We start from the raw sequence: 135,558 nt of genomic DNA on the forward strand, positions 1-135,558 counted from the left end.
GACTGTATTGTTATGAAACAAGCAGGCTTCACAAAAGATATTTGACAATAAATCATATTTTTGTTGATTATAAAGATGGATTTAATTTAATAGAACAAAATGCTATCTCAAAATTTCTTTTCCACTGAATTTTCTATTCAATCCATTTCATCCATATATTAAAAATCACTCAAGATTCCTTGAAAGATAAAAGAAGAAAAATAATCCCCTTCAATGATCATAAACATCAGGAGAGGCAGAAAACAAGGAGATTAATCTTTGCTCAAAGTGTTAACTGTTGTGATGGAAGAGCCCCAGGGCAATCTAAATGGAATAAAGTATGAATAGTTTGAATATTGATGTTCAAGTGTTCCTGTTTGTGGATGATGTCATGCTCAGTACTTCAAGCCCCAGAACATTTCAGAGTCTTTGGGAAGGGATCTAGAATCAATCAGAGGAGTTTGGCCTGTCTGGCTACGCAAGAAAGACCACGCAGACAAAGATTATCTGTTGCCCAGATTTCAACATGCATTTAGATGGATTTGTAGGATTTTTAGGATTTTTGGCTTTGTAATACTCTGCATTTCATCTTATGAATTTAAAAACATTATCCTCCCCAACTGAGAAATGGTCAAAGGATATGAATGGGCAATTTTAGAAGGAAGAAATCTAAGTTATCAATGGTCATATAAAAAATGCTTTTAAAAGCTCATAATAAGAGAAATGCAAATTACAATCACTTTAAAATGCCATCTCATAGTCATTAGATTAAATAAGATGACAAAAAATAGAAAATGTCAAATGATGGATGACACATGGGAAAATAGGCATACTAATACACTGTTAATGGAGCTGTGAACTGTTCCAACAATTCTAGAAAGTCATTTGGACCTATACCCCAAAGTCTATTAAATTGTGCATATCCTATGACCCAGCACATGTACAACTAGAATTATATACCAAAGAGATCAAAAAGGAAAAGAGCTCACAAACAAAAATATTTATAGCTAATCTTATTGTGATAGTGAAGAACTGGAATGTACATCAGTTGGGGAATGGCTGAATAAATTGTGGTGTATGATTGGATAAAATACCATTGTCCTACAAGAAATGATGAAGGAGATAGTTTCAGAAAAACTTGGGATATTCAATTGTGAAAGACTTAGTAACTCTGATCAACACAATGATCCACTTATCCATTTTCAGATAAAGAACTGATGAACTCAAAGTGCAAATTGAAGTGTATTTCTTCTTTCTTTCATTTATTCTTTTCTTTCTTCCTTTTTGGAACATGTCTAATGCAGAAATTTTTTTGTATACCTATCATATTTGTAAAAATTGTTTTTTGTTGTTGTTTTGTTTTTCTTACTTTCTCGAGTGGGGGAGGACATAGGAGGAAAGAGGAAATTTGAATTTTTTTTTAAATGTCTCTGTCCTTTACATAAAAATTTTATTCTTGCAAGGGATCCCTAGCCTTCACCAGATTGCAAAAGGAGTCTGTGACATTAAAAATGTTAAGAATATTACAGTAGGATTCTTAAAATTTTTTGTGGCCTGGACATCTTTGACAATCTGATAGACTATGGACTCCTCATGTTTTAGATTAATCAAATTAAATGCAGAGGATTATAACAGAAATCAATTATATTAAAATGCATCTATCAATATGTGTTTTTTTTTTAATTTCACAGATCCCAGATTAGAATCCCTGACATCCAGTTTGTCCAAAAATATATCTATCTAGAAGTTATAATATAGATGAACAATGAATTAAACCTAGAATTTAATAGGAGGAAAAGAAGTATTGTAAAGAACCACCAGAAGGCACATAGTCCTGGATTGTTGTTTGTCCTTCATTTTCAAAGGGGACTTGATGTGTGTGTGAATTGTATTTAGGCAGATTTGCAGAGTCGTCAAAGTCCACTGGCAGGAGGAAAATCTGTACAACTGCAGACGACCTGATCGATCCAGCCCTGCACACCACAATCCGTTTCAGCTGCCTTCAGGGCCATGGGAGCAAACCGTCTTCATTGGCCATTCCTGCCGGGGAAGTCTCCACTGCTTGAGATGGACATCCTCCTAACTCACCAATGGGTGAGGGCCTTTCAGTTATCCTCTGCCTAGTTTAGACTGTTAGGACAATTTTATTAGGATGTGACTGCTTCCTATGCCACAATTTCCTGGAGCCATAATTGAGATTCAGGTGGCCAGCTAGACACCCAAAAAGTGGATGAGCAGCCCTGAAAATAGCTCATTAAGTACACCACCATAGGTGCTAGAAAGGCAAGAATATTGGAAAGAGAGAAAGGGGAAAATTTGTGAAAAGCTTTAAATGCCAAACAATTGATTTTATATTTGATCCTGGAAGTAAGAGGCAGTCACTGGAGTGTACTAAATAGAGGGTGGTGAAATGGTGCAAACTGTGTTGAGGAAATCCACTTTGGTACCTAAGTGGAGGATACATTAGAGTGGGAAAGATTTAAGGCAGATAGACCCATGAGAACTCTATGGAAAGGTGATGAGTCTACATCAAGCTGATGGTTGTGTATGTGAAGAGAAAGGGACATAAAATATTATAAAGGTAGAAATGATAATTCATAATCAAATGTGTCACAATTGAATGAAAGTAAAAAGTGGATAATACTGAGGTCGTGTGCCAGAGTAACTAGGAGGATGGTGGGGATCCTCAAGTTATAAGGAAGGTTAGAAGAGGTAAGGATTTGAGAGAAAGAAAGGTAATGAGCTCTGTTTTGGAAATGTTGAATTTGAGATGTCTTTCAGATACTCAATTTGAGATGTCCAAGAAGCAGTTGGTCATATGAGACTAGAAGCCAGGAGAGGTTTGGATTGGATCAATAAATTTGGGAATCATCTGCATAGAGATGATCATTGAACACATGACTGCTTAACGAGATTACAAAGTGAGATATTATATACAGTGATTCTCAATATGTAGTTTAGGGATCCCTGGGGGATCTTGAAACCCTTTAGGGGATTCCTTGAAGTTGAATCTATTTTATAATAATACTAGAGTAATTTACTTTCTAATTTCTAATTCTAAATATTAATAGATATAACCATTTAAACAAAAGCTTTTAGGATCATCAATATTTTTAAGAGTATAAAGGGGTCCTGAGTCCAAAAAGCTTAAGAATCCCTGCTGTAGAGGTATCAGACAAGTAAGAGGAAAGGCTGGAAAGAGCAATGTTATGAAAACCTAGAGAGAAGAATTTATCTTAGAGGAGAGGATGATCAATAGCATCAAAGACTGCAGGAAGATTTTTTTTTAAGTAATGGATTGAGAAAATGCCATTTGATTTGGCAGTTAAAAGATCATTGATAATTTTGGAGAGAGCAGTTTCAGTTAAATGATGAGGTTGGAAATCAGATTGCAGAGAAATTGGAATTTAACAGGAGGAAGCAACCAATGGACATGATCGTCTCCAGTTCAGCCACAAAAGGGAGAAGAGATATCAAATGACAACTGACAGGGATGTTTGAATCAAATGAGAGGTTTTTAAGGATGGGGGAGACATAGATGTGTTGGAAGATAGATAGCAGAGAAAACAGTAATTGAGAAACATTGAAAATACAGAGAGAGGGGTTGGAGAAAACAAGATAGGATGGGATCAAGGATGAAAAGAGAGGTTTTTATCCTGGCAAAGATAAGGGCTGCATCTTCTGGGAGACAGGTGTGGAGGAAGAGATAATGGAGGAAATGACTGAGTTTTATGAGATGAAGAGGGACATCTCAGCAAATAATCTCAATTTTATTAAAGAAATTTGAAACAGTCACATTTGCCACAATTGAAATTAAGGTAAACTGAGACACCAAGTCCAAACATTACAAGTTTATTATGGTAATCTATATTACTATATTAATTTAGTAACAAAGTGGATCAGCTGTTCTCAAATGAGAGGGTAAGAGAGGCAGTGCCTTGGGAGGTTCAAGGAGGAATAAAAATATTTGAAATAGCCACAGTGGTAGGTGGAAGACTGAATTCATTAGGGCGCTATAAATGGATTGCCTATTTATCAGATCAAAACCAGCAAAGGGTAAGATGTTGAAGAAATATCCCAAGTTTCTCATGGAAACAAGAACTCGGATTTTTAATATCAATATTTGACTGATATTGCTATTTGACAGCAACAAAATTCATTTGGAGGAATAAAGGATTTAGAAGCTCAAATAATGAAAAATGTAGGAATTAAGGAGGATAATATTTCCAGACCTATAATTGTAATATAAAGTAGCAATTATCTAAAACAATTTTTGAGCTTGTTGGAAGTGAACTCACCACCTAGTATATACATTTTTTAAATAGTTGATTGATTGATATGTCATGATTTTCCTCCATCCAGGTCACCCTCTTTCAGACATACCCCGGTTTTATCAATGTCCTTTTTAAAATACAATGCCAAAAAAATAATAAGCTGTGCTTCCAAAAGCTGAACCCCTCATTCTAGACCTGGTTTGACCAGGGCATGATATATAGCAAGGACTATTGCTTCCCTTGCTCTGAACACTTCACTTCTCTTAATGCAATCTCAGCTTAGATCCTAAGGTTTCAAGTGGAGATTGGGGATCACCTTAAAATTCTAAATTTGGTTACCATAAAAAATATTGTTGAAAAATCTGCAGATTGAAATGGGAGAGTGAAACATATGGTAGAACAAATGTGTGTAAATAGGCAGCCCTCTCTGCAGATACGTGCAGGATAAACACTGTCCACATTCAGTGGAACAGACACAGAACTCCCACAGCCAGATTCACACATGCAGAGTTGCCAAGACAAATAGCAGCTCAGTTGGACTAAATTGTGCAGCTATTTTAGAAGGTTCAAGTCACCTCTTTCTTGAACCCAGGACTCCTACCACTGAGATGCTTTCAGCCTTGGAAGAGGCAACTTAGGATACATGGCATAAATAAACATAGTAGCTTTTACCATGTGTAGTATTCTACTGGTGAGAAGGCAATAAGTAATACTTGCAGAATGAAAAGGTTTCCCCATTATGAGCTTCCTAAGCCTGGTGAAAAAGTCAGAGAGCTCCTCTCATAATGTAGCCAGAAGAGAAACAAGGAAAGCTGAGATCTCTCCTTAAATGAAGTCCAACACCTCCGATCAGAAGGGCAGAGAAGGTAGTAAGTGATGATGAGACAGAGGTGCCATGACTGAAGAAAAAAATGAAAGTCTTTAATAGAAGGATTGGAAGCTAGGCCATAAAATGCCCTAATTTCTAAAACTAATCCTGGCTTAATAAATTAAAAAAATATGAAGCTGAAGGTGAAGTAATATGATGTGCCCACAGACACATTCATGGTAAATAGGAGAAATAAGATTCAAATCCAGATCATCTGATTCAAAAATCACTCCTTTTCCCACTACTCTGCTTCCTTTGCCCCTTCTCTCCTATCAACTTTTGCCTCTCATACTTATTCTCTTGTGGCACCATTTTGTAGCCTCCCACCTCTAATCATCTCTCTCATAAATAACTAACCTGGTGTTGCAAGAAAGTATCAAAGTGAGTTTTTGCTGCTCGGCAAAATTCTCAATCCCACCCCAAAATAATGAGAAATACACCAAAGTAATTAAAAGAAACACGCCTATTCAAAAGGTAGAGAAATGTTTTGAAGCCCAGGTAGGACATGGCCAGCCTCAAGACCAATGGAAATCAGAGCAGAATTTAAGGTAGATATTAGAGCTGCTAAAGATGAAATTTATACAGCAGTGCTATTACTGGGTCTGTATCTCAAGGAAACCATAAAGAAGGGAAAAGGACTCACATGTGCAAAAATGTTTGTAGCAGCTCTTTTTGTGGTAGCAAAGAATTGGAAAATGAGCAAATGCCCATAAATTGGAGAATGGCTGAATAAATTGTGGTATATGCATGTAATGGAATATTATTGTTCTATAATAAATGATGGACATGTTGATATTAGAAAGACTTGGAATGATGCTGAGTGAAACAATCAAAACCAGGAGAACATTGTAAGCAAGACTGTGTATTGATCAACTATTTTAGACTTGGGTTCTTCTCAGCAGTTCAGTGATACAAGGCAAGCTTAATAAACTTTGATGGAAAACGCCAACAGTATCCAGAGAGAGATCTGTAGAGGCTGAATGTACACATGCTACGTTCACTTTTTTTTTCCTCGTGTTTTTTCCCTTTTTGTTCTGATTTTTCTCTCCCAATATGTTTCATATGGAAATATGTAAAAAATTAGTGTACATTATAAACTAAAAGAAAAATGTTGTTTTATATGTAACTGAAAAAAATTTAATGGAAAATGAAAAAATTCCCTTTGACAATACAAATTTGCCGCTTCCTGCCAAACAGTCTCAAGAGTTACAGGAAATACTGAGAGGTAGTGATTTGCGAGTTACACAGCCAATGTGTCTTGAAGCCAGTGTAAGTCTTGAACCTATGTCTTCATGTGTCCCAGACTTATGAGAGAAAAACAGAATATCTGAATAAGAGAATGACAGTTGAAATTTTTAAAAAAACAAAAAAACTCAGAAATGGAATAACTAAAGGTTTCCTGACTTTCACAGTTTCTGAATGATAGGTAACATGATTGTTTTTTATTGTGTTTTTACCCTCCCCTGAAGGTCTCAAATCAACAAGACCCAAGACTACCTCTTTTTCTTTCCAATGGGAGCATGATTCAGGGCTGAAATCTCTCTTACCCATAGTTCTAAAAAAGCTGAACTTGGATCAGTTGGTTTTCTCTACTGCCTCTGAGCTCAGTTTGAGCCTCAAAAGGGATCCCTAGATTTCTTTAGCTCTGGCACATGGGTGATCTCTGTTGTTGTTGTAGTACCAATTTTCAATTGCGTCCAACTCTTCACAACCCCATTTAGGGTTTTCTTGGCAAGGATATTCGAGTGATTTTCCATTTCGTTCTCCAGCTCACTTTATACATAAGGGAACTGAGGCAGGATCACACAGCTAGTAAGTGTCAGATGCCACATTTCTCACAGAAAGGAGTCTTTCTGACTCCAGGTCCAAGGCTCTCCCACCCAGCTGCCCCAGGCTTCTTTTTAAAACCCCAGGGAATGGGAATGGAAACATGACTTAATGATCAAGATTCTTAGAAGTTTCTCAGTTTCAGAAAAGTATAACCACAGCTATACAAGGATCAAAATTAAGATTTGGGAGTAGGGGGAGATGATAAATAAATGCAGAAATTAATGTACAAGGTACCTTTTGGCTTCACCATAATGAAGAGGAAATTCATTTTCAGTCTACTAATTCTCTCTTCTCTATTCTCTCCTCCATCTCCTACTCACTGCTCACCTCCTTACAATTTGGGTTCCAATGTCATCATTTCACTGAAAGAGATGTTTCCAAAATGATCAGAGTTCCAGTGCAATGACCTTTTTCTACCATCTACCTCTAATTTTTACAGCATCTGACACATTGTGGAGTTCTTCTTTCTAGCTACATTTTACTTAGCTACTGATGCTGCATTCTCATGGTTCTGCTACCTCTCTGATTATTTCTTCCAGATTTTTTCTGTGATTTCCCAATCTTCCTGATACCATTTCAACAAGATAAACCAAGGCGACTACCTGCCATCTAGGGGAAGGGGTGGAGGGAAAGAGGGGAAAAGTTGGAACAGAAGTTTTTGCAAGGGTCAGTGTTGAAAAATTACCCATGCATGTTTTGTCAATAAAAAGCTATAATTAAAAAAAAAAAAGATAAACCAAGAATCTAGCTGGGGTCCTCTTTTTTTTTTCTTTTCTCTAATCCTCTTCCTTGATGATCACATTCATTTCCATCACTTCAGTTATTGCTTCTAGACTTGTAAATCTACATCTTTACTTTTATCCTCTTTCCAAAAGTTCATTTCCAAATGTTGAATTGTCTACTAGTTAACTGCATGTAAATATCTCACATACTACACTCACCCACTTCAAAAATGAACTCTTTCCCCACTAAATCTGCCCTTCTTCCTAATATTTCTCTGTTTTTAGCATTACCAACCTATTAGTCATCCATCTTATAACCTCAGATACACTCTTAATTCTCCAAACACCAGGTCCAACTGCTCTAGTCAAAACATTAACTGACTCTATGCTAACTTCTCTTGCTCCCTCTCTCCCCTTATTTTGTTTGGACTTTTGTAATTAGAGGCAACTAACTAGTTCTTACAGACCTTATGCAACAATTTGTAATGGCTATTTAAAAAAAAAAAAACACATCACCATTATGTGATCAAGAGTCTTGAAGACTGACTGAAATTCTGGGGATATTTGTCTCCACCATATTTGGAAGCATGCTTATCACTTTCACTGTTCCATATTTTAAAAACTGAATTGTGCCAGAAAACAAACAAAAAACATGCCAATATCATTTCCTTCTTGGGTAATTATCATATCTCTCACAGTCCCTTCAACAAAATGCAAAACAATTCACTTATAAGCATTTTCAATGGACAATGGAAGGTCCAGAATCATCATACTCCAGGAGACCAGGAGAGAGCTTTTAATAGAGTACTTGAATTCTGATGGGACAATGATATAAATTTCCATTGTTCTCACTGAAAAGTGAGAACTTCTAACTCTTAGCAGCCATGCCAGAGTACATTATAACAACATGGCATTGCCATATAGATCTTTATTAGTTGGTCACATTTCATAATAGAGTTGAAGATAATTTTTTTGTTTACCAAAGGATTTTATACCTAAGATGATGGGAAGACACACTGAGCATCTCAAAAGAGCTTCATCCACCTTGGCTATCTCCTGCTCAAAATCTATGGCAACCTTACAGATTTCCGTCTTGCTTGTAGAAGTGAAGTGCCTCCATGATGGTGAGCTGGACAGATGGGGGAAAGGGTAGCATAGGGAATAGCTGTATATGTCCATAATATGGATTACGGAATCTATTACAATATCAGTATTACAACCAGAGACAAACAGGGATAGTACAGTTTGAATGGCAATATATGTAACTTAAACACACTCTCTTCAGAAAATTCCAAGAACTGAGATACAGAAAGCATAAAAAATGAAGACTAAGTTGACAAAATATGTTTTGCCAAACACAAATATCAGAGGGTGATAGTCAAAGATTTTTTTTTGTAAAAGAAAATGCATTGCTTGTGAAATAGTCACTAAAACACTTTTGAATTGTGAAGTTTGCCCCCTAGTGGGGAAACAATGGATGGTTATACTTAAAAGTAATAAGGCAATAATTATCACTCTAAATAATTTGTAGACACATTACCTAAAATTCTTAGCAAAGTGTTTCAGGTTGGCAAGTATTAGTTGTCTCCTGCCCTCAATGAAGTTACTTATTTGTGTGTATTGAAATTAGTTCCTGGAAAAATTGGTTTTTAGTACAAAATGATCTTCAACCAAATTATGAAATCTGACCAGCTGACAAATATCTATATGGCCATGCCATGTTGTTTCATAGTATTATAAAGTATCCCAGCCCAGCGGACAAGATGTAGAGGGAGCTTTTAGCAAGAAGAATGGAAATTCATATCATTACCCCACTTGAGTTTACAGTTTACAGAAAATCAGTTTATATATAATTTATAGCAAAATAATTGTAGATTTTTAACAACAAAGAGTTTGTGGGATATGTTGAAAGATTGGGGGAGAACTGATTAAGTCCTCTACTTAACCATAAATATTCCCTAGGTGCTCTTCTCCTTCAAAGTTATAAGAAAAAATGCAAAACTCCAAGTTACAGATTGCTATACCGATCAATTCAAAAAACATCTAAGTTCTATGTGCAAAGAAAGCACTGATAAACACTGGTGGAAAAGGGTAGTCTCTAATTTCTGGGTTCCTCTTTAAGTTCTCCAGAACCAAAAGCTGCACTCCTAAACAAAAAGCATTGCCTTTTCTGGTCTCAAACATAAAAGCTCCAAGTCGCTCCAGCCTTCCTCCTTCTAATGTCCCATTCCCTAAGATTTGTGATGTAAAAAGAATATCTGACCTATCAGAGATAACTTCATTTTGAACTCTGAATTCTTAGGATCCAGTACAGAGATGTGCAATTGATTTACAAAGTTCCACTATATCTAAGCAGTTAACAATGACTTGAGAGTCATTTTACCTAGTTATAGTACCCTCATCTACTGTGTTCAAGGAATTTTAACAGAATTCTGTTTTTACTCTCACTGAACCATTTGAGGTACTCAATTTCAGTTTCAAATTTACTAAGACTTTGAAAAAGAAAATTTTTTAGAATACATTAGCCATTTAAAAAATTTAGAACGTAAGGTTGCCATGCAAAAAAAAAAAAAGATTTACACAATTACACAATTAATTTCTTCTTGTCCTATCTTCAGTGTATTACATCTTGAAGAGTATGAGAGGTAATGTAATTTCACAGAGAGTCCTGACTTGAATTCAAAGCACTGTTTGAATCCAGTCTCAGATGTTTAATAAGTGCGTGACCCTTGGTAAAAGCCTCAGGTATTCATCTGTAAAAGGCAAGGGTTTGGATAAGATGGTGGATCACTTGGGAGATATAACATCAATTAGGAGGCATTTGAGGAGGCTCAAGGAGAAATATCTAATTTATAAGTCCTAATAAATGTGGAAGCAGAAAATTTTGTTTGTAAGTCCTAATAAATGTGGAAGCAGAAAATTTTGTTTGTAAGTCCTAATAAATGTGGAAGCAGAAAATTTATCATGTAAGTCAAAAAGTCAGAAATTTCATTCGTATGTATCATCAAAGATTTTAATCAATTAATTTCTGATAGGAAGTTAAGAATTGAAAATGACTGGAAGAAACTATACTTTAAAACATATATAATGTTTTATAATTAGCCAACCTAATGCTACATACCCCACTTCTACAACCAAGACCTAGTCTACTAAAAAAAGCTGATAAATTTTATCTCTTAACTCATTATCATTATCCTCTCCAACCTGGAATAAATAAAAGCCTCCAATGTACTTGGTCTACTTTATATTTAAAGCCATCACTGATCTGTATATCTCAACATCATCTTTGTAGTATCAGGCCTTGATTTTCTGTACCTTTATGAAGTGTTTATCTTTTTTATTAATACAGAATTAAGCTGCAGGGACAGTAAAATGGAAATTAATATCACATACATATTATGAAATTGTTTTACTTGTGGACCCAAAATATTTTCAGTTAAAAATGCATTTCACTGTTGTTCAGTCATTCAGTTGTCTGATTCTTTGTGATCCATGTGGCGTTTTCTTAGCAAAAATCCTGAAACTGTTTAACTCTTTCCCTTTCCAATTCATTTTATAGATGAGGAAACTAAGACAAACAGAATTAAATTACTTACCCAGGGTCACACAGTTAATGTCTGAGGAAGGATGTGAATTTAGATCTTCCTGATTCAAGGCCTGGAGATCTATCCATTGTATCATCTACCTGCCCATACATGATGATTCTATCTTTTTTATTACAAGGTTTTATCATTCCATATTTTAAAAAATTTACTTAACTTTTCCCAATAAAATATTTCATTTATTTCTTTTAAGATAAAATGATGAAGCTAGACTCATTAATTATCTCTAAAATCACTTATTGTTCTACATCTATGACCATCTCAAATACAACCAAATAAAAATTGCATCATTTTTTATGAAAACATCATTGCCAAATTCAAAATTCAATTAAATACTAGTCCATATAAGTTCAGCTTTCAAAAAGTTGAAATCAATCAACTACAACATGGTTAGGTATATAGGAGGAGGAGAAGGGTTGGGTAATTAGTTGACACATTTCTGCGAATGGAACTTTACCATAAACTAAAACTTTTTTTTTTTTTTTTTTTAAGTTTAGACAGAGGGACAACTAAATGGCACAACAGAGAGGGCACTGGTCCTGAAATCAAGAGGACCTCAGTTCAAAACTGACCTTAGACACTTAATACTTCCTAGCTGCGTGACACTAGGCAATTACTTAACCCTAATTGCCTCAACAACAAAAAAAAGGTTAGATAGAAACTAATGAACAATATTCATAAAATGATTCAACAGCTACATAAGGAGCAAAATACAAAGCAGTAAGTTAGAAACTCTAGAAATTTAAATATATTGGATCCCTAGGTGACAATGACCCTCCACAACTTAAAATGACTTAAGACTAAGTTTTTAACACTTCTGAAGATGAACATTGTACAAAACAAATAATATTCTATGATTGTGCAACTTACATAATAAAAAAGCCAAAAAAACAACTGTGTACAAAATAATTTATTACAGCATTACATTGGTTGGCATAATTTTACAGTTTTTTTAATCCAAAAATTTGGAACCTAAATACACAAGGAAAAAAATAAACCATTTCTATCAGAACAGTTTATTTGTCTTAATAAAATCTCCCCTTGCTTTTGCCTTAAAGGGTCTAGTTAATATTACTGAAATATTTACATAGCAGAAATAAAAACAAAGACACTAATTTTAATTTTTCTGTACAGGCCAAAGTATATTTTAAGGTTTGAGAGCCATTTCTATAGAATGAAAAAAGCTACACTGTTGAGCAGGATCATATTTTATTAGCAAAGCTAATCAAAGCTTAAACATTCATTTTGCTATATGGTATGTTTGGATGCATTCAGCAGTTAATGCACCACACACAGAGAGTAAGAAAGTATTTCATTATAATTTTGAAAGTCAGCCTACTGTCTTCCCTTGAAGAAAAAAATATAAAAAAACACTCTTTTAATAGAAATTGCTTAGTAGTACTGAAAGCAATTTAATGAAGAAAGCATATTTCTTGGCTATGCCTTGTATGACCGATGAATTTCTATGATTAAGGGGGGAACTAATCTCCAAATCCTTAATCACTAAATGACAAAATTGGAATATTTTGGTTAAACTGTTAAATTAACATTTCTGAAAACAAAAGAAGGGCATTGATATTTGCACAATACCTCTTACTAATAATAAGTTTAAATGATAAATCATGAAAAACATAAAGAAACAATTCCAACTTATAATTTTTAAAAGACATCTCTATACTTCCCACAATAGGGTCAGTATTTTTAAAAATCATGCAAATAGCCAATACATTCATAATAATGTGCTTTTAAAAAACCTATCAAGAAGGATTAATATTAAAAACTCGAAATAAAATGCAGTGGGAACATTGGTATTATATCCAACATAATTAGCTTTGTCCAATGTTTAAGTTTTAATCAGTAAGAAATGATCATATTTTTGTACCACTTAGGTGAAAGCTGTAATGCTCATAATTTATGAGCTCTGTTGATAGGACAAACTGTCCAAGTATAAACAAGACAAATGGTGATTACAGATAAGACTTACATAAACAGCGGCAGTTGGGGGTCAGGAAAAGAACAAAGCCTTAATGGCATACTCCATTTTTAAATTTTACTACTCAAACATTTCACTTAATGCCTATAGGATATTAAAATGCACCCTGGAAAAAGAACTCTGAATTGAATCCAGTCATGAGATTATAAGTCAATTTTTTTAGGATACTCAAATTTCATTCGCCATCACATCATGTTTAATAGTTGTATGGTTTACTGATGCAGTACTAGAATTGTCCTCATTTGTAGGAGGCAGAAAGGCAGGTGAAAAGGGAAACAGTTTATGACATGCCATCCGGTATTCTTCATACTGGGTATTACAGATCCCAAAACTGCCATCAATCAGTGCCTCAAAAACTTTTGTTAAAGTCTAGAAAAAGAAGATTTTAAAAATATAAATTAATAACATCATCTGCCAATAAGCTGTTTAATCAAACTTAGAATTTGTATACTGAGAAAACCAAGATGAATTCCATAAACTATACAAAATTAAGCACTATGCCCCTCTATAATTAGAAAAAAAATTTTTCTATAAAAAGATTGCTAGGAATCAAATTGTAAAGCACTGAGAAAAGCTATGCAATTCCAAAAATATCCTTAAATAGCAAAAATAAAATACAAATAATTAAAAACGTGAGTGCTTTTAAAAAAAGTTTTCTTAAACACATTTAAAACTCTTCTAGATTATTTTTTATCTATAAATATGAATACAAATTTGAAAGTTCATCTCAACAAATATGAATTGAGCACCTGTTAAGTGCAAGGCCCTCTATAAAAGTGATAGTTCTCTATCTGCATTTTTGTTTTCCTTCCCAGGTTATTTTTACCTTCTGAATCCAATTCTCCCTGTGCAACAAGAGAACTGTTCAGTTCTGCAAACATATATTGTATCTAGGATATACTGCAACATATCTAACATATATAGGACTGCTTGCCATCTAGGGGAGGGGATGGAGGGAGGGAGGGGAAAAATCGGAACAGAAACAAGTGCAAGGGATAATGTTGTAAAAAAATTACCCTGGCATGGATTCTGTCAATATAAAGTTATTATTAAATAAAATAAAATAAAACATTAATTAAAAAAATAAAAATAAAGTGTTTCACTTTAAAAAAAAAAAAGTGATAGTTCTTTTGTCCCCTGGGTACACAAAGCTTATAAAAGAGAATTACAATTTCCATCATGTTTTAACTAAGAGACAAATTGTGCCTATTGCCCCAGGACCAATCTAATTAGGGAGGAGTTCATTCATTTTGCTATTGGCTATGCCTTGTATGACCGATGAATTTCTATGATTAAGGGGGGAACTAATCTCCAAATCCTTAATCACTAAATGACAAAATTGGAATATTTTGGTTAAACTGTTAAATTAACATTTCTGAAAACAAAAGAAGGGCATTGATATTTGCACAATACCTCTTACTAATAATAAGTTTAAATGATAAATCATGAAAAACATAAAGAAACAATTCCAACTTATAATTTTTAAAAGACATCTCTATACTTCCCACAATAGGGTCAGTATTTTTAAAAATCATGCAAATAGCCAATACATTCATAATAATGTGCTTTTAAAAAACCTATCAAGAAGGACAAGAATTGACAAAATTCTCCAATCTAACATATACTTTGATAGTTGATGGACTCAATATGAAAGTGAGTATTTAAATATACTGTACATGCAAAACCAATATATTTCTTAATAGGTACATGATTTAAACATAAAAGGCAACTCCATTAAAAAAAATTGAGAAGTAAGGAAGATATATATATATAGCAGGGGGATTGTGAGGGAAATAGGGGTATTTGTATAGAGGAACATGTCATCATAGACAAGCATGGATAGAGAAGATCACAGAAGATAAAATGGTCAGTTGTGATTATACAATTTTAAAAGTTTTGCACAAACAAAACCAATGCAGCTTATTAAGGGGAGCAGGTTAGGTAATTGCAACAAATTTGTATGAAAAAGTCCCATTTACAAGATATGTGTAGAACAATATCAAATTTATAAGAAAAATAATCAATTTTCCAATTGATAAATGGTAAAGGGATATAAATAGACAGTTTTGAAAGGAAGAACTCCAACCTATCAATAGCCAAATGAAAAAATACTTTAAATGACTAATTAGAGAAATGCAAAATACAACAACACTAAGATGCTACCCTCACACCCATCAAACTGGAAAAGATGACAAAAGAAAAAATAACACATGTGGGAAGGGGCTGTGAAAAAACAAGCACATTAATTAATGCATTGTTAGTAATGCTGTAAATTGGTATAGCTCTTCTAGAAAGCAATTTGGAATTATTCACACACACACACAAAATCACTAAATAATACCCTACACCAACAATACATCACTAAAACTACACCTTAACATGGCTCTCTTCAACAATGAGATGGTCCAAATCAGTTCCAACTGTTCAGTAATGAAGAGAACCAGCTACACCCAGCGAAAGAATTATGGGAAATAACATAGTGGACCACAACATAGTATTTCCACTCCTTCTGTTATTGTCCACTTGCATTTTGGTTTTCCTTCTCAGGTTAAAGTGAAAATAACCTTATTTTCACCTGATTTCTAAATCCAATTTTTCTTGTGCAGCATATATTGTATTTATCATATACTTTAACATATTTAACATATATTGGACTACCTGCCATCTAGGGGAAGGAGTTGGGGGAAGGAAGGAAAAGCTGGAACAGAAGGTTTTGCAAGGGTCAATGCTAAAAAATTACACATGCCTATGTCTTGTAAATAAAAAGTTATAATAAAAAAAAAAATAAAATACAAAAAAGAAAGAAAAGAAAAGACTAAAACAAAATAAAACGTCATCTTAAAGAAACCAAAGAGGAAAGAGATTCATGTGTCCACAAGTAGCAGAAAAGCTCTTTTGTAGTGGTAAAGAACTGAAAATTAAGAAGTCACTCATCAATTGGGGAATTGCTAAAGAAATTATGATACATGAATGCAATGGAGTAAATTGTACTTGTAAGAAATGATTAATCAAGAGGTTATTTCAGAGAAATCTGAGGATACATGTATAAAGTGATGCAGAATAAAGCATGTAGAATCAGAAAAATAATTTATCCAATAATACTCTAAAGACAAACAACTTTGAAAAACTTTGAAAGAACTCTTGATAAATTCAGGGACCTACCACAAGTAGTGAATCAGAAATAAAGTAATCTATGCAAATCCTGACAGAAAGATGACATAGTTAGGATGCACCATGATATATTTTTGGACATGGCCAATGATAGAATTTATTTTACTTGATTGTGAAAAGGATTGTTTTTTCTGGAAACTGAATGGATGCCCATCAATTGGAGAATGGCTGGGTAAATTGTGGTATATGAATGTTATGGACTATTATTGTTCTGTAAGAAATGACTAGCAGGATGAATACAGAGAGGCTTGGAGAGACTTACATGAACTAATGCTGAGTGAAATGAGCAGAACTAGGAGATCATTATACACTTCGACAACGATATTGTATGAGGATGTATTCTGATGGAAGTGGATTTCTTTGACAAAGAGACCTAACTGAGTTTCAATTGATAAATGATGGACAGAAGCAGCTACACCCAAAGAAAGAACACTGGGAAACAAATGTGAACTATCTGCATCTTTGTTTTTCTTCCCGGGTTATTTTTACCTTCTGAATCCAATTCTCCCTGTGCAACAAGAGAACTGTTCAGTTCTGCAAACATATATTGTATCTAGGATATACTGCAACATATCTAACATATATAGGACTGCTTGCCATCTAGGGGATGGGGTGGAGGGAGGGAGGGGAAAAATCGGAACAGAAACAAGTGCAAGGGATAATGTTGTAAAAAAATTACCCTGGCATGGATTCTGTCAATATAAAATTATTATTAAATAAAATAAAATAAAATATTAAAAAAGAAAAAAAGAAAAAAAAAAGAAAAGGGTTGGTTTTTGTTTCTTTTTTTGTTTATTGATTCTGGTGTTTTTTTCATGCTCAACTACATTTTAATAACTTTTTGTATTCCCATAATGTTTTTTGGAGGTTGGTTTTTTGTTTTTGGGGTTGGTTTTTTTTTTTTTTTTTTTTTTTTTTTTTTTGCTTTTTTGCTGAGGCAATTGGGGTTAAGTGCTTGCCCAGGGTCACACAGATAGGAAATGTTAAATGTCTGAGGCCAGATTTAAACTCAAGTCCTCCTGGCTTCAGAGCTAGTGTTCTATTCACTCTACCACCTAGCTACCCCTTCCATAATGTTTGAAAATGAGTCTATACCTTTACCCAGTCCTCATTAATCTTAGAGCTTTCCCTCCAGGACTACTTCCACTTTTTCCTATATGAATCACATATCATCATATATAATATTTCCAAGGCAAAAAGAGATAAATTTACAACCAAAAATACTTGTCCTGCAAAACTAAGTATAATTCTACAAAAAGAAAAACAGACCTTTAATGGAATAGAGGACGTAGAAACATTTCTGATTAAAAGACCTGAGCTGAGTAGGAACTTCGAGAAAAAAAAAAAAAAAAGACAGTAGTTCAGAAAAGCTTAGAATGGTGAATCTATCTGAGCAACAGGATAGAAGATTATTAACATTCTCATGGGGAAGAAGAAACAAGTGTTCCTTCAGAGCCTTAACATCTTCAAAGAGTACTAAGAAAATTAAAGAGTAAAAACAGAGCTATGAATGAACTACTTCTGTTTTGAAGGTTGAGGGGGGGAGGAGGAAAAAGGTTTAAAAAAAATGTTGTAAAGAGGAAGGATTTTCTATTTCTATAATTGCGTTTTAGGAGGAGAGAAAACAGAGATGAAAACAATGGGTAGGGGTGAGAAGGCATCATATGAAATTCCTTCTTAGCTGACAAGTACAAAATTAAGAAAAACCATGCCCACACAATTGGTATGGAGATACATTAAACTCAACAGGAAACAAGCCAAAGTTAGGGACATAGGGTTAAGAAGGAGGATAATACCAGAGGGGAACACTTCCAAGCAAACTCTAAATCCAACTTCATGATCCTGAAGGATTTTTTTAAAAGGCAAAGAATTATTATCTAATGGAGTGGCTGCGATTGACTCTAAAAATTGAGAAATAGCTAAATAATATAATTCTAGATGTAATGGCATACTATTGAGATGTAAAACACGACATAAAAGAATGTTGGAAAGCATAAATTGACTCAGAGGGAAGTGAACAGAAGCAGAACAATTTTTACAAGGACACAAATACTGTAAAAGCAACAACTTCAAAAGATTTAATGCAATGACTAACCATATCTACAGAGGACCTAAGATAAAACATATTTCATTGGCCTCTTAACAATCAAGAGAGTCACAATGCATAGAGACAAACATTTTTGGATAGGATCACTGTGTGGATTTGTTTTGTTTGAGTGTTTATTTGTTACTCAGGCTTTAACACATTTAAAGCAAGCAGTATGAAATGGATTATTTCATTTATTTAATCCTCTCTTAGTGTTCTGCTATATATAGGGAAATGCTCTCTTTTTGGGCAGGGCACAGAGGACTAGGTAGGGGAGAACAGTCTTCAAATTTAAAATAAAAAATTGTTTTTAAAGGGAGAGAGAAAGGAAGGCCAATGTCCTGAGTACTAGACACTACCAGTATTTGGAATAGATGATAAATTTGGATAATGTGAATCTCAATGAATTCAAAGACTTTTGAATGATGGCTATAGAGGGAAAATCTGGAAATGGCAATGGGGAGCAAGTCATATGGTATAAGAGAGTCTAGCCAATACGAGAAAGATGACATCTGATGCAGGATTAGGCAAGGGGGGACAGGTCTCAGTGTCAGACAATAGACAAAGTAAAAGAAGAAATCAAGATATATGTGAGAAAAAAAGAAGACATTTAGTTGCATTAGTTATAAAAATGAAGGTGTACCTTCACATTTTTATCTTTTATCGTTTCATCCAATCTCGTAGCAATAGCAATTGCTTTCTCTTGTCTTGATTCATCTAGGAAATACATCATTTTAGCACCTAAGATCACAAAATATAAATATATTTAAAGAAAAGTATAAAGCACACATTATTTTTCTGATTTCTTTTATAAATATATTACCCAAATCACCAGTAGCCAAACAATTATGGCTATCTTGGTGTTCAAGTCCCATAGTTGTTTCAATTAAGTAGGCAGATACAAAACAAGATTTTTACTAATATAATTAAATATAGATGCTATTATAAACTTTTTGTGACCACCAAGCTACCAAATTAATAGATTAAAACAATAACTTGCTAAATAGCACCCCAAAGACTTTAGTTACTAAATCTATAAGAGATATTTAATTAACTAGACTCAAATAAAAAAAAAAAAAAATAGTAAGCCTGGGAGCAGCTAGGTGACACAGTGGATAGAGCACCAGCCCTGAATTCAGGAGGACCTGAGTTCAAATCTGGCCTCAGACACTTAACATTTCTTAGCTGTGTGACCCTGGACAAGTCATTTAACCCCAACTGCCTCAGCCAAAAAATAAATAAATAAATAGTAAGCCTACCTGAAAGTAGATGCTGAATAGAGGTAGCATTATGCTTGAGAAATTCTTCATTAAAACTTTCCAAATCTTTGTTAACAAAGATTTTCTGCATTTCTTGGGTTAGGACTTTGTTCACTATTTCTGGGAGATTACTATGATTAGAAACTGAAAAAAAAATTTTGTCATTAACTAAAATATCCCTAGAGGTATGTATCATACACACACACAGACATACAAATGCACATAGACACACACACACCTTCCCCTCTCTCATGCTCTCTTTCTCCTGTCCAATAAGACAACAAAAGTAGTACTGGACTTGTAAACATCATGGTTTCTGGATATATTGATATATGCATAATCTATATGTGTACATGCTTGTATGCATATATAAGTAAACACCTTATTATGAATTTATTGCTATTCTTTAAGAAACACAAAGAGTAACATAAGTAATAGAATTATTTTTCACTTTATAAACTTATGATCAAAACACTTTATCTTGAGCCACTAGCAGTGTATATGGTGTATCCTAGTAGACAGAGAGCCAGCCTCCAAGTCAAAAAGAACTCTCAAACATATTAGCTATTTTGATATTCAGATCCCAAACTGCTTAACTTCCTGGAGCACTTCCAATTTTCCAGGACTTTAAGATTCAGAGCTAGTGATGAAATGCACTAGTATAGGGAGTGACCTCTACCAATGAAATAACTGTCTATGCCCCACACCTGCCACTACTACTATTTTCTATATTTTAGAATTTGTCTGATGGATGTATTTTTATTTAGCCACAGCTACTTCACTCAAAGAAAAAATCTAGGAATAAGGGAAATATGGATAGTACTCATTATACTTACCAGAACTAGAGAATTTAATTAAACACTCATGTAGCCATGGGTTATTACGGTTAATAGCAAAAGCTCTTTTGACCGACTGCAACATTAACAAAAATTTTCCTGTATCAGAAAATTAAAGAAAATTATTCAGAATATTTTATTTTTGACATATTTTAAATAGTCTTTCCTCCCTGCCTCCCAGAACATTCAGTTTATTATTTTCTTAAGCATATAATAAAACTAGCTATGTAGGACAGACAATTATGAATCAAAAAGAGTCTTCTTGATCCTTCATTCTGAGCAACTATTTTACAATGATATCCAACAATGTTGGGCAAGTGTTAGAAAACTAAGAAAAATAATAAATTCTGCATTTTTAACTTCTTCATCCAACAAAGCAAATCCATGAATATATTTTCCTTACTTATATTATTAATTAAAATGGGGACAAAACACTATTAAATCCAAATACAATTTCAAAATAACCAACTTATTTTTAGCCCATCCCCTTAAGCTGTTCCCAAAGATATTACATTTATTGCATGTCTAATACTCTCTAAAGTCAACTGGAACATTCTTTTTAGTCAAATAATCTTCACTTGTCTTTAATAGGAGAGATGATTATTTAAGTATTTGGTATTGATATTTTAAAAAACTATTTGACTATAAGTATTTGATAAGAGACCAAAATGCTTCGTTAAAGGCTTTGCTCCAACAAGGTGTCTCTCACCAAGAGTCCTTGAAAAATATGAAAGAGACACAACCCTCCTCAATGACTACTCAAATATAAACATCAAGTGAGGCAAAATGGCAACATATGTGCATCAAAGGTTGTACCACTGCTTTAAAGGGTATCTAGAAAAAGTCTCCATGGAAAAGAGATTTCACATAGATTGGTAAGTCCTCCAGATATTCCTACTCACGAATAACACTCTTTTGACTACATCAAGCCCAGCCCTGGAATACCTGAAATTCGTATTTCAATATCTTTCAATGTAACTATGATCTCAACAATGATGTTACTGCTTTTAATAATGTAGATCACAATCCACCTAGGTCTTCCCATCCTATGCAACTCTTTCATATATCTATCATCTCACATCTGGAGTATATCCACCTAGGTTTCTTAACACTGAGTAGAGATATCAAGAGAATACTTGGGTTATCACTGGATTTTTCTCACTCTAGCAATCATGTTTTTCTGAGGATATCCTTTGTCATTTTTCCTACATAATTTTATAATGTTAAAATATATGTAATATACATGTTATCTGTTTTAAAATTCGCTCAAGCTGACCATTCTCTCTTCCATTAATTACTATGTAATTTTTCCAATTTCGATTCTTCAGCGAATGAGGTAATCAATCAATCATTCAGAATCATACATCTTCCCTGGAAGAATAGTGGAGTTAAATGGCCAAGGATGTGTTTCAAAAATAAAGCCTAGGTTCACTTTTTTAAATCTAGCCTGCTCTCCTCTAATATAATACAGGGACCATCTCACTGTCCACACAGAATTTCTGCCCAAGATGCATTTATTTATGCATAAACTCAATGGGTTGTCCATCTACTTATATATCAATATAGAAAAAGATATTCTTTACCCTCTTGAATTTTCTTGTGCCATTAGGAAAAACTTATTTGAGAATTATGAGTCTTAATTAGGCAGATCAGAAACCTTCCAAGGCCTGACAAGATTAGCAGTGTCATCCACAAAATGCCACTTCTGGAGGACACTGTGGGACAAAGAAAATCCCTTAACAAGGGTGTCACTGAAAACTTGCTATCACAGTGACAAACACTCCCTAGAAAGCAATTACCACTAATTCTGACGTATCCTATTAATAGTAAAATACTATTAATATTTTAATTAAGCAGTTGCTCTGTGGCAAACTGCCAATTAATTGATATACTGACAACCCTAAAATATAGTTTATAACAATGCAGCACAGAAATGTTTTCCTATGAAACCAAACTGGCAGATGAACTAGACTAATATAAAACAATCAAAATAGCTTTTTCTTTTTTTTTGCTGAAACAAAATGTGCTAGGAAGAGAGTTTAAGAATCACAGCTATAAAACAAAGGATAGTTACTATCTCAACACTGTTAATCCCATGTATATCTTTGAACAAAGAACTATGAGACCTAATAGTACTATGCATACAGTCTAAAACTTTAAGAAATAAAAGTTGTAAAAATATAATACATTTGTAAGCTGTTCATCCAATTTCCCTAAAGATTGGCAATGAGGAATAGCAATAATTTGACATGAAGATAAATGAGCCAGTGTTAGCTTGCATGACCCTTCAAATTTAAAGTCTGCGAAATCTAAATTAAGTTAGCTCAAATGACCTTGGGGAAAAAAATATTTTTTTTTACATAACATTTGGGGCACAAACCTCAAAAATGGTTGAGTTAAATTTCTGTGCTCTACATTCTTAATATTTGAATTTCACACACCAATAATATCTATGGCTACTAACAGATTTGAACATATCCATACCCTAAAATGATCTTAATCATAACAGAAAACATTTCTGTTGCAAAAGAGAATTTGGAAATAGTAATGTAGACAGGGAACAAGCCCCTTTTTCTGGACAATTAAGCCACATTAAATGAGTTCTGATGGTATGAAGTATTTCTGCCATACAATGAACAAAATATCTTAATCTGAAGGGAATACTGGGAGGTGTGTAAAAGTAAAATGACTTCATTTTCTGAGTTGGGTGGCAGCAGAATAATCCTGAGAATCAATAAAGGAGAAGACCTGCCTAATATCCACTAACAGAGGAGGGATGGGAGAATAATTCAGATTGGAGAGCAGGGAAATTTCCTCTAAGTTACTGGAGAAAAAAAGTCACTGAGAATAATTGGCCTTAACAAGTTGGAATGAGGGGGAAATTATAAAATGTTGGCTTAAAGAAAGGATTTGATCTGTAGAACCATAAAGATGACGATGGAAAACTGGACTGAAGTCTTGTTTCTGAATTCAATAATGATTATTACAATTAAATGACATACATTTTAATCAAAATCCTGCATAAGTTAAATATTTCAACATTACAAAAGAGTAAAAATACTCATCTGCTCTGCCGATTCAGATACAACAAACAATCCAAAGCAAACATCCTTATGCCAATTCCTAGGTCCATGTGACCACCATTTTCTGTCTGTTTACATATAGAATTTGTACAGAATTCCAATTTGCTGATTCATTTCAAAAGTAAATTATAGACATTTTTGCTTATTTTTTCATAATGTTTTTTGATTGGCTTTCACTATAACTCACTTCTTCCCATCTAAAATAATTCTTTCTAAGGCAATCCCATTAATTTACATTAATCTACATTAATCAACACTATCTACAACTAGCAAAAGAACTATGGAGACTGAATGTAAATCAACACATGCTATGTTTCACTTCTTTTTTCTGTTTTTTTTCTCTTCCATGGTTTTTCCCTTTTGTTCTGATTTTTCTCTCCCAACATGATTCATAAAGAAATATGTATTTAAAAAGTTAACATACATGTGTAACTTTTTTGAAAATAAAAATAAAAGATATTTTGCCCCCCCAAAAAAAAATCTAACTAAATTCCCAAGGAATGTATTAAATAGAACTAAAGAATACAACTTTATTACTACCTCTAAGTTCTACAGTTTAGGAGAGCCAAAGGAACTCATCCAGTAGAGAGTGCCTATTAAGTATCCTCATCAAATCACTAAAGAAGAATGGTTAGAGAACTGGAAACATTTAGCCTAGGAGAAACAAGACATGAAATGATAGAATAGCTATCATCAAATACATTTAAGACTGGCAAGTGAAAGAAACTTATACTATATGGCAGCAGTGGTAGAACTAGGACGAATGGGAGAGAAAGTAGATTTCTGCTCATTATCAGCTAGAAATGCCCAAAAGAAGAATGTTCCCTCTCACAAAACAGTGAATGCTCCACTGAAGCATTCAAATACAGGCTGGATAACCATTTTGGAGCACAGGTGTAAAAAAGAATCCTATGACAAGCATGGAGTTGGATAAAACGATTGCCATAGGCTAAGGTCTCTATGAATGTGAAAAATTCAATTGAATCAGGGACCTCAATGTGGATGTTTTCTCCAGCAGCAAAGACAACAAGCAATCCATCCATGCATGCCCATCCTATGGGACTTTTAATCCTATCTTCCCATAAATTTGCCACAGGAGGCAGGATTCAATGTGTAGGATGTCTCCCTTGTTTTTTTCGGGCATTTCTTCAATACCAGTGGGACATTCTGGATGTTCATAACACCATCTCTTCCTAACAAACATTTCCCTGGCAGCATTTTTCACTTGGGCTCTTCTCTGAAGTTTCTCATTGATTTATGTTGCAGCCTATTCACACCTACCATGAACCTCTCCACAGCTCTCTGCATGATATTCAGTTTGGATTCTTCATTCTTATTCCAATTTTTCACTGTAATGTGAAGATGACTCTGAGTTCTCAAAAATTACAATAGCAAAGCATAAGCTCTGGGAGGCTTCAACAGGCATTGAGTATGGCTTAGATTTATTAAGTATGGTTTTTGAAGAATGACCTTGCTATAAGTACAAAAAGTCTCATCACCAGGCTAGATATTTGGTAATTAATTCTTTGCCCATGGCAATCCATGAAACAATACACTATGAAAATGGATAAAAATGATAAATTTGTGTGGTTCCTAAAATACTAAAAAACAATACTTTAAGTCACCTTACCTTTTCTAAAATATATTTCAAATGCTAAAAGATGAGTGTCTATGTTATCAGCAGCAAGAGTCTTAAGTGGTATAAGGAACTTGATAGCTTCTTCTAAAGGATTTTCTACCTGTTTAGAAGGAAAGCAAATGTCATTTAAAACAACACTTAGAATTATTTTCTTTTTCTTTTTCATTTTTTTTAATATCAATCATTTTCTCTTATAGCTCTTTTTTGCCCCTTTGAACCTTTTTTTCCACCTAAGAAAAGCAATTCAGGAGAGCCAACCTAGAGTGGCCACATCTGACAACACATTACAACTTTCTCCACACAGAGTCCCCTGCTTTTTTAAAAAACAAGTGACGGTGCACCTCGGTGGCACAATGGATAGAGCACCAGCCCTGAAATCAGAAGGACCTGAATTCAAATTTGGTTTTAGACACTTAGCACTTCCTAGTTGTGTGACCCTGAGCAAGTCACTTAACCCCAATTGTCTCAGCAAAAGAAAGAAAAAAGAAAAATAGTAGGGGACCAGGATGAAGCTCTCTGAGAAAGGAGAGGAAATTCTGATGACATAAACACACACACACACACACACACACACACACACACACACACACACACACTCTCTCTCTCTCTCTCTCTCTCACACACACACACACACACACACACACACACACACTCACAGACATACTTTTGTATGGAAGGTTGGGGTTTCTAAATGCTTGATTAAATGATCGCTCTGTAGTGTTTGTTTAAACTCTAAGTACACAGCAAAAACAAGATTATATGAAGATCAATTCTGATGGACGTGGCTCTTTTTGATGAGATTATTGAGACCAATTCCAATGATCTTGTGATGAAGAGAACCATCTACTCCCAGAGAGAAGAGTGTCGATCACAATACAGCATTTTCGTTCTTTTTGTTGGTTGCTTGAATTTTGTTTTTTTTTTCTCATTTTTTTTCCTTTTTGATCTGATTTTTCTTGTGCAACATAATTGTATAAATATGTATACATATATTGTATTTAACATATTAAGATATATTGGATTACTTGCTATTTAGGGGAGAGGGTAAGGTGAAGGGAGGAAAAACCATAAGGTTTTGCTAGGGTCAATGTTGAAAAATATTCCATGCATGTGTTTTGAAAATAAAAGGCTACATCAAAATAAATAAATAAGAAAGTAAATAAATAAATGAATGAATGAATCAATAATCAAACAAACAAGCAGACAGACAGGCAGGCTGACAAGTAGATAAGTGTTTTGAAGGAGAAAAAAAATTATATATACACATATACATATATATGTATATATGTATACACACACACACACACACACACACACACACAGAGATAAAATAGCTATATGGGACATCCATACCATTGTATATTGCTCTGGAAAGTTTTGCCTGTGTGGATAATTAAAACAACTAGATAATAGCTCTCAATTTAGGAGGCTGGGTGCTATTTCAGATCTTAATGCACTAGTATCAATAATAATGATAACTAGCATTTATAAAACCTTAGGATTTGTAAAACTTTATAAATATTATCTTATTTGATCCTTAGAACAGCCCCAAGAAGGGGCTGCTAATATTATTATCTTCATTTTACAGATGAGGAGACTAAAGTAGATAAAGATTAAATGACTTTCTCAGATGTAATGGAGCTAGAGAGTATCTGAAACTGCATTTGAACTAAAATCTCCCTTACTCTAGGTCTAGAGTTCTAGCCATGAAGACAATTAGCTGCTTCTACAAAAATAAGATCTCTCTTCCATTTGGATTCTGCACAGGACATACTTCCCAATGGTAGCAAATACTTTTATTAAGATCATATTAGTATGTTTCCTTTGATATTAATAATTAGGGAATTATTTCCAATTGTTTCCAGTTTTACAAATTTCATGGCATCTTGTACAATTTTAACATTTGCATAAAAAAATCTTGCTAGAGAGTGATTTTAAGGCGATTTTTTTCCTCTAATGAATCAAATGCTTTTTTACAAACATACATAAAGAAAAAAGCCTTACATTCTCTAAACCTTTCAAACAAATGTGATAAAGATAAGATGCGACTTCTGTAAATCTGTTCCCTTCTACTACCTTCAAAGATACCCTTAATGCATATATTCCCACACTTATCTTAATGCTTATTGATTGACATGTAAATCACTCACAACCTGGTTGTAGACAGGATCAAGTAAACATATGCATTATGGATATTATTTTCACTGATTGCTTTTTTTAAACTAAAAAAATAAATTCCACGATTTTGCTCAGTGTTTGACATTCTTCCCTTTTAGATATATTGAAAGTCCATTCCCAATATCCTCAAAAGGGTATCACCTCTGGCATGAACCTATTCTTTTAATCCAGCTACCTTATCATTTTCTCCATTTTCAATACCATTTCTGCTTGCCCATGCAGCATCTGGGGAACTGTGAGATGGAGTTCTCATATATGAATCTTAATAATCCTTATTCTGAAAACTAATTTACATTAAGCTTCTTTAGGAACTGTTGGTTTGTCTTTCAATTTCCAATTTTAAAAAATCAACACTTCATTATATAAGTCAACTTAAAATTATCTAAATTGCAACTACATCAGCTCCTTTTAGTTTCTGCTTCCAATTTAATACTGATTTTTGTCTTTGCTCTAACAAAAGAGTAATCTGTCAAGATAGGGAGTTAACTCAGAAATTATTTCAACACTGAACAAATTATTATTTATCTGTTAAACTCACCTCAACAAATCAAAAAAAAATAAATAAATACCTATTAAATGCCTATTCTGTACCAAATACTATGCTAAAAGCCAGGGAAATGCGAAAACCAATCTCTCTTCTCCAAAAGCTCTCATTAATGGGAGAGACAACATTCAAATGATAACTATGCACAAACAAGAAAAAGACACAGCATCAACTGGGGATATAATCTTAAAAAGAAAGACATAAGTATTAAAGGGGATCTTGCAGAAAATGGGATTTTAGCTGAGATGGAAGTCATGAAAGCCAAAAAACACAAGAAATCCAGGCTTAAAAAAATACAGGGAATCACAAGATGGAGAGTTATATGTGAAGAACAACAAAGAGACTGTGAGAATAAAATCAATTCCATTCTTTGTGATATTACTTAGAATTAACCAGAGAAAGCATCTCTCAATTCTCTTCTTGAAGTACTCATAGAGTCAAAAACCTTGTATTTAATTTACAAGCTTTTGATCTCCCTGATTTCTTACCTCTGAAACTATGCTTTCTACCATCTCCTCCCTTCTGTCTACCTTTGCACTGAAATTACCAAAGATTAAACTATATGAAAATTTATTTTGGAGGGTCTTACTAAGTTCTTATTGTAGTATCATTATATAAATTTCTCTACCAGCAACTACCAACTACAACAGATATCAGAGCATAATATGCAAGTATCTTCATGAAGGTCTTTTTGCAAATACCTATCATGAGTTCTGAAATAAGAGATGGTAAAATGTTTTTCAAGAAATGTTTCTCATTGCCTTTGGATGTAAAATAAAGCCAACTCCTTAATATACTTCTTTAGGGAGAATTTAGCTACAATTTCCTTTGGCTTTTAGTTTCTGAATATTTACATCCTTAAAGTATTTAAAACTGTGCAGCTGTGAAAATAAGGTGATTGCTAAAGTCTAAAACATAAAGAAGGAAGCCATAATATATCTGAACAATCAGATATCAGAATACCAGAATATATATCTGAACAAAATACTTGTTCATGGAATTAATTTTTGTTATCAATTGACACTCAGTTTTATCAGTATTATTACTAATGTGAGAACTACAAAGTGACTTTTAAATCAAAAAATAAGTTATGTCACTTGCAGAGCAATTTATTCTCTAGAAATGTCAGAATAAGGAGATGTTATTGCTTTAACATATTTGTCTCACCCTTTCAAGTTTTTCAGGTACTAATTCTTCCTTGGGACCATTGGTTTCTTCTTCTTCCTCATCTCGTTTTTTCTTTTGATTTTTTTGTTGCCGTTCTCTCTCAGCATGCTTCCGTTCTTCTTCCAATTTAGCTTTTTTCTGGGCTCTTCTCTGTTTGCTGAGCATTTTCTTTAATTCTTTGGCTGAAAGGTTTTCTACAAATACCAAAATAAGCAAAAAATTGTTATTAAAAGTTTTATACAGTGAAACAATATCATTTCACAATATTGTTAACTAAGCTTATGTAAACTTTGGGCCTAATTTTTTGATTCAAGTTTTTATAAACTATAGATGCTGGTTCCTCAGATATGTAACATACAAAAAAGTTTCTATTTTTGACAGTAAGGAATTACATGATATGTATGCATGAATCCAATAAGGATAAGACTATATAACGTTTAATAATCCTTAGATATCAAGAAGTTAATGTTAGATTACACTGTATAAAATCTACAAATATCCAAACTATGGTTTTCTATTCCTTTGTCCTATTTTACAAATGACTTTTTAACTTCAAAAAATCTTTTTATGTTATTCACTTCCTTAAATTTCCTAAATCATGTTAATTCTTCTCTTAAGTGAAATAATGAACTGAGTATCTGTTAAATTATTCTCTACACTCACCACTAATGCAAAGGCAGAAAATTCATAAGATTTATAACACAACCTCAAGTCCATTTGGAATTAAATCTTCCTATATAACTTACAATTTGCACAAATGCTATTTTGAAGTCTCTATTCCCTTGTCTTATGTAGTTCTTATTAATTACCTGAATTCACTTCTTGTTCTCTCCTTTCATTGGTTATTGGATTATCGTGCAATTTCAAGTATATCTCTACTGCAGATCGAGCAGCTTTGAAATAGAAAACATGTTTCCTCAGTACATCTTCCAATCGCAAAAGTTCAACGTAGGCACGAAGAGTCATCTTTCTCATGCAGTATGTGTGGAAGTCAAACTGATCGTCTGTTATCTCAAAAAAGTGCTTAAAAAACAAAAGCAAAAAAATTATTACACATGGTCCCAACTCCCACTCTGACATAAATTGGGCTAAGTGAATCTCTGTGGTCCTTGCCAATTTTGAGGTTTTATAATTTGATTACTAAAACCTGGAAAATTATTTTTATTTCTATAGAGAAAAACAGCAAGGATTTCAATAAAGAATTTAAAACATTCACACAAATCCCATTCCTTTACTGAATCACCCTTACAGAGTAAATATTTCCTTAACCTATATTTCTTTTGTTGAAATCTAAGCCTATTTCCACAAGCTCTATCTTCCTTGAATAGAGAGAGCAATATTCTCTTCATATTTGATACACTTTAAGGAAATTATCAAGTTACTTATCAGTGGCCTAACATAAAATATTTGCTATTTTTGAAATTTCTGTTTACATTTTTCTCCATTTAAAATAATTTTCCACATAAATCAAGGACTCTCATCTATTTTTCCCATAAATGAACTAATGGAGATAGAATGTTTTTCTAGAATCTATTCCTTACTTAACTTTGCTTACTCAGTAGTTCCCCTAACTTTTCTACTATTTTGTTATAGCCAAATAAATTGAGAAAATTTAAGGATTCTGAGGTAGCAAGAAAATGATAGAAGAACTAGCTCTATAATGTTTTTTGACAATTTTAGTCAGTTGGAAAAAATGGGAACACATTCAACTAAATACAAGTCACACAATGATTAAAGATGGAAACTTGGAGGTCAAGTGATTCAATACAAATGGCCCAGGTAGGTTAAATGATGTACCCAAAATCACATAAGCATTAAGTATCAGGGATAAAATGTAAAATCAATGTCTTTGGATACCCAAAGCCAGTGCCAAGTCCATTATGTTCTATTAACTTCTTTTGGGGGAAAAAGGGAAAGGGATAATAAGGAGAAGACAATTGGGATTAAGTGACTTGCTCTGGGTCACAAAGCTAGTAAGTATCAAAGGTCTGAGGCCATATTAAACTTAACTCCTCCTAACTCTATCCACTACACAATCTAGTTGTGCTCTAATAACTTTAAGTTCTGTTCTAATATGGGAATTCAAAGTTAAGGACTTATATATGTACAATATAAGAATAAACAAAGTACATAGTTAATAAGTTCATGCTAATTTGCCAATTTTTCAAAAATCATGAAGTAGGCATGTGAACAAATACACATATGAATTCCTTTCCCTTCAATGAGATAGTCAATTGACAAAAATAAAAACATGCACATTTTGCAATGAAGAAATTTTTAATATGAACAAAATTACATCTAGCACACCTGAAAATGATTTTAAGTTCAATAACATTGTTGAAAAAAAGATCCAAAAAGGTGAAAAAAATCAGTATTCAAAGCAAAAGAATATGAAAACCATTAAGAAATTAATACATTTTTTCATTTTCTTTTTAAAGTTGACAGTCATTAGTTTAAATAAAAAAGGAAGTACACAAGCTTTTTAACCAGTTGAAATACATTCTAACAAACAGATTTTAAATCTTGTTTCTGTTCATTAAAATAGGAGGGAACCATTTAGATCTAGAAATTTTTGTACCATCTCCCTATCAGTAATAGCCCACAGGCTGCCTCTCTCCACCTGTCTTCCATTAGTTACATAGTTACACATTTTAGGATTGGCACAGTAGCAGTTTAGGATTAAAATCACTTTAAAACCAGACAAATAAAGTATACAGATGGTTTAAGCAATTTATACCATTTTGTTATTTCTGCTTCTTTGAGGAAAAAGGTATATAGATACCACACAGAAGTGAAGATCAACTTAACATAAAAGGATCTCAAATTTTATTAACACTACAAGAAGCTAGGCAAATTATGAGTAAAGCTAATAACACTAAAATAAAGCCCATAATAAGTCTAAAAAAATAGACTAGACTACAAAGTCTAGTATATTAGCTAGTCAACTGAGAAAAAAAAAAGGCCTGAAAATTAACTATAGAAAACTGTAGGGAAAAAAAAATCCACATTTACAATATAATACAAAGCAATGAAACAAAGAGCTATAATTCATTGGTATGTTATGAAAGACACCAGGAAGAACAGATTAAATGAGTCAAAACCAAGTTTCAGTTAAAATACAATTTTTTACAAGATACAATATACTCAAGAAATGCTACTGACATCTCTTTCCCAACATTTCTTAAGCTTTCTCACTGTTATGACTCAGACTTTCATCATAAGATTATGACAACAGAGTTATCTGCAGACAGGTAGCAAAAGACCTCAGGATTAAAGAAGTAATTCAGAAGTGACTAGACAATTTAGTCATGCCAGGTAGCTGCCCACTTTATTTCCTTAATAAAATATCTGTTATTGATAAAGAAGAGTAAGCAGCAATGAAAAGTAAAAAAAGTGATGAATTTCTTATAGTTCTCCAACTAAGCAAAGTTAAGAGCATGTTGTATAGACTACAGTACTTTGGGCACTACAAATACACAAGACAAATAAAAAATTAACTTTTTAAAAACTTCAATTCCTTAGAGATGTAAGATATACATAATCTATTATCCTGATGCACAAGTTTTTATTTGATTGTCTTCAATAAAAATGGCTATTTTCTCTACAAAAGAAAGAGAAAGATGCTAAACACGAAGTTCTGAATTACCCTAGAACTTTGGCATATTTATTAAATCTAAAGTACAAAAAAGATTGAAAGAACACTCAGAATAATGTTGCTCTTCTTGTAAGACTTCTTGAAGTTAGATGGAAGAAAACAAATGTGAATTTGAATAATTTTCTCTTTACCCTTTCTCAGTTTTATTTTAGAGAAATGAGGAAAAACAGGAAGAGAGTACCTAGCAGAGGAAGAGAGAGAATTTTGTATAAATGCAAGACACCTGAGAGTCCTTCCAAAAAGTTTATTTTAATAAGACTCACCAGTAACCATTGTAATGATGCTTTAAAGATGCTAATTTAGTTTCTCTAATTTTTAGTTAAAATAAGGTCTGAGTTTTTTCTCAAGTTTATTACTTTCAACAAATTCTATCTTTTGAGATGCTGAATTTATTTAGTATTTAAATACTGAATTAAAGAGATTAGATTTTGTTTATTTTAATACAAATTTTTTTTAACTACTGAGAAAAACTGGCTTAATAATGGCCTGATATTATGAAATCTTTTTTACACTACATGTCTCCAGTTCATTCTCTTTACCCAAACACAACTAATCTCTACTTTGAATTTAAGACTTAAAATAATAGTTTGCTGAATTAGCAATTAGTGCATATGCTCAAAGGGAGAGATCTTTGTCCCTAGTTGTTCTATATGAATAGGAATCAATTTATCAAGTAATATTTAGGGATTTTATGCTCTGCTGTTTGGCACAGTTTAAATCTAGTTTACATAAATCACTATTTTGATAAATATGACAGTATATTCTGTACTATAGCCAAATATGTTGGGGATACATTACATAAAGTAGAGAATATATAGCCTCTCTACATAGTGTCATGGCTATAATAATATTGGACATTCAGTATAAATTTTTTTTTCAATGATTACAGTTTAGAGCTGTGACTTATTTAAGGAGATAACCAATTTCCCATGGGTCTAAGGACTGGTCATCAAAAAACTGCATTATCTTTTTTAATAAAAAGGTTTTTTTCAGTCATTTCCATTCCCATTTTCCTCCATAAAAAAGACTAATTTAAATTAGGCTGCTGAGGAACTGAACACTTGTTTTAGAGGGGACCTTATAGGTTTTCAGATTAATAAGAAAAAGGATGAGGGGAAAAAAAGTCCCCATAGGTATTAGACACCTATACAGACCTATTAAGGTATCTACCAGCCCATGGATATGAAATCTGGATTGTTCCTAGAAATGCTTGGGATAGAATTAGTTCTAGTTGGTCATTCCCTTCAATGTCCCCCATTAAGATGTCTTCACTTTGGATAACACCTCAGTGTCTTCACATGGAGAAAAGGCCAAAGTTACTGCCATGGTGCAGACATCAGGCTCACCTGACTACGATGCCTGTGGTTTTATACTGCGTCAGCATGGGAACAGTGGTGCAGAATGACCCCACAAATGAGGGCTGCTGAGGACTGCCACAAGTGGTGCATTTGCGGCTCTTTTCCTCCTGTTGTCCATTTGGAAGGAGAGTGCTTCAGAGATGACAAAGAACAGGAAAACAAAATTCACACAAAGGAAAAGAAAAGTCTCCTCACTAAACCTTTTAATAGTATGGAACAGCAAGATGTCTGTCTGTCTGTCTGTCTCTCTCTCTCTCTCTTTTTCTTTCTCTCTCTCTCTCTCTCTCTCTCTCTCTCTCTCTCTCTCTCTCTCACACACACACACACACACACACACACACACACACACACACACTCATCCCTAAAAATTAAAGGAAAAAAAAAGGCCTTCAGACTAGACACAGGTTGCTGTAAGAAGCACTACACATGAGTACAAATGTCCTGGGAAGACAGGAAGACAAGTTGGAGAGAGACTGGCTGGGGTCTAGAGCCTGTTGTAATGAGGAAAAAATAAATTCAATGGGCCCTATAAATTGTCATATACTTAAATGGTCCCTCCAGGCTAGTGGAAAATTAGCTCACTGCCAAGTATAAGAAAGAAACTAGTAAGTTATGATCACTATTAAATAATGCCAGCTATTGTATAAAAATACAATAAACATAAAAATCATGAAAACCTGAAGTGCCAAAAAAAACCCAAACTAGTTACAACTTCAACAAGTTCCAATAATTGATATCAAAATCTCTTTTCATTATGTAGTTCCCAATGGAATTGGAATGGACAGTCACGTAAAAATAGACCTCTATCTATGACTAATGACCTTTGGAGAAAGAAGATGCCAAAAGATTCAAACACTTACCCTTTCTACTTCATGGCACTTTTTTAAGGCTTCACCATATTTCCCAAGTCTCTGATAAGCTAAAGCACATTCTGTCTGATACCACATACACTGCATTTCATTTAGATTTTCTATGGCAGATGTTCCTTCCTAAAATAAGAGTATTTAAAACTTTAGTGAACATACATATATATATATATGTGTATATATATACATATATACATATATATATATAAAGTCTTAAAAATCTCACTCATACAGAAAGTTCTGATTATCATCATATTAACAGCATTAAATTCTATTTCATTTAAATTTGCTTTCTTCTACTTCTCAGTATAAAAACCATAGCTGTAACTCATTCTATCTTGAGTTAATTGTTTTTAAAATTTCAATTAAGTAGAAATAATATAAAGAACCTACTACAAGTAATCATCTTGACATCTTTGCAAAAAGAAACAACCAATTCAAACTTTCTTATAGAATTTAAACTCTTACTTCACCCTCCAAATATTATCCAGCATTTGAAGGATTAAATGTTTCACAAATATCTATTTTCCAAATAACCAAAGTTTGTATTTTGAAGACCAATGGTTCCATTTTAACATTTTTTAAGATAAATCTAGAAAACTGTTATTGAAGTACATAATTTCTTGGCTCAAGCCCTTTTTCTGAGCATCCATTACTACAGTCATACAGTTATGGTGTCTGCCTTTTTCCCCTTATTTATTCCCTGGAGGTCATGTTTCCTTTTATTTTTCTGAGAGCCTATGCTACTCTCTAAGAGCATCACAATTAGCCAATACCATTTACTTTGCTGCTTCTAATCTATTAAAAGTAAAAAAAAAAAAAAAAAAAAAAAAGTAATTAAGAATTGTATAAGGCAAAGAATTTCAGTGTAGGGTCTTAGTAGCCCCTTTTTATTTATCCTATAGTTTGGGAATATGTACAAATGAATTCTGGGTCTGAAGTCTGGCATTTTCCATTCTATAAAGGAAGTGTGGCAAAAGCACATTTTGGAAAAAAATCTTGCTTCCTTTCCTTTTGAACTCTCACTTTAACGTTCATAATTCTTACTCATTAAAAGTTCACTGTAAAATATGTATAAAAAACTACTTCATACAAATGTACTTTGCTAAAAGAATGCTTTAAAAATGTATCATTTGCAATGAGGAAATTTTGGCTTTGTAATGTTGGGAAGAATTAGTTTCTTGAGGGTAAAGACTGTCTTACTTATTTTCTTCAGAATCTAGCCCATAATATGCATTTAATACATATCTGAATAAGTCATTAGGTTGATATAGGCTGTAAGAAACCAAATCAAAAAGCCCTTATGAGACCAGGATAAATTTTAAAATGTTGCATAACATTAGGTTGTAAAATAAGATGGCAGGGAATATAAGATCCTAGGACCTTAGATTAGAGCTAGAAGAAATCCAAGAGAATATCTAGAGTAGGTGTCAAACAGACAGTCCACACTCACAATACTCCCTACCTGATGTGGCCTGAAATAGATTAAAATTTACTTGGGAAATGTTTAACAAAATAAATAAAAAATATAATGAAATATAGATAATGTTAATATGTAATTTTCTAAGTAAATATATGGCCCACAGGGATCTTTATGCACAATTTAATGGCCTCATATGTATTTGGGTTTTGACACCAGTGATCTAGACCAATTTCCTCATTTTTCAGATGAATCACTGAGATCCAAAGAGGTTGTGATTTGCCCAAGGTCTGAAACTTGGGCTCTAAACTCCTAGCCTAGGACCCTCTAGGGCTTGTACCACACTTATATCCTAAAATCTTCCATTTTCAGGTTTTGTGAGCTTTCAAATATTTAGAACACTTTTCATACACTCTTTTTTCTTATTTTTTTTGGATTACTTTTCTTTGATGACTTTTTTCTTTCAAAATTTGTAAACCTAATATCGTGATTCATTCAAACATTTAGTAAAAGCCTAGTATGGATAATGAAATGTGCAAACTTCTGAGGAAGAGAAGAAAGATGTCATTCATCCCTGCCCCTAAGGAGCTCAAACTTACAGCTTCCCCAATGGTCCAAAGTAATACTAGTTGGCAAGCTCAAATCAGTGTCTTAAAGACATATGTATATCTCAGAGTCATTAGTCCTTACTGCCCCCAATTCTACATAAAAATAAAGATGCATACTCTTATTTAAAATCCTTTCAAAAATAATGACAAGTTAGCAATTGTCTATCAAATTATAATATATAAATAGCAATTTCTATAAATTTATATATAAATATATAAATAGCAATAGCTATAAATAGCATGAAATATATATTTCATGAAAGAGCAATTTTTTATTGAAAATAATCATTATCTCTAGATACTACTCTTGTTCTGAAAAAAAAATTAGAATATAACTTATTCTTAGTTCAACATTAAGAACAAATTTAATTTTCCCATGGAAAATTTTATGCCTATAATATAAATGTGTAAGCCTAATAAAATCTCATGAATTAACAATCTATTTATTAATGAGCACTTATCTAACAATTTACAAAAATGGACATTTTAGTCACAGTATTTGTTTTAATGCTCAAACATTATAAATATGCTTTTAGTCAGAATGTTGCTACTTTATTCAAATTGTTGCTACTTCATTCAAAGTAACTATCATCACTACATCTTTTTTTGTTTTAAGTTTATAAAAGAAATTAATAAAAGCCCCAGTCAATTTCATTATTTCATTGCTGCTACTATCCACTACTCAGAACCTTGTCTCAAGTTTTACAGAATTTAGGGAGAGGATTTAGAAGTTATTTAGTCCCAATGTTCAAATTTGTTTAAAAAAAAAAAAATCTTGTTAAACTTTGAAGAAACTCATCTACTAGTGTTTGTTCCTGATATTCCCTCCCTTATACCTCCTCTAACTTCTCCAGAAAGGCAGCTTTTTTCAATAACAGCTTTTCTTCCCATACATCTACCTTTCCAGGTCTAATCTTTTATGTAGTCTGAATAAAGTTTCCTTGTCATACTTCTTCCTCCATATAACTCAACACACTGAAATGTTCTTTAGCTTCACTGTTTAATATGTGCCTGAAAACAATAAAATTGCATAAAGTAAATTAATTTATTAAATGTTGGTATAAGTAACTTAGCCTAACACTCATTTTTAAAGATCAACCACATTCTATCACACTTATACTATATATAAAAATTATACAAGTACAGGAGTCCTCTCCATATAAACATGTAAGATACTATTCAATTTATGCCATATCTGAATATGTATAACAAGTTATATTTTAAAAGAATTCAATTGTATTCCATGATTCAGAATTTTTCTCAGAATTACTGTTCTTTCGATTTTCCTAATTAGTGAGGTTTTACTATACTTCACATGCCCCAAACACAAATGTTTCAATGGATATTAATATTTCTTACCCTTGTGAACTTAGAACATGTATCCTCTGCTTCTTTCACCATATTTGCTCGTAGCATATATTTTGCACATTTTGAGTTTATGAATCTATCAGCTGTGTCCAAAGATTGAGCTTCATCCATCCATTTAGCAGCTTCCTTTAAATTACCTATGTGCTAAAGATACCAAGAGTCATAAGTAAAGGAAAACATAAAATAAGAGAAGTTTAATTTTAAATCTGCAATCTGTACTTTCAGAATAAAAGCTTATTTATATAAAATGATGTTTTCTGATACCACATAAATGTTTAAATCAAAATCCACATTTATTGGCTCTAAAATATAACATTATTTAACACTGAGAAAACTCATTTCTAATATCCCTATCTACAATATATGTCTGCATGTATGTATATGTATATATATGTATGTGTATGTACACACACACACATACAGCTACCTTAGACTGAATATACATTTTTATAATTTGAAAAACTTAAAAGTAAACTTACCTTATAAATTTTTGCCTTTATATAGAACAGTTCTATTAAAGTTGGAGTGCTTGAAATTGCAGCATTAATGTAATCTAAAGCCAATGAGCTTTGGCCAAGTTTATCAAAGTGCTGTGCCAGGAAATATCGAACCCAGAGTAGTGTAGTTGGAGGTTCCTTCTCCCCATTTTCTGCAACAACAAAAAGACACACAAAAAAATCAAAAAACAATATAACTGAAAGCAACTGACACTACAGTATTCAAAAAAGAAGTATATTGAACTGACTACAAACTACTTCGAAATTAAATTCAAGCTAAGTTAGACTTACCATAAGGACTAAAGAAGTCACAAGCTTTTAGAGAAACTTCATAGCTGGTAACAAGTTCCTGTATTATAGAAACCTGTTAAAGAAGCAATAAAAAAAAAACAATTTCAGCACTTGAAAATGAGTCCTTATTAATATTTTAAATATGTATATTAATAATGGCTATACTTTTTAAAAGATCAACATAAAAAAAATCCCTTAAATTGTAAATACAACATATATGTACTTTCAGAGTCATGTAAAAATTAAAAGAACATTAGGCTTTTCACTAGAAAGATAGGAAAGAAAAGATCTGTGGATATTTAAAGAGAAAATCTCAAAAGGCTTTTATTTTACAAATATCAACATAAAAATTGTGCATCTTTTTTATAGACTTTATAAAAGGAACAATCACTAATTATTACTTCTGAAATACACATTATTCTGCATTAATTCAATCATCATATTAATAGAGATTTGTCATTTTCCTTCTAGTTTGTAAAACCCATTATATGTTAACGAATTAATGAGGCAGACAAGCATAGCTACCTATATTTAGATTAAAAAATCAACACCCACACAAACTGATTATGTGAAATTATGCAAATTACAATGAGTTAATAAGGAGTCAATTACAATATGGTAATCTCAGGGGACCACTAGTATCATCATAGCCATATAACACCAGCTCCAAGGATCAATCTAAAAACACTGCAAGTGATTCTTGCAGATAAAGGGGAAAAAAAAGAAAGAGTAGCATACCTCTCTGAACATCCTGTCTTTAACATAATTGTAACAAAATGTCTTTGGAAGTACAAGGTGAAAAGCAATAAAAATGACAATCACAAAGTGATTCTCTACTGCTTATTTTTATAGATTTAATTTTATGGGTTTAAGAGCTTCAAGTTCATTGATAAAAGCCACTTTAAACTAAGTCATTAATAATGAATTAGCCTATTTAATGTCTTATTGCTTGTTAAGAGATACACAAAACAAATACTTAAACAAATCAATCAAAATGCATTTATTAAGCAACTAGTATTTACCAGGTGTTATGCGAGGTACTATAAATACAAAGACAAAACTTAAAACATCTCCTTTTCTCAAGGAACTTAGTTACTTTCTATGAACAATACGAGAGCATAATTAAAACACAAAACCAAACCAAAAGTGATCATTTCAATGTGCTGATTTTTTTAATAGCTTTTTATTTACAAGATATATGCATGGGTAATTTTTCAGCATTGACAGTTGCAGAATCTTTTGTTCCAATTTTTCCCCTCCTTCTCCCCACCCCTTCCCCCAGATGGCAGGTAGACCAATAAATGTTAAACATGTTAAAGTATATGTTAAATACAATATGTGTATACATGTCCACATAATTATTTTGCTGCACTAGAAGAATCAGACTTTGAAATAAATATACAATTAACCTGTGAAGGAAATCAAAAATGCAGACATACAAAAATAGAGGAATTGGGAAGTCTATGTAGTAGTTCACACTCATTTCCCTGAGTTCTTTCACTGGGTGTAGCTAGTTCAATTCATTACTGTTCTATTGGAACTGATTTGTTTCATCTCATTGTTGAAGAGGGCCACGTCCATCAGAATTGATCATCACATAGTATTGTTGTTGACGTATACAATGATCTCCTGGTCCTGCTCATTTCAGTCAACATCAGTTCATATAAGTCTCTCTAGGACTTTCTGAAATCATCCTGCTAGTCATTTTTTACCGAACAATAATATTCCATAACATTCATACACCACTATTTATTCAGCTATTCTACAATTGATAGGCATTCACTCAGTTTCCAGTTTCTGGCCACTACAAAGAGGGCTGCCACAAACACTCTTGCAATGTGCTGATTTTTTTTAAGTCTTTTTAATTAATTTTTTTATTTTCAAAACATATGCATGGATAATTTTTCAATACTGACCCTTGCAAAACTTGGTGTTCATATTTCTCCCCCTTCACCCATATCCTCCCCTAGATGGCAAGTAATCCAATATATGTTCAACATGGTTAAAAAAAAATATATATATATATATATATATATGTGTAATATATATATATATATATGTTAAATCCAATATATGTATACCGATTTATACAATTATCTTGCTGTACAAAAAAAATTAGATCAAAAAGGAAGAAAATGAGAAAGAAAACAATGCAAACAAAACAGTTTAACAAAAAGAGTGAAAATGCTATGTTGTGATCCACACTCAGTTTCCATAGTTCTCTCTCTGGGTGCAGATGGCTTTCTTCAGAACAAGATCACTGGAACTGGTTTCAATCATCTCACTGCTGAAAAGAGCCACATCCATCACAATTGATCTATGTCCTATAATCTTGCTGTTGCTGTGTACAATGATCTCCTGGTTCTACTCACTTCACTTACCATCAGTTCATGCAAGTTTCTCCAGGCCTCTCTGAAATCATCAAATTTATCATTTCTGATAAAATAAGACTATTCCATAACATTCATATACCATAACTTATTCAGTCAATCTCTAACTGATGGGCATCCACTCAGTTTCCAGAGCTGTCACAAACATTTTTGCACATGTGGGTTCCTTTCCCTTTTTTTGTGATTGCTTAGGGATACAGGCCCAGTAGAAACACTGCTGAAGAAAAACCCCAGGGTGGGGTTTAACCAATGTGAAGTATAAACACATTCAGGATATTTTCACAAAAACAGCAGGTGGGGAAATATGGGTCTATCTGGGTTCAGCTGCAGGAATCACAGAACTTTTACCTTCCTGGACAGCATGGAGAATTGCAAGACTGAGTCCAGGAAGACTGAGGGAATCTCTGCTGATTAGGAACACCAGGTCCAGTTGTACTGCAGAGAAGTGGCTCTGGGCAAGAGGGAACCAGCAGCTGGTGAGTGCAGAGGCAGTGAGGCTGCTGGCTTCAGACACTTGCAAAAGGGTGGAGAGCTTCTGGTTTAGGATTCCAGGTTAGAAGAGAGTGCTGAAGTGAAGTTAGAGGTACCATTACCTCTACCCATGAGTAGAGGTGCTAACATTAATAGTTCTCCTTTAAAAAAAAAAAAAAAAGATCAAAGAAGAAAGAACCCAACCATAGAAATTCATTATGAACATGTATGGGAATAAGGAAGACTCTTCAAAGGAGAACAATGAAGTAAAAAAAGAAAGAAAGAAAGAAAGAAAGAAAGGAAGAAAGAAAGAAAGAAAGAAAGAAAGAAAGAAAGAAAGAAAGAAAGAAAGAAAGAAAGAAAGAAAGAAAGAAAGAAAGAAAGAAAGAAAGAAAGGAAAAAAGAAAGAAAGAAAGAAAGAAAGAAAGAAAGAAAGAAGAAAGAAAGAAAGAAAGAAAGAAGAAAGAAAGAAAGAAAGAAAGAAAGAAAGAAAGAAAAAAGAAAGGAAAGAAAAGAATAATAAAAAAGAATAAAAATCTCCAGACAATAATGTTAAATGGTTACCCAACCCAGAAAGAATTTATAAAAGAACTCAAAAAAAAAAAAAAAACTTTAAAAATCAAATGAGAAACCAAGAGAGTTGCTGATACACTTGAAGAATTTTCAGTAGGGTAGGATGGACAATAATTTTTAAAAGCTGCAGAAAAATCAGGATAAGGAAGGCTTACTACAAGACCCAGATTTTGCAATTAGGGTAAATAATTTGCCAATAATCACACATCTAGCTCCAAGCAGAGCCAGAAGTAGAGCCCAAATCTCCTAAGATCTGTTCCACATAACACAACACAACACAATACAACATAACACAACATAAACAATGCTGGAAAGAAGAACTATTTACCCAAAGCTACTTCCATAGCCTAAAAGACTGTCCATACATAGTGTCAGCATTTTAATGAGTTTATTTAAAATTCTCAATAAAGGATACTCCTAAATACTTAAAAAAAAAAAAAATCAAATGAGAGATATTGGGGGGGGAGGGGAGAAATAAAAACCATCCAAGAAAAATAAGGTTATGAAAAAAAAAAAGTTAACCAACTAGAAAAGGAGATAGACTCTTAAAGAAAATAATTCTTTGAAAATTAGAATTGAGCAAGGGGAAGCTAATGAAGCTATGAGACCAAGAAATAACAAAATAAAATATAAAAAATGAAAAAATAGAACAGAATGTACATCTTATAAGAAAAACAGATCTGGAAAACAAATCAAGAAGAGAAAATATAAGGATAACTGGACTCCCTGAAAGCTGTGACCAAAATAATTTCAAGGAAGTCAACTTGGACAAATTGTTTGCTTTTTACATGAAAATGTATACCATATGTTTAAGATTGATATCAGTAATTCGGTAACTCAAAAGAAAGATTAGAGCAGAATTGAGTACTATCTGATTCTAAAAGCAAAAATATCTAGGAAAAAATAAAAAAATTAGTAATTATGATTATGTAATAGAGGTGCAAAGGAAGAATTGACACAGAGGCTTTAGAGGAGAGAAGAGGGGCTCATAGGACTGAATATCTCCTCCTATTGGGAAGTTCAATAGGGAACACTAGATATATAGATATCTATAGATGGAGGGAACACCTTCCAAAATCTAAAAAGAAATAAGGGGGGAAGGAATAGAATAAGGTGGAGAAAAAGACAGATATATATTTATGTGTTTATAGCTGTGGGACTAGGTGTGTAGATTAGTGAGAAAGGGATAAATAGGGGGAAAGGCTAGCATAGAATAAGGAGGGGTACAAAAGGATTTAGATTAATAGGAATGGAATAAGGTGTGGAGATTAATAGGAATGGGATAAAGGAAGGAAGGAAAGGGTGAGGGAAGAAGACAAGAGAGGGAGGTTAAGTGATAACAAGGTTAAGATAAGGGTGAGGGGAGGTTAAGTAATAGCAAGGCAAGTTATGGAGCAGAATTAAAGTAGAAAAGTTAGCAAATATACACAAACACTAAAACAAGGATCAGGAGTAGAATTTATTAGGGAAAAAAAGTAGAGCTAATAATCATTTATCTTAGACAAGGTCAAAGATTCAATCAAGAGAGAAATCTTTAAGTCAGCCATGTTAATATTGTTTTAAATTCATGTTTACATAAGGATAAATGTATATGTGTGTGTGAGTGTGTGTGTGTGTGTGTGTATATATATATATATATATATTTTATGTGTGTCTTGAGTATCTGTGAGTAGATATGTAGGGCCATGTATGTGTGTACAGATATATGTATTTGGGTGTATATATATATATATATGTGTGTGTGTGTGTGTGTAAAGAGAGGTAAGTGGGTAGGACTAGGTGCATGCATATATATATATATATATATACATATACATACACACACATATATATGGTATATTGGAAATTTATTGTTATATATTTTGAACCTTGTATATATATGTGTGTGTGTGTGTGTGTGTGTGTGTGTGTGTGTGTGTGTGTGTATATATATATATATATATATATTGGAAATTTATTGTTATATATTTTGAACCTCCTTGATGTTCTGCTGGGCACATGACAATATTTTGTTTTGTTTATTTTTCCTTTCTGTCTCTTTTTCTGTTCTGTTTTTCTTAATTAAAAGTAATAAATTTTAAAATTAAATTTAAAATTACATCTTTTTCTTCCCAGAAGATTAAAAAAAAATACAAGATGAAGTGAGAAATCCATTCCAGGCATGTGAGATAGTCAATATAAAGACAAGAAAATGGGAAATAAAATGTAATGTGTGTACAACTAAGAGAAGGTTGCTTTGGCTAAAACAGAGTATAGAAGGGAAAGTAATGTTCAATGAAATAATTTAGAGTCAGATTGTGTTGCCTTTAAAAGTGAAATAAAGTAGCTTAGGTTTTAACCTACAGACAATAAGAAGCTACTACAATGGCCAGAGTAGGGGGATCACATGGTCTTAACTGCATCTAAGAATGCAGTAGCATGTGGAGAATTGAATGGAAAGTCTGGAGGCAGGAAGACTAATTAGGATGCTTCTGAGAAACAAGGAGGTAGTGTAAAGGGGGTAGATATGTGAGCAGAGAGAATAGGTCATACACAAAAGATATTATGAAAATAAAAGAAAGATTTGGCAATTGATTGGGTAAGTGGAACAAAGGAGAGTGAGAAACCCAGGATAATTCCAAAGTTACAAATCTGGGGGACTGGAAGAATGGTGGTGAGCTGGAAAAGACAGGAAAGTTCTAGGACAAAAGCCTGAATGGAAGGTGAGATTCAGATGTAAAGTTTTTTAAAGAATGAGGCTTCTTTAAATAAAGGAAGCAGGAAAGGTACTAGTTTATAGGGACAGACTGAAGATTCAAGAGACACAGGGAATTTCTAAGGAATAATCTTCTGGGAAAAAAAGATGTAAATAAAGGAGGTCTTGATGAGAGTAAAACCCAAGTTTAACATGACTATTGTGGAAATATGTTTAATATCATTGTACATCTATAACCTATATCAGATTGATCGCTGTCTTGAAGAGAGGTTAAGTAGAGAGAGGGAGGAAAAAAGGGAAATCAAAATCTTGTAAAAGTAAATGTCAAAAATTAATAATTTTTGCTAAAAACCAAGTTTAAAATGGGTAAAGCACAAAAAGAGATGGAATTATGAACTATGATCAGATAGGGAAATGTCAGTTTCTAATTAGGGAAATAACATTGACATGAACATATCTATGTGTTGGCTCAGAGTGAATGTAAAACAATAGCTTGCTTTGGCCAGAAACCCTGAAGGCCTTCTCTTCCCAGACTGATACTTTTTTCTGAACTAAGTATTCTCTGCTTCATTTCTCACCTAGCCTTAATCACTGATTGGGTACTTCCCTCACTCAAACTGAGACTTGTTAAAGGCATTAGTTTAAAATGACCAATGTCCCTCACTATTCAGGGTCATCTCCAGACATCCTGATCTATACCTGGACACTTGACCCATATGGTTCCAGAGGGTGACCTTGCCCAGCCTCCCTCATTTAACCAATTCGCTTGCATGTTATGCCACCACTTCCCTGATGTCATGGTCCTCTGAGAACAAAGGATAAACAACCACCACTACTTATGTGGTTGGGATAAAAGAGTAAGTCAATGAATTTGAGGAGGCAGAGAAAAAGGGAAACTATAAATCCTTTAGACACTGATATAATTCTCTATCATTTCACTTTCATGCATTCTCTTTCATCTCACTTTTTAAGGTTCAAGATGTGTGTTAATTCATCTTTCCTGTAACAACCTTGAAGTAATTCCAACCCACATTTATGTAGCTTCTTAAAGGTTTCTGATTCATGTTTATTTGTTTTCCTTGCAACAACCCTGAAAGAAAGGCACATTACTCATAGTTATATGACTTTTTATAGTGTTTTGGAGGAAGGCGCTCTCCAAAGTACCTAAAATACTGGTAACATTTATGTAATCTTATTACTCAATAGGTGCCAGACTGGAAACAAGGTCCAATGTTCTTGACATTCTACTACATGGTTTTTCAAGGAAAATAAAGTTCCTCTCTCTGTCCCACATGTTTTCACATGAAAAAATTTATCATTATTGTTCTAGTACATAATGAAGATCTTTCCTCAGCCAAAAAACAAAAAGTACATTTGTGTACCCCTCAACCGAAATGCAACTTAAAAATCCCTAAGTTGTCTATCATGAAACTTCCACCAACATACATTTTCATTTCATTTCAAGCAATTTTGAATATCCATTTACTGAGTTTGAACTTAACTAGAGTATTGAAGTTCTACCCAAAATTGGGCGAATCATTTGAAAGGATGGCAGTAGTATGAAGCACTTTCTTAAATCTTTAACCCTTCTTCTTTCCTCCTAATAAATGCACAAAATATGCTGCAAAAAAAGAAGGTAGGACCCCTCAGACTGATACCAAAAGAGAAGAGCAGTAACTCTCCAATCACCATCCATCTTATCAACTACACAGATATTTTTATAACCCTAACTGCCTGACATGGCTAAGAGATTGGATTTTATCCTGTGATCCATGCTCAAAATATTTGTGCCATTTGATGTGGTGTAAGACTTTCAATTTCAGCTCAAAGAAATGAAGCAAAAGAGATACATTCAAGTGACTTTTGTAAAAACATCACCTTTAAAGGCAAAAATGTGAAAAAATGTACAGGGATATAATATAGTTTTAACCAGCTAACTGAGTAAGATGGTTAGCTTAAAATAAATGAGTTGTTTTTTGGGTTTTTTTGGGGGGGAAGTTAAAAGGAAATGTGGGGAGTAAAGATAAAATAATGTTTTTTAAAATTTCCTTCCCTATGATTCTTAATATTATTTTAAATTAACAAAATCTTTATCAGCATAGAGATTTGAGGATATTATATTTCATTTGGCTTTAGTTTCTTCATTTATAAAACAAGAGGGAGGGACAATGTCCCCACTCACATTAAATTCTTTTCATTCTGTCTTTCTTCATGAAATAATATTGCCATCTACTGGCAATTCTAAAAACTTGAAGGCACAGTTGTTTTCTACTAGAATATGATTTTAATGTTTCCCCAATCACCATAAAAACATAGAATAGTAGTCTATATAATCATTTTTTTGTTTTTGTACTATATTATGGAAAATTTTGTTTTATTTGATAAATCTGTTTAAAAATTCACTTAAAAAATAATTTTGATAATCACAGAAGTCAGATGCATTACATATGTTAACTACAAGCTGAATTTCTGATACTAATTTTTCCATTCTTTTTTAAATTTAACTTTTGTTTTATTTAATAAAAAATGTGTTAAATTGAAATAAAAATGTTAACTTAATGAAAATAAATCCCTTATTTCAGGACAATATTTGATAAAGAATCATTTAATAAAATATTTATAACAAAACCAAAAGATATTGGTGAAAATTTATCTGAAATGAAAAAATTACATATTATGCTAAATATGCTAACCAATTAAGTATAAAAAATACAAGTGCAAAACAAAGCAAACCCCTAGCCTTACTAATATCACTCACTATTCAGGGAAAGATTTGAAGAATTATTTTAATTACATAATGGATCTTATCTAACTCAAACTATATTTTCTTCTACAAAAGAAAAACATTCCAATAGTTACATTAATTTAAAGCATGGATACTCAATAATTTGCTTAGCATTTCAAACAATAAGTAAACTATTGTATACTTTTTAAACACAATACAAATATTAATTTTTCACAGTCCCATCAAATAGATGTTAATGTATGCCATTCAGTGCATTCAGCAGCCATTTACTGAATGCCTACATAAAGCCCCTTCCCCCCAAAAAAGAGAGAAAGAACCACTTAAGTTAGTTATTTAACATTACGAAGACAAAAAGTAGAATCTGGATTAAAGTCTCTGAACTAATGGTTCACTCTTTAAATCAGAAAACTACATTTTCTTAGTATTTTAAAGTACTTGAAAGTCCATTAGACTTTCTTCAGTTAAAACTGTTGTGCTAACATAGTTGTACTGAGCTTTTTTAATTTTGCAACTGAAAAAAGTTTGTTTTTGCAAATAAAAACAAGTACTTATACATTATTTCTCAAAGTTATCTGGTCTCTCCAAAAAGCCTTTTCTTTATACAAAGGTTCTCTGCAATAGAAACAATAATAATAATTCTTCAGGAAAAGATGAATAATTCTACCAAAAACTAGAGATTATTTCTTCATGTGATTATACAAGAGGTTTTTTTAATAAACACAATGTAGACAAAAATACTACTAGAATTAGCAATGAGCACTACCAAAGTTCAACCAAATATTGATTCTTTCTTCCAATTTTAGATAAAAAGCTATTTTGTAAAGATGAGACTCATTCATATATATGAACACACACACACACACACACACACACACACACACACACACACGTTTTAGAAAATATACAACAGCCTTAAAAACTTTCTCTTAAGTGTTAAAGCAATAATGTACATGGTCACTTGGTTCATTCATCAAGTTTACCTAAAAACAGGGACTGTTTCATTTAGATCTTGATAACTCCAGAGCCTTTGTGCTCCACAATGAGTCATTGTATTTTACATTTTTAAATATTTTTCTGATAGAAGACTACTGAGCCATTCTTATACTAACTTAAGACTCAATGTCTATCTTCTTACATATAATTTAATACTAGCCTGAATAATATTTATAATATTGCATTTCTTTTTATCTCAGGTTATCTAGAAGAAAATGTTTCTTTCATTGTAATGAATTAAATAAAATTCTTATTTTGGGGGGAAAAATATTTCACCTCTATTACCTTCTAGAATTTCTCTGGCTTTTTTAAGAATATGAAATTTAAGAATTTTTCATGGGAAGTATAAATGTCCATTCTAGTTCTGCTTAATAACACTATAAATTTTTATTTAACCTTTGTAATTCTTCTCATTTCAGTCTCATAATTTCCCTCACGAAGTTCATAGGATCACAGACTTGGAGGAGAGAGAAACCTAAAAGACCATCTAGTCAAACCCACTCATTTTACAGATGAGGTGAAAATATGAACTGATCTGCCCAAGAATATCCAAGAAATCAGCATTGGTGACAGGATACGGGCCCAGATCTTCCTGATTCTAGGTCCAGCACTCTCTCGACTAAGATGGCAGACAAATAAAGCCTCAAATTATGGGAATTGTTCCCAAGATACACAAAATACAACACAATAATCTTGAAATATTTCAATCAAGGATAGAATGAAATCCATCCTTCCTAAAATATGATAAACAAAGGTCTTCAGTGGAAACAGCCTACCTTCCTGTGCAGACAGCCTTACACATCTCTTTTGAGACATCGGACGCTTCATCCAGTCACACAATGTATTCTCAGAGCTTCCATGTTGTTTTAAGTTACAAACAGAGCACATGTGCGCTGATGTCGAGCTTCAAGGGAATCAACGCACCTGCAACACAACCGACGCAAACCTTGATGTTGACTTCTCTCAAGAGTCTCACACTCATAAGTGAGAGAAAGCATAGGAAAACTAATTCAATGGCAAGTGAAAACTGAAGTTTAAGAAACTAATTGCATGTTTTCTTGGAATTAAAAAAAATTCAACACTAAAAAATAAATTATAATTTGTAGCTTTAAGAATCCAAAGTAATGAATAAGTGAATGTATTGTAAATACTAAAACTTAGGCCTTACCAAAAAAAAAAAAAAAATCAAAAGCCATTATCCTCGTCAATCATCCACTAAACTCTTTCTCAATCAAGTTAACAAACAATAAACATGGAGATATAAAGAATTTATTTATGTGCAAGAATGGCAAGGGAGAAATGTGCAGAGCAAGTACAATTTGTAGACTCTAATTTCACTCTTGTATAAAACTGATATCTCCAAAGAAGTAAATAGTATTAAGAAGGCACTATAAAGATGATCAAGATTAAAGTCTACCATAAAAATTTTATTTTCAATTTTACTTTTATGACTACATGGGAGATTAAGAATTATTTTTAATTTGGAGTTTTGATTTTTTTAAAGAATTAAAAGAAAATATCAAATTAAAATATTAAGAAATTCTTATTAGTATAAGTTATAAATTATGGAAATTATTTTGTTATTTGATATTCCTATTTAGAAGAGATCATCAAATTTTCCCCATTAAGAAGCTCAAAGGATAAAATCAAAGGTATTAAATAAATCTTAACCAAGACAGTTAAATTTAAAATTAAAGTAAATTACACATAAATATCTTTAAGAGAAATATATAAAAGCTAAATATTAAAAGAGAATACTTTCCAGCCAATGTAGAACTAAAGATTAAATTTTAAAAATCAATCATGTGTTTTGTTATAAATGAACACAATTTATATTACTATAACAGGTTTTAGTATTTTTGTTAAATAATTTGTTTTATTAGAAAATCACTCTTCCTTTAATGCATGATTAATTTTGAGCATGACAATGCTAAATCTTTGAGTCACATATCCAACTAAATCAATAATACAATAAAAATCAAGAATATTTATTATCGGGGCAGCTAGGTGGCACAGTGGATAGAGCATCAGCCCTGACAGTTAATACTTCCTAGCTGTGTGATCTTGGGCAACTCACTTCATCCCAACTGTGCCAGCCAAAATATATATATATATATATATGTGTGTGTGTGTGTGTGTGTGTGTATATGTGTATATATATATATATATGTGTGTGTGTGTGTATATGTGTATATATATATATGTATATATTATATATCATTTAAGGAAATGCATATTAAAGTCAATTTTAAGAAATCAATCTATTCTGTAATCTGTAGGATAGTTGCACTTGCCATGTGAAAATATTGTTTTAAATTATAGCAATTTAAAAACACAACAAAAAAGTAATTCTGAGGGTTCACTTCATACTCTTTATATTGGGAAATATGAAAAAAGAGGGAAAAGGACAAATGTTGAAGGGGATGCAAGGAAACAAGATACATTAATGAAATGCTGGTGGAGGTATGAATTGGTCCTTTAATTTGAGAAAGCAAAATGGATCCATGTACAAAAAGTCAACACAATGTACTTTAACTTAGTGAATACCATTCCTATATCTATACCCCACGGAGATCTAAGAAAATAGAAAAGTTCTCATATGTACAAAAATATTTATATAGCAGCTTTTTTTTTTTGGTGGTAAAAAACTAGAAACTAAGGGAATGCCCATCAACATAGGAATGGCTAAACAAATTATGGCATATGAATATAATGGAATATAACATACTATGTCAGAAGAAATGAAGACAAGGATAGCATTAGAAAAACCTGGAAAGTCTTGCCTGATGATGCAGAGTGAAATGAACAAAAAGAGAATACATTCAAATAATAACATTATAAGGACAAATAACTTTAAAAGATTTAAGAACGCTGATCAGTACAATGAACTAATCATTCCAGAGGACTAATGATGAAACACCTTATTATCTCCTGACAGAGAATACAAAGACACATATATATTTTTAGCACAGCCAATCCAAAACTGGTTTTATTTAACTATACACATTTGCTAAAGGCATTTTGGTTTTCTTTCTTTTCAAATTAAGACAACAGGAGAAAGTCTGGAGTTTGGAGCAAGGGAAAGTGCACTCACACAAAAAGAACAGAAGAAAACACAATCAATTAAGAATTTTGAAAGTTATACAATAAATGTATTATAAACTTAAAAAAGAAAAGCAAGCTCTATATGGGATTCAGTTTCATGAACAATTCTCTCCTGTTCTACAATGTACATGGAAATTATAATTTTATTGTGTTTATGTTCAGAATTTTTCAAATGGAAAAAAAAGGGGGGAGGGGGAAAATGAGGGCAATATTATTAATATAGATCCATACACAATTCTATAACTTAAGGTTTTAGAGAGTTGCTTGAGGCACCAAAAGATTAAATGTTTTGTTCAGGATCATTCACATAGCCAATATATATCAGGTGTAGCTAATTGAGCCTAATTCCAAAGCAAGTTCTTCCCTGTCTAGTACATCTTGCTGTCTCTCTCATAATGGCCACTATTGAATTTCAATGCAAATTTTCCTTGCCTATTGCCAAATTTATTTTTTAGACTTAAACTTGCAGCCCTTTAATTAACCCTTAACAGTATACAAAATCAGACACCAAAAAGAGTAAAAACTGTTTTTTGAATATGAATGAGCACAACTGATTGTAAACAATTTTAATGTTATATCTGAAGCAACTTCATGCTTAAAGTTAACTCTGATGTAATGAATAAAAATCATTTCAACAAATTAATATTTAATGGTCAAAGGATATGAACAGACAATTCTCAGATGAAGAAATTGAAACTATTTATAGACATATGAAAATATGCTCCAAATCATTATTAATCAGAGAAATGCAAATTAAGACAACTCTGAGATACCACTACACACCTGTCAGATTGGCTAGAGTGACAGGGAAAGATAATGCGGAATGTTGGAGGGGATGTGGGAAAACAGGGACATTGATACATTGTTGGTGGAATTGTGAACACATCCAGTCATTCTGGAGAGCGATTTGGAACTATGCTCAAAAACATAACCTTTGATCCCAGTTTCTACTGGGCTTATACCCCAAAGAAATACTAAAGAAGGGAAAGGGACCTGTATGTGCCAAAATGTTTGTGGCAGCCCTGTTTGTAGTGGCTAGAAATTGGAAATTGAATGGATGCCCATCAATTGGAGAATGGTTGAGTAAATTGTGGTATATGAATGTTATGGAATATTATTGTTCTGTAAGGAATGACCAGCAGGATGAATACAGAGAGGACTGGCGAGACTTACATGAACTGATGCTAAGTGAAATGAGCAGAAACCAGGAGATCATTATATATCTCAACAACAATACTGTTTGAGGATATAATTCTCATGGAAGTGGATCTCTTCGATAAAGAGAGCTAATTCAGTTTCAATTGATCAAGGATGGACAGAAGCAGCTACACCCAAAGAAAGAACACTGGGAAATGAATATAAACTGCTTGCATTTTTGTTTTTCTTCCCGGGTTATTTATACCTTCTGAATCCAATTTTCCTTGTGCAACAAGAAAATTGTTCAGTTCTGCACACATATATTTTATCTCGGATATACTGTAACCTATTCAACATGTAAAGGACTGCTTGCCATCTGGGGGAGGGGGTGGAGGGAGGGAGGGGAAAAATCGGAACAGAAGTGAGTGCAAGGGATAATGCTGTAAAAAATTACCCTGGCATGGGTTCTGTCAATAAAAAGTTATTTTAAAAAATAAATAAATAAAAATAAAAAATTAAATAAAATAAAAAACAAATTAATATTTAAGGATGATTCAGGATTCACCAGGTGAAACAATAGGCCTAATCTTCTGAAATGAAGTGAAGGAGAGATTAATATCAAGTGATACAAACAACAACTGGAAAGTACAGGACTTGAGGAAACGGGCTAAATGAGGATTGAAAATGAATTAAAAGTCAACAACACAGAAATGTAAAAACCTAATGTGGTCTGAAGCTCCAATAACAGAAATAGAGTGACTAATGTGGTTGGTGTACTTTTTAAGGCCAAATCTTTCATATAACTATAGTGATAACCAAAAAAGAAGGAAAAAAGGAATCAAAGAAAAAAGCATCAATGCAATATTTAAAAACACACAGAAAAGAACACATTCAGAATGAGACCACAAGTATTATGGGCAGATTTTTTTTATTGTTTCATATTCAATTCTCTTTTCTATTTTTTACTTGCACAGTGAAATATGTGTGTCTGTGAATATTTAACTTCATAATAAAAAATAAACATTTTTTAAAAAATTTCCATGTGAACACAAAATCTATCTCCTCTAATTTGAATTAGATTTCTTAAAAAGTTTTTTTAAATGATACATTAAGCTGTGTGCTTTAAAAAAATTTATAATGTATATAGCAATATCAATCAAAAAAAGTAACATTTCTTCAGAATGCCTGTATTGTAGGCAAACTCATATAAAGATATATTACACTGTCTTACTACTTATACTTTGTATTATTTGAGATGAAATGAATTGGTTTTGGTAACTTTAACTGTCTTCATGGAACATGATATAGAAAGTATATCCACTGGGGAAAAAAACAAAAAATAGAAAGACTACATCTGTGATACAACGTTCAGTTCTAGGACCCATATTTTAGTAAGGATACTAACATAGCACAACATATCATAGAAAGTGGTCAGAACTGTGAAATAACTCAAAAGAATTATCACCTAGAAGAAGCACTAATCTTATTATTCTTGAGCCCAAAATAAGAAGGTCAAACAGTGGAAGTTACTGAGAGGTGGGCTTAATTCAAACACAGAGAAAATACTTTCTTAAAAACTAGCACAGTTCAAAAATCAAATAGGCTACCTTTTGGGACCATGCCCAATCACCAGAAATATTTAACTGGATATTCACTAGCCAGTTTTTTAGAACGTCTATAAGAATTATTTCATGAAAAGTTTGGTCTAGATAACCTACTGAGAACCTACAGAATTTCTTCCAACTCTAAAAAACTTAGTTATTAACTGACAAAAGGGGGGAGGGGAAGCACATAAGATTAGAAATAAACTTTAATACATTTCAGATATAAATTGAAAACCTTTTTCTCTGTAGTATTAAGAAGAGTCAACTGCCTTAAGAAAACTTTTCTAATACTTTATAAAAAGCTTTTCACAACAATAATTTAATGCAAAAGTCACAAAGATATTAAGCCTCAAATTTGGTCTCATAGGCAAAACAGTCTAACAAGTCTATTTTACTATAACAAATAAGCAATTATTAAATTATTTCCAAAGGATTAAACCTGGCATAAACTTTATTAGGACTTCAAGAGAACCTTACGTCATACTAAGGAATAGTATTATGGAATCTATTTTTTGATGAAAATATGGTCCTTTCCAAAAAATTAGATTATTCAACTTCTACTAATTAAAAATTAGATGAGATAAAAATCTCAAAGATTAAGAGGATAAATATATTCTTTTCTTTGATCTCTTAACATGATCATGGATAATTATATAAAATTTCACAAAATTTTTAACAAGACCTATTAAATCAATTGATTTCACTACTGGTTATGTCATAAAATTAACCTGCCTATGTTGCCCAAAATTGTTTATCTTGGCCTTTATCTACCTATTTAAAATGCCCCCAAAAAAGAAATTGATCACTCCCCAAACCTAAATTAAAAATGACAAATGGAAAAAACAAATTAAAATCGAAAGAAAGGTTGCAAGCATCAAGACATCTAAGACAAATGATTATAATCAGGTATAAATCTCATAATTTTCAAATTCTAAGGATTATCCATCATATAATTCTCAAAAATTAAAAACAGCACAAAGAAAGAAAAGAATCAATGGGCAAAACAGATTATATATATTTTAATACTTTAAAATTTTACCATTTATGACATTCAGAAGTGTGCATCAAGGTATCCACAAATTTTTATCAATATTTACAAACAGTGATTTCCACTTATTATTATATCATAATATAATAATCATTATATTATTATAATTGGTGAGAAATACATTACTAACATGCTAGGTGAAAATAATTATATATTTGATCATCTAATTTATCTTCAAACATTAAAGAGTGAGTTTTAAGTTATTAGCCTGGTAGAACTGATACCAGCAGGTTTGAACTATATAAGATGGTCTATATATCAAGAAATTATTGGAAATATTAAATTGTGCATAGCAATTAATCCAGCAATACACGACTAAATTTGTATCCCAAAGAGAGCACAAAAAAGGGAAAAGGACCTAAATATGCAAAAATATTTATAGAAGTTCTTCATATGGTATCAAACAATTGGAAATGGAGGGGATACCCATCAATTGGGGAATGGTTAAACAAGTTGTGATATATGAATACTATTATATAATGGAATATTATTATGCAATAAAAAATGATGAGCAGGTATATTTCAGAAAAACCTGGAAAGACTTGTATGAACTGATGGAGGGTGAACAGAACCAAGAAAACACTGTACACAGTAACAAGAATATTGTATGATGACTAACTATGAATGACTTACCCCTTTTCAACAATACAATGATCTAAGTAAGACAATTACAAAAGACTCAAGATGGAAAATACAATTCATATCCAAAGAAAAAATTGAGGAACATGGAATGCAGATCAAAGCATACTATTTTCACTTACTTTATTTTTCTGTATGGTTTGTTTTTTTTTTTTCTTTTGGTCTGTTTTTTCTTTCACAACTGCAACTAAGACAGAAATGTTTCATAATATTGTACATATATAACGTCAAATGGCTTACTATTGTGGGAAGAGGGGAGGACAGGGAGAAAAGGTTATCAAAATCTAGAACTTGGAATCTTGTAAAAATAAGTGCTTTAAACTGTCTTTACATATAATTGAGAAAAATATAAGATGCTAAGAAAAAAACTAAGGAGTGAGGATGAATTTGACTATAAAAAGCACCTTTGGTAGCAGGGAAGACCAAAACATAAGCTAAAAAAACAACAATGTAAAAACAGCCCACAAACAAAACCTCAAAAAAATAATAATTGAACCCAAGTTGAAAAAAAAATTCTTGGAAGAAGTAAAGAGATAAGAGTGGTAGAGGAAAAACTGGGGGAAAAAATCAAGAGTGTTGCAAGAAAATCATAAAAGGAGAAGAGCTTGATAAACAGCAACCCTCCCACCCCACCCCCCCCCAAAAAAAAACCTGAAGAAAAACACAACTTAAAAAAAAGAATTGGCTTAATGGTAAACAAGGCACAAAAATTCTTGGGGGAAAAAAAGGACTCAATAAAAAGTAGAACAGGTCATATGGAAAAAGAAACACAAAAACTCACTGAAGACAATAAAAACTTTAAAATTATAATTGAATAAATGGAAGCTAATATCTCCAAGAGTCATCAAAAACCAATAAAATAAAGTCAACAAAACAATTGACCAGGAAAACACATTGGGGAGAGATAATTTAAGAACTACTAGATTGAGAGAAGACTATAAAAACCAAATGTGGATCACAGCATAGTCTTTTTGTTGTTGTTGGTTGGTTGTTGTTTTTCTCATTTTTTTCCTTTTTGATCTGATTTTTCTTGCACAGCATGATAAATGTGTTATGTTTAGAAGAATTTCACATGTTTAACCCATACTGGATTACTTGTTTAAGGAAAGGATGAGAATGGAAGGATAAAAATTTGGAATAAAAAGTTTTGCAAGAGTGAATGTTTAAAACTATCTGCATGTATGTAGAAAAATTGAAAAGCTATTATTAGTTTAAAAAAAAAGAATTACACATATTTAGTCTATATCAGATTACTTGCATTCTTAGAGAGAGAAGGAGAAAAATTTGGAATACAAAGTCTTACAAAAACAAATGTTGAAAACTATCTTTACATTTATTTTAAAACTGGTGAAAATATCAGAAGATAAAACTGAAAATGAATATGAAAGAATTCACTGATTACCTACTAAATGAGATCCCCAAATGAAAATTCCTAGGACTACTTACCCAACTTCCAGAACTTCAAGATCAAAGAGAAAATACTTCAAGTAGCCAGAAAGAATCAAAAACCACAAACAAGGATTCTCAATGAAGGATCCACAATGAAGGAGCAGAGGATTTGGAATATATTCTAGAAAGCAAAGGAACTAGAATTATAGACAAGAGTAACCTATCCTGCAAAACTGAATACAATTCTTCAGGAGAAAGAATTGTTATTTAATGAAATAGAGGATTTTTCAAGAATTCCTGATGAAAAGACTAGAGCTGAATAGAAAATCTGACATTCAGCATAGAAGACTCAAAGAAAGCATAAAAAAGTAAACATGAAAGAGTAATCATAAAGGACTAAATAAAGTCCTATATAGAAAGATGATACATGTAGCTCCTTAAAACTTTATCATTATTAGGATAGTTAAAAGAAGTTTAACATAGATAGAAGACCTGGGTGTGAGTCAATACTCTTAGAATGCCCTCCAAAAGAAAAAAATGAGTGAGAAAGATGTATTGGGAGAAGAGAAAGGAAAGGTAAAATGGGGAAACTTTTCTCAAATAAAAGAGATGAGAAAGGAAGAACATTTATAGTGGAAGGGAATATAGAGATGGGGGACGAAGGGGGTGAGGAAGGAGAAGAGAACAATGCTTGAAACTCATTTTCACTGGAATTGGTTCAAAGGAGAAAGTATATACACAATCAATTGCATACATAAATTGGGTAAATGTAAGTTACCCAATAAGGAAATAAGAGGGGAAGGGGAAAAAATTGGGGTGGGGAGATTATAAAAGGGAGGAAAGATTAAGGAAAGTAATGGTTAAAAGCAAAATAGAATTGAGCAAGAACAGGATAAAGAGAGGAAAAAAGGAACTAGAAAATGGGATACAAGCAAATAAACATTTAGTAACTCAATGTGAATAAGATGACTCATCCATAAAATGGAAGCATGTAGCAGAATGGATTAGAAATCAGAATCCAACAATATACTGTTTACAACAGATACACTTGAAACAGACACACACACAGTTCAAATAAAGGGCTGGAGCAGAATCTAATATGTTTCAGATTTAAAAAAAAAAAAAAAGCTAGGGGTAGCAATCATGATTTCAAAGCACAACTTAAAAACAGATTCAATTTAAAAGGATGAGAACAACTATATTTTGTTAAAAGTACACAGACAATGAAGTAATATCAAGAATTTTACAGCTTCTCAAATAAAAACCTCATTTGTTAAATATAGGTTGAGCATATTTAGGTATTGGGTAAAATTTATAAAAATAAGAATCATTCGGTAATTGACAAAATAATCAAAGGATTATATAAACAAGGCAGTTTTCAGAAGAAATCAAAGCTATCTATAGTCATACAAAAAAATGCTTTAAATCACTACTGATTAAAGGCAAATTAAAACAATGCTAGGTACTACCTCATACATATCAGAAATGACAAATACTAGAAAAGATGAAGGGAAAATAGGTGCACAAATGAACTGATGGTAGTTTAGTAAATTCATCCAATCATTCTGAAGAACAATTTAGAACTAGGCCTAAAGGGTTATAAAACTATGCATATACCCTAGCAATATCTAGAAGGTCTGTACCCCCCCAAAAAAAAAAATCAAAGAAAAAGAAAAAGGACCTGGAAGTACAAACACATTTTTAGCAGCTCTTTTGGGGTTGGCAAAAAATTGGAAATCAAAGATATTCTCATTAATTAAGGAATGGCTGAACAAATTTGGTATATGACTATGATGAAGTAATATTGTGCTATAAGATTTTTATAAGGAGGATGGTTTCAGAAAAGCATGGCAGGACCTATTTGAACAAAGAAAATAAATATGTTAAAGGTAAATCCAGCTCACTCTCTTTATATACAGTGGTACTGAACTTAGATAGGAAACAGATCCCTTGCCCCATAGTAGAAACTTGGAAAACCACAAATTAACATTATCTATGCTGTACTGTATTTTTACTTATTTTGTTAAATATTTCACAATAACATTTTAGCCTCCTTCAGCTCATATTCAGCTGAGTTTGACACTTCTATATTATACCATGCTTTCTACTATACTAGTGTTATATTTAATAAATGTCAAATAACTGCTGAAACCATGAAAATTGAGATATTTATAATTAGTTGCTTTTACTATTTAAAAAACTAAAAATTAAGAGCTCAATAAAAAGGGCTAAAAATATTTAAGGCAAAAGAAAACAAAGAAGTAGGGGGGAAAACCCTACAATAAGAAAGATTTAGGCCTAGAAAAATAACAGTTCTAAACTTGAATGACATTTTTTAAAAATACTTTTCCCCCCAACTACATGTAAAGAGAATTATTAACATTCATTTTTTAAAATAATTTATTTAATATTTTTCCCCAGTTACATTCAAAACAATTTTTAACATTTATTTTTTAAATTTTTGGGTTCTAGATCTCTTCCTTATCCCCATATCCCTACTTAAGAAACTACTTATGAAGTTATGAAGATTATTTCCATAAGTCATAACATTCATTTTTTTAAAAATTTGGGATCCCCAATTTTTTTCCTCCTTCCACCCTCTCTTTCTTACAATGATAAGCAATTAAGACACAGGTTATAAATGTGCAATCCATAAAAGTCATGTTATGAAAGAAAGCACTGACACAAAGGAGAAAAAAAAGTGAAAAATAGTATGCTTTCATCAGTAGACTTCATCGATTGTTTCAATGAAGATGGCATTTTTCATGAGTCCTTTGGAATTGTCTTGGATCACTGTATTGCTGAGAATAGCTAAGTCCTGAATGAAATTATGGGTGACAGGTATACCTGCATTTTTCTAAATGGACTATGTGTAGTTTATCATTTTTTTATAGCAATAGGACTATCTAAATATATTTCAATCAGCTAAGTGTGATCAATTATGCAATTACTCATTTTAAAATTAAATAACTATAAAAATGTCATAAATGGTCTTTTTATTTACTATGGCATTTTTATTCACATTTATATAATTATTAAACTAAATATTAGAGGGAAGCAGTTTCTAAACTTATGTAGCATCAACAGATGGAATCAAATTTTTCCCTTTTATTCTTTCTTTTTCTTTTATTCTTTGAGATCACACTTAGTTTGCTTTAGTATATACCATTAATGAGTTCAAAATTTCAAAAATCATTTAAAAAGCTCAATAAATGAAACAAATACTTTTTCAAAGAAGGTGGCAGGTATATATATATATAGCATCCTAAAATACTCTCAAGCTGCTTTACCATAAGAAGCCAGGTTGCATTGTCAGAGAATGCAAACATTAAACAGAATAACAAAATGGAAGCAGAACTTTTACTGAAGACAAAATTTTGGTAGAAGTACCACAATACTGGGAAATGAATATAAACTGCTTGCATTTTTGTTTTTCTTCCCGGATTATTTATACCTTCCGAATCCAATTCTCCCTTTGTAACAAGAAAACTGTTTGGTTCTGCACACATATATTGTATCTAGGATATACTGTAACCTATTCAACATGTAAAGGACTGCTTGCCATTTGGGGGAGGGAGTGGAAAATCGGAACAGAAGTGAATGCAAGGGATAATGCTGTAAAAAATTACCCTGGCATGCGTTCTATCAATAAAAAGTTATTTTTAAAAAAAGTACCACAATAACACAAACTTCCCTATTAATTGTTCCTTAAATTTGATGTGCCATCTCCCATTATATGCCTTTGCACAAGTTCTTGTACATGCCTACAATGCATTCTTTCCTCTCTGCTTTTTAGAATCCAATTTCCTTCACTGTCTAGTAAAGGTCTCATTTCTAAGCTATAAGCTATAAGCTATAAGCAATGAGTCAAATTTATAAGACTAAGATTCATTCCCCAATTGATAGACAAAGAATATGAAGACAAAATTTCAAGTTATCAGTAGCATGTGAAAAAATGTTTTAATTCATTATTACAAAAATGCAAATGTAAATAACTCTTGAGTTACTACCTTTCATTCATCATACTATCAAAGCTAACAAAAAAAGGAATAGCAAATAATGACAAGGCTGTAGGAAAAAAAGCATATAAATACACTAATGGTTCTAGTCATTCTGGAAAGCAATTTGGAACTAATGCCCAAAAAACTATTAAATTGTGAATATCCAGCAATACCACTTCAAAGTTATACCCAATGAGATGACAGAAAGAGAAAAAGGACCTATCTGTAAATAGCATTTTTCAGGGAGGCAAAGAATTGGAAACTGAGGGGATACTCATCAATTGGGGAACAGATAAACAAATTAGGACATATGAAAATGATGGAAAACTATAGTGAGAAATGATGAGGAGGGTGGTTTCAGAAAAATCTGGGAAGACTTGTATGAAAGTGATGTGAGCAGAATCAATACATATAACAACTAATACACATAACAACATTGTAAAAACAAACACCTTTAAAAAAATTAAGAAAATCTGGTCAATACAATGAAAAAGCATGATTCCTGAAAGCTCATGATCAAACATGTTATTCATTTCCTGATTACCAAAAAAAAAAAAAAAAAAAAAAAAAGACAGACTCAGAGAAATGAGTGTGGCACTTTTTTTGGACATGGATAATGCAAGAATTTGTACATATTTTTAACAGATTAAGGTTTTGTTTTGCTTTCCCAATGGGAGGAGGCAAAGTGAAAGGGAGAGAATTCAAAACTGAAAATAAAATAAAATCAGTTTTAAAAAATGATTAATTCAGGTGCCACCTCCTTGATGAAGCCTTCATGATAACTCCAGGTGAATGTTCTCTCTTGTTCCAAAAATTACTTTCTGTTTACTTAACTTTACATTTATCCCACCAGCATGTAAGTTCCTTGAGGCTATTGTTCTTGTCTTTATAACATCTTGGCACATAGTGGGCATTTAATAAATATTTATTGTGAGAGCTGATTTATTTGTACTCGTGATCTATTCCAATCAGTATTAATCAAATTTGATAGCATCTTATCAGAGTTCAATATAAGGTTCCAAAACAGTTGAGCTGCAGATGCTAAGGTCATTTGTTTAACTTTAAGAAGGTAACTAAAGGTTCTCACCCTTGTTTTTTTTTTGTCATGTAATCAAGTCCAACGTGGCAAAGATAAGAACTATATGGAACGTCTCTGAAAACATTTTTGTACCTCTGGATCAGTCACTTGTCCAATAGTAACAGGTGACCATCTTATGATCACTTATGTCCCGTGTCCCTTACTATGATACCTTGTACCGTTTCCTCATGCCTAATCAAAGAAGCTTGTCTACCCTCTGTGGAAATATTCCTTGCTTCACCCAACTTGTGATCCTGCTGACATATTATTTTCCTTTTTTTTTTTTTTTTTTTTTTTTTTTTTTTTTGCTTTTGCATCACATGTCAATCAGTGGAATTACTTAGTATTAGGTATAGCTGTTCTTGAATGACTGGATATCTAGCTCTATTTAAAAAAAAAAAAAAAAAATAGGGCCCTGGAAGGGGGAAACGTGCCATTGGTTCACAGCTCTGCCTCAGTCTCTTTTACTGTAAGTGGGATAATTTATTTATTTATTTACTGCTGAAGCAATTGGAGTTAAATGACTTGCCCAGGGTCACACAGCTAGGATGTGTTAAGTATTTGAGACCAAATTTGAACTTAGGTCCTCCTGATTTCAGGGTTGGTGCTTTACCACTGAGACACCTAGCTGCCCCAATGGGGAATAATTTTAATCCCCACAATAATGAAATGATTGTCTTTTAAAAGAAACCAATCCTTTTTTATATTTTCTTCACCATTACTTAGTCCTATTGCTACTTTACTCTGAAATCAGATCAAAAGATATCTAAATCTCGAGAGTTAATTCTTTTAAAGTTTAGATGTCCTAAAAACTCACTGACAAATATCTATTTTAAGATTCTCATAATGATGACAGGAAAAAATTAATTTTTAATCACATCACAATAGTATCTAGCTACATATACATAATTTTACTAACATTTTACACTGAAATAAAACAAACTTATCTAAATCTTTGTTATTACTCAAAAATATTAGTGTATTCATTCTAAAGAGAAGATTGTGACCTTAAAAATCAATTTACTTTTCTATTCATATCTTTTAGACCAAAATGATTTAAATTCTGAACATTTTTCAAACATATTTAAAAGTAATTTCAAACCTAACATCATTAATGACCTTTTTTAAAAAAGGCAAAAAAAAAAGTGAAATCTTTATTTTATTCTAGATTTGTCAACAATTTTAATCCCTTTTCATAGTGATAAATATATGGAGTTTCTACAAGTTTTTCTGCAATTCAAATTAATTTCTCACAAATGACACAGAGTCTTACTTTAAAAAAAATTCTCTTTAGTAGCATGCTTACCCACCACTGATCTATGTATCTTAAGTCAAATATAAAAATGCTGTGTTTGTAGAGGAGTTATTAACAACTCACATTTAAAAAATATCGTTACTGTTTGCAAAGTTCTTTTCTCACAGCAACCTGAAGTGGATCATGCCAAGAATTATTGTCCCCAATTTTACAGCTGAAGAAAATTGTGACTTGTCTCTAACCATATAGCTAAGAAGATTCTAAAGTAAATTTTAGAACCAGTACTCCTGACTTCAAGCCCAGGACTCTTTAAGTACTACACCAAAAAGTTATATAAGCTATACCCATATAAAAGTCTAAAATAACATATACTCTACTGATTAATATGTTATTGTATTAATGTACTACATATACATATATATAAATATGTGATATGCATAGATGTTACACACACATACACACACATACACAAACACACGTATAAATTCTCCTCCATATATATTTTATTCTCCATTATTTTAGTCAAATATATAATAGCCTGGAGAAAGAACCAGTAGAAATTCACAATCCATGTATTCACTAAACTCAATAAAATGGTAACTGAAACATTGGGGTCAAACTAAATATACTATGAAGGTTTTTAAAGAAGGGATATAAAATATATATGCATACATCACTTTTACTAGTCAATTTAATGGCAAATTCTATTTTATCATCTTATATGAAGAATTCAAACAAAAACTGCCACAATTAAAAGGTTTCATTTTTAAAGACTTTTTTTTTCATTTATTTTGCCTGTGATGAATCAAGGGGAAACCTATAAATTATATTTGTCAATCACATCTAAAAGATGCCTAATTTCAAAATATTAATAAGTCCAAACATATTTAAGCTAGAAAGACACCAGATTAAAAGATGAAAAAGCTAATTAACTTTTTTTTGCCAGTTCTATTAAAACACTTGCCACATAAATTAACATATTTTTTTTAAATTGTTATTTGAGGTGGCTAGGTGGCACAGTGGATAGAGCACCAACCCTGAAATCAGGAGGACCTGAGTTCTAATTTCATCTCAGACACTTAACACTTCCTAACTGTGTGACCCTGGACAAGTCACTTAACCCCAATTGACTCAGCAAAAAATAAAATAAAATAAAAATAAAACGTTATTTTAGAAAGAATTCACATTTGAGGAAGGTAATAAATGGCAGAATAATGGATCTGAATCCAAGTTTTCTACTGATTTAATATAATATTTAGAAGCAATTTACCTTTTCACATACACACACTAAAAAAAACCAAATCATCTTGTGCTATATCTTTGACATTAAGATCAAGCTAAAAATCTAATTTAATTTTTAATAGATCTAACCTATTTCTAGGATTTTTTTACCTGAATCTGCAATTTAATTGATGTAGGAAAAGTCCCTCTATCAATGTAAGTTACTACTGATAAAGTTTATCACTTTTGGAATGTAATACTTTACAAATTCAAGTGGACACACAAACACAACGCCCCTACACATACACACTCTCTCTCTCTTATACCTGAAGCTACTATATAATTCCACCAGCATGCATAACAAATACAAATGTAGTATAAGTTCAAACTAAAAATACTATAAAATAATGGGTAAATTAATGGTGATATCTTTTAATCAATATCATAACCAAAATATCTCAAACTATAAACTCACTAAAATTAGTATGTATTTCAGGAGAGGATTTAGCTCTTTAAATCTTACAATACTCCAATGTATATGAGACTAACACTTACTTTACTATTTAAATATATTCAGTCCATGTTTAATATGATAAAAATTAGACAAACATATTATAGGAGGAAACTGTTAAACTACAAATTTGTATAAGTTAAAGAAATCGTTTCTGTAAGAATTTTAAATAAGCATAAAGCCTATATGAAAACTGAATAAATACCAAATTTTACCTTATCTGTATTGTAATATAAAGATTTCAAAGTGGTAAACAAGGGTGGGCAGCCTTTACTGAAGTAAATCCTCAGGAACTTATCCATTAGTTCTCTAAATTTTCCACCTAAAAACAAAATTGTATTTTGTTAAACTTATTCAATAAGACATTTACTGTGAAAATGACCAAGAATAAATCTTACTTAGGAAATCAAGAATTTCATTTGATAGCTATTTACAGGAATTTACTTGTTAGTGATTGATACTAAGTATGCCACAAAGAATAATGTTTTAGAAAAAAATTATCTTCTTATGTCTTTTTTCATCTAATACTTGTGTTTCTTTAAATTGTTTCATTTAGGTAATAAACTCTATTGAATTCATATCTTTCAGTAGTAATTTTAGAGACACGGTATCTTGTACCAATAGATCATTTGAATATTGCATATTCTAAATGTCAGACCTTACTTGCATTTATTCTGCTCAAGAGATTGGGAAATTTCACGAGAAATTAATGTCTCTAAAATTATTACTGAATGATGTCAAATAATTTTTTTAAAAAACCAGACTATTTGTATTCACATAAAATTCTGTCCATAAAGTAATAGTTACTCAGGATTTCATTTTCAAATCCTTCCCCCTCAAGGGTATTCATATCATATAAGGAGTCCTAGGATTTTTGCTATACACATCCTACCTTCAATCTCTTTATACCTAGAGAAAGACTTTTTTCAAAACTTACTTCATACCTCCAACAATGACCCCCTACAGAAACCTTTTGCTGATTTCTCCCCAACTTCCTAATAATTAGTTATAATTATTCCTAATAGTTAAAATACAATAACGCACTGTATTATTCTAAAAAATATTTTGTACTTTTTTGTATATAGTTTAATACAACAGCAGAATATAAGATTGAGTATAAGATTTTGTCTTTGAAATATCCAATGCTTAATAATGCCTTCCCTAAACATGGTAGATGTATAATAAATGTTTTAAAATGAACTGTGGTTGGCAAAAGCATACAGAAATTTCATTGCTTTATAGACAGGCATGATATAAAATAAATCTAAGAGATAAAATAATAATGATGATAATAATAATAGCTACCCTTTATATATTACCTAGTATATGCCAGGCACTATATGCTAAGCAGTTTAAAATTATCATCTCCTGTGATCCTTACAACTATCCTTTAAGATAAATACTATTATTATCCCCATTGTAAATAGGAGGCAACTAAGGCAAAGAGAAGCGAAGTGACTTGCTAAGCATCATAGAACTGGTATGTATCTTGATACCATATTTGAACTTCAGGCTTTCTTATTCCAGATCTGGCACTCTATTTACTATACCACTTTACCAAAAAGATTACAGTATGTTCTCAAAAATATTTGAAATATACCAGAGCTTAATCACCAAGCTGTCTTTAAGGTGCAAACCACTGGACTTTTTCACCTCTCACAACATATATTTTTTCCTTTTTTTTTTTTTTTTTTTTTGAGTTACTTTTAAAAAAATGTAGCTTCCTTATGCATAAGGTCCAAAACTGACCCACTTCACACCTCAGCAAACAATGTTATAGCAAAAGGTATCATGGTATGTAGATAAACGGCTAAATCAGGAGTCCAGAAAACCAGGGGCAAGTCACAATCATTCTGAACCTCAGTTTCTTCATCTTAACATGGAGTTGGTAACTGTAGCACCTATCTCACAAAGCTGTTTTACATTTAAGACTTACATGAAAAGTCCCTACAAATTGTAAAGTGATATGTAAATGTCAGTTGTAATTACATGGAAGTTTTGTTGTTACTCTTACTGCTGTTTTTACTTGTTTTCTAATAAGACCAAGACACCAGAAGGGTGAAATTAGATGTAAGAGAATGAGAACTGGGCAAGGTCACGGGGCCTCATTCTCTGCTGTGAAGTTATGCTGATCCAATAGCCAGATGCAGATCAGGAGAATGGAGGTGACCAGGATGCAATGGGAGACCTGGGCCTTTTTAAGCGCTGTTCTTTATTAGGTCTCAGTTTGACTGAGGCAATAGCCAATCAGTACCTAGTCCTAAAGGGAAAGACCCTGAGGATTTCCAGCCAAAACAGAAACAACTGCTATTTAAATTTAATCTGAACTAATCTGGGCCCAAACAATGACTAAGTCCAGCTCGGCCTGGGACCTATTACTGTCCAATTAAGGAGAACCTGAGTGATTTGGGTTTCAGTCACTCTGTACTACAAGTCACAGGAAGGTTACTGCAAATGTTCCTCTTTAAAACAGGTTTGTTAGATAATTATGCCAAATAGAAAAATGATCCTATCTTAGACTATACCAATTTGAAACTTCAAATTTTACCAAGAAATCAGAGGATTTTAAAATGGTCTTAAAAGTAATTAGAATTAAAAGAAAGGTATTTTAATGTATTTTAGCACTCTAACCTAAATATTCTCCATAAAGTAATACTGATATTAGTACAGAACAAATCTGCCTTTCCTAGAAATAATTGAAGGATAAAAAGCTGGGAGTTGGGGGACAGGGTAAGGGCGTCCTTGTTTAAAAAAAAAAAAAATGGCCCAATGATTGCCAACCATCGACTACAAAAACAATATTTAACAATAAAACTCTGATGTTTCAAAAAAAAAAATTTATAACCAGTACATCAAAAAAAAATCTTAGTTACATTGTATTAAAAATTGGCTCAATTGGGTAATGTTTTTATTTTTCTTACCTAAAAGAAAAGCTATAAGCTCACATTTTAAAATGATAAAGGAAAGAACAGCCAACATAGAAACTTATTCCTTTAGAAAGATCCTAAGTGGCTAATTTTATTTTTGCTATTTAATTGTTATCAAAGGAAATGGCAACTGTTCAAAAATGTATAATCTGGAGTCAAGAGCTCATCATGCTACCAAACTTTACTAATAAATACATAAAATGGCTGACAAAGGAAGTTTCTGCCAATTAACATTTTTCACATCCCAACCAACATCTCTAATTTCTAAATTGTACAGATACCCAATTTTACAAAGGAACACAGGTTCTTAGTGGTCATAAAACCTGGAACACAATATGCAATTAAGATATCTTTATAATCTTCAGAGAAAATGAAATGATCCAAAAAAACATGTAGAAAGTTTTTTTGTTTTTTTTTTTTTTTTAGTTCATAAGAGACAGATATAGAGATATAAAGAAGTAAATAAATTATTAAGAATTTAAAAGTCTCAATCTTGGAATCCCAATTTCAAAGAATCCCAAATCAAAATTCTGCACAATATCTGAAATTCTAAAGTGGAATGTATAAGAATTTTCTAATTACAATAATAATAATAGTATTGAAATTTTGTAATTTGTAATTATCCCATCATAAAAAGTAAGCTCCTTGAGGAAAAGGAACATGATTTTTTTCTTTCTTTGTAATCCCAAATCTTAGTAAAGTGCCTAGCACATAGAAGGCATTCAAATAAATGCTTGTTGACTGACCAAAAAAGGGGAAAAACTATGGAGCTATCCTGAACAGTCTTCAGGAAACAATCTTAATACAATACAAGGTAGGCAACAACCTATAGTATAAGATTTTTTACATTATAATCTCCATGGCATGAAAATCCATTGTTATATCTCTAACCTAAACTATTTTAAGATAAAATTAATGTTTTCCTTAATATGGGCAAAGAAAATACAATTTACAACCTTTGGATAGGATATAAAAATGCTTCCATCTTGGCTTTGCCTAGTAAGAAAAAAAAATCTAAATTCTTTAAATTATGCCAATTTGAAAAATGACAATAGTGATCTAAGAGATATCCAGATATTACCTGGGACAAAGTTTAAAGGTAATCTTCTGGGCAAAAATGCTCTAGGATGCCGCTTGCTTATTTCTTCATAAATATGAAGCCTCTCTTCTACGGTACCTAATATTAACAAATAACATATACAAGATATAGTAAAAAAAATTAAATACAATTATTTATCATACTATAATTATAAATTATATTATATTATACATGTATTAAATTGTGTTATAAATAGCAATTTTACATTTCTGAATTACAAATAAAACTATATCAAACTTAAAATTATGGCAAGATTGATTTTTTAATTTTGTAGTGCCAAGATATTTAAAATATTACCAAACTAGTTTAATAAATAATACTTTGAAAATCTATAGCATCATTCCCAGGAAGAACAGCCTTTTCTCAAAGAAGTGTCAATTTGGCATTGAATACAGAAAAAATATTTTGTTTGTTTCTCACTCTTTAATGCCCTTCATTATCACCAAAGTAACATAAATAATCACAAAACAACAGAGACAACACATACTTCGACAAAATTATATGGAAATAAATTAAAGCTATTTGGGTAGTTCTATAGCATCAAAATTCCTAAATGTCAGAAATTCATATTTCATTATACAACATCTAACAAAACACAAAGAAGCACAACGGACATATTAGATAGAGGATTGTACTGAGTGTCACATTTATCCTCTCTCTAACATACTAACTGTGGCAGGACTTCTTCCTTCCCCCAATAATATGTTTTGGAGCTCCAATGTGGTTGGATTTTAAAACTGAGTTATTCAAATGAGAATAATTATTTTCAGGTTATTAAAGGTCTGGAGATATTTTGAAACATTAAGTAATCTAATTCTAAAAATTATATGATAGTTATTGAAGAAAATGTGCTTTATATGGCCATACTTTATCTTATAAAATATCAAAAATCTGGGGCAGCAAGGTGGCATCTTGAATAGAATACCAGTTCTAAGAGTCAGGAATCAAATCTGGTCTTAGGCACTTAACACTTACTAGCTGTGTGACTCTGGGCAAGTCACTTAATCCCGATTACTTTGTCCAAAAGGAAAAAAAAAAAAAAAAGGCAAAAATATTTCTGATGTCAACAAAGTACAAATATAGTCTAAAAAAATGTACCCATTAGTTTCAGAGAAAAAGTCTTAAAATATAGTTATAATTAGAATATTATCAGACCTAAACCATCTCTGAGCCCTATTTGATGTCACAAGTTGGAGCTCCAGAACTTACCATGGGAGAGAAAAAGTCCTAAGGACACCTAAAAAATAAAGTACTGTGGTTAGTTTTTGTAAATTGATGTAATTTAAAGTAATATAGGATCCTCATATATGGAAGTTAATTTATTATAGTTCCTAATTAGACATGAAATATATTAACTATTTTTACTAGTAGTAAACTACTAGTTTACTATTAGTTTTATAGTAAATAAGACTTTATATTCACATTTCAGTAGTTTGACTTTATATTCAAGGTGGGAGGGGTAAGGGGATAGGGAGAAGGGAGGGAGAAAGAGAAGGAGGGAAGGAGAGAGGGGAGAGGGAGGGAGGGAGGAAGGGAGGCAGGGAGGAAGGAAGGGAAGGAGGGAGGAAAGGAGAGAGGGAGAAAGGAAGGAATTTACATCCAGCCAGCATTTAATCTGAGGAAGTATTTAACAAAAGAAATTAAAGAAAAATAAGCATGAAATTCTATGAGGCTTATCAAGTTCATATGATGACAACTTATATTAAATGTCTGTCTTTTGAACTCTACAAATAGAGGGAATGTGTTCAATTTAAAGAGGACTGAAAGAGATAAATGTTAGGGCATTTTTTAATCATGTATTTATATATATATAAAATAATTTATTAAATTATTATTTAATATTATTAATTATAGTAAACTCCAAATCTGGTAGGTCCTTAACTCTGTTCTAATGGTACAAGTGAAAAAAATTACAACAGTAAGGGCAAGAAAAAAAGTTATTAGTTTTAGTCTAGTAATTTAGAAATTCAGATAGCAAAAGGTAAATTTTATCTCTAGATAGAAACTGAAAAAACTGTCTTTAATGAAAAAATTAATAGATGGGAAGGGATAAGATAAAACTACTTCAAGAACCAAACTTAAGTCAAGTTCAGTGAAGCTAGCTGGTGTAATAGATAGAACACTAGCCTTGGAGTAAGACTAGAATTCTGCTTCAGACTTGACACTTATTAGCTGTGTAACCCCCTGTAAGACACTACCACCCCTGATTGCCCTGAAGCCCCTACTCCCCAAAAAAGTCATGTTAAATGACATTTGAACCCTATGTTTAATATATACATTCATTAAAGCATTGAATTTAGCCTAATGTCCTCTGACCATTTCTATGGCAGCTAATCATTAGCAGAGTATAACCTTAAACAAACCATAAGTTCACTGACTTTGTCTTCATCTATTTAAAAAAAAAAAAAAAAGGATAATATTTACAAAACCTATTCCAGGATTATTATCTGAAAAGTTCTCTGCAAAACTGAAAGTGCTATAAATAACTAGAGCCGCTGATAGAATTTTATGAACCTGAAACATATAAGGATAACTATACTGTACTGACTTTTCACGAAAGTTATTATCTTTACCATCAATTAGTAACAATTTAATTTATACTATGTTGTTATCTAAAAGGTAATTTTTAGTTTTCTCTAAAGCATTTAACATCTAAATTATCTCCTTAAAATTCAAGAATATTTAAATATTTATTAACATGAATTTATAATACAGAAAAAAAAAAAACCAACATTTAAAAATACCATTAAAATGTCTTGTTCTCTAATGCCTAATAATGAAGTTTTACAGATTATTCTTCAAAACAGTAACATTTTAGAAGCAATAAAAAGAAATATATTACATACGAGGTTGCAGAGCTTTCTCTAAACCTTCATAGTAATTCCAATTTTCAGCATTCCGATCAATCAAGTCTTTGAATATTTCACCAGCTTCTTTCAATCTTCCCAATTTCAACAGCATTTCTCCTAAAATTGTTTGATAACTTTTATGTGAACTAGTCAATTTATATTAAAATTATCAACTATAATAAATGGAGGAGGGGAGCAGAATATCTATGTTTTCTTTCTGGGAATCTTGTTGAAGACAACAATTATTATTATAAAGGACATAATTCAGTCTGACTTCCAAAAATCAAACTCCAGCTACACATCTCATTGAATGACTGCTTTGATTCCAGAATTTCTGGAAGTATTATTGTATAATTTCACAGAAAATTAAGTTGAAAAAGAAATCTTAAAAGCCAAACCATACTTGAATAAAAATTCTCTCTACAATATGTTGTCTCTAACAAATGGTTATAAAAGCTTTATTGAACACATCTAGCAAAGGAAAAAAAAAACAATAAGTGGAGACAGAAAATGAGGTTCAAATATAGATTTTGTTGCTATTATGTGACCTTGCAAAAAGTCACTTTTTGGTGTGATTTTTTTTTGCATTAGTACTCTAGAAATTACCCTTATGAATTCATAAAATGATTCCACTTTCAGAATCCATCAGAAAATGATTGTCTTTGCCTCTTTCATAAAATGAAGCAGTATCATTAAGTGTAAAGAATATTGAACTTCAAGACAAGAAAAACAGCTTTGAATCCAGATATTGATGTGTGACTCTGGAGATATCAAATTAATTCTGGGATTTAATTTCCTCGGCTGCAAAATGGATTAATATTTATATTCCAAAAGCTTCATTAGATTATTATGAGGAAAGTCCTTTGTGAACCTTAAAATGCTACAAAATGATACTATCTTATGACTAAAATTTTAGCTTTTTCATTATAGAAGTAAATTTCCAAAACTATTACCACTTCTAAGAATTTTTTTCCCCCTTATAACCCATATATTAAGAATCAAGAAAGAAATTTGTAGGTACAACACAAAGCAAATTCTGGCCCAGAGTAAAAATCAAATGCTAAGAATTATTACCTCCATTTAAACTGACAGGAAACCATATTTTTAAAATTTTAATCGGTATTTTTTCTCAATTTGTAAAGACAATTTTTAATATCCATTTTCTTTAAAGATTTTGAGTTCCAAATTTTTCATCATCCCTCTCTCCTCTTTCCCCTCTCTCCAAGAAAGCAATCTGATATAAGCTATATATGTACAATGATGTGAAACATATTTCTACATGAGCCAGGTAAAAGAAGAAACTAAAGGGAAAGAAATCACATGAAAATACAAAAAAAAAAAAAAATTAAAAGCAAAAAGTAGCATGTTTCGATATGCATTCAGACTCTCATCAGTTCTGTCTTTAGATTTAGGAACCATATGCGTAATAGCCATATTTCATTTCCCATAACAAGCAAATTAGTATCTCCCTGCAAAAATTTATCAAGTACAAATCCAATTTCATGCTGTATTCTGTTGAACAAGCACTGTGATTGTTACTGTAACTATGACTAGTCATAAAGAGCTTGGGAAGCATGGTATGTTTGGGGTTTTGAAGATCTCTGATCAAATTGATTATTTTGTTGGAGAATAGTTTATTACACTAAAAAAGAGATATGTTATTCCCATACATAAAGACATAAAGATATTCTTGGGAGATAAAATAGTATACACAATTATAGAAACAAACTAATTCAGCAAAAGGATAACTTTAAACACTGGGAAATGAATGTAAACTATTTGCATTTTTGTTTTTCTTCCCGGGTTATTTTTACCTTCTGAATCCAATTTTCCCTCTGCAACAAAAGAACTGTTCGGTTCTGCATACATATATTGTATCTAGGATATACTGCAACATATTTAACATATATAGGACTGCTTGCCATCTAGGGGAGAGGGTGGAGGGAGGAAGGGGAAAAATCGGAACAAAAGCGAGTGCAAGGGATAATGTTGTAAAAAAAAATTACCCAGGCATGGGTTCTGTCATTAAAAAGTTATTATAAAATTAAAAAATTAAATTAAGTTAAGTTAAATTAAATTAAATTAAAAAAGAAAAAAAAGGATAACTTTAATTAAGCTAACATCTTTCTTTAACACCATTATCACTATCCTTTCTCAAACAGCAAACAGGAAGAATGTTTCTGTAACTAGCAAAGAGTATTAAACACTTGAACAAGAAGACAAATGCTTAACTGGCATCTTTACTCTCATTATTGTATACTACTTCAAACAATATGGCCACAATTAGTAAGGCACAAGATTAAAATTTTAGAGGCTTAATAGTTTTTTTTGAAGGATGATTCTCAAAGAAAGAAAAAAACAGAATAACTTACCCTTAATTTCTTCTACTACAAGTTTATCACAGATTTGATTTTCATATGTTTCTATATGTTCTAAAGATTCTTGAAATAAATCTGCCTCTCTCATCACTTGATTCTGGTACAATATCAGTTCACTATATTCATAGTCTATTTTATTAGGTGGAATCTAGAAAAAGGGGAAGAGAAACAAAATAATCAAATGTCTAAAATAAACATTACACTGCCAATATTTAAAATTCTGCCTTCTCATTATTTTAATTGGAATATTCTTGTGGTAGAACTGTGATTCTTATCAGTGTGGGTACACTCATCACAAACACACATCAAGGACCTGTCAAGTGATAAGGCCAAGGTAATAAAGCTTCAAGATTTAAGAAAGGGAACAGAGCAAACCTATTTTCTGCTTATTGTTTGATAATTCATTTAGTTTCACTTTTTAAATACCAAGGACTTATATAATGATGTGTAACTTACTTTGTATGCTTTTACTAATTTATGTTATAAATATAATGCCTTTTTTGTATTGGTTATTAAGTTTACAATAAAAATCTCCCCAAAATGATCATTTCTTTTTTTGTGTGTTGCTCAGTTATCACCACACTTCTGACACCTAAAGACTGTTTTGATCTTTTTTCAACAAAATATTCATGAATTAAAAAGTATATGGTTTCTTCACAAACTATTCAGAAGTCCTTGTTTGATCCAAAACCTTATTTTCCATAAATTTTCTTAAGGCCCCCTCTTTCACAATGAAATTTCCTAAGAAAGTATATACATTCATTTAATTTGGAGCATCTTCTTAAGTTCTTTCTACAATTTCTCTAATACATCATTCTTTGCAAAGAATTTTATTTACAAGCTTCTCTTTTTAGCTCATCAAACTACAATTCATTTGGTGCCCTTAGGCACACAATAAAACAATACCCACCTTTTTTTGCCTCTCTGCAAATATAAAAATTATCCCTAAATTTGTTTAAGTATTTCAATTTTATTTATAGCAAGAATGTTAATTTCCTTGAATTCTTAGTTTGTGGTTGACTCAGTCCCACTTATTAACACCAAAGTAAATTAATGTGTGTAAACAGTCTATGAATTGAGTTTAATACATTCTAACTCCTTTTCTGCAATAAATAACTTAAATAAAAAAAAGGATAAGGTTACGATATAGTACTAAAGGGAATTCATGATTTTTTTTTCCATTTATTTCACTGAATACCAATTTTTTTTTTTAATTACCTGGTAACCAACATCCTGATGTCTATCTTTTCCATATTAAACCAGTTTACAATCTGACCCAATTTGTTCTCTATTGATCCATACTTGGCCCTTTCAGTTGGGTCAGATCTACCCATTTTCACATATAATGAGGCACTAAAATAGCTCTTTAACAGAGAGGGTTTTACTCCAAAACTGCAACCTCAAGGAAAAAAATACTACAGGTTGCCAGATCAAAAAAAAAAAAAAATTGAAAGATCAATAGCCAATATTACCCAGAATCTGGCAGCTTCTACAATAAAAGATTGGAGGGTCTAGAATATCATATTTCAGAAGGCAAAGGATCTAGGGTTACAACCAAGAATTAACTATCCAATGAGACTCAGTATCATCTTTCAGGGGAGGTGATGGAGCTTCAATGAAGTCTTTTTGAAAAAGCCAGAACCAAAAAAAAAAAAAAAAACTTTAATCTAAAAACACAGGACAGAAGAGAATCATAAAAAAGGAAACAGGGGAAAATATATATTTAAAGGTTAAACCTTTTACATCCCTGGTTGGGAAAGCAATATTTACAACTGTTTAGAACTGTATCTGACACTAGGGCAAAGTGGGGCATCACATGGACTGAGGGTGTGGTTGTGAATGAAGTTTGATGTGATAACATCAAAGAAAAAGACATGAAGGGGTGAAAAAGTTATTGGAAGAAGAGGAAAAGGGAGGTATAATGGGACAATCAGTTCACATGAAGAGAAAGGAAAAAACCTTTTACAATCAAAGGAAAAGAAGGGAGGGAGATGATCATTATCTGAAGCTTGATCTCATCAATTTTGCTTCTAAGAGGAAATAACTTAATCATTTCTCTAACCTTATAAAAAATTAGGAAGAGAAAGAAGAAAGAAAAGAGAGAGGGCAAGATAGAAGGGAGGCAGAAACTCTAGGGAAAAGGTAAGAGAAGGGGGAAAGAGGTATAGACGATAAAGTAGTGAGTGGAGTAGATTAAAAAAACATTACTAAGAGAAGGAAGGAGGGGTGATAGGAGATAAGCTAGTGGTGGGGTGTGTTTAAAAACACACACACACACACACACACACACAACTAAGATTGTGAAGTCCTTAAGGGCAAGGGATGTATTTTTTTTACCTCTTTAAATATCCCCAATGCTTAAAACAGTGAATAAGACATAATAGAAGCTTAATAAATATGAGTGATTAAATTTTTTTTTTGGGGGGGGGTTGTTGGAATCTTTACAAACTGTTAAGTCATTAGAGTTGATAGAGACAATTATCTAATTTAGCATGGTTCAGTATCACTGATCTGATCTTACAAGATGTTTTGGGCCAGAACCTGATACAAGGTACTAAGTAGAACTACTTGATACAATGCTTGTGTTCACATCAGTACTCATTGGAGTTCATAAATATGGCAGATTCACAAAGTAAACTTTGTAACTTTGTGAATTCACACCTCCTTTAGGTGGCCTCCAGAAGGAGTTAACCTTTGGGAGATGATATATAAGAAGTGGACTCAGTCAGGAGTTCAGCTGGATTTAGATTGAGAGGGGAGAGCCAAGTGAGTTCAGCCAGAAGCCCTCTCTGAGTGAGGAGTTTTACTTCGGAACATTGACTGGGGTCAGAGAGGAGCACTCTGGGAGATTGAGAGCCAGAAGCCTCTCTCAGAGGCAAGACAGATTCATCTTTGTGCTGGCTGGGCTGAAGGACAAACCTTTGGATTTGGAGACATTCGGAGAGAGCCCTTGGAACCAAGAGGCTGAAGGAGAAACCTTTGGATTTGGAGACATTTGGAAGGACCTCTTGGAACCAAGCAGAGAGATAGGCCTCTAAGCTAACCGGACTATATTGGAGGCAATAAAAGATTTGAACTTTTATCACCTAGCTGTGTTTTGAGGTGATAATTACTTTCAACTGCAACTAAGGCTGCCTCCAGAAAACCTCCCCTAAGAAACCTGCTTTCTCCCAGAGAGAAGCATCATATTATTTTGAAAGAAGAAAATCACCACAAGGGGTAAATCAGCTTTGTAAGGCAGCCTGGAACTTTTTTTTTTTTTAAATAACTTTTTATTGACAGAATCCATGCCAGGGTAATTTTTTTATAACATTATCCCTTGCACTCGCTTCTGTTCCGATTTTTCCCCTCCCTCCCTCCACCTCCTCCCCTAGATGGCAAACAGTCCTATATATGTTAAATATGTTGCAGTATATCCTAGATACAATATATGTTTGCAGAACCGAACAGTTCTCTTGTTGCACAGGGAGAATTGGATTCAGAAGATAAAAATAGCCCAAGAAGAAAAACAAAAATGCAAATAGTTCACATTCATTTCCCAGTGTTCTTTCTTTGGGTGTAGCTGCTTCTGTCCATCATTTATCAATTGAAACTCAGTTAGGTCTCTTTGTCAAAGAAATCCACTTCCATCAGAATACATCCTCATACAATATCGTTGTTGAAGTGTATAATGATCTCCTGGTTCTGCTCATTTCACTCAGCATCAGTTCATGTAAGTCTCGCCAGTCCTCTTTGTATTCATCCTGCTGGTCATTTCTTACAGAACAATAATATTCCATAACATTCATATACCACAATTTACCCAGCCATTCTCCAATTGATGGGCATCCATTCAATTTCCAGTTTCTAGCCACTACAAACAGGACTGCCACAAACATTTTGGCACATACAGGTCCCTTTCCCTTCTTTAGTATCTCTTTGGGGTATAAGCCCGTAGAAACACTGCTGGATCAAAGGGTATGCACAGTTTGATAACTTTTTGAGCATAGTTCCAAACTGTTCTCCAGAATGGTTGGATTCGTTCACAGTTCCACCAACAATGTATCAGTGTCCCAGTTTTCCCACATCCCCTCCAACATTATTTTTTCCTGTCATCTTAGCCAATCTGACAGGTGTGTAGTGGTATCTCAGAGTTGTCTTAATTTGCATTTCTCTGATCAATAGTGATTTGGAACACTCTTTCATATGAGTGGTAATAGTTTCAATTTCATCATCTGAATATTGTCTGTTCATATCCTTTGACCATTTATCAATTGGAGAATGGCTTGATTTCTTATAAATTTGAGTCAGTTCTCTATATATTTTGGAAATGAAGCCTTTATCAGAACCTTTAACTGTGAAGATGTTTTCAGCCTGAGACTTTTTATATTGTCTTTGCAACCTCTGGGTTAATAAATATACTGACTTACAATAAGCATTAACTAAATACTTGTAAAATTACATTAGCTTCATAGTCATGTACAAATACAAATATTAGGAACAGAGATAAAAACTCATTCTTCAAAAACAAGCCTTTTCCTCAAAAAATAAACAAACTTCTAAAAGCTAAACTTAAGATACCAAATAACCACAATTCAATGAATGAGCAAACATTTATTAAATATTTGATATGAGCCAGTCCATTGAATATAATTTTAACATCACTAAATTTGATATGATCTACTTCCACACATAAGAGAATTAGAAAGCTAAAAAAGATCTTTCTTTAACTTACATGAACTGATGCTAAGTGAAATGTGCATAACTAAGAGAACATTGTACAGAATAATCACAAGAATATATGATGATCAACTATGATGGACCTAGCTCTTTTCAACAATGAGATGATTCAAGGCAATTCCAATAGACTTGTGATTTAAAATACCATCCACATCCAGAAAAAGAACTATGGAAACAGAATGTGGATCAAAGCATAATATTTTAACCTTTTTTTATTGTTATTTGTTTGCTTGCTTTTTTGTTCTCATGTATTTTTCCCTTTTGATCTTTTTTATTTTTCTTGAGCAGCATGATAAATAAGGAAATATGTTTAAAAGAATTGCCTATATTCAACCTATATCAGATTTCTTGATGCCTTGGGGAAGGGGAAGGAGTGAGTGGAGGGAGAAAAATTTGGAACACAAGGTTTTGCAAAGGTGAATATTGAAAACTATCTTCATATATATTTGAAAAAATAAAATATAAAAAATATATTATTATTTTTAATGAAAAAAAAAAAAGAAAAAATAAAATATAAATAAAAATAATTTTTTAAAACATCCCTTTAGTTTGAGGTATAAAAAAGGCCAACACATAGGTAAGAACCTTTGAAGTGCCACAAACTATTGCAGAAATATCACTAAGTGTAACCAAACTTTTGTCATTCATTTAACTACTCAAAAAATCTTCACTGTATTCAATATGAGTAAACCCCTTTGCAGACTGTACATGTCTCCCTCCTATATATTTTTCAAATGAATGTAGGTATTATTGTGATTAATAAAATACAAAATCATAGCTTTTCTTCACTCCTCAATTAACAAGTTCTAATAATACAGAATTACTTTCATGTTTTCATGTGTCTGAAATTTTTCAGTTTAAAGAGGAGAGCACACATTGGAAATGTATATGCTGCAAATCATAGAACTAGAATTTATGAACATGAAAAGCAAAATTATATTGAGGCTATCCCTATGTCTCCTATATAGGAATATTTCTTTCTTTCTTTATTTTTTTTTTTTTTTTTGCTGAGGCAATTGGGATTAAGTGACTTGCCCAGGGTCACACAGCTAGGAAGTGCTAAGTATCTGAGGCTAGATTTGAACTCAAGTCCTCCTGACTTCTGGGCTAGTGCCCTAACCATTGCACCATCTAGCTGCCTCTATATAGGAATATTTCAAACAAAAATTCAATCATGCTGATAGATGCTACTTCCAATGATCTTGTGATAAAGAGTCATCTACACCCAGAGAGAGTGGACTGTAGGAACTGAGTGTGGATCACAACATAACATTCTTACTCTTTTTGTTGTTGTTTGTATTTCATTTTCTTACTCATTTACTTTCTTTTTTAGATCTGCTTTTTCTTGTGTAGCAAGAGAATTGTATAAATATGTTTATACATATTGGATTTAACATATATTTTAACATTTGACATATATTGGATTGCTTGCCATCTAGAGCGGGAGGGAAAGGAGGAGAAAATCTGAAACACAAGACTATACAAGGGTCATACCTCCATGACAACGTGCAATGTTGTCAAATTATCCATGCATATGTTTTGAAAATAAAAAGCTTTATTAAAAAAAAAAAGAAAGAAAAAAAACAAATTAAATAATCTAATTCTTAAAAAAAAAATTTCAAAGATTTGCTTAATAGAATTAACCATTGCTAGGAAAAGCTATCTTTAACCAAACAAGTATAAAAGAAAAATTAAAAACTCCAATAGAAAGCAATCTCTCTGAGAAACTATTAGTCATGATAAAACATGCTTTATTATTTAGGAAAGCTATCTAATTTTCCTCCCACCTCCCAAATGTCACCAATCATTATAAAGTTAGTCTTGAAGTAAGTCTTACTTGCTGAGTTTTTCTAAACTCTTCCAATAGTTTTAGTGCCATATCATAATCTTTCAGCAAATGATATGCTATAGCATATCCAATCCATGAAGCACGTTGGGTTGGGCGGAGCTGAAGAAGTTGATATCTTGTCTCCTTTAATAAAGAGAGGGCAGAAAATGAAAGAATTTTAGAACTGAAAGGAATTTTAATCATTATATTTGCCGTAAGAGATTTTATTTTACAAAAAAAAATCTTAAGAACAAAAAGAATTATATGATTTGTCCTGTATCTTTTTAACTATTAAACTATTAAACAGTTGATCTCATGATTATTATAATTTTCTAAATTACTAAATTGGTACACATAGCATATTTTTATTACTCCTTTTTAAGTAAAATTACTTTCTAATAGGGATCATGTTAACATTTCAATTAAAATACTATATTTATTCTATACATTAAAATAAAGTTTTCAGGGCCTACAAACTTTTAGATTTTTGTCCACACTTTTCATTGTGAGTTTTGATACTGATTTTTTTTTTTAAATGAATTCTCATCACACACTATTATACTGAAATTCTAGGTGCCAGTCTAGTGTTCCTTAACTTAAATGACCATTTTCAACCATATAAATATCATTACAGAAATTTATATAAATATAAAATTTTTAGACTTCAAAACAAATGAAGTATGATTTAAAATGGAAGGAAAAAATCTAAGAATACCCTATATAATATACTACCTACTTACATTGGCCAAAATCTCCAAATCAAATTTCTATGGGCTCAAGATTTTCATTTTTTGAAACTAACATCAACAAAGATGTAATATAGAGCTACCCTTGGAGCCAGAAGCTGAGTTCAAATCTCACATGTGGCATATACTAATTGTGTGATTCTAGCCAAGTAATTTAATCATTTAACATAAATCTCAACGTTTTGCTGAGCAGGTTCATATATATATGTTGGGGGAGTTTCTTTACAAAACATTCCCTCTTTTAATGAAATCAGATTCAATCATAACCCTCCTGCCTTCTCCCTCCAAAACATCTTAAGCTAGGTAATTGAAGATGAGATTTCTGAGAATCAGAACCTATGATTACATGAATTTTATTCTGTGTACACAAATAGCTAATTTCTTGTTTAAAGTCTCAGAGAACTGATGGTCACCAATTACCATATGACAAAGTCAAAACTTTACCCCAGATCTTCCTGACTCCAAGGACAGCCCACCAAAAGATAAATTAACATAAAGAACACATAAATACATATAAAGTAAATTCAAAGAACCTCAAAGTAGAAATAGACCTCAAAAGCCACCTAATCCAAGTGATACATGAACAAGAATACCTTCTCCAACAAGTATCCAGGACTGTTCTTAAAGATCTCCAGTGAAGGAATACTTTTTTCTTCACATAAGGCAGTTCATTAAATTGCTGGATAACTTCAAGTGTTAGGAAGTTTTTCTTTATATCATATGAAAATCTGCCTCTTTGTACTTTCACCTAATGTTTCTGATTCTGGTCTCTGGGGGCAAATAGAGCCAGCCTAACTCTTCTTTCACATGAGAGTCCATCATATAATTTTAAGACCATAGTCTTCTCTTTTCTAGACTAAATATTTTCTAGTACCTTCAATTACCTAAAAGGTCAAGCATGACCACGTCACTTGCCCATCATCTGTTCAAGAAGCTTCAAGGGCTACTCATTGTTGTTAGGATAAAATACAATCAATGCCATTATCTTAACAATCGACCACAGGGAGAAAAAAATTATTAAATCCATTTCCTTTTTATATTTTATTTGTAAATGCTAAATTAGAGAGTCAGCACAGCACACTGGAGAGTAAGCGCCAACTTCAGAATAAGGATTTCAAGACTTGCCTCTGATATATAAATAGTAGGTATGTGACCTCTGGCAAGTGAAAAGGATTACTTTGATTTATTTTTAGTTTAATTAAAAGATTAAACTGTGTTCTTTAGGAAACCTAGCCCCAATAGCCAAGCCAACCGCAACAGAAATAGTCTTTCAAGTCTAGATTACTAATGAATTTAGTGAAAAGATAGATTGACAAAATTTTCATCCTTTAGTAGCAAAAGGTTAGAATAAAATGTAATAAAAATAATCGTTGGATTACTCTTTTTACAAGCTAAATTACCCTTTCTAGTTTCTAGCATTGAACAAAGCTATGAAGTTCCCCTTTCTGGAAGCTGGAAATAGTTAGCTAGAAATTAAGTTCCTTTTTCCAGTCTTGGTGGATAACCTTTTTTTTTTCCTTGAACGAGAATCTAAGTTGAATAATGAAATCTCCGAGAAAGGGGAAGTGACTGCTAACTAAAGGCTAGAAGTTCCTCTTTTCCAATACACCTTCTGGTTACAAAAGGTACCACCTGTAAGCAAAGGACTTCTTGTTAGAATTAGGTAGGGTTGGGAAAAGCAAACCAGTCAAGTGAACTATCTTGTCCAATTGAATTATGTTCAAAACAAGTTTCTGCCACTTTTTTTTGATATAATCTTTTTTACTTTACAAAAAAAAAACCTGGATAGAAATGTTTACAAATTTTTTAGTATTTTTTTAAAGTTATAAATAAAATCAGCAATTGCATGTGTGTCCATTCATTACCTCTGACTACCATTTGAGTTAATATTACCTAAGAATCAGAACTTGCCTAGGTATTGTCTGCCATTTTAAAAATTCCTCTTTTCTGTTATACAAATCAATTCTGTAAATCACTCCAGGTCGCTGACATCTGAAGAATCAGGTGACCTGATTTGATATGCAAATGCTAGCTTTGCAACTTAAATGATAGGTGATATCATAACTTTGTTTTCAGTTTCCTTTTTATTCTAATTAATTTTAATGCATGTCAGTGTCAAAACTTGAAGCAATTTTCAAAATATAAAAGTTGTGGAACAGCTGTCAATTTGTATTATGAGGAAAGTATACCAATGAAATCACAGCCCACCCATCCCCAAAATTTAACTCACATATATTTACAAAATATAAAATTCAATTCACTAAAAATCAGGTTGAGCCTGAGTCAAAGGATAGTATGTTATTAACTTAAAAATAACAAATCAACAAGTGATGGATTATTTTTTTATTACCCCAGTTTCAATTTCAAAGATAACTAATGACTGAATTTCAAAAGTAACTATGAAGCTAAAGAAAGCTAGAGATATATTGCCTATAATTAATTCAGTCATTCCTTGTTTAAAGCTTCTTGAAATTGTTTTATTCACTTTTGAGTCAGGTATATTACACATCACAGAGTGGACACTGGATAAGTATTCATGGAATGAATGAATGCTCTAACCTCACTCAAAATCTGGGAATAAGGAGTACAGCCATGTTTTAATTGTCAACAGGGAACTCTTAAGTGAGAAAACTTCCTCTGATCAGTGCAAGTTCTTTGATAACTTACATTCAAATAAAACTATCTAAATCACTAATTCATCTTTTAAATTATGTATGTTTAAATATATATAAAATTAACGTTAGAATACTTACACGATAGCCTTCAAGGTCTCTCATTTGGATTTGTAACATAGAGAGGTCTCTCAGGATTTGTAGATTGTCTTTATCTAATTTAAGGGCATTTCGATAACACTTTATAGCTTCATCATATTTCTTATCAGAACGCTGCAAAAGTCCATATACATGCCAACCTACCAAGTTAAAGAAATCAACATTCACAGATATTGGAAGACAACACTGTACTTATCTTTTTAACATATTTCAGAAAACCTTTTGTTTAAAAATAGGGCTATTTCTAGTTCAAAGAATCAAAGTGTGCTGGATATTTATTTTTCATCATAAATACAAAACTAAGTCTCACAGAAAAAGTAGTCATAATATCAAATAATTTCTTTTATATAAAAAAGTTAAATAATATTTCATTTTCCCCTAATTATACATAAAAATAATTTTTAACATTTTTTAAAGTTTTGAGTTCTAAATTCTATCCCTCTCACCCATCCTCCCGAAGACATAATTTGATAACATATATATGTTATATATATATATATGATATATATATCAAATTAAACATTTCCTTTATTATTCATTTTGTAAAAGAAAACTAGAGAAAGGAAAGGAGAAAGAAGGAAGGAAGGAAAGAAGGAAGGAAGGAAGGAAGGAAGGAAGGAAGGAAGGAAGGAAGGAAGGAAGGAAGGAAGGAAGGAAGGAAGGAAGGAAGGAGGGAGGGAGGAGAAAAGGGAGAGAAGGAGGAAGGGAGGGAGAGAGGAAGAGAGGGAAGGGAGGGAGAGAGGAAGAAAGAGAGGGAGAGAGGGAGAAAAGGAGGGAGGGAGAGAGGGAGGAAGGAAGAGGGAAGGAGGAAGGAAGGAAGGAAGGAAGAAGGAATAAAAGGAGGGAGGAAGGAAGGAAGGGAGGAAGAAAAGAAGAAAGGGAGGGGAGAGGGAAGGAGAAAGGAAGGAAGGAAGGAAGGAAGAAGGGAGGAAGGGAGGAAGGAAGGGAGGGAAGAAGGAAGGAAGAAGGAAGGAAGAGAAGGGAAGGAGGAAGAAAGGAAGAGAGGAAGGAAGGAAGGAAGGAAGGAAAGAAGGAAAGAAAGAAGGAGGGAGAAAAGGAGGGAAGAAAGGAGGAAGGGAGGGAGGAAAGAAGGGAAGAAAGGCCAGGGAAGGACATAAAGGACAGACAAGGCAGAAGGACGTCCCCAGAGAGATGACTTATCCAAGTTATTGATTGAGTTAAACAAGTTAATTTCAATTAACATTATTTATAAGAGAAAAATATAATTGTAAGGGACCTAGTCAAGTTATAAAAAACACATCTCCATCCAAAGAAATTAAGTTGAAATACCTATAAAAATAATTAAAATCTGATTTAATTAAGCTTTCCTCTAAACTTTTTAGCTTTATAATGTACAGGAGATACTGTATACTTAAATAAAGATCAGTGTGTATACGTAATATATTGCTTCTTGTATTATAGTTACATATTGTGTTTCTTTTGCCTTTCTATTATATATTTTAGGCCAAGGACACCTAAGTTGAGCCTTAAAGGCAAAGAATTTCAGCACAGTAAAAATATTCAAAACCTGGAGAATAAGACTTTATCAATTGGGAAATAGATGAATAAATATGTGTATATGAACAGAATGAGATAGAAATGAACTGTACCAAATTAGCAACTCAAAAAAAAAAATGGAAAGATTTGCATAAAATGATGCAAGAAATAAAAAAGCCAAACCAGGAAAACAATGCAAGTGATAACTACTATAATTTAATCAAAAAGCAATCAAAAAAGCAGAACTAAGATTAAAGACAATGATCAACACTGGTTCCAAATGAAAGATGAAGAAACACATCTCCCTTATCTTTATAAGAAAATAGGCAGCTACAGGTTTCATATATTTATGTTATGAGATGCAGCTGAGCCTCACCTATAACCACGTATAACCTGTGTGATCTTGGATAAAATCTTTTAATCTCTAAGACCTCAGTGTCATTTATAAAATATACACAGGGGCAGCTAGGTGACACAGTAGATATAGCACCAGCCCTGAAGTCCTGAGAACCTGAGTTCAAATTTGATCTCAGATACTTAACATTTCCTAGCTGTGTGACCCTGGGCAAGTCATTTGACCCCAATTGCCTCAGGGGGAAAAAAGGGGGGGGGGAAGAAAAGAAAAGAAAAAATACATATAAAATTTCAATTCAAAATCTATTATCTTGTTGGCCAGTAATCTTGTTCTGTTTATAGTGAATTCAATTAATACCAAGTATAAACTTTCTGTCCATAAATGCTTAATAAGTGTTAGAATCACAATATTGGTCCAATGTTAGAGAAGTACCAATTTAATTAAAGTATCTATTTTTCATAGTCTAATAGTTCTTAATTTCATTATTCTGATATAGACAATAAAATAGAACATAAGAAATAAAAATTAAACTACCAAAGTACTTCAAAAGGATACAGACATGACTCTTGACATCATTCCGAAGACCTTTACGAACAAATTCATATGCTTCTTCTTTCTTTCCTAAACAGTTCAGTGTCAATCCTTTCATAGCTAAGGTCTCTGTAAAAGAATCATAAACCTATATAATGTATATATACAAGTTTCAAAAATCCCTACCTAGACCCAAATTCAACCACTGACCACATTTATATATAATTAACATCCTTTCTATCTTTAAAATTCCTTGAAATTCCAAACAACTCACTTTTTTTTCTTTTTAAAGAGACAGTCATCTTTGCATCTCTAGACTTAGATCATTCTGTTGGGGCAGCTAGGTGGTGCATTGGGTAGAACGCCAGCCTTGAAGTCAGGAGGACCTGAGTTCAAATATGGTCTCAGATGCTTAACACCTCCTAGCTGTGTGACCCTGAGCAAGTCACTTAACCCCAATTGCCTCAACAAAAATTTAAAAAATTAAAAAATTAAAGATTTGATATGGTCTATATCTCCAACCACTAAATTTGTGGGATGCAGCCAAAGCAGAATTTAGGGGGAAATTTATTTCTCTAAATTCTTACATCAATAAAATAGAAACAGAATAGATCAATGAATTGTACACACTACAACAACAAAAAAAAAAATTAGTAAAACAACAAATTAAAAATTCTCAACTAAGCACTAAACTCTGAAACTGTGAAAATCAAAAATAAGATCAATTATGATTGAAAGTTAAAAAAAAAAAACTTTTGAGCTAATAAATAAACCTAGGAGCTGATTCTATGAAGAAAAAAAGATCCAGTAAGATAGAAGCCATTAATTAATTTGATTTAAAAAAGAAAAAGAAAACCAAATATCCAGTATCAAAAATGAAAACGGTAAAATCACCACCAATGAAGATGAAATTAAAACAATGATTAGGAAATAATTTTCCCAATTTTATACTAATAAATCTAACAATCTGATTGAAATCAATGAATATTTACCAAAAATTAAATTACCTAGACTAACATATCAGGAAATGGAAATCCCAAATAATCCCATCTTAAACAAAGAAATTGAACCAGCCATTAATGAACTCTCTAGGAAAAAATCCCCACAGCCAAATGGATTCACAGTGTAATGTAAAGAACAATTAATTCCAATACTATATAAACTATTTGGAAAAATAGGCAAAGGAATCTTATCAAATATGTCACCCATATTATATGGATTGAAGACCAATTAGCAAAAAACATTATCATTACTTTAAAAAATAAGTAGGAGCACAATTAGGTCAAAACCACCAATATAAGACTATGAAGGACAACATATATTTAACATGTATAAATACATCATGACTGCTAGTCTACTGCCCTTCCAATAAGCCAAAACACTATCATAGATGAACCAAGATACAGTATGACACAGTCTCAGTTTAACATTAGAAACATTATCTAGAATAAGCTCCATAGAGAGCATAAATAATCTTCAGTCTTGCTTTTGCAATTTAATCTTTTAAATGATACAATACCTCCATGTTCAGCAAACTTTGGATTTGAAAGAATTGTCTTACAGAATTTGAGCCCATTTTTGTACTGCTTCTGTTCATAACATTTCTGGAGAGAGAAAAAATAACAGATAAAAAGATTATTTTACAAAATAAATATGATTATTGGAAGGCCAAGTTTTTTTCAAATGATTAATCATTTACATTTCCTTTTTTCAAAATTGTCCATATCTTTTGACCATTTATTCATTATGAATTAGGAGCAATCATAACATTTTCTTATTTTTGTTAGATTTCAAGTTTTTTTCTGGTCATAATTGCCATAAATATTTTCTTGGTCTTTCTTCTTTCATTATATTTTCATTGTATTTAATTTCTTAGTCTTTCTTCTTTCATTACATTTTCATTGTATTTAATTTTAATGTAGTCCAGTATGTCTATCCTATTTCAGATAACTACTTTGATTTGTTGGATTGAAAAAAATTCCTCTCTCCTCAAATGAAATATCCATTTTATTTTTCTTTCATCTTTTTTAAAGCTTTCTAAGACTTCTATTTAATATAAAGCAGAAGAAAATGAACAGAACCACAATGGTGCAAAGAAGCCACAATCATATGAGGAAAAAAGCATAAAAGAATGGACAAAGAATGCCATGATTCTTAAAGTTTCTGTGATTTCAAAGGAACTAAAAAAGTATCATGACACAGAGCATAGAAAACATTTTCAGGCTATTCTCACCCCCATTCCCATTTGCATCTCACAGCTTTCTGATTTCATTCTTTTCCAATTTCTCCTCCTTTTCCCAATCTCTAATGAAATTCACCTATTTCCTTAATCAAGAAAAAAATGATAGCAAAAACAAATGACTGATTATAAGTAAAAACATAGATATCCCAATCCCTTACGATAGATTGATAATTATCCCACTTCTTAAATGCAAATTCTCAGACTACCTAATCTCCCTACATTATTTGACATTGTTGACTACCTTCCTGGATCAAATGTTTCTTCAATGGCTTTTGTTAGGTCATCATTAATAACTGAGGGTGTACTACAAGGCTACATCTTATGCCTTCTTCTTCTCATTCTATACTCTCACTTGATAACCTCAAGAGCTCCCAAGGATTCAATTACCTCTATGCAAATGACTCCCGGTTTTACATATCCTAACCTAATATATCATCACCTGCCTCAAGAACACCTTAAATTTAACATTCTCCATAGAGCACTCCCTTCACCATCTTTCTCTAAAGACACACCTCCTTCTCCAACCTTCCCTATTACTACTATCAAAAGCACTATCATTCTGATCATATGGATTTGTAACCTCGATAAATTCTTTTTTTACTACTCAATGTCTGACCTCACATATCCAATTAGGTGCTAAACCTAATGTCTACCTTTATAACATTTGTCCTTATCCATACCCTTCTCTCCACTCACTCAGCCCCACTCCTACAACAAGACCTATCTCCTCTACCCTAGATTATTCCAATATCCTCTTAATTATCTTCTCATAGGTCTAACCATGTCACTTTCCTCTATCAAACTCCAGTAGTTCCCTATAACCTTTTTGGCCTTCAAAGTTCTTCACAACTAGCCCACAGTTAGCTCTCTGACCTATTTTTATCTTCTTCCTGTGATAATAACAATATTTTATAATCCTTCCAGCCTTCTTGCTGACTTATACGACATGCCATCTCCCATGCTTCATGCCTTTGAAATGTCTGTCTTATACATGCCTGGAATACTCTCCCTTCTCACCTCCAATTATTACAATCTTGAGTTTCCTTCACAAAATAGATAAACTCCATGGTCTATATGAGGTCTTTTCTGATTGCATTCCTCCTCTTCTACCACATGCTCCCTCTCTAAACTGCTTCCCTCTCTAAAACTGCTTTATAGTCCTTACATATCTGATCATGTTTATGTTTGTCAGTAGAATAGACTGCAAGTTCCTTGAATGAAAAGGACTTTTTTTTAACTTGGTTTTTTTTTTTCCTAAACTATTATTTTATATTACAGCTTTTTTTTTCAAAACATGTATAGATAATTTTTCAACACTCTTGCAAAATCTTGTGTTCCAAATTTTTCCCTCTCTTCCTTCGATCCCCTCCCCTAGATGGCAAGTAATTCAATATATGCTAAACATGTTTTAAAAATATATGTTAAATCCAATATGTGTGTATATACATATATATATATATTTTTTTTTTAAATAACTTTTTATTGATAGAACCCATGCCAGGGTAATTTTTTACAGCATTATCCTTTGCACTCACTTCTGTTCTGATTTTTCCCCTCCCCCAGATGGCAAGTAGTCCTTTACATGTTAAATAGGTAACTGTGTGTGTGTGTGTGTGTATATATACATATATGTATATATTTATACAATTATCATGTTGCACAAGAAATATCAGTTCAAAAAGGGAAAAAAAATGAGAAAACAAAATGCAAGCAAACAACAAAAAGAGTGAAAATGCCATGTTGTGATCCACACTCAGTGCCCACAGTGCTCTCTCTATGGGTGTAGATCAATGGAACTGGCCTCAAAGGTCCTTTTTTTTTTTTTTTTAAATCCCTGTGTCCCCAGCAGCCAGGACAGTGCTTAACACATTAAAGCTGTAATAACAATGCTTAACTGATTGATTTATGCATATCAGAGCAATATAAGTCTGAGCTGTCAACGGGAATATGGAAATAACTCATTTTATAATATTTAAGATTGCAAAGCACTTTCCTCATAACACCCTTTTTCAAGTATATACTGTGAATATTATTATACCAATTTTAAAGATGAGTAACTGATACTCAGAGAGGTTAAAGATGAATAATATCTAAGTCATACAATTAAGTCACACCAGGATTAGAAACCTGGAATCTCCAAGTTCTAAGATCTTTCCACTACAACTTAACATGCCATTAATCATATTATTCTGAATATCATCACCCCAATAGAATTTATTAAGTAAATTTATTAGATATGGTAAACTAAGTAAATTTATTACATATACATTACACATATTACATTTTATCACTTTTATGATCTTTGAACAATTCCCAAAATGTGGTCCTATTTGCATATTGCTAAGGTTAAACAGTTGTTTATAAAATACAGTCCTTCAACTCTGAGGTGCCACTTCATACCCCTTAGATTGGTTAAGATAATAGAAAAAGATAATGAGAAAGTTAGAGAGGATGTGGGAAAAACCAATACTAATCCATTATTGGTGGAGTCATGAACTGATCCAACTATCTTGGAGAACAATTTGAACTATGCCCAAAGGTTTATCAAACTGTACATATCCTTTGATCTAGCAGTCTCTCTACCAGACCTGCATCCCAAAAAAATCATTAAAAAAAAGGAAAAGGAGCCCACATGTGCAAAAATGTTTGTAGCAGTCCTTTTTTGTAGTGGTAAGAAACTGGAAATGGAGTAGATGCCTATCAGGTGAAGAATGGTAAATAAGTTATGGCATATGAATGTTAAGGAATATTATTGTTCTGTAAGAAATGACAAACAAGCTAATTTCAAAAAAGCCTGGACTTCCATGAATTGATGCTAAGTGAAATGAGTAGAACAAAGAAAACACTGAACACAGCAACAAGATTATGTGATGATTAATTCTTATGGACTCTTTAACATTGAAGTGACTCAAAGAAATTCCAATGGATTTGTGATAAAAAGAGGAATCTACACCCAAAGAAAGGACTATGGAGACAGAATATGGATCATAAAATAGTATTTTTACCTTTGTTGTTATTTGTTTGCTTGGTTTTGTTTTCTTCTCATTTTTTTTTCCCTTTTGATCTGATTTTTCTTATGCAACATGATACATATAGAAATATGTTTAAAAGAACTGCACATGTATAATCTATATTAAATTACTTGATGTCTAGGGGAAGGAAATGGAGGAAAGGGGGTAGGGAGAAAAATTTGGAACACAAGATTTTGCAGGGGTGGATGTTGAAAACTATTTTTGCATGCATCTTGAAAAAATAAAAAAAAACTACTATTATTAAAAAATAAAATACAGTCCTTATTCTTGATTACAGAAAAATATTGGCTGTTTCTGGGATCTCTCTTGGGAAATAAATATTTTTGTCTTTCTTTATCACTAGTGATGACTTCAATTAAGCCAGAATCTCAATATAACCTCAAAGCCAACAATGTAACACATCGTGTTGTGGACAAAGCATTAGATTTTAAAGGAAGGAAACACTGGGTTCAAATTCCAAATATGACTGAAATTGTATAATCGTTTGAACTTTAAAAGACAATTAAATTTCTCTGGCCCTCAGTGCCCTCATCTATAAAATGAGAGGATAGGCCTCTCAATTTTTGATTTATGATTAATTCCCATCATTCCCTACAAAGATTAAATGATTCTTACAAAGTATTCTCAAGTTATCAGTGAACACATTAATCAAGTCTTACCTAAATTATGCAACTTTTCCTCAAAGATATTGTTCTTGGGTATAAGACAAATACCATGGTAAGCAATTCATTTGGACTACACAATCTATGCAGCTCAAAGAATCAGATGGCATGCCAGTTATTTATTGTGCTAATGTTGAACAATGGGGCCAAACTACATTAAAAACCAAAGAGAATTTAATCAGACTTTTACTTGATAGATTCTGGAATATAATGTGAACCATGCTATATCTAAATGTATAATAAACCATAGTATGATAATACATAATCATGTTAGTCAAAATTCTGCAAAGACAGAACTTGAAAAGTTCATTAAAATTTTTTTCCTTAGACTTGTAAATTAAAATCTATTTGTTTTAAATATAAATTTTGAATTTTTAAATGTAAGGTATCACTTTTTAATAAGATTAAACTTATTTTGCTGAAAATGGATGAAATTTTTGGCCTACTGAACAAGCTACACAAAAGATTTTTTTTTCCTTTCACATAAATGATGGGAATGGAGAAAATCAATTAAAATAAACACAAAAATATTGAAATCAAGTTTAAATCAATTTAGAAGATCCCAAAAATCTATGCTTGCCCTTGTAATTTAACATGTTTATTAAAGATTTAGAGACTGTCAATAAAAAAAAAAAAAAGATTTAGAGAAAAGTATAAAGAATATACCTATCAAATAGATATAGAGTCATGGTCCAAAAAGACTCAGATGTGAGATTAATGAACCACATCTAATAAGATAAAACACAGCAGAGGAGAAATACAGTCATACTTAAATTTAAAAATTCAACTTCTTGTCAAGAACAAGACAGATGAAGTTATTTGGTAGTAGTTTGCCTAACCTGGAAGGCAATAATAGTGGATAATTAATACTGGGTCTATAAGCAGAAGGCTTGAGCTTGAAAAATGATGGCTCAAAGAGGCAGTTAAGTGGTACAATGGATAGAGCACTAGCCCTGAAGTCAGGATGACCTAAGTTCAAATCTGGCCTCAGACACTTAACACTTCCTAGCTGTGGGACCCAGAACAAGTCATTTAACCCCAATCGCATCAGCAAAAAAAAAAAAGAAAAATGATGGCTCAGATACTTACTAACTAGGTGATCTTTGTTTGGTCCAGTCACTTAACTTTTCTGAGTTTCATTTGTAAAATGAAAAATTATCTTCAGTGATCTCTAAAATCCTTCTCACCTTTACCAATAATTCTACAACAAAGATCAGGGGAATTTAGTGGACTATAAACTCAATATTAATCAAGTTTTATATGACAGGACAAGAAAACTGTGAATGTAGAGTTCCTGCTAGAAGAGTAGCAGAAAGGTAGATACCATAAAGCAAGCACTATTGGTGGAACGGTATAAACATTCTGTACAGGGATATGGAATTACACCAAGAAAAGGGATTCAAAATGTCCACACAAACTCAAAGATCACATGATCTAAAGAAGTCAAAGATGGAAGAGTCCTACATACATCAAAATATTCCCGACAGTATTTCTGGTAGTAGTAAAAAACTGGAAACAAGAGATATCTATAGACTGAAAAATATCTGAATAAATTGTGATCCATGAATACAATGGGTTGGCCTTAATGTTTTATTTTAAAAAGACACTAGAAAAAAAAAAGACACTAAGAAAATGAAAACTATAGAGAAGCAGAGGAAGATATGAGATAATGCAGAATAAAAAGCAGAACAACAATTTAAGGACTACAATAATGTAAATTTAAAAATATAAGAATCATCAAACTGGACAAACAGTAGTTTTGACAAATATTCTCAAAAAAAAAGATGAAAAATGGAACAGTAAGTTTTTGTCAGACTGAGTTCTAATTTCTAAGTTTTGTTTTTCTTCTTTTTTCCTCTTTTTATCTCTTTTAACAAGAAATGGAGCTTCACAGATGAGGCATAGCCTCAAAAATAAAAGCAATGTAGAAACCAGAGATACTAACCTTAAAAAAAAAATGTTTTTAATAGGTAGTGAGTACTCACTCATACTTCTTGATCTCAATGCATATTTAACTCTGTTCATTAACCCATCTCTTTCTCAATATTCTTTCTCCTACCTGCATTGTCATGAAATATTTCTCTTTTGATTCTCCAGTGAGCTACTCTTCAATCTCTTTTTCAGGATCATCATCATCTATACATCCTTATGTGGGCTTTTTCCAAAGTTATGTCCCGAGCTCTTTCTTTTCTCTCTAAATGATCTATTTAGTTCCCAAGAATTCAAGGATTTCCATACAGATGACTCCCAAATCTATCAATTTATCCCCTCATATCTCTCTTGACCTCTACTGCAAAAGGACTTCAATTTCAACACATTCAAAGCTGAACTCTTTTTCTCCTGAGGCCTGTCTATCCCTTTTCCTAACTTCCCTTTTTATGTCTAAGTCATTATCATCCTTAGTCATTTATTTAGAATCATACCCTTGACTTTTCATATTCACTAGCTCACTATCAACTATCAAATCAGTTTCCAAATCATGTCTATTCTACCACCACAACATCTCACATATCTAGCCTGTTCTCTCAAATTATATCACCTTCACCCTACTAACAACCTTCATCATTTCAGAGACTAAATTATTGCAAGAATCTCCCTGGATGCAACCTCTCTTTTCTCACCTTTTACTTTGCTTTCCTAATTTCCTAAAGCACAATTTGACAGTTCTAAAGCCTGGAAAGACTCACAAGAACTAATGATCAATTGTGATGGACTTGGCTCTTTTCAACAATGATTCAAGAAAATTCCAATAGACTTGTGATGGGAAGAGCCATCCCCATCCAGAGAGAGGATTATGGAGACTAAGTGTGGATCACAACATATTATTTTCACCCTTTTGTTGTTGTTGTTCATTTGTTTTTTCTTTCCCATTTTTTCCCCTTTTGATCAGATTTTTCTTGTGCAGCATAATTGATATATGTGGAAATATGTTGGATTACTTGCTTAGACTTCAAGAAGATGGGGGAGGGAGAAGGGAGTGAGAAAAATTTGGAACACAGGGTTTTGCAACCCTGTTGCAAACAGGAACAGGGTGAATGTTGAAAACTATCTTAACATATATTTATAAAAATAAAAAGCTAATAAAAGAAATTAACAGTTCTAGCTATGGATACTTCAGGAATACATAAGAGTTGCTCTGTGGACATGGTTTTTTTGTTTGTTTTACTCTTTCTTAATTTTATTATTACTTTCAGTTTCCTCGCTTTACCATTAACAAAGGAAGAAGTAAGATATTCATTGTACATATGAAGTCATATTTTATGAACCCATTTTAAGGGGGTTTTATTTACAACCTTAATTAACTCTTTACATGTATCATGAAATAATGAAAAGAGAATCAGATTAAGAATCAGGAGAGCTGAGTACTAGTCTTTGGTCAATAAACCTTTAATAAGCCAGGCATTGTGCTGTGGGCATGCTTTAAATTCTGACTGTGACATTCCTGAGTCCTGCTTGCCACACATAGATTTATGTACTATATTACACATCACATTTGATTGGCAGCAAATAAATTTGAACAATACGCTCAAAGCATCTTATCTAGGTTTTCATCCCTCCCCATTTGTTACAAAATATGAATGTTTTAGCACAGATTCAACCACGTTGTACCCATACAAAAGGAGTTTCAATGGCTCCCTATTATCTGTATCACTAATTCCAGTAATAAGAGCCTCAGAGCTAGAAGTATCAGTCAATTTTAATATCTCCACTAAAAGACAAGCTTACAGATTCAGAATACTGTACTGCTGAAAAGAATTTAAAGAAATAACAAGTTGTCAGTCTCTATTATGTGCTTGACATAAAACTGCTTATATAGTGACAAGTGACTGGACCAAAGACAATCTTTTATTCCAGGTTTCATAAGTTATAGTTAATGTTTACTATTGGAAACAGTGAGCCTTCTCTTATTCTGAATTATTTAAATTGCATTACTTTCCTAAAGCACAATTTGACAGCTCTAAAGTCTGGAAAGACTCACAAGAACTAATGATCAATTGTGATGGACTTGGCTCTTTTCAACAATGATTCAAGAAAATTCCAACAGACTTGTGACCAAAGACAATTTTTTATTCCAGGTTTCATAAGTTATAGTTAATATTTGCTATTGGAAACAGTGAGCCTTCCCTCCTTCTGAATTACTTAAATTGCATCAAATACTTGAATATTTTTCACATCTGGATACTAATATCAGTTTTGATAATTAAACTTGTCCATTCCTAAATAATGTCTGCTTTTTTGTATTCCCAAAATAATATTTTCAAATAGTAAATACAAATATCTATAAACTTTACAAGCCCTGACATATCTTCCAAACTTCAAACTGCCTTTGGATTGTCCTTTCATCTCATATTCAACAAGTCTAAAAATGAATTTCTTACATTATTTTAAAAATCAGTTCCACAAAAGAGGAAAAGATGGTAAACATCTTCAACAATAAAAAAAAAAAATGTGGTTAAGTAATATAACAAAAAAAGCAATCACAACAAAAAAATAAGTAAATCAATCCCTTCAATTTATTTAGTATTAGAAAAGCATCAGTAAACTGACTTAAATATACAACAGTACAAGCTCTAGTCTAAAAATCAAGCTCAAGTCAAAATTCTGGCCCTCATCTACACCCAGAGAGAGAACCATGGGAACTGAAGGTGGATCACAACATAACATTCTCCCTCTTTTTGTTATTGTTCACTTGCATTTTGTTTTCTTACTCATTTTCTTTCCGTTTTGATCTGATTTTTCTTGTGCAGCAAGAGGATTGTATAAATATGTTTACACATGTTGGATTTAACGTATATAACATATACTGGATTGCTTGCCATCTAAGGGAAGAGGAAAGGGGAAAGAGGGGAAAATCTGAAACAAAAGACTATGCAAGGGTCAATGTTGAAAAACTATCAGTGCATATGTTTTTGGTTTTGTTTTGCTTTGTTTTGTTTGCGGAGGTAATTGGGGCTAAGTGACTTGCCCAGGGTAACACAGCTAGGAAGTAGTGTTAAGTGTCTGAGACTATATTTGAACTCCTGATTTCAGGGCTGGTTAGTGCTCTATCTACTATGCCACCTAGCTGTCCCAGTGCACATGTTTTGAAAATAAAAAGCTTTAAAATAAAAAATCCTAGACCCTTCCAATTCTCCAGATAGAAGTAAAAATATGCCCTTGCACAACAACTTTCTCCTTCCCATAGTTCCTTACCAACTAGTACTTCTGAGGCTGTCAAAATCAACAATCCATGTACTACTTACTAGGTAGCACCAATAGACACTGTTACCTTATACCAGCAAACTAGATCAAGCTATCAAAACAGCTATTTTAAGCTAAAACAGAGCCTGATCTCACTATCACAAAAACTAGTAATACTTGTTCTGCTTCAACCATAACACAAAAGAGTGAGGGACTTTTGAATAAGCATGCCAAATATAGGCATGATATAAAAAGCCGAAAGACTAAAAGTAGCAAAAATCAGCATTACAATTCCCACTCTAAAAAGAACTTACATATAGAAAAATATTTTAGCATCTATTTTTGGGGTGGCAAAGGATTGGAAATTGAGAGAATGCTCATCAACTGGGGAATGGCTGAACAAGCTGCAGTATATAAATGTAATAAAATGCTATTATACTATAAGATGATGAGCAGGCAGATTTCAGAAAAACCTGGACTTACATGAACTGATGCAAATGAAATGAACAAAACCAGGAGAATATTGTACACAGGATTAGTAATATTTGAACAATGATCAACTATGAATGACTTAGTTCTCATCAATACAATGATCCAAGACAATGTCAAAGAACTCCTGATAAAAAATGCTAACTATATCCAAAGAACTGATGGAATCTAAATGCAAATTTAAGCATACTAGTTTCACTATTTTTTTGCTCTCTCCCTTTCTCATCTACCCCATCTCTACAACAGTAAGCAATTTAATATAGATTTTATATATACACACACATACAAAATCATGTAAAACATTCCCATATAATGTCATATTGTAAAAGAAACAGAAGAAACAAAATTAAAAAATAAAAATAATTAAAAGTGGACTACATTAACATGAAGGGCTGACAGTCTCTGGAATAGAGAAATTATCTCTATTAATTCAAAGAATGCATATGTACCACCCCCACCTGAATAAAAGGCAATGGGCTTCCCCACTCTAAATTAAATTCCTCGCAATATTAGATGGGGTCTAACCAACATCCAAGAAAATCAATACAATCGCATTATCAGCGATGTCTTAGAAACTCTGAACCTCTCCAAAATATTGGTTATTAATAATCATTTCTTACATTCAGTCATTTGGTATATGAGAAGAATGATCTCCTAAATGAAACACTACCCACTATGGCAAGCACTTCAAGGGTTTCCAACTAGGGAACCGATGGGGTGAATAGACCCAGAAAGGCTAGGTCTTCTTGTTCTTGTCCTTCATTCTTGAAGAGGACCAAAATGACATCGCTATGTAGAGTCAAGTTAGTGAGTCTGTGGCTGATGAGACCAATAGGAACTTAAAATGCTCTACCAGAGGTTGGACACAAATGAACAATTGCAGCAGACTCTAACTTTACCTGTCTCAAGCTTCTTCTGAGCTATTCCAATTCTGCACTGCTCACAGAGCACAGTACCTTCTCTGATAAAGGCTCGCCATACTGGGAGGAGCATGCCAGTGTCTCCCAAGTTTTAAGAGAGACCTTAAAAGTGTCCTTGTATCACTTTTTCTAACCACCTTGTAAGGGCTTGCCCTGTGTGAGTTCTACATAAAATAGCAACCTAGTGTCTAGCTCTTGTCACTAAATGGGCCTTTTGCACAGACAGGTTTATTTTGTCCAAAGTGGCCCCTTATTGAATTTCTTTATTGACAGGAGACTATCTAGTTCACATGAACTGTCACCCCACAGTTAAAGTACACAATCAGGAGGCCAAACTATATATGTCAACCCCCAAGATTATTTTGTATAATCATACCTTAAAGACCAGTAGATTTTGAGGCAAGCAATTAGCATAACTCAAAGCACTCCATGCTTTGAGTCCTTTACCCCCAAAAAATTTCTGTCTTTCCCCTAATTTCCTCAGGAAACTTAGCCACAACCTTATGTCATCATAATAAAGTTTCTGTCTCTTGACTAGAAAATGGCCTAAGCCTGGGAATTCTTTCTGGATGACTTTGAGAACAGTCAGGTGGCTCAAGTCCTCTCCCAGACAAGAGAATCCTTTCAGTATCTCTCCCTGAGTCCCAACTAGATACTGGTTACTCTCAGGGACCCAGTCTTTTGCTGAGCCCTATTCACCAGGATTTGAGGGAAGACAATATAAAGAAGAAGAAAAAAGGGGGCACTTTGACAAAATCAAAGGAGGCAATTCCTTTTGATAACATTTTGACAAAATCAAGAAGGGATTGCCCTTTTTGATGAGCAGATGTTACAGATAAAAGGTAAAAAGGAAAAAAATAAGACAGCAAAACAAAATTCATAGATGTGTCTCTTTTTCAATTGATCAAGGATGGACAGAAGCAAATACACACAAAGAAAGAATACAGGGAAATGAATATAAACTGCTTGCATTTTTGTTTTTCTTCCCGGGTTATTTATAACTTCTGAATCCAATTCTCCCTGTGCAACAAGAAAACTGTTCGGTTCTGCACACATATATTGTACCTAGGATATACTGTAACCTATTTAACATGTAAAGGACTGCTTGCCATCTGAGGGAGGGGGTGGAGAGAGGGAGGAGAAAAATCGGAACAGAAGTGAGTGCAAGGGATAATGCTGTAAAAAATTACCCTGGCATGGGTTAAAAATAAAAATAAATAAATTAAAAAAAAAAAAAAGATGTGTCTCTTTTGCAGTGGTTTGGATATGGTCTCTGCAGTTGTTCTCAGTCACTTGTAGAAATTCTTTTCTCTGCTAAAAATTTCCTCCAAAGTTGATCTTCAACACAAATTTAAATTTACTTTACCAAATACCAGAACAGAGATAATAAAAGTTAGCTTTAATCTTGTCTAGTACTAGAAAATCAAATTTGGAAACTTTGATCAGGGAATTTACAATTTTATGTTGGCTAACTAACATATTGATATGTATAAGAAACTCAGATACAAACATAAAATCAAAACCTAATTTTATTCTTGTCATCATGCATTCCCCCATGAGAAAAATCAGATTTTGGTAAGGAAATAAAGACAAAATACTTTTTTATATATAAAGATGAATTCTAACACAAAAAATGATCTCATTTTATTTTTAATAGCTTTTTATTTTCAAAATACATACAAAAAATAGTTTTCAACATTCATCCTTGCAAACTTTGTGCTCCAAATTTTTCTCTCTCCCTTCCCTTCCCCTAGACAGGAAGTAATATTGTGCCACATTTTCCTTTATTGTCCAGACTCAGTTTCCCTAATTGTCCTGACTCAGTTTCCCTAAATTGTCCTGCCTCAGTTCCTAACTGTTCTGCTCAATGCTGTAACACCATCCCTCCCTCCTAATCACATGATCCAGAAAAGGAGAAAGACTTTCTACCTCAGACATCATCAGAATTCTGGTGCTTCTCCCCATTTTGTAATCCCAATTTATCAAAATGTCCTGTGCCTCCCCTTACCCTGTCAGAATCGGATTGATAATCCCACTGCCACTCTCACTATTCTGATTCCGCCCCTGCCTCATTCTACCCCTGTAGCTGAGTCACCTGCATATATATATGTCATCGAGAACTCACATTGGTTGCTGGATGCTCTGGACATCAGCCCTGGAGACAGAATGCCCCCAGAACAATCTCTCCCTTTCAAATAAATTATTAAAAACTCTCTAATCTCTATCTTGCCTCAGTTTCTCTGGCATTACAGTAATCCAATATACGTTAAATATGTGTAATTTTTTAAAAAATATTTTCACATTTATCATGCTGCACAAGAAAAATTGATTTCATTTTAAATGTTGCTAGAATAACTTCAGTTGTAACAAAAGGATCTGGAATGGGATACAATAAATACATTAAGTAATGAATTTTAAAACAATGCATATCAAGTAAGTTCTTTATAATAAAACATTTCAACTTCTAGCCATGTCCAAATTAATTACTCCTAACAAAAGTGGATGTCTTTTTAAGGTATTTTAGACTAGACCATTTTTCTAGGATAACTAATTATACTGAAGTATTGAAAAGAGAAGAAATTTCAAATCAAAAGAATACAAAGGAAATCCATTGAACAAAAATTCAAGTTTACTTCACTAAGAAAGAATGCTGGCTTTGGAGCCAAAGAAGCTGGGTTCAAATTCCAGCTGTATCACATATTACCTGCATGACCTTGTGTAAATGGGTTCACTTCCCTGGGCCACATTTAGCTTCCTCATGCATAAAACAAAGTGGTTAGACTTTATGATGTTTAAGATCTCTTCCAGCTCTAAATAAATGGTCCTATAATCCATAGTTAAAATAAATAATATCACCACCAAAGTCTAACAACAAAAATCAAGGCAGCCAAAATAAAACAATTCACAAAAGAAACAAAACCATTCAGATTTAAATAGGACTACTTTTCAACTAGGAGGAAAAGAAAAAAAGAAGCATGATATTCTGAAAAGCAAAGCAGTTGAATTTACACCACAAAAATGATATATGGTACACAAATGTGAACTTAATCCCTAATTTTAAAATTGGATTCCAAATCAGACGTCAGTAGGACATTGGACAAATTTGTAAATCAAAAGAAATACAAGTAAAATAATAAAATAGCAATATGATGTGATATAGCAAAGATTTTGAGATACCCTAATTTTAGGGGGGCTTCTGTTCTAATAATAAATTTCTAACCCTAAATCTCCTAGCATTGGAATCTGCCTCAGGGACTTCCCACCCTCCCAATCTAAGAATAACAATCTGTCTAATTCTGAATAGACCACTCTTAAATTCACTGATGACTGTCAAATAGCTTCTGGCCCCAACATAGTCCCAGGGACCAAACTCCAGAGACAATAGTGATAATCTGGTCAGTGGGAATCAAATTCTTGAGACCACTCCTTGGCCTTGGCCCTACTTCTGGGCCATAGAATTAGCATGGCAATGATAGAAAGCTGGATAAAGGTGTCTCCTCTCTCTTAGGACTTTGCTAAATACACTTGGAATTTAGTCCACTTGTAATGGCTTATAATTACAATACACTTTGTCCTTTGACAAAGAAATAGGTTCAAGTCTGTAAATTCTTTTGAGACATCTCAAGACATTGGTCTGTGACCCCAAAGTTTTGTGTCCCCTTCTCAATCTCAAGGTAAAGTTAACAAAAACAACAACAACAAAAAGTCCAAACAATGAAAAAAACAAATTCACTTAGGCCGAGATAAAATTAATGTTTGCTGTTGATATTTTAAAATTTTCATATGACAGAAAAACCATCAAGGCAAGAAATTGGGGACATTTATAGAAAAAAAGAATTTAAAGAGATGACAAATCTAAGGGACTAAAAAGAAGTCATTTATACTTCTTGTACTAATTTTTGAAAAAAATTTCTTCATTAGCAAATTGTTATTTTAATAGTAGGTAGTTTGATGACATTTCAGGAGATTTTCAAGGCATCCCTACTTCTCAAGACTATCTTGTGATTCAAGAATATATGAGACACTAAGAAAGAATTTAGAAAAGCCTCAAGATTAATAAGTTAACATAGAACTCCCACCTGAGTTTCAATTGATAAATGATGGACCATAAGCAGCTACACCCAAAGAAAGAACACTGGGAAACGAATGTGAACTATTTTCATTTTTGTTTTTCTTCCCGGGTTATTTTTATCTTCTGAATCCAATTCTCCCTGTGCAACAAGAGAACTGTTCGGTTCTGCAAACATATATTGTATCTAGGATATACTGCAACATATCTAACATACATAGGACTGCTTGCCATCTAGGGGAGGGGGTAGAAGGAGGGAGGGGAAAAATCGGAACAGAAGCGAGTGCAAGGGATAATGTTGTAAAAAAAAATTACCCTGGCATGGATTCTGTCAATATAAAGTTATTATTAAATTAAAAAAAAAAAAAACAGAACTCCCAATCCCTCTATTTTTGTCCACCTGCATTTTTGATTTCCTTCACAGTACACTATTTCAAAGTCCGATTCTTCTTATGCAGCAAAATAACTGTATGGACATGTATACATATATTGTATTTAACATATACTTTAACATATTTAACATATATTGGTCTAAGAACCAAGAATCTGGTCTATCTGCCTGGAGGTGACTTTCTCCTTACTCCTTCCCATGTCTCGGGGTATCTCCCCTAAACTTTTCAACTTCACTTCTCCTTATAGCTAACTTTAGAGAATGATCATTGTGAATTCTTCACATAACTGAACCCCAACTTTTGGTGCTTCTCCTGTGAGAAATGGGACTCGAATTGGAGTGCTGAAACCAACAGAGACATGGAAGGGGAGGGGAGGTTATCTCCCACCAAAGAATATAAAAATGTAAGCTCCTTAGGGACAGGGACTGAATCCAGTTCCTGCCCTACCCTGTTAAGCATCTGATAGCCTCAGGCTTTCTTATCTCATATTTTTAGAGACCCCAGCCAATTGGGGAAAAGGTGGGGGGGAAGAAGGGAGAGGAGCAGTGTGAGGAAAGGAAGCTCAATTGGGGAATAAAAATGGACTGCCCCTTGCTTTTGTGTGTGTTTCTCTCTCAAACCATATTTTGTGTGTAGGAGCTGTCACATCCTTTCTCATGAGAAATAAATGTTTTCCTACACTTATATTTTTGATTGTGTTAAGTGGTCACTACCATCCCATACACTCCTAAAGCACATCATCTGTTGCCTAAAGAACATTTGGTGCTACATCAGCCATATTACACACACAGGAAAAGTGAAGGGCCCAAACAAAACTCATTATGGTTTATATAACTTCAAAAAGGCAGGAGTTACAATCTTGAGTTCTGATGAGACAACAATACAAGCTGATAACATTAAGAAAGATAAACAGGAAACTACATTATGTTTGAAGTAATTATTTACAATGCAACAGAATATGTACAATGATTCTCCATAGTTCTCTCTCTGGATGCAGATAGAGTTTTCCACCCAAAATTTATTGGGACTGCCTTGGATCATAATGCTAAGAACCAAGTCTTTCAAGTTGATTATCACACAATCTTTCTGTTACTGTGTATAATGTATTCCTGGTTCTACTTGTTTCACTCAGCATCAGTTCATGTAAATCTTTTCAGACCTTTCTAAAATGTGTGTTCATAATTTTTTACAGAATAATATTCCATTACTTTCGTATACGTATCATAATTTATTCAGCCAATTCCCCAATTGATAAGCATCTCTAACTGAACTTCAAAGACATTTAATAGTAAGAACAAATATGAAAGACATTATTTCCCTAAAAGCTAACCAAGAGTAACAAAAAGGAAAATGAAAACATGAACAAAATCATGAAAATAACAAAATTTGAGAGACATAGCTATTTCTGAATAAAAATTGGTTTTAACATTTATATCTCTTGGCACTGTTGACTATCTCTACAAAAACTAATCATATACTAAGGCAAGAAATCATAAACATAAAAAGGCAAAAATAGCACTTTAGATCACAATACAGTAAAAATACAAATGAATAAAAAGTAAGAGCTAAATATAAACTAAATAACAACATCCTAAATAATGAGTGGATTTAAAGAACAAATCATAAAAACTGGAATTATTCTAAAGAGGTTAAGAAAAACATGACAAAATAAAATTTAGAGGATGTAATTAAAGTTATCTTTAGAGGAAAATGAGTATCTGAAAATATATTCACAAAATACAAAGGGAGTGATATAAGCTGAAGATTCAATATAAGAAACAAGATAACAAATAAGCATAAAAGAAAATTTAAAAAGAAAGAAAAATAGAAATAAAAAGTCTGTTATGGGCCAGAACTCTGTACTTAAGGATTCTTAAAAGGTGCTAACTCAGTGGAATTGATAAGACAATGCTTATCTAGTTCAGCATGGTGATAAATAGTTCTCCAGTTCAATATGATTGATTTAATCTTACAACAAATAATGGTTCCCCAGTGATATCATGATTAGTTTATACCCAGTATATTATAAATGATTTAATTATAATAGAGCATATAAAGCTGGGACAAACTCAGCCAGAGCAGGACTGAGAGACAGATTCATTTCATAGACCACTATGGCCGTTGGAGGCTGGGCACAAACCCTCAGACTCAGGGAGATTCATTCCATCTTCATCAGCTTCCTGGTGGCTGGCCTGTCCTCCTGCACTTCCCCCACTGAGACCAAGGTTGGTCTGAAAGGTTCTCCAGAAAGCTGCCCCTCAGGCAAGGAGACAAAAAAGAATTTGGACTTTATCCTTGGGTATTCTTGTGATGATTAATCTGCTGAAAGGAAGGCTGCTCCAAGACCTCCAGAAAACCAACCAAGAACACTACAAAGGACCACAAAACTGATAAAATAAATAAAAGGGAATCTTTCCTTTCAGGGGGAGGGGACAAAAACACAAAACCTGCAATTATGCCAATTAAAAAGAGGAGCCAATGTATTTTTAAAAAAGGAGAAAATTCACAAATAAGAGAGGAACTATTATTTACTGATGATACTGACAGAAAATCCCAGAGAATCAGCAAAGACATAAATTAAAATTAGCAGCTTCAGTGAAGAAGGTTATAAAATAAAAGATTGATAGCATTTGTATAGAACAATAACAAAACAAGCCAAGAAGAAATCATAGAAAAAGAGACCCATTTAATATAACTGGGTATATAATACCCAGGGATCAACCTACCAAAACGCATTTAAGGCCTATGCTTAGAACTACAAATCATTTAGCTATAGGTAGGTTTTGATTAGTGTGAATAATGAGTTCTGTCAAGTGGTTGCACTAGTCAATTGGAAGTAGGATATGAAAATTCTTTTAAATTAATCAGTTTGCTAATGTAACATAATTAAAGGAAAAGAAAATCTTATTTCTGATTCAAGTATGATACAAAGGAATTTTAATTTAAATATGAAAATTACTGAAAATCTTAAGTAAGTGATGAGGTTCAGCACAGAACCGAGAGTTGTGGGAATCCCTTTCTGATTGGTACAGGTCCTTCATAAATGAATTTACAAACCCGAAAAGTTAAACTGGCAAAAGAAGTTTATCATTAGAACTGAGAAGTCAGCTTTTGCAGGCTGACTTCCTTAGTGGCAGGGTCCCAACAGAGAAGTAAAGATCTAGCAGAGAAATCCTGACAGGTGAAAGAGATAAAGAGGGAGTAACGCTGAAAAGAGAATGTCTTTTCAGTGGGCAGAGGGTTGCAGCTATGCCAAAGAGAGAGAGAGGTTCCTTGGCATGATTGCTGTTTTTCGCCCTCTGCAAGGAATGTAATTTTCAGCTTGTTATATGGGTAGCTCTTGGTGGGGTCTGGGAGCAGTTTGAGCTGGAATAGAATAGAAAATCTTAGAATTAAATGAGTGTCCCTCAACTGATCGCCAACTCAAGAGAGTTGGAAAGAAATCTCAATCTCCAGCTCAGGCTAAGTAGGAGTGGTCCTGGACTCAACTAGTCCTACCCAGATAACAGAATGAAACCACTTTATCTTGATTTCCTGGGGCAGGTCTCTCAGGGGAGAGCTTCTCTGAGGGAGTTTCCCAAGCTTTTCCCCCAAAGTCCCAGAGAGAGAAAGAGAGTTTCAGGGCTCCCCTCGTCATTTTGATAAGTCTAAACTGATGACAAAAACTATCTTTTAAATATTTTAGAAACAGACTGAATTGTTTCTTTAAATCTTTATATGTATACTGTTAGGTAAACCTTTGAGAATTTGCATGCTCATATTCTAATCAAAGCAACTAAATGCAGTTGAATAAACCTAGGCAATATCTAAAATCAGTAAAACTTTAAACACGATACTGTTGTTCTGACAATATTTTTCAATAGTTAGGCTAAAAAACAAATTTGGAGGGAAAAAAAACTTCAAAAGCAATTTTAGGTACCCATTCCTTACTTGACCATCAAAAGACTGGAAAAGATAGATGGCTGATCAAACAAACAATGAATTTCATTTTAGGCTCTTCTACACAAACTTCAATAAAAGTACTGGACAATCCTTAGAGACTTTAAATACAAGTTGAGGTGTTTTTTTTTTTTAATTAGAAAAGTTCTAGAAAGCAAACTTTTCTAGAATAAACTAGTTATACACATTAAAAATTCATACATCAATGCCACAATAGTTTTTAACATATCAATTCTATTTTTTTTGAGAACACTCATTAAACTTATTCATTTTTTCAATAGTGTTTTATTTTTCCAAATACATGTAAAGACAGTTTTCAAAATTCATTTTTTGTAAGATTTTATCTTCTTAAGTTTTTTCTTCTTCCTCCCTAAAACAGCAAAGCAACCTGACTATACACGTGTTTCCATATTTTTCATCTTGGATAAGAAAAAGGGAAAAAATCTCGAGAAAGAAAAAGTAAACAAAGTAAACAAAGGTGAAAATAGTTGCTTTGATCCACAGACTCTATAGTTCTCTCTCTGGATATGGATGGCATTTTCCATCAAGTCTACTGAAATTGTCTTGGAGTCTATCACAGTCAATCATCACATAATTTTGCCAGAACTCAACTTTTAAACTGATAAAATCAAACAACTGCATGCAGTAATTTTTTCACTATGTACTTCATTTCCATTTTCTTTTATATCCTTAAAAATACCTGAAGCAATAGGCTGATGCCTCCTAAAAGGGAGGGTACTAGACCTGGATCACAAAGCTGAGCTCAAATATAGCCTCAAAAACAAAAATAAAAACCTATAAAGTGTGGATCATAACAGTCACTTCACAGAATAGTGTTGAAGATCAAAAGAGAAATGTAAAAGTAAAGCCTTTAACACACAAACAGTAAGACATTTACTTCTACATCCTCTGCAGTCAATCCCACCTAGCTTCATGCAGTTTCAATCAAAAGGATTTTTCCTTTTGTCCATTTTTATTATTAAAGGCTTTTTTAAAAGCCTAATTAGTTTTCAAGTGTCACATTAATAAATATTGACTCATAAGAAATGAGAATTGTTGTTCAGTCATTTCAGTCATATAAGACTGACCCCATTTGGGGTTTTCTTGTCAAAAATACTGGAGTGATTTGCTATTTTTTTCTCCAGCTTATTTTAGAGATGAGGCAACTGAGGCAAAGAGTAACTCGTCCAAGATCCAAGACACACATTTAAGTGTCTAAGCCAGATTTGAATTTAAGAATATGAGTCTTCCTCACACAAGGCTCTGCATTCTACCCACTGAGCTACCTAGATGCCTTGCATCATTTTATAATTAGTACTCAATCAAATTTTGCATTGGCTTAGCTATATTAGATATGCATATATATATAATGTATGCATGTATTGTTACATATACATACAAGTGTATAACAATATATCCCATATTAGTTTATAAATTTGATGCTATACTTAATTGCCAGGGTGATATTTTATCAAGTTAAAGTATCAAGAAAAATAATTTAAAATATCAAAATTCTATAATATCAAAGGAAATTTTTTTTAAAAACTAGGAATAAAAGAGAATAAGACCTCTAGAACTCATTATACTATAAGCAATTATCATAAAAATGATTTGGTGTGTGTTAAAAAAAAAATCAGAAAGCCACGTTATGAAACCCCAATTAAATTTCCCCTATAAAGCTGCCCATGGCTTATACCACCCTTTTTAGCCCACTATGGGATACTCTAGCCTCATGGTGTCTTTATTCTCACTCTTTCCCCTATGCGCTTATGTATCTTACTTCTGTTACAGCTAACTAACTTTTTTTAGAATGCTAAATCCTTTTTAGGGTTTGCTCACAAGTCAATGGTATCATTTCCTTCCCCTGTTAACTCCTTTTGGAGAGTCTGCCAAACTTCACTATGGTTTTAGCCTGCCAGTCAATGATGTATTCTCACTTTATGATGTATTCCTTTACTTCTGGTTTACTTCAAATTCCAATAGGGAACTTTTTTTCCATTGTTAATTGTTAAAAAAAAACACCTCTTCCCTTGCAAAATATAATATCCTTTTTATTACTCTCCCAAATCTATTTTTCATATTTATCACTCCTGGTGTCTTCTCATAAACAAAGGCACCTTTTGGCAGAGAAAGCCATTGTGAATTATTTACATCTACCTTGTGCTTTGCCCTCATATTTCTAACTAGAAATTGCTACCCTGACCCCATCAAGGATAACCAAAAACAACTGAAGCCAATAATCGAAGTTCAAGAAACCAGAGCACTTGTATTTGGGGAAAGAATACCTTACCAAACTGGGCATAACCTTTAACATAGCAATATCACTACTAAACATATAGATCAAAAAGATAAAAAAAAATAGAAAAGATATTCCTTATATTTACAAACACACGCACGCGCACACACACACACACACACACACACACACACACACACACACACCAGCTTTTTTTAATGATAAAAGTTAAAACTAAAACTTAGGAATGGCTAAACTATGATTTATGAATGTAAAAAAATATTTATTGTTCTGTAAGAAACCTGGAAATACTTGTATGAATTGAGGAAGAAACTGAACAAAATCAGAATAATTTAAATTGTAATATAAAAGTGACTATTTTGAAAGACTTATGAAATGATCAACCATAGTCTACAAGGCTAATGATGAAGAATCATCTATCCCTTAACATAGAAATGATGTAACAATGTGTACAAAAAGACATTTTTGAACAAAGTTAATATGAGAATGTATTTTGTTTGATTGTGTTATCTGTCATAAGGATTTTGTTTTTCTTTTTGGGGGGATAGGAAGAGGGAATAATGGTATTATGCTTGATAAATGAAAAAAATAAATTTGTTTTGTAAAAATATCTAAAAAGGAATTTGTATTTGATCTTATAAGGCAATTAAGTTTATTAAGTAACAAAGTGACATGGTCAGACAACAGCTTTGTAAAAATCATACTGCCAACTGTATGGAGGATGAACTTGGGAAAGGAAGAAATTTGAATCAAAGAGAACAATTAGAGCTATTGCAAGAACACATAAGAGGTGATGAGAGCCTGATGTATAGAGTGGTGACTACCTAGAGAGAAGAAAAAAAAGATGACTGTTTTAGAGGCAGAAATGATGAAATCTGTCAATTGATTGGATATATAGGACAAGGAAAGAGGGAGGGGACAAAGATAACATCAAGGTTTCAAACCTTTATACCTGAGGGGATGGTGAACTTAAAACTAAATGCTTGATGGGTTGGTTAAGGGTTAACAAGTATTATATTTAAGGAGTTTACTTTTGAATACACAGTTCAAAATATCTAATAAACAGGTGATAATGCAAGAGAAGAGTTCAGGAAGCGCAATTTTTGTGGTGGCAAAGAACTAGAAAAATTAATAAGCTATCTAATGGTCTTTTTAAAAGTTCTAATCCTTTAACTTTTTGCATGATTTGACATTGTTGCCTACCATCTCCTACTAGCTACTTGCTCCTGAGCTGGCCCCCCTATCTGTCTGAAAGGTCTTTATCCAGACTCCCTTTCTGGCTTATCATCCCTACCATGCTCCCAACTGTTGACATTATCCAAAATTCTCCTCTCCCTATCAACTAGTTCTTTCTCTAATGCCTTTTAAAAAAACAAAAATCTTCAACAGACTATAGCACTTCTTCAAGGTATAGTTTCCTATATCTCTCTCCTCCTTTCCTTAGCTAATCTAGAAAAAGCTGTTTTTACAATGATGTAAGTGATGTTCCCATTTCTTCATCTCTTATTAACATCCCTCTGAAAAAGTTTCTGACCTCATCACTCAAGTGAATTGCTGTGCTTCTCTCCAAAATTATTAATGATCTCTTAAGTGTCAAATTTGAGGGATTTCTTTTTTTCAGTAATCATTCTTCTTGATTCCTATGTTGCATTTGACAGTGTTGATCATACTTTCTCCTAGATTGATTTTCTTCACACTATTTCCTCCTGATTCTCTTTTATTTTTTTAATCTTTTTTGTCACTTTCAGTTTTAATAATATATTTTCTTTTACATTGCATACATTTATGGATTACTCCCACCTTGAGAAAGAACTCTTATAACAAAGTAATTTAATAATAGTAACTCCAACTACATTTCACATGTATAGGAACCCCACCTCCTATTTTCTAAATTAACAGAAATCTATTTTCTCTCCATTGAAAGAAAAAAAAAACAAATTTATTGTAATAAAAATCCATAATCAAACAAAACAAATTTCCTCCAATGCCTGTACATAAAAATCTATCTCATTCTGTACCCTAAATTCATCACCTCTCTGACAGAAAAGCATGTTCCATCATTAATCTTTGGGAATCATGAATAGTCATTGTTTTGATCATAGTTATTACACTTTTCAAAGTTGTTTGTTTTTACAGTGTTATCATTGTATAGTAAAACTACCTGATTTTGCTCATTTCATCTTCCATTAGTTTACTTAAATCCTCAAAATTGTTCACTTTTATAATGTTGATATTACAGTGAAAATTGGGAGTTTTTTGTTCTGCTCACTATTCTCTGCTTCAATTCATAAAAATTTTATTGTCAAGTCATTTATTTCCTCACTCCTTACAGCACAATAGTACTCAATCACATTCACATTATAATTATTATATTATTTACCATAATTATTCCTCCACTGTTAGCCTCTTAGATTATAGATTTTTATCATCACCAAAAAAAGAGCTGCTTAAATATCTTTGTACACAAAGTAACTTTTCTTCTTTCTTTGATATCTTTTGGGGAAAAAATCAAGTAGTAATATAGCTGGGTCATTTTCAGTTCACTTTCTGTATAATTATTTCCCATAATGGTTATATGCTGGTTTTCTTCCTGTTTTCCACTTCTCAGTCTCCTTTTCTAGATCTCCTACTTCTTTATTCCTGACAAAACACCATTTTTCAATTGTCTTAAGTTTGTAATCCTGATATTATCCTGGATTTCTCACACTTCTTCACCCCACATATCCAATTAGTTCCAAATACTGTCATGTTCACCTTCACATTTCTGGAATCTGACCCCTTCTCTATATTCATACAGCTGCCCCCTAAATCTCTCAACAATATCCTAACTGGTCTCTCTACCTCAAGTCCCTCTCCACTCCAATGCATCCTTTTACAATGCTGCCAGTGTAATTTTCCTTGGATATGGATTAGATCATGTAATTCCTTCACTCAACCAGCTGCAATGACTTCTATTGCTGCTAAAATAAAATATAAACTCCTATTTAGTTTAAAGCATTTCACAATTAGTATCCAACCTATTCCAACTTCACCAAACAATATTCCTATCCCAAGGTTCTGTGATTGAACCAAACTGCCAACTCTCTCTCTCTTACATAAAATCCTCCAATTTCATCTCTGGGCTTTAACAGTGGCCATCCCAAATGGGATGCATTTCCCTCATGTTTTCCCCTTGGTAGAGACCTTCTTATTTTCTAAGCTAAGACACCACTTTTTTGCATAAAGCCTCTTCTGATCCCTACTTCTAGTATCCACTTTCTCTTCCAAACTATCTTGTACTTAACTATTTTGCATATATTTCTATTTATTAAATTTATATTTTGGCTGTATACACTTTGATATATGCTTATTACCTTCATATTCCATTCAAATATAAGCTCATTGCAAGTAGATTTTGCTTCATTCTTTATATGTATATGCACAACATAGTTCACTGGGACTTAAAAAAATATGTTTATTGATAAATGCCAGGCAATTGGGAAATAGCTATGCCACAAGAAATGGTGAATATGAAGAATTCAAAGAAACATGAGAAACTATTATATGAAGTAATGTAACATGAAGTGGAACTAGGAAAATATTTTATACTATGGCTTCAACACAATGAACACAAACAATAAATAAAACTGAACACTATGTACTTACAATGAATAAGTTTGGCCTCTGAAAGAAGTTAAAAAGATGCACGTTACTCCCCTTATGGAAAAGGGGAGGAACTATGACTATGACATATTGCATATATTGTCAAATAAAGATGACATTGTTTGCTGTTGCTAATCTTTTTCTTTTAAAATCTTTGGTATAGAGAAGGCTTTCTAAGCATGGAAAAGGACAAATAAATAGTACCATACACTGGAATATTATTGAATATTGTCTTTCTTTACATATCATCTTAACATTTAAAAGATTTGATTTTTATTTGTAATGGCATTTGCTCCAATTAGATTTGACCTTTATTCAATGATTTTTCCCCCATTTCCACTATTATAGAAGTATACAACCTAACAGATTATCTAGTTCAATAACTAGACAGAAATCTATTCTGCACATCTCCCACAAGTGGTCATTCAGCCTTTGATTAAGGTCTATTAATAATGAGAATGGTCATTATTTCCTCACTTAAGTTGCCCACTCCATTTTTTTGGACAGCTCAAATTGCTAAGCTGTTTTTTTTTTTCCTTAAACTGAGTTAAAATTTGTGATTCTCCAACTTCTACTCACTGCTCAAAGTTCAAACTTCCAAGCCCAAGCTAATTTCTCTAGTACATGACAGTTCTTCAATTACATACTTAAAAGCATCACACTGCTTTCCACTCTATTCCGTCTCCTCTTCTTCAGGCTAAATAAATAAGTAGGGAATAATTTCTTCAATAGATCCTCCTTTTGAATTCTAATTGTCCTCCTCGATAACTGATCACTATATGATATGATGCTCAGGATTAAGCACAGAACTTACTCTTAAAAGTATGTTTTGACCAAGGCAGGGTGAGTAAAATCCGCAGTTATCCTTTCTACCATACTTCTACCTATTCAGCCTATAGTCACATTAAGTTTTTTGGCTAGCACAAAACACTACCAATTCACTGAATTTGCAGCCTTCTAAAACACCTAATTTTTTTTTTTTTTTCCACATCAATTACTGACATTCCCATCCACAACTCTTGGTGTTGATTTTTTTTTTAACCTAGGTTAGGACTTGTTTAGAATTAGATTCAATTCATCAACCATGTTGATCTTTTTAAACTCATCTAATGAGTTAGCCCTTCCAACTTTATTTGAATGTTGTCTTTGAGCTCCTTTGAAAATAAGGACTTAGCAGAAGATAAACACTTAAGGAATACTTGACTTTTTCACCTCAAAATGTAACAAGTATGACTTCTATACCTTCGCCCCAAAAGAAGGGACAAAGCAGAACCAAGATCAGACGCCGGATGTACTCTACTAGACTCTTCCTTTACAGCTAAAATGAATCAATCACTCCTCCCTCTTTGGATCTAGTCCTTCAATTTTAAAAACAGCTAACTAAACCATCATGCTGACCTCAATTGGACACGATACTAGTATAATATACTTTTAAAAAATATAAGGTATTAAAGATCTAATTAATTTTCTTTGCAGGCCATGTACCTAGCACCATAACCTACATAGTAAACAATTAATACAAAAAGAATATAAGCAGCTTGTCTTACAAAATCTCTTCTCAGAGAAATCAGATCTCTTCTCTTCTTTTATAGCTATTCATATAGCCAAACCTCTAGTTGAAGCCTCTTTATGTCTTGGCTGAAATACTGGAACATCCTTACAGGCCTCTCTGCCTCAAGTCTCTCCATTTCCAACTATCTTCCACAGAGCTTGGGTGACTTCCTAAATAACTGCTATGATCTTGTCAGTCCCTTCCTGCCTCTACAAGCAAATAGAAAACTCAACAACTGTTTTGCATTTTAAGTTCTACATATCCTGGACCCACCTAATATTTCCAACCTTATCACAATCATCTCCATGTTCCCAGCCTTCTTGCTACTTCTATCTCCATTGGAATCCTTAGTTTCCTTTCTTGAATCAGCTCAGTTATCACCCTGTGAGATCTCCATCTCATCCCCTAAGCTGTTCCCACCCTCCTCTCCTCAAATCATTTTTCACCTCTTTAGAATATAAGCTCTTTTGAGATCACAGTCTATTTCATTTTTGTCTTTATGTCTCTTTAGTGTGAGATTATATACTGAAGGTAATTAATAAATGTTTACCGATTATTTGATTATCTCTTTTGTATACTATATTCTGAATGACAGGTACTCTGCGAAGGGAACAAACAACATCTCCTAAAATCAATTTGAGGATAAAGTTAACACCATAAAATTTAATAATCTCTAATTTTAAAACTTCAAAGATCATTGACTTCAGTGTATAAGTAGTTCTTCCACAAAGACAGGTGCAAAGTCAAGTTGACAAATATTTAATAAGTATCTACTATGTGATAAGTCCCAAGGATACCAAAAAAGGGCAAAAACAGTCCTAAACCACAAGGAGCTTATATGGTCCAAATGCAAAGAACTATGTGCAAAAAATACATATATAGGATAAACAAGAGTGAATCTCTTTAGAAAGTCTTTTATTCCTTAGCATAGTCTTCATGAGTTTTCTAAGGTCACAGAATCATAGATTCAGAATTGAAATGGACCACAGGAGTCACCTAAAAACTTGGCAAGGATAGTTTTCACACCAAAAGAAATAAAATCTCTCAGGAGAAATTGGTAGGACTTGAATTAATCCAAATTCTCTGAAACGGTTATTTTTTGAGAACCCAGACACATCTCCTCAATAAGACAAAAGTAAAAGTGAGTAACAATTAGCAATTTCTTGCATGAAATAAGAATGCATGTAATATGTTTTTATATTCATATTACTAAATATTTTGTACAGAAAAAGCTTCTAGTCATTTTTAGGACATACACCAAATGCTCTTAAGTTTTTTTGATCAAAAATGAAAAAAATCTAAAAAATAATAAAAATGCAATTTACCTAACTTCATACCCTGAAAGGAGATGAGTGAGCAACAATGCTTGCAATGGAGATTTTAAAATGTCTTTTATCTTACAGAGTAAACTTCTCTAATATATTAGTTATTCTGAAAAAAATGTTGCATAAGGCATGATACTTTAAAAGCCATTTTTTTTTTTAAAAAGTCATACTTTTTAGTGTTTAAGAAACAAAGTGTGAAGCCTAGCTTGGTTTAGAACTTGGAGCAACAACTCAAATTTTTCTCTGCCTGTGATTCATTCTTTTAAGAGTTCTAAAATTAGTACTTTATTTATAGCTAAGAGGTGATGGAACCTAGACAACTTGTGAATAACTTTAAAAAGGAAAGGCTACTTTTAGGCAGAAGGAGCTAGACCTGTCAACTCAGGCAAAACTCGTTAAAACTTTAGACATCTCCCCCAAGCCTAAGACAAGGAAACCCCAAGGGGGCCCTAGAACCCAGGAAATGGGAAATCACTTTCCCCAACAAGTTGGTAAAAGGTGAGCGGTCTTCCGGAGGGGGGCAGCACCAAGCCTCAGCCAGGGCTCTACTTTTTTCTTTCAGTGCTCCTCCGTAGGTTTTCCTGGGCGGCAGGGGGTCTCCTGGCCGAGCCCCTCAGGCTGTACAGGCTCTGGTCATCCGTCCTAAGGCGTGCGGATCCGGGTGAGAGCCAAGGAGGAAGTGCGCCGGCCAAGTTGGAGGATGCTCCCGGGGCGCCCGAGGGCCCGGGGCCGGGCCGCCCCCGGGGAGGACCGAAGGCCCAGGAGGGGGCTGCGCCCGTCCCCCCCACTCCCCGAGGGTCCCGGGGACAAGCAAGCGCAGGAGAGGCCTGGGCGGGCCGGGTACGGCTTCCGGGGGCAACAGGGGCGGGAGCGGTCGCGGGCGGATCCCGGCCACTCACCAGGATCCGTTTGAAGAGGTTACTCTCCTTAGGCGGCAGCTGCACGGACTGCATGGCGGGGCCGCAGAGAGGCGGCGGCGGGGCCCCGGAGTTCCGGCACTGGACGGCCGCCGCGGCTAAAGGGGCTTCTCGGACGCCCACCCGCCGGGTCAGCTCATCAGCCCCCCGCTTGGACGCAGCTCCAAGGTCAAGACCGTGGGGATGGGAAAGCTGAGAAGAGAGGAGGGGAAGGGACGGGAGGAAGGGCGCTCGGGTCGTAGAACTCCCTCTGGCCGGCTCCTCTTACAGCGGTCGGAGGCGGGGGAGGGGGCGGGGATGGAGGCGGAGGCTCCGCGTGCGGCAAGGATGGCAGCCGGCGTCGCCCGCCCCTTTCTAAACTTGCCCGAATGCGCGTGCGCGAGGAGGCTCGCCTATAGGGCAGGGTTTCCGGGGTGATTAAGAGGCCCAGAAGAGGGCGCTCTTCCTGCCTTGGCGATTTCAGTGGTGTTCCAAAGTGCGGACAGGGCTCCAAACTAGTTTTATTACACTATTAAGACCTTACTGCTGAATATATAGATAATACGGTCCAACAACGTATAGTTAATAAAGTCCATTAACATTCTTCTCGCCTTTTCAGTTACGCATTCTCTTTGGGGCTGGATTGTCCTCTTGTCCTCCAACCAAAGCCATGTGTCAGTGAGCCAACCGGCATTGACTAAGGGCTTCCTAAGTGCTGAGCACACAGATACAAGTATACAAATATCGTGACAGAGCGAATGCAGTAGCGCGGAAGATCTAGCCGCCATCTGTTGTCAGAATGAAAGGGAGTTGTAAAAATGTGTAAAATGCTGCTCTTCTCACTAATTTCTGTTTGTGGAAAATGGAGGGGTTTTTTTTTACCAATAACATAACATAATGAACTTATTTTGATAAGTTAATTTTTAATTTATCAGTTATAAATATATTAAATATGTAAAGCATATAAAACTCAGTTATAATTTCTAATACTGATAATGTTATATTTAGAAATATAGCCCAGATAAACAAAAGTTTTTGTGGAACCTCAATAATTTTTTAAACTATTTAAAAGTTAAAGGAGTCCTGAGACGAAGAAGTTCGAAATCCACCAGATTAGGTCTCTCCCTGTTGCGGAAAGTCCTTCTACTAATGCAAATAGGCATTTTCTCTGCAATTAGAGAGTTGACTAGAGAAGAGGTGTCAGGTTTGCAATACAATGTTGACTGCGATCCTGTTGGAACTAGAATAAAATATAATTGGGAAATATTTTTGAAAATACAAATATAGTAAAGTAAAAATCACATTATATTCTAAAACATAAGTTAGTGTGCTGCCAGATCTTTTGGTATGGATTAGTAGCCACCATTTCTATCTGAGTTTCCTACCATTGGCCTATAGTACTGATAAATTAAGTGACTGTGGAACACACAGATAATGTCAGAAGTTGGAGGGGAAACCTCATCATGTAACTGTTATACCATGCTACATATGAGAATAATTGATATTTATATAGCACTTTAGAGTTTGCAAGTATTGTAGCTCACTTACTCTCACAACAGTCCCATGAAGCATGTTATCATCCCTATTTCACAGATGAGAAGATTGTGACTTACTAAGGATGGTTGACTTGTTTATAACCACACTTCATAAAGGTCACAAGAGGATTTGAACAGAGGTCTTCTTCACTCAATGTCCAGCATCCTGTTCACTAGCTATTAAACTCCCTTGGTTCTTATAGTCTAAGAAACAATCGAAGTAGCCAAGTGGTCTATGACTATATAGAGGGCCTGAGTTCAAATCTATCTTTAGATACTTATTAACTGTGTTACTGTGGGCAAGTAACTTAACCTCATTCTTCCTTGATTTCCTTCTTTAAGATGGAAATAATAATAGTACTGAGTTTCCAGGATTGTTATAAGGATAAAAGGAGATATTTGTAAAGCACTTTGCAAACCTTAAACCACTGCATAAATGTAGTTTTGTCCTATGAGACAATTATTTTTTTTGTCACAAGAGTTGCTGCTTTGGGGCTTCTATAGTATTTGTAAAAAAAAAAAAAAAAAAGTATCATTTAATTTTATGCTAACTTTATAACTACTAGCATTAGCTTTGCATAACTTGGGCTCCAGTTCCTCATTCTCTGACTTTTCACTAATTGCTCACCATATGTAGAATGCCTCTTCACTTCTTACTAGTTTCTTCTGTCTTCCTTTAAGATTCAGTTCAACATATATTGGATTATTTGCCATCTAGGGGAGGGGGTGGAGAAGAAGAAAGGGAAAAAAAATTGGAATACAAGGTTTTACAGGAGAGAATGCTGTAAACTCTTTTAAAAAATGATTAAAAATAAATAAAATTTTAAAAGTGTTATAGAAAAAAAAAAGATTCAGTTCAACCTATCTTCCCATCCCTCAAATATTACCTTCTAACAATGTCTTACAAACTGTATGTGAATCATACAATAGGTGAATAAGGATGACATCTACAAGGAAAGCATTTACCTAACTCAAGTAGTTATATTCTCTTCCCTCCTGGTGCATGCAGAGCTTTCCTACCTAGCATCCCATACCAAATCCTAGCAGCAATATTGCTCTGCTCTCTTGCTTGTTGCTAACAGTAGAGAAGGCTTTTTTGCCTCAAATTAAGCATACATGAACATACGTTTGTGGTAGTCATCTTTGTCATCTGTGAAGAACTAGATGAAGGGAAAAAATTGGAGCCTTATATTGCCATTTCTACACCCTAATGCAGCCCGAAATTAAAAAAGAAGTAGAGATCATATCTTAATGATTATATGAGAGATTAGTAGTGTCAACTCTGGTAACAAATGACCAAAGTGTTCCAGAGGTTTTGTAACTGCTGTTATCCCCAAAATACCAAAGAGTGAACTCAGGTTAAAAGGAAAAAGCTTTCTTTATTCCTTTTTTTTTTTTTTTTGGGGGGGAGGGAGGGGAGAGAATTAGACATATATAGGATCTCTTCTAGTAGGAGACCTGAGACAATGGTGCTAAACCTTGATTTATATGTTTTTGGCTAGACAAAGAATTAAACAACATGGTATAACCACTGTAGTGAGGCATAATAGCAACATGAGGTCAAAAGACCTCATGGAACTCAATAGGGTTGGGAAGTAAACCTGGAAGGAGCTGCTGCCCACTGCTTCCCCAGCTGCAAGTTAGTCCAGTAATATTAACAACCAAGACTCTTTTAGAGTGAAAGAAAAATCATTTTTTCAGTGAGAGAAGCAGTTGTACTCACTAGCAAGAGCAGAAGCAGGAGCAAGCTTTATAGTGATCATACAGTTCTTTGCCCTCTTTTCAAGGCTCCAATTGGCCAGGTTTACCATCAGAATTACTTACGATTGTTTGGATTTATTCTCCTTTTTAGTCTCCCATTCCATATATCAAAACACTTGTGCTCTGTCATTGACCATAATAATTTGAGCAGGCCTAGGCCTGGTGCCCTTTGTCAGGAACTTTGTTGTTTAGTCAATTCTTGATTCACACAGTAATTGCTTGGAATAATCTTAACAAGATATTTAACCCCTCCCTTCATTCTATTTTGACAATATATGTGGAAACCTAACTTATATTCCTCATACTAGTGACAATCTCTATTTTTAATTTCAAAATTCATAGCAAGGTTTCATGTCTGGGCCTGTTAGTACTTGGCTGAGCTCAGGAACCATTCTTCCTGTGATTTAGTCTCCCAGAATTACTCCAGAAGGTGAACACAAAGGATTATTGTTATACTAAGCCCAGGTTATAGATCGCTTGCTAGTCCTTAACTTTGGAAAACAAGGTGCTCCTAATAGTAAAAAGAGAGATATGGTCTTGGATCCTCACAAGGAAAGAATCCTGAATTTGTAAACTCAACTGCTTGTGTTTTGAGTCCCAGGTACTTTACTACTTTGGTAGCTATGTAATTCTGAATATGACAGAATCCAAGGAGGTGTTGTCACTGCTCTTCTACAAGCCAGACCCCAGGACTAAGTTTGGAGGGAAAAAAAAAAAAACAAACTGGTAGGAATTCTCAACCTTCTTCCAGAGTTTAGTCTAAGAAAAAGAGTTAGATTCTATCCATGGGGTTTATTCATCCCAAGAAGGCATATAAGAACTGAGAATTGAGCTGGGGGAGGAGGGGAGTTAAGCAGAAGGGGTTATAAAGACAACAAGTGGAAGGGGATAATCTCATAGTGGTCTTGTTAATGGTAGTTGGACAGAGAAATTTAAAAATTGATCCCTGAGGCAGGCAGGGAGAAGGCTCTGATAGAGATCTGTTTAGCTCTCTGTGGGGAGGTCATCCAGTCTGAAATCCAAGTTATATCAAGCTCCTGAGACTTACGCTCTGGAGAGATCTTGAGCAGTCTCACCTTGCCATGCCCTGTCAGAAATCTCAGTCATGTCCCTGAGGATAAATTTTCCCTGTAAAATCTCCATCTCATGCCCTTCCTTTGGATAGTCTGCTATGGCGCTCTGCATCATGGTATCTTTCTCCTTACCGTGGTATCTCCCCTAACTCCACTATGCTTCTGAATCCCACTTCTCCTTACAGCTAACTCTGTTAGGCTACTAAGTTCCTTTCAGGATTTAGTGTGCCAGCTAAGAGCATTCCCCAGCCTTATGGGGCAGTCTTTCTAATAGGTAATTGTGAATTCCACTGAGGAACTTGTCTTTCATATACTGTCCTACTGTTTCATATTTACCATTGCCAGTGTCTATTGTATCTCTTCATTTTATCTGTTACTTATTTGCCTAAATAAAACTACCTTTTGCCAAAGAGAATGACCATGGTGAATTCTTCACATGATTGAACCCCAACTTTTGATAGCTACCATCATCTGGTATCTACATCACCCACATCATTTTGGTGCAAAAACCCACATACATCAGTCTTACCAAGTTATCTCTGAGCTGGGCTGTTTTTCAGAAGGCTTATAGTAGCCATATCAGGCAGGTCTGGGGCCATCTGACCAGTTTAGACTACAGCTGGCTCCTTCTTGGTCCCTACTTGGCCTCTTCTTAAATCCTTTCCAACTCCTCGATGGTTCCTTCCTTTATCCCCAGATCCTACCTTTGCTCCTCCTCTCTTCTGAAACTTTAAAAAAGTCCCCCAAAACAGAAGATTGTAGCCTAATCATAGATGATGGTGCTTTGCTTAGTCATATTTGGTTCACACCATGAGTTATTTCATGTAATAAATGATCTGTGATAAACACCTCTGACATAATTCCTTCATGTTTCAAACCATTCTCCTAAAATTGCTACTTCATAAACACTTTCCCATTTTATTACTCTTTAAAAATCTAAAATTATGCTCTCCCAATTCACTCCAATAGGGAGGCTTGAATAAATCAAGGTGGTTGGTAAAAATTATTGACTGCCTCAGTTTCACAGAATAAAGCTCTCTCTTGGAGAAAGGTCAGGAAAGATGAAGTTAGAAATGTCTATTTTGCCTCCCTTGCAGTTACATACAACTATAACCTCTCTTCACTTAGCAAAAAACTATGCCCTTATGTGCGAATGCTCTGTCTGTACAATGTAATTTTTGGTTGCTTGTATTTTATAAGATATTTGGGGATTTAGTGACTAGATTTATTTTTCTAAAATATGGGACAATTCACTTTTTTGTTCTGTACAGTCTTTAGTAATGATTTCTTGAAATATACCTCTGGGAAAAAGTCTTTTAGATTATTATGTAATGCCAGAGAAACTGAGGCAAGATAGAGATTACAGCGTTTTTAACATCTTATTTGGATTTCTGAGAGGGAGAGATTTACTGGGACCAAAAGAATTCATTTTTGTCCCCAGGGCTAAATGAGACTATAGTCTCCAAGAATCCAGCAGTGAATATGAGTTCTCAGTGACTTATATATATCTCTAAGCTCGTGTAGCTAAACAAAGGCTAGGGGTGTGGGGGTGGAGTCCAAATTCTGGTGAGCGGGAATCTCCAGCAGGGACCATCAATCAGGTTCTGACAGGTTGGGGGGGTAGGACCATAAATTCGTACTAACTGGGAATTAAGGAGGTGTCCAGCTAGAGCCGGCAAGTCTAGACTTAGAGATACCAATTAGGTATCTGAGATAGAACATCTGGAGTTTTATCTTTTGGAATGCCAGATATCCACAGCCCTAATAATCTCAGTTCTAATTAGCAGAAAAGGGGGGGGGGGAGGTGCAACCAGAGAAACTGAGGCAGAATAATAAAAGGGAACTGTGGCACAAAAATTATACATATACATTTCGTTTTTTACATATTTTCATATGAGTCATGTTGGGAAAGAAAAATTAGGACAAAAAGGAAAAGCCATAAAAAAAAAAGAGAGATGAAAATGGTATGCTTTGATCTCCATCATTCTATCAAGCAAACAACAACAAAAATGATGAAAATACTATGTTGTGATCCACATTCAGTCTGTGTGGGATATATTGAACCACAAAAACAATAAGAAACTCTCAGTAAGAAAAGCAAAAAGAGTCTTATTATGATCATTGGAGAAAGGATATCTCCCATCTGACAAGGTATTTGTCTGTAAAAGGAGTGCAAAGTCAAAACAGTAAGACACAAATTAAATAATCTGAATGCAGAAGCCCCTCCCTCTCCCTCTCTTTTCTCCCATTGGGAGAGTCCAGTCTTATGTTCTAAAGAGTAGAAATAAGAGAATAAAAAAAGAGGTACTTAAATATTAATTAAGAGGTGGTGAGAAACAGGAGGGAACAAACATCTGTAACTTTTCTTTAAACTATAGCTCTATTTATTATTATAAAGTCTCAAGTCACAATTAAGGTATAGTTTAAAGCTATATTCCCATGGGACCTGTCTTCACTCATACAAGTCCTCATACATCGTCTTTCTGGTTGCAGAGAATATTTTCCATCCTAAGTTTATCACTGGATCAGATCAGATCACTAAATTGTTGAGAAGAGCCAATTCTGCTATAGTTGATCACATACAATCTTGTTATGTGCAATGTTTTCCTGCTTCTTCTAACTTCATTCAGTATCAGTTCCTGTAAATCTTTGAAAAAAAGATCTTAAAAAAAAATTATTGTTTTAAAGGAGTCAGTGATTCTCTGTACCAGCCCGTTGTGTTTCAAATGGAGCTATTTGATTGATCTTTAAACTCCAGTTATTTAGCTCTGGTTTTCATTGAGTGGTCAATTATAGCCCCCAGGGAGTGTAAATAGCAATTACTTTTTTATTCTTGTCTAAAGCTTTCAGGTTCTTCCCCTCCCAGATTGATATTTTTTTATGATAATAAATTAAGCCATCTTTTGTCTCAATTCCTACTTACGCCCTTCCAGGTCCTAACTAATGATTTTTCTCTTACCACATGGACTCTGATCAATCTGTAGGAGAGTGAAACATAACTTTGTGCAGCAATTTGTCACTTAAATCCAATAGTTTTGTGAGGTTATTGGTCCTCTTGAAGACTAAAAGATGAACTGCAATTCTGAACAAGTCATTTTGCTCAGGGCCTCAGTTCTCAAATGTAAAATGATAGATTCAGACTAGATGATCTCTGAGATTGCTTTTGACTCAAAATCTATGATCCTAGGCTCTTTTTTTTTTTTTGAATGAAAAAATATCATGTGTAGAATTTGAGAGCAAAATTCACAGAATTCACCCAAACCACAATTTCATGGCTTGCTTGTTTGTATATCACTCCTTGCATGGAATTTTCCCCATTAGACTGCGCTCTTTGATAAAAGGCGCTGATGTTTGCTTGCTTTTTATCTCCAGCACATTTTTGTTGTTCACTGTGACAAATACATGGACATTTATTTGGTTTCCACAGTTATAAAAATTAAATTGAAGAAATGAAACTTAAATTAGAAAATTGAAAACTACATGGATATCAAAAAATAATCAAGGGTGGAGGTTAGTTATCTTCCCCCAAAAGAAAGTAAGTGTAAAAGGTGTGCTTGAATCAGACAGCCAAGCACTTAAAGCTAATTACCTATTGGCCAATAACTCTATTCGCATGTTTGGAATTTCTCTTCTCACAGTTAATGCTAGCTCAATGCTTGGGGTTAAGAGAATTGTAGGGAAGGATTAAGGGGTGGAGTGAGAGAGGCAGAAAACTACACTTGACCTCAGGAGGAGGAGGAGAAAAGTGTGGAGATTCATGGAGATTCTGAACTCTAGAATCAAGGAAGGATCCTTGGCAAAACTCCTGGCAGTTTTGTCTATCTCCTTCACTTCTCCCCCTAAAGACCAAGGACTTATCCTGCTTATCCTTACTCTGGCTGATTCTGAGGCCTCCAAGGAGCTAATCCGGATTTTACAAGTAAACTCCTTGTGGGCAGGGACTGGTAGAGATGGAGATTCAGGTCCTGTAACTTCTGAAACATCCAATTAATGGGGAATCGAGGGAGGGACTTGTGCTTCAGGATGGGAAATAAAATCCTGTCTTTGGAGTTTCAAAGATGTGTCTTCTAACCTAGGCACCCATTCTTGCAAGAATGCAAAATAAATCTCTCCTTCATTTATGAGTGAATTAGTGGAGTTCTTGGTAAGATAATTTGTTTCTTACAAATGGGGGATATATTTCACATGTAGTCCTAGAAGAGAGGGGATGCCAGGAAAACTAGGGTTGAGTAAATATTAATGATTGGGGATACTGGGAGTATGGAGATTTCCATGCTGGATTGCAGGAAGAGTCTACACAAGGGATATTAAAAAAAAAAAAAAAAAAAACTCTAGGAAAGAAGCAGTAAAGAAGTGGGGTTCTGTAAGAAAAGAAATTCTTCTCCAGGAGGTAGGGAAGGAACAATTCTACCTATAGAAAGAAAAGGAATTTAAAAGCAGTTGGTGTTTGTGTGAGTGTAAGTTTGTGTTTTGTATAATATGTTTCCCTCGGTCAGTGGAATTACAAAGGAAAAGATCTGGACAGCTTAGGATTTAAAAGAACTTGTCTTGTATTCCATAAGTCTCTATTTGCCTGTCAAGACATTTTGATGCAATCCAACCTGAATTTTTCTTTTTTTGTTATTTTAATCAACTTTTTATTTTCAAAATACATGCAAAGATAGTTTTCAACATTCACCCTTGCAAAACCTTGAGTTCCAAACCTTCCTCTCTTCCTTCTAGACCCTTCCCCAAGATAGTAAACAATCTAAAAAAAATGATAAACATGAGTAATTCTTTTATACATATTTCCACATTTATCATGGTGCCCAGGAAAAATCAGATCAAAAAGGAAAAAAAAAATGAGGGGGAAAAAAGCAAGCAAACAACAAAAAACATGAAAATACTATCTTGTGATCCACATTCAGTCCCCATACTACTCTCTATTGAAATTGGCTTGAATCACCTCATTATTGAAGAAAGCAACATCCATCAGAACTGATCTTTGTATAATCTTGCTGTTGCCGTGTACAATGATCTCCTGGTTCTGATCATTTCACTCAGCATCAATTCATGTAGTTCTATTCAGGCCTCTCTAAAATCATCCTGCTGGTCATTTCTTACAGAACAATAATATTCCATAACATTCATGTACCACAATTTATTCAGCCATTCTCCAACTAATGGGCCTCCACCCAGTTTCCAGTTCCAGGCCACCTCAAAAAGGGCTGCCACAAACATTTTTGCACATACAGGTCCCTTTCCCTCCTTTAAGATCTCTATGGGATATAAGCCCAGTAGAAACACTGCTGGATCAAAGATTATGCACAGTTTGATAACTTTTTGAGCATAGTTCCAAACTGCTCTCCAGAATGGTTGGATCCATTCACAGTTCCACCAGCAATGTATCAGTGTCCCACTTTTCCCACATTCCCTTTTCCTGTCATCTTAGCCAATCTGAGATGTGTGTAGTGATATCTCAATTATTTGATCAATAGTGATTTAGAGCATTTTTTGATATTACTAGAAATGGTTTTAATTTCTTTGTCTGAAAATTGTCTGTTCTTATCCTTTGACTATTGACTAATTTTACTTGAAATTTTCTTAAGCTTCTCTCCCTGAAGGGGATTGGGGAATGGCTAGGGTGAATGCATGCAGATTTATAACCAGTCCAGCCTCTCCAAAGAATGATAGGCACTCCAAAAATCTCCACCCCATGCTCTGGAAGTAGCCTCAGTTTCTCTCTAGATGAGTTCTTATGTCCTTGACCCTCTTAGAGTCTCAAAAACTTTTTCAGGGGACTCTGGGTTCTATAAAATGGTAGGGTCTCTCTCTCTTCACATGGCTTGGGGAAATCCACTTTATACTTTAAAATCTTTCCCCCTTACCTAGAGATGCAGTCCATATAGATTCAAAGAAGAGTACAAAATTTAGGGGTGAGATAGGAGCCATTGCCATTTTGCTCCCAGGGGCCTATGTCTCCATCTCAGGTCTCAAATAGTTTATTGCCATTTCAAAAATTCATGCAATTTTAAAAAGTGGCATTGTGGGGAGGGAAGAAAGATTTTTTCCCAAAATGTGACCTAAATTTCTTTGCGTTTGAATTTAAATTGTATATGATAGAATTATGTTCAATTGATGCATTTGGGATTAAGATTTTAGAAATGTGTGCACTAATGATATTGCTACTAGAAGTTCAAATCTCTATTTGTTTTGATTTTAGGTTCATAAAATGGTTATTGAAACAAAATTCTCTGGTAACTTACCTAAGAGGTCACATGTTTGTATCTTCTAATTAAATGAAATATATTTAAGGTACTATGTTCTTTTCTAAATTGTATATTGGGCAATCTGTAAAAATTGTGTGCACTATGCTTTAAAATTTCATCAGCTCTGCTGGATATGTGGCATAAATTTTGTGAAATTTTGTCTAAAATTATTTAGATATTACCTAGATTCTGAATCTTAAGGTTTGTCTTTCTCCCTTTAACAAAGAAATATATTTAAAGTAAAAATTTTAAAAGTGGTTTTAAAAACAAAGGACAAGAAAGGTTGATTGTTAAAGCAATTAATGGGATTAAAAGGGCAATAAGAAGTTTATATTGACATTAACACGAGTCAGATTTGTGGGGCTGTGCTAGTGACAACCTCAAGGTGAAAAGGCCTGCATTCTTGAGATGGAAACATGCACTTGATCCTTTTCTGGCTTGTGTGAATTTGGAAACTACTAAGATAATTGAGTTTGAATGGAACATTCATTTAGAATCTCACTAACACCTTTTTTGTAGTGGCAAGAAACTGGATATCGAGTGGATGCTCATCAGTTAGGGAATTGTTGGATAAGTTATGGTATATGAATGTTATGATATATTATTGTTCTATAAGGAATGATCCGCAGGATGACTTCAGAGAGATCTGGAGAGACTTACATTCTAAATGAAAGGAGCAGAACCAGGAGATCATTATACACAGCAACAACAAGATTATATGATGATCAATTGTGATGGTCGTGGCTGTCTTTAACAATGAGACGATTCAGGCCAGTTCCAATGGTCTTGTGATAGAGACATCTGCACCCAGAGACAGGACTGTGGGAACCAAATATTAACCACAACATAGTATTTTCACTCTTTTTGTTTGTTTGTTTGCCTTTTTTTGTTTTCTTTCTCATTTTTTCCCTTTTTGATTTGCTTTTTTCTTGAACAGCATAATATTTGTGGAAAAATGCATAGAAGAATTGCACTTTTAACATATATTAGATCACTTGCTGTCTAGGGGAGGGGGTAGTGGGAAGGGAGAAAAAAAAATTAAGACACAAGATTTTGTAAGAGTAAATGTTAAAAATTATCCACGAATATATTTTGAAAACAAAAAGCTGTAATAAAAAAAAAACAATCTCATAAAGTATTGATTTTTAAATAATGCTATTTAATCATGTTAAATTATTCTAATTATATTTTTGTACATAATTATGTATATATATTAAATAATTCTAAATTGATGTGTGTCAAAATTAGAAACTTGACTATAAATTATTTGTGATAGGCTATGTTATGTCTATTTGGCTATCATTTATGAAAATTATGAAATTGTTAATTAAGTTATTTGGGGTTAATGTTATAATATTGGAACCTAAAATTGATAATTACTATGTGTGGAGGGAAAAAGCCCATAGTAACTCAAAAAGTAGAAAAGGTGGGGTTGGACAGGTAGGGTAAACAGACTCAGACCCTATTCTGGGGTCCTTTTCCCTAATATATAAACTTACCAGATTTGGAAAAAGCTTGGTTCTAGGTATAAAATTATAATCTCTTCACCTTTAAATTTCTGAAAATTCTTGGTTACTTAGGATTTTTGGTAGTTAATCTGAAATTTAACAGTGAAAGCTATATATTGGTTATTTGCATGATTTTTATTTATATGTGTGTGTGTGTATGAAATAAAGTCCTTAAAAGTTTCAAAATTATATACGAACAATTGATATGGGTCCTGTTATTTTATTGATCATTGAAACTAAAGTTAAAACATCTTTAGTATGATTTAGAGAAGAGAATTTAGAGGATTTTAGTGTATTAAAGTTATTTTAGCGGAATGTAACTTAAGGAATATTTTGATACATTACAATGGGAAAGTCAATTTTATTTTAAATTTATTAGCAATGTGGAAATAATTTTTGTTTCTGTGGTGCATTCTGTGGCATTTATATGTTTTCTTTTGAATTACTTGTTATGAAAAGCTGCAGGCCAATCTATATTGGGCTTTTCTAGTCCATCCTACAACAGGCCTTGGCAAAAAAGGGGGAATATTCCCCCTTTTCTGAGTGGTTTTTAAGCATCATCAAGCCAGCTTCTAATCCCAGAGTCAAGCCAGTGGAAATTCAAAGGATACTTGTCTAAAAAAAAAAAAAAAAGAAAGAGAGGTTTTATACATATGCTTCATTAAGAAGTTTGGGTTAACTCCTTTTTAATATTCTGCTTTTGACAGGTAAATGAGAACTGGGAAGGAAGGATTTTTTGCCTCTTATTCTGATGGCATTCCCCCTTTCTCAAAATTGCTTTTGAATTATAATGTAGTTTCTATTAAAAGAAATGATACTTTACTAGCTATTTACACAATCTTCAGGGAAGATGTAAACCTGCCTCCCTCTTTGAACTTGCTGTTTCTCTAGTTCTCTGAGGTTTGTTTCCCTCTAGGCTTTGATCAATTCACCTTCAAATGACCAGCACTAGACAACTGTATTATCAGCTTCAGGAATCTGACTCAACCCACTCAGGGGTCCTCAAACTACGACTTGTGGGCCAGATGTGGCAGCTGAGAACGTTTATCCCCCTCACCCAGGACTATGAAGTTTCTTAATTTAAAGGCCCACAAAACAAAGGTTTTGTTTTTACAATAGTCCGGACCTCCAATAGTCTGAGGGACAGGGAACTGACCCCCTATTTAAAAAGTTTGAGGACCCCTGCAAGATCGTCAACAACTCAAACTTCTCCAAATGAGATCCTGTTGGATGACCCAGCTCATCCCTGTAGGGTGACCCATTTTCAGCAGGAAATTGTTTTAGAAGATGAGATCATTGCCCCATATACCACAGGACTTTGGGCTCCACTGGTTTGAGGATAAACTGGAACTGGTTGGTGAATGGTCACCAAATTTCCAGTGTCTGAGTAATTTCCTTGTAAAGAGTTCATCGATCCTGTGAAGGGCAGAGATTATATAGTATTAATGCTACTCCCCTGCCACAATAGTATTTGAGACTTAAGATGGGGACATTGGGTTAAGATTTGAGGTAATGTTACTGAGAAAACCCCACAAATAATTCAGTTTGATGCTTTGAAATTATAGAATTATAGAGGCTTGACTAGCCATAGCCAAGCCAAGTAGTTACAGTAAGTATTTGTGTCCTAATAGAGAAAGAATTTTATGGAACTGCCTGTCCAATTTGGAATAATGTTTGATTTGTTACAAGGGTTGGACATTTAGAAAATGCAAATCAAAGAGTAACTTGGGAATAGATATAATAGGTAAAGATCTCTTAGGAAGATTTGGAATCAAGTCAAGGACTTAAGGCAAACTATAGACACCAATGCCTGAGTAGAATTGGTAAAATACTCTGTAAATAGTCTGAACAAAAAGCAATCTCTATGTTTGTGTTATAGGTTCCCCCATACCCAGATAATACTATTCCCTTTGTGAATGGAAAAACATGAAAGTAAATTCTTCCTGTTCCCAAAACAACATTACAATGCTTTGTTCTCCTATTCCCTTCTGTGAGGGAATAAACCAGGCTATAATAGCCCCTTAACTCTGGAGATCAATCAGCTTGCCTCTCATGGCAGAATGAAAGATTCCAAAATTTAGGGATTATAGTGGTATATACCTGAATCTGGGATGTAACTGAGGGTAACTGTGGCCGTTTCTCAGGGATGAACATACCCCAACCTTGGGTGTTATCGTGGAGGCAGTTCCCTGCTTTGCCTGGGAACTGAGGGAACGAACATCTGTACACAAATCAAATTGACTATTCCTTTTACCCTGGCATTTGATGAAAAAAGTAAGACTGAATCATGAAGAATTAAGTCAAGGATAGTAACTGATGAATTCAAGGCTAGAAATCTAGTTCTGGATTTGAGATATTCCTACTCTAGTGGGTATATATTACTGGGTAAATTACACCAGAGAGGCTGTGAAGGGAATAGCACAATGGTAGATGCTAGTAACAAAATGGCATGGAAAACCAGAATGAATATGGACATTGCTAGTAGAAGAATGGCAGGAAGAGAAGGAATGGAATTGAAGGTGGTTTTACTCCTACGGATGAGGAGCAAATGATGAGGCTAATGGTTGTGAAGCCGTGAGAGAATTGGAGTGGAGAATCCCTGTTGGTCGGAGCAGGTCCAATGAGAAAGAATTTGCAAACCCAAAAATCTGTGGCAAAAGAGAATTTTATTGGAACTGAGAAGCCAGCTTTGTTAGAAAAACAAGACTGCTTAGTGGCAAAAGGTTCTGTCAGGAAGATAACAAAGGTTAACACTGAGAAGAGAATATTTTCAGTGGTCCAAAGTCTTGGCAGTCAGCTTTGCTAAGAGAGCTTCCTTGACAAAGCAAATTCCTGTTTCAGACTTCTGCAAAGATTTGGGGTTCAGAGTTGTCTTTTATTAGCAGTCTGAGGCTCGGGCTTCAATCAGTGCCCCAAGCCTAGATTTCCAGTTGAAAAGAAATTACTTATCTTGGAGTTTCAAGTCATTCAATAGAATTATCAGGCTGAGATCTCCACCTGAGTGAGACCACTTAACTTGAGGAGGGTGTTGTCTAGGAAAGCTATGTTTTTTTCCAGAGTAGAATGTGAGATACTGAATCTCCCTTCTTTTACAGATTAAAAGGGACCCAATTTCAGGGTTCACCCCCATCACTACTACAACCCTATCTGAAGAATTAGCAGAGGATTCAGGGATTAATTATCCATCCTGGGGAAGGAAGTCTGTTCATGACTCATTTGCTCAGGGAAACCCCCAACAAAAGTATTCTTTTTTGCACTTAGGCATCTTGGTGGCTATGTAACTTTTTGGGCAAGTTCCTTAACCTGTCTGCCTCAGTTTCCTTTTTCAATTGTAAAAAGAGGATCATAATATCATCTATCTCCTAAAATTGGAACAGACCTAATCTTGGGAGACACCAAGATTACTCCAAAGGTGATTTTCTTGACTTTATTCAAATCACCTGACAACTTATCTCTATTACTTAACCTCCCTAATGAGTAAAGTGAATGAACAGTCCTATCTGCTAGGTGCCTTTTGCCCTAAGGCTCTTGGTACAGTACCTGGCACATTGTAGTTGCTTAATAAATGTTTATTGACTAAGTGGTCTCTTATTCTTCTTCTTTGAGTTTATGCAGAACTGAATAATTTAATGCATTTTGCCAGTTTAAACTCAAATTTAAAGAGCATTCATAAAGAATGTCAAAAATATGATGTGTATTTAAAGGAAGTGATTCGACAAAAGAACTGAAGATATTCAACTATTCAATTCTTGTGACTGACAGTAAATCTTTCAGTTGTAACAGTCATCCTAATTTAATCATTCTAAATGGATTTGCTTCTACCACTGTATCTGAAGGTTTTTATCTTTGCATTTGTCAAATCATTAATGTCAATATTTTTTCTAGGTTCTAAGGCTTCAAACATTTATTGAACAAGACACTGTTGTAGGCCCTGGGGATACAGAGCAGTAAGTTCAGTGATTCAAGGCCATCCCAAAAACTTTGGATGTAAAGCATCTTCAGTATCTAGAGAGAGAACTATGGAGGCTGAATGTAACTCAACACATGAATGTAACTCAACACATGCTATGTTTACTTTTTTGTGTGTATGGTTTTTATCCTTTTTGTTTTGATTTTTCTTTTCCCAACATGCCTCATAAGGAAAGATGTAAAAAAAAATAATAATGTACATGTATAACCAAAGACCAAAAAAATGTTTTTTACATGTAACTGGGGAAAATAAAAATTAAAAAACAAAAAGAAGAAAATGCAGTTTAAAATAAAAAAATTAAAGAAGTCAGTTTCTAGTGCTTGGGTCAAAGGTCTACATATACAAAATGGAATGAAGAATGGAGACAATTTTCTAGATAATTCAATTAGAGAAAAGATGATTTGATTATTTGGACATTTCAGGGGAAAACAAAGTTTTGGATTTAATTGTTCAGATATGTTATCTTTGCCAAAAAAACTCCAAATTGGGTCACAAAGAGTAGAACATGACTGAAATGAATAAACAATAACAATACTCAAATTAAATCATAAAGTGTCTAACCTGCATTGTCAGAGTTTGTTAACCTGGGAGTTCTCCAAACCACTGAAATCATTCAGTCAAACATTTACTAAGCACTAGCACTGTTGTGCCGTTCAGTCACAAATCCAGTCCCTATCTATTCACAGGCAAGAAGTACAACTAATTTTTCTCTTTAAATATTTCTATACAGCCAAAGATATCCCTCTCTCAGATTCTCAGATGGAAAAACTAAAATTAAATGACAATATTTCAAAAATATATTCCATGTAACGATTTCCTAACATTATAGTACATACTAATCCTAAATATGAGTACCATATAAATAATGTACGTTACCTGCGCTAAAACTGGTATCTTTTGTTTACGTTTAGATACCGGTCAGTTATCAATTTCTGTTTCCCTTTTCCGTTTCCCCTTATAGCATTCCGGGATTTGTAGTTTATGCTTCAACAACAGGAATTCTGGGAGTTGTAGT

At 33.2% G+C, this 135,558-nt stretch overlaps 1 protein-coding gene across 2 annotated transcripts; it reads right to left on the minus strand.

Moving 5' to 3' along the window:
• Nucleotides 1-12,170: 12,170 nt before the first annotated feature.
• On the minus strand, nt 12,171-119,331 carry NAA16 (N-alpha-acetyltransferase 16, NatA auxiliary subunit). 2 transcript variants are annotated; one of them, XM_051983872.1, is made up of 20 exons: nt 118,452-119,284; nt 89,370-89,454; nt 87,875-87,979; nt 85,450-85,607; nt 81,960-82,094; nt 75,398-75,551; nt 73,023-73,142; nt 70,159-70,254; nt 66,366-66,472; nt 39,295-39,367; nt 38,986-39,155; nt 38,498-38,650; nt 35,105-35,233; nt 30,041-30,254; nt 29,232-29,425; nt 25,334-25,442; nt 20,621-20,719; nt 19,785-19,928; nt 19,169-19,266; nt 12,171-13,637 (listed from the first exon to the last, which is right to left on the minus strand). In XM_051983872.1, exons 1-20 carry the CDS (start codon nt 118,503-118,505, stop codon nt 13,437-13,439), a joined length of 2,598 nt encoding a protein of 865 aa, XP_051839832.1. In that variant the 5' UTR covers nt 118,506-119,284; the 3' UTR covers nt 12,171-13,436. The 2 variants fall into 2 exon arrangements, with proteins under 2 accessions (XP_051839832.1, XP_051839834.1); XM_051983874.1 differs by lacking the exons at nt 12,171-13,637; nt 19,169-19,266; nt 19,785-19,928; ... (1 more) ...; nt 25,334-25,442; nt 29,232-29,425 and adding an exon at nt 34,233-34,376 and having other exon boundaries at nt 30,166-30,254; nt 118,452-119,331.
• Between the last annotated feature and the right edge of the window lie 16,227 nt (nt 119,332-135,558).

The sequence above is a fragment of the Antechinus flavipes genome, chromosome 3, assembly GCF_016432865.1.
Source record: "Antechinus flavipes isolate AdamAnt ecotype Samford, QLD, Australia chromosome 3, AdamAnt_v2, whole genome shotgun sequence".
In the NCBI taxonomy this organism is placed as follows: domain Eukaryota; kingdom Metazoa; phylum Chordata; class Mammalia; order Dasyuromorphia; family Dasyuridae; genus Antechinus; species Antechinus flavipes.

Coding starts and splice junctions, on each gene's coding strand:
- NAA16 (XM_051983872.1), bottom strand. CDS start 118,505: ATGCAGTCCGTGCAGCTGCCGCCTAAGGAGAGTAACCTCTTCAAACGG. Junction 85,608..87,874: donor TGATGTCAAGAGTCATGTCT/GTATCCTTTTGA, acceptor TTAACTTGGTAG/GTTGGCATGTATATGGACTT. Junction 39,368..66,365: donor TATATTACAATACAGATAAG/GTAAAATTTGGT, acceptor CTTCTTTAACAG/GTTTCTATAATACAGGAACT.